The sequence below is a fragment of the Haliotis rubra genome, unplaced genomic scaffold (genome assembly GCF_003918875.1).
Source record: "Haliotis rubra isolate DU_JTF1 unplaced genomic scaffold, ASM391887v1 Scf831, whole genome shotgun sequence".
NCBI classification, from domain to species: domain Eukaryota; kingdom Metazoa; phylum Mollusca; class Gastropoda; order Lepetellida; family Haliotidae; genus Haliotis; species Haliotis rubra.
In genome coordinates, this window is record NW_025767559.1 from 177,174 (window position 1) to 285,765 (window position 108,592).

The 108,592-nt window shown below is 41.1% G+C and overlaps 1 protein-coding gene and 1 long non-coding RNA gene across 5 annotated transcripts; both read left to right on the forward strand.

Annotated features, from left to right (window-relative positions):
* Window positions 1-17,487: 17,487 nt before the first annotated feature.
* On the forward strand, window positions 17,488-74,957 carry LOC124262348. Of its 4 annotated transcripts, XR_006894562.1 has the most exons (7): window positions 56,261-56,272; window positions 60,495-60,496; window positions 62,996-63,061; window positions 69,069-69,110; window positions 70,416-70,466; window positions 71,704-71,775; window positions 72,910-74,957. XR_006894562.1 is itself a non-coding variant. In XM_046696837.1 (6 exons), the coding sequence occupies exons 1-6, from the start codon at window positions 17,902-17,904 to the stop codon at window positions 73,284-73,286; spliced, it is 663 nt and encodes a 220-aa protein (XP_046552793.1). In that variant the 5' UTR covers window positions 17,490-17,901; the 3' UTR covers window positions 73,287-74,957. The 4 variants fall into 4 exon arrangements, 3 of the variants coding, with proteins under 3 accessions (XP_046552795.1, XP_046552794.1, XP_046552793.1); XM_046696837.1 differs by lacking the exons at window positions 56,261-56,272; window positions 60,495-60,496 and adding an exon at window positions 17,490-17,956; XM_046696838.1 differs by lacking the exons at window positions 56,261-56,272; window positions 60,495-60,496; window positions 69,069-69,110 and adding an exon at window positions 17,489-17,956.
* Window positions 32,786-36,793, forward strand: LOC124262350. Its single transcript, XR_006894563.1, has 3 exons — window positions 32,786-32,897; window positions 33,207-33,211; window positions 36,781-36,793. It is a non-coding gene; the product is annotated as an uncharacterized LOC124262350 (long non-coding RNA).
* Window positions 74,958-108,592: the final 33,635 nt, after the last annotated feature.

Below are 108,592 nucleotides of genomic sequence, written 5' to 3' on the forward strand. Positions count from 1 at the left end.
TTACAGATGGGTCCAAGGATGGTGGCGCGGTGGCATGTGCCACTGTCATTGGATCCAGAACAATATCTTCTCGACTACCAAATAGCAGCTCTATTTTCACCGCAGAAGCTAACGCCATATTAACAGCTCTTAAATATATTAATAAGCACCGTAAATATAAACAATACATAATCTTTTCCGATTTTCTTTCGTGTGTTCAGGCTATTAAAAATCTTTCTTATAAACATCCACTTTTGTTAGAAATTATTGAATTGTATAATGAGTTTGCTACTGGCCAATGTGACATCGTCTTTTGTTGGTTACCCAGCCACGTGGGCATTTCTGGGAATTCAATGGCTGATCTTGCTGCCAAGGCAGCACTCAATAAATCTGTGACACCAATTCTTATTCCGTACTCTGATTACAAAGCAAGCATTAGAATCTACGTCTGTGATCTGATGCAAATGAAGTGGGAGACCAAAGTAGGTATAAACAAATTACATGAAATAAAACCGTATATTGGTTACACCTACTTGAGTTGTCAATCCAGGCTTGAAGAGGTCACCATGCGACGATGTCGTATTGGCCACACACGATATACTCATGCATACCTATTGAAAGGTGAGGATCCTCCGTTTTGTATCCCTTGTGATAAGAGAACCACAGTCAAGCATGTCCTGCTTGACTGTGTTGAATTCATCATAAGGGGTAAATATTTCAATATCAAAACAGTAAAGGACCTTTTTAATAAAGTTAATTATCATTTAATCATTGATTTTTTAAAAGAGACTTATTAAATGAATTTTGATATATGTTTTGTAAATAGGTTACGGTTTTATAATTTGTAGTACAGATTTTCAAATTAGATTGTTAGTAGCTGTATCCTCAAAGGGGGTTGAGTAGCGTAAAATTATTGTCCTCCTGAGAGGATACGTAAGTCCCAAAAACTTTCCAAGTCAATTTCGCTCGACCATACTTTTTAATCGTAGTATTTTGTTATTTTAAATTTTCGGCTAAATCTTCCTACCATCGCCAGCGGCTGAAGGGATGGTGTAAATCCAGCTAGGCTCCATGCAGGTAGCAAAAGTACTGTAAGTCCCCATGGATCCTAGAATGGTGATCTACCTTCTGTTGTTGGCGATCTTTTGCCTGTTGTTATATTGTATTGTCCAAATAGTGCTATTAGTTTTAACTTTCCATGCTAGTTTTAATTCTAATTGTGATATTCTAGTTGTTTTACTGTCCTGCGTCGACAGGTTTTTATAATATACATATATTCCATTTCAATGTCAAATATGTTCTCGTCACGATATGGCTGAAATATTGCCGAAGTGACGTTAAATATTAACTCAACTCACTGACTCATCTGAGAAAACATAAGACCAAGGTAAGTATAGTTATTAGCGATAGTCAGTAACTTGCCATTGAAAAACCATTTCTCTTTTGAAGCTACGGGACCGCCTCTTCTGAAAATTTCAATATTTGTTTTCTCGAAATTAACAGAGAGTTTCCAATCGTTTGTGTAACGTTCTACGATATTAAGTTGATTTTGTAAGCCAGTAATAGTATCGGACACCAAGATCACATCATCAGCAAAAAGTAGGACGAGAATTTTTAGCATATCAGGAAACATTTGAACACCAACGTGTTTACCAGAGATTGTGATATCGTAATACAGTTCACTTATAAAGAAAGAAAACAACATTGGACTTAGAATACAGCCCTGTCGTAATCCTATGGGACAATCAAAGAAGTCGGGTACCTTATCACCACAACGTTTATGTTTCAATACATTGACTTCAGTCAACTTCAGGATACATTAATTGTACTTGCTTGACAGTATTAAGGATTATGGCTAATCTTTGAGACATTGCTTTCTTTGCACACTTGCTGGATCCAGCAGTATATTTCTTTGCGCGGATTGTTATGAAGCTTATAATCCAGTTCCAAAGAGAAAAAGACATGTCGTCAGTTATCAGAGTCAAGCCAAACGTTGATAGTATGATAAACGAATGATCAAAACCCCACTGTCTATGGACCTGTGCCGTAGCTAAATATCACAGTGAAATATGAATGACCAAAACTCACAGTGTATGGACCTGTACAGTAGGTAAATATCGCAGTGAAATACGAATAAGCAAAACTCACAGTGTATGGACCTGTGCAGTAGGTAAATATCGCAGTGAAATATGAATGACCAAAACTCACAGTGTATGGTCCTGTGCAGTAGGTAAATATCGCAGTGAAATACGAATAAGCAAAACTCACAGTGTATGGACCCGTGCAGGAGGTAAATATCACAGTGAAATATGAATGATCAAACTCCACTGTGTATGGAGCTGTGCAGTAGGTAAATATCACAGTGAAATATGAATGATCAAAACTCACAGTGTATGGACCCGTGCAGTAGGTAAATATCACAGTGAAATACGAATGACCAAAACTCACACTGTGTATGGACCCGTACAGTAGGTAAATATCACAGTGAAATATGAATGATCAAAACTCACAGTGTATGGACCCGTGCAGTAGGTAAATATCACAGTGAAATACGAATGACCAAAACTCACACTGTGTATGGACCCGTACAGTAGGTAAATATCACAGTGAAATATGAATGATCAAAACTCACAGTGTATGGACCCGTGCAGTAGGTAAATATCACAGTGAAATATGAATGATCAAAACCCCACTGTGTATGGACCTGTGCAGTAGGTAAATATCACAGTGAAATATGTATGATCAAAACCCCACTTTGTATGGACCTGTGCAGTAGGTAAATATCACAGTGAAATATGAATGATCAAAACTCACAGTGTATGGACCTGTGCAGTAGGTAAATATCACAGTGAAATATGAATGATCAAACTCCACTGTGTATGGAGCTGTGCAGTAGCGAAATATCACAGTGAAATATCAATGATCAAAACTCATAGTGTATGGTCCCGTGCAGGAGGTAAATATCACAGTGAAATACGAATAATCAAAACTCACAGTGTATGGACCTGTGCAGTAGGTAAATATCACTGTGAAATATGAATGATCAAAACTCACAGTGTATGGACCCGTGCAGTAGGTAAATATCACTGTTAAATATGAATGACCAAAACCCCACAGTGTATGGACCTGTGCAGTAGGTAAATATCGCAGTGAAATATGAATGACCAAAACTCACAGTGTATGGTCCCGTGCAGTAGGTAAATATCGCAGTGAAATACGAATAAGCAAAACTCACAGTGTATGGACCTGTGCAGTAGGTAAATATCGCAGTGAAATATGAATGACCAAAACTCACACTGTGTATGGACCTGTGCAGTAGGTAAATATCACAGTGAAATATGAATGACCAAAACTCACACTGTGTATGGACCTGTGCAGGAGGTAAATATCACAGTGAAATATGAATGACCAAAACTCACAGTGTGTGGACCTGTGCAGTATGTAAATATCACAGTGAAATACGAATAATCAAAACTCACTGTGTATGGACCTGTGCAGTAAGTAAATATCACAGTGAAATATGAATGATCAAAACTCACAGTGTATGGACCTGTGCAGTAGGTAAATATCACAGTGAAATATGAATGATCAAAACTCACAGTGTATGGACCTGTGCAGTAGGTAAATATCACAGTGAAATACGAATAATCAAATCTCACAGTGTATGGACCTGTGCAGTATGTAAATATCACAGTGAAATATGAATGATCAAAACTCACAGTGTATGGACCTGTGCAGTAAGTAAATATCACAGTGAAATATGAATAATCAAAACTCACAGTGTATGGTCCTGTGCAGTAGGTAAATATCACAGTGAAATACGAATGACCAAAACTCACACTGTGTATGGACCCGTACAGTAGGTAAATATCACAGTGAAATATGAATGATCAAAACCCCACTGTGTATGGACCTGTGCAGAAGGAAAATATCACTGTGAGATATGATGATCAAAACCCCACAGTGTATGGACCCGTGCAGTAGGTAAATATCACAGTGAAATACGAATAAGCAAAACTCACAGTGTATGGACCTGTGCAGTAGGTAAATATCACAGTGAAATATGAATGATCAAAATTCACAGTGTATGGTCCCGTGCAGTAGGTAAATATCACAGTGAAATACGAATAATCAAAACTCACAGTGTATGGATCCGTGCAGTAGGTAAATATCACAGTGAAATATGAATGACCAAAACTCACAGTGTATGGACCTGTGCAGTAGGTAAATATCACAGTGAAATATGAATGATCAAAACTCACAGTGTATGGACCTGTGCAGTAGGTAAATATCACAGTGAAATATGAATGACCAAAACTCACAGTGTGTATGGACCTGTGCAGTAGGTAAATATCGCAGTGAAATATGAATGATCAAAACTCACACTGTGTATGGACCTGTGCAGTAGGTAAATGTCACAGTGAAATATGAATGACCAAAACCCCACTGTGTATGGACCTGTGCAGTAGGTAAATATCACAGTGAAACATGAATGATCAAGCTCCACTGTGTATGGACCTGTGCAGTAGGTAAATATCACAGTGAAATATGAATGATCAAAACTCCACAGTGTATGGACCTGTGCAGTAGGTAAATATCACAGTGAAATATGAATGATCAAAACTCCACTGTGTATGGACCTGTGCAGTAGGTAAATATCACAGTGAAATGAATGGTCAAACAGGTCGGCAGATATCCTCCTCAGTTGACACGCATTTGCCTTATATGTGACATTATTTGATATGTCTATAAACCAAGTCCATCCATGGTACGACCCGATGATGAATGGTAAATGATAAATCTTCGGAGAATCACGTTTCTGTGTGTAAAGGTTGCAAGGGCCTCAGGTGATGATGAGCTTAACCGTGCTCACTGTACCGAGATCACCGGGAATTGCTGCAGTTAATTAGTTTAGTCTGTAAATGAAAGCATATTAAGCCCAGTCATGCGGTACACATTTATTACATTGGCAAATGTTATTCATAATTATTGAGGCATCAACCAATTCATAACAGCTGTAAACGTCCGACTGTGTAACGGAGCCATATTGTACAATGACAGCTGTACAATGAGCCAACAGAATATTTCGAACCAGTGGGACAGACTGATCTAACGTGTAACACATAATACTGTACTCGTGTTCATAATGGCTGTCAACATCTCTTTGATAACTTAGTGTTTGTGTTTAACGGCTTTTCAGTTTTCATTTGTTATTCCTTTCATTTTGTTTATTGACTTTTTTGAGACTCAGTTATGTTACTAACATGATTTTTTTTTAAAGAACTTTGTATGGCTACGATTTAAGTAAAAGACTACCCAAAGATATGCTCCTCAAAACTACTAACTTTTACACGTGAGACTGACTTGTGAATAAGCTAGTTTTATTCAATACAAAATTTGTTGCAGATTTGAATATTGAGGATAAAATATTGCCAATGTGACGTTAAATATTAACGCACTCACTCACTCACGATATGCTTGCAATATTGCCGATGTGAAGTTAAATAATAACTCACTCACTCACTCATGTCTGGTCTTTTCGCGGGCTAGTGCAGTCTGTTAACACCCTCCCTTTCCCGAAAAGCGCCAATGGTCCTGGCACGATGTGAAGCAGCATTGTCATCTTGCAGCGGGAAGTTGTTGCCGTATACTTGTTGTGCATGTGGAATCAAATGGTTTTCCAAAATGTCTGTGTACGTCGCTTGATTGACGATTCCATGAACAACACGAAGTTCTGTTTTCCTTTGTAATGAATCCCACTCCATACTAAAACAGAGCCGCCGACGCCCGCAACGTGACCTTCCACACAGTCTGCTATAAACCTTTCTCCAGCTAATCGTCGGACTCGCGTTCTTCCATCCACCCTGTGTAGAAGAAATCTGGATTCATCAGAGCAGATGACATGACGGCAATGTTGTAACGTTATGTTACGATGACGTTGGGCCCACTCAAGTCGACGTTGCTTATGCAGAACTGTTAGAAGTGGTCGACAGAAACCTCTTGCTTTGTAACCCCTCTCCAGCAGCCTATGCTTGACTGTTTGCCTGCTAAGCCTCAAGTTAACAAAAACACCATCTTTCTCTTAACGTCATGGCAGATAAACGTCGATGTCGACGTACAAGGCGGAAGAGAACCCTGTCGTCCCTTGCGTCAGTTTTTCGGGGTCTACCTGTAGACTTTTTTGGTAATAATGATTGACAATTTCGGTGCAACTTTTTATCCTCTGTACACTTCTAACGCTTACGTGCAACTCACGACTGGTTGTTAACGCCAGTTCTTGACATTCCCACAATCTGGTTACGTAATGCAAGTGACAATGGTGCTGGCATTGTATTATGTATAAAATTCTACAAATCGAAAGTAGGTGTGCACTCAAGCACAACGCAAATGACAATGAAACTGAACAGTAGGCACGTTTTTCCACTAGAATAATGCTGCGTGTTTTTTTTCATGCTTCACTAAAATCCGCCTGTGGAGATGCGTTTGGACACACCTTGTCATCAGACATACACAGAATTTCAGTTGGGTACAATATATTGTATGAATGTGAGAAAATATGGTTATCTATAGGGGGCGACAACCATTATGAGCATGCGTATATATATGTCAGGGTAGAGACTGCGATCTGGGAGAATCGGAGATTCTTCCAGTAGAGATTGCGATCGGAGTCTCTACCAGTAGAGATTGCGATCGGAGTCTCTACTGGTAGAATCTCTGATCCTACTAGTAGAGATTGCAATCGTAGTCTCTACTGGTAGAGACTACGATTATACTGGTAGGTCCTACAAGTTCAAGGTGCAGGGAACGATGCAACATACAAGCTATATACAGCACATGGTCGTCTGAGAAACAGCTTTGGTCCGGAAGAGCTGGTTGACATGCGCAATGTTTTTTTTCCATCATTGGAGCATAAGGATGTCCACAGTCTTGACGGAATCAGTCTCATCCAGGCTTCAAGAATGAACAATGGTTGGACAGCAAGTAGGACAGTACATTTGTATTTTTAGTCCTTAATATATCTGTAGAAGTGGAAACAGTCTAGTGTTATATCTGAATAAAATGCATAGTACTGTTCAGAAGAAGTGTCTTTGTTGTTTACCCACAGATCACTAGGAGTTTCTACCAGTTGAAGACGATTGCAGCGTCTACTAGTAGGATCGGAGTTTCTACCAGTTGAATTGGAAAATGTACTGGTAGAATCTCCGATTCAACCAGTAGAGACTACGATTACAATCTCTACTAGTAGGATCGGAGATTCTACCAGTAGAGACTCCGATCGCAGTCTCTACCCTGACATATCCATACAGGTAAATTACCACAGGGAAATATGCGGAATTATCAAATTCCCACAGTATGTCGACCTGTACAGCAGGTAAATTACACCATTGAAATACGAATGATCAAACACTCACAATGTTTGGAACTGGGAAACAGGTAACTACCACACGGAAATACGAATGATCAAAAACTCGCAATATGTTGGTCTGTAAAAACGTAAATTGCCACCTGATCCAGAACACAGCTATAGAATTGTTTATCTGTGCGACAGATAAAATACCACACTGAAATTCGAATGACCAGCATGGTTTACTGAAGACGAATTCTAACCCGGAATAACGTTCGACAGTTAACACCATCAATTTGTATAACTACATGATTGTGGATTTAGGTATGTTAAATGTTATGTGCACATGTGTGCAAGTAATGAAACAAACTGATTGAAGGTACCTGTTTTGCGGATCTCTAGCCATAGCAAAATAGAACTGAATCTCTCACGGTACGAGGCATCGTAAAATATACATGTACCATGGGAAGCAACTCTTGTAGGCATACTGGTACATTAATTCTACTAGCGCTCCTGTTATGTGTAAATGAGTCTTGTCACATGGGGGAATAATAGGTAAGTTCAGCGGCGGTGAGGTAGTCTAGTGGTTAAAGCGTCCGCACGTCACGCTGAAGACCCGGGTTCGATTCTCCACATGGGTACAATGTGTGAGGCTCATTTCTGGTGTGATATTGCTGGAATATTGCTAAATGCGGTGTAAAACTATACCGACTCACTCACAGGCAAGTTCAAACCCTCAGCAGCTTGATTGTCCACTTTGATACAGACGTGACTTCTTCATTTCATGCATGGTGCTACACACTAGCGATAGGTCCGTGGCCGGCATCTCATGTTTTATTTGAAGAAGAATGAGCTGGGTGCCCAGCAACGTTGATGGCGGATTGGGAAAACGTCGCACACGGTGTTGTCATTTCACCCAAAACATGTTCTATTGGTGGATGGGGCAGTGGCGTAGCCGAGTGGATTAAATGTTCGATCGTTACGCAGAAGGCCCGGGTTCGATTCCCACATGGATACAATGTCTGAAGTGCATGTTTGGTGTCACCCAATACTGGAATATTGCTAAAAGCGGCGTAAAACCCGAATCCCCGGTCTCACTTATTGGTGATAGAAAGGGCATCATGGCTGTCACTAACACAATGACATTACAAAGGAAACGTGATGCTTCAGTGACGTGAATCCTTTCCCCTTTCTACCATCCAGCGTGACGAGAATACTTCTTTACTGACGTTTCTACCCTCAAGCATGAAGAGAACCCTTGTTCACTGACGTTTGTACCCTCAAGCGTGACGAGAATACTTCTTCACTGACGTTTCTACCCTCCAGCGTGACGAGAACACTTGTTCACTGACGTTTCTGCCCTCAAGCGTGACGAGAACACTTGTTCATTGACGTTTCTACCCCCAAGCACGACGAGAACACTTGTTCATTGACGTTTCTACCCTCAAGCATGACGAGAACACATTTTCACTGACGTTTGTGCCCTCAAGCGTGACGAGAACACTTGTTCACTGACGTTTCTACCCTCAAGCGTGACGAGAACACTTGTTCATTGACGTTTCTACCCCCAAGCACGACGAGAACACTTGTTCATTGACGTTTCTACCCTCAAGCATGACGAGAACACTTTTGCACTGACGTTTCTACCCTCAAGCATGACGAGAATACATCTTAACTGACGTTTCTACCCTCAAGCGTGACAAAACATTTGTTCACTGACGTTTCTACCCTCAAGCGTGACGAGAACACTTGTTCACTGACGTTTCTACCCTCAAGCGTGACGAGAACACTTGTTCACTGACGTTTCTACCCTCATGCGTGACGAGAACACTTGTTCACTGACGTTTCTACATACATACATACATACATACATACATACATACATACATACATACATACATACATACATACATACATACATACATACATACATACATACATACATACATACATACATACATACATACATACATACATACATACATACATACATACATACATACATACATCCATCCATCCATCCATCCATCCATCCATCCATCCATCCATTACATACATACATACATACATACATCCATCCATCCATCCATCCATCCATCCATCCATCCATCCATCCATCCATCCATCCATCCATCCATGCATGCATGCATGCATACATGGTTGTACTCATACATACATACACATACATACATACATACATACATACATACATACATACATACATACATACATACATACATAGTTACATTCATACATACATATACATACATCCATCCATCCATCCATCCATCCATCCATCCATCCATCCATCCATCCATCCATCCATCCATCCACCCACCCACCCACCATACCCATCCATCCATCCATCCATCCATACATCCATCCATCCATCCATCCATCCATCATATCCACATCCACTGACCACCCACCCACCCACCACCCATCCATCCATCCATACATCCATCCATCCATCCATCCATACATACATGCATGCATACATACATACATACATACATACATACATACATACACCCACCCACCCATACCACCATCCTACATCCATCCATCCATCCATCCATCCATCCATCCATCCATCCATCCATCCATCCATACATACATACATCCATCCATCCATCCATCCATCCATCCATCCATCCATACATCCATACATCCATACATCCATACATCCATACATACATACATACATCCTAGCCAGACACGGATATATCACCACAGATACACTTACAGAAAGCCACACATACACAAACAGGCAGACAAACAGATACACATATTTCCACCATTCTCCGGCTCTCAAGATAAATCAGAGTAACCTAATACCGTTTCAATGTGTATTGTGATCTTCTTCTTGTATGTTTCCAAAGGGCAATGAAAATACCCTGACATTTCGCCATGAGTAAAGAACATCCTTGCTATCTGATCGATTTTTAATTTAGAAATTGGAAATGAAAAAGGTTTTCCATCTTCAGCAAAATTCAACAAGAGTGTTTACTCGGAGAAAAAATATAGATAAATTTGGTTTATGATGACGAGTACAATTTTGTTAACGTCGAGTTAGTAATCAGAGGCAAATCTTCGTTTGTTATTAAAAACCGTAGGCAACACTATTCCAGCTCTATGACCGACAGCAGCCGTAAATAATCGCGTCTGGGAAACACAATCAATGATTGAAATCACGAGCATCTATACACGCAACTGGGATACGATGACACGCATTACCCAAGTCAGGGAACCTCACCTACCGATCCCGTAAGTCGTCATTTTGGACAAGCGTGGGTTTCTGAAGAGCAACTCAAACCCGGATGTTAACGGGCTGCATCTGTGTCCAAAGAACAGTTTTGATAAGAAATAGACTTTCAGTTTTACAAAACTGCAAAGATTAAGCACTAAACATTATAGTGAGTGAGTGAGTTTAGTTTTACGCCGCACACAGCAATATTCCAGCTATATGGCGGTGGTCTGTAAATAATCGAGTCTGGACCAGACAGTCCAGTGATCAACAGCGTGAGCATCGATCTGCGCAGATGGGAACCGATGACATGTAACAACCAATTCAGCGAGCCTGACCACCCGATCCCGTTAGTCGCCTCTTACGACAAGCATAGTCGCCTTTTGTGGCAAGCATGGGTTGCTGAAGACCTATTCTACCCCGGATCTTCACGGGTCCTAAACATTATAACTAAAGCAGACATAAGTGTAGGGATATGTTTTCACCAGTGACAGCATAAAAAGGACACATATTTCAAATGTAACCTTTCATACACATGGCACAAGTTCCCCTTAGTTTTCTACAACTTGTTTTTTGCGTTCACCCTAAAAAAGCATTTTTAGAATACTTCTTCAAGAAAACCCAAGAGTAGCTTGTTTAATTGTTTAGACAGTGGGCGTTTTACCACAGAGGAAACGCAAGACATATTGAGCAGATTCCTTGAGAGATGCAAACTCAGCAAATTAACTAGTATGACGGCAAAGGCTCCAAAAGGAATATTACACTATCGGAACCAAATCTTGCTGAAATACTTGTAATTGTAGACCAATGTAATCGTTCCCCGAATTTACATTAGGTGGGTTTGCTCTGAAGTACTACCTCCATTTATTTTGTCGCTCATGGAAGTTTAATTGCCGTCGAACTTTCTTTATAATTCATGAACGAATCTTCTATTCTATATATTGATGAACGCAGATACTTCTTCAGAATAATTTCCTCCAACACATTGGCAAATTCTTCCCTGTTTTCGTCTGAGTTTCTGCCAAGAGTGTACATCCTATACACTTATCCATCTCTGTCACTTTGGCCTCATATTGACGCACTCTCTTCTCCAAAATAGTGATTTGGGATTGAATTTTCTTAATAGAAAATGCCTTCTCATGGTTCGGCGATATGAATCCAGTGTTTCCAGGAGTGTTTTGGCCAGACAATCTCAGTCGGTTCATGTTTTAGAATGTCCCAGTCTCTGTGCCAATTGCATTAGCAAACTGGAATTGAAATACCAGACCGTATTACTGTACATAAACAACAGAAAAGAGATCCAAATGGGCAGAGCTTAAAGTGCTTATTCACGCTGATCATAAACATGGGCATTGAAATATTGTATTTACGGATGAGAATAAAAACTATTCCTAAACATATTTCAAAGAATTTAACAGTGGTAAACAATTAATATAAAGATTATTTATCAGACGAACGCATCAAAAACAGAAATTTGGTACTGGTCCTTGTGCATAGTGTAACTTGCTTTTTGTCACTCTCGGTCGTAACTTCACATTCCAAAGACTGTGATGCCATATTATTATGGTGACGTCACATTGTAACTGCTATGCGCTGGTGGACTTTAAAAAAAGAAGAGAATGTACATCGCCTACATATCACAGTATGTTGACAAGAAATATTTGTGTTTAGAAGAACAGTCTCTGTAGTTTAGACGCTTCCATTAAGACATTTCATAAGCGCTATATATAGAACCCTCATCGAAGGCCCGATCACGGTTGCCTCTCATGTCCCTTCAGGATCAATAGATATGTCAATAAACGTTCAAGTTTATTAAATATCATGCTTCGTGTGCCTAGAAACAAAATAATAAGTCTCCGTGTTTTCCTGTAACTTGATAATGCTTTGCACAACCGGTTCCGCAAATGTTTCCCGAGCGTGCAAATATCAATAGGAAATCCCCTCGTATTGATTGGGACTGACTAATTTCATCAGAGGTGACAGACATACTACCAACGGTTCAGAAAACTCTTCCGACTGACAAGTGTTGTCGGATCTGCTACGAGTTAACTGTGTTGGGGTAGCGCTCATTGTGAGCCTGGGTGATCACCAGCTGGAGTCTTTTCCAAGAAAGAAATATCGATCCATCTGTGGTATTTGTTTACAGAAGATGCTCCTGATTCGATTTGTCGTTGGCCATCTGTCACTTGTACATCTGCCGACCGTCAATATATATCACTGGGGAAGGGATATTGAGTAGCACATCTGTGCGTGATATGGCGGGAGGGAAGGGTCTCGTGTAGCTGAGTTATATTCGAGAAGGAGGTTCTATGTACAACGCTGTTGCGTGAGATGATGGGATCTTATGTAGCAAATTGGTACGCGATATGAAGGAATATCGTGCAGCACACTGTTGCTTTAGATTCTGTGATCTCATGAAGACAATTGTCGCTTGAGACTGAGAGATTGTATGGCTCAGTGTATTGTTGCCTTAGATGTAAATCTCTCATGTGGCACAGTAATGCTTGAGTAATCTCATGTTGCACATTGTTGATTTAAAGGGATCTCATGTGGCGTATTATGGAATAAGGTGAAGGAATCGCAAGTGGCACATTGTTGATTGAGATATGGTGATCTCATGTGTCACATTGTTGATGTAGATGGAGAGATCTCATACGTCGCACTGTTGATTTAGATGGAGAGATCTCATGTGTCGCATTGTTGATTGAGATGGAGGGATCTCTTGTGTCACATTGTTGATTTAGATAGAAGAATCTCATGTGGCACATTTTTTATTTAGATGGGAGGATCTCATGTGGCACATTTTTACTTCGATGGAGGGATCTTTTGTGTCACATTGTTGATTTAGATAGAAGAATCTCATGTGGCACATCTTTTATTTAGATGGGAGGATCTCATGTGGCACATTGTTGACTTCGATGGAGGATCTCTTGTGTCACATTGTTGATTTAGATAGAAGAATCTCATGTGGCACATTTTTTATTTAGATGGAGAGATGTCATGTGGCACATTGTTGATTTACACGGAGGGATGTCACGTGGCACTGTATGACATGATCCCCTACACCACTCTATGACATGATCCCCAGCAACACTCTATGAAATGATCCCCTACAACACTGTATGACATGATCCAATACAACACGGTATGACACGATCCCTATAACACTGTATAACATGATCCCTACAACACTGTATGACATGACCCTACAACACCATGACATGACCCTACAACACTGTATCACATGATCCCCTACAACACTGTATGACATGATCCCCTACAACACTGTATGACATGATCCCCTACAACACTGTATGACATGATCCCCTACAACACTATGACATGATCCAATATAACATGATCCCTACAACACTGTATGACATGATCCCTACAACACTATGACGCATGATCCCTACAACACTGTATGACATGATCCCTACAACACTGTATGACATGATCCCCTACAACACTGTATGATCCTACAACATGATGACATGATCCCTACAACACTGTATGACATGATCCCCTACAACACTGTATGACATGATCCCCTACAACACTATGACATGATCCCCTACAACACTGTATGACATGATCCCCTACAACACTATGACATGATCCCTACAACACTGTATGACGCAGTCCCTACAACATGACATGCTGACTGTGTGACATGATCCCCTACAACACTGTATGACATGATCCCTCCCTACAACACGGTATGACACGATCCCTATAACACTGTATAACATGATCCCTACAACACTGTATGACATGACCCTACAACACTATGACATGACCCTACAACACTGTATGACATGATCCCCTACAACACTGTATGACATGATCCCTACAACACTGTATGACATGATCCCTACAACACTGTATGACATGATCCCCTACAACACTGTATGACATGATCATGATCCCTACAACACTGTATGACATGATCCCCTACAATGATCCCCTACAACACTGTGACATGATCCCCTACAACACTGTATGACATGATCCCCTACAACACTGTATGACATGATCCCTACAACACTGTATGACATGATCCCCTACAACACTGTATGACATGATCCCCTACAACACTGTATGACATGACCCTACAACACTATGACATGATCCCTACAACACTGTATGACATGATCCCTACAACACTGTATGACATGATCCCTACAACACTGTATGACATGATCCCTACAACAATGACACTGTATGACATGATCCCTACAAACACTGTATGACATGATCCCTACAACACTGTATGACATGATACAACCCATACAACACTGTGATGACATGATCCCTACAACACTGTGTATGACATGATCCCTACAACACTGTATGACATGATCCCCTACAACACTGTATGACATGATCCCTACAACACTGACATGACATGATCCCCCTGTGCATGATCCCTACAACACAACACTGTATGACATGATGATCCCTACAACACTGTATGACATGATCCCCTACAACACTGTATGACATGATCCCCTACAACACTGTATGACATGATCCCTACAACACTGTATGACATGATCCCTACAACACTGTATGACATGATCCCCTACAACACTGTATGACATGATCCCCTACAACACATGACATGATCCCCTACAACACTGTATGACATGATCCCTACAACACTGTATGACATGATCCCCTACAACACTGTATGACATGATCCCTACAACACTGTATGACATGATCCCTACAACACTGTATGACATGATACAACACCCTACAACACTATGACATGATCCCCTAAACACTATGACATGATCCCCTACAAACACTGTATGACATGATCCCCTACAACACTGTATGACATGATCCCTACAACACTGTATGACATGATCCCTGACATGATCCCTACAACACTGTATGACATGATCCCTACAACACTGTATGACATGATCCCCTACAACACTGTATGACATGATCCCTACAACACTGCATGACATGATCCCTACAACACTGTATGACATGATCCCCTACAACACTGTATGACATGATCCCCTACAACACTGACATGATCCCTACAACACATGATCCCTACAACACTATGACATGATCCCCTACAACACTGTGTGACATGATCCCCTACAACACTGTATGACATGATCCCTACAACACTGTATGACATGATCCCCTACAACACTGTGTGACATGATCCCCTACAACACGGTGTGACATGATCCCCTACAACACTGTATGACATGATCCCCTACAACACTGCATCACATGATCCCCTACAACATTATGACTTGATCCCTAACAAAGCTGAATGACATGATCCCCTACAACACGATGTGACATGATCCCCTACAATACTGCATGACATGATCCCCTACAACACTATGACATGATCCCTACAACACTGTATGACATGATCCCCTACAACACTGTATGACATGATCCCCTACAACACTGTATGACATGATCCCTACAACACTGTATGACATGATCCCTACAACACTGTATGACATGATCCCTACAACACTGTATGACATGATCCCCTACAACACTGTATGACATGATCCCCTACAACACTGTATGACATGATCCCTACAACACTATGACATGATCCCTACAACACTGTATGACATGATCCCTACAACACTGTATGACATGATCCCCTACAACACTGTATGACATGATCCCTACAACACTATGACATGATCCCCTACAACACTGTATGACATGATCCCCTACAACACTGAATGACATGATCCCCTACAACACGATATGACATGATCCCCTACAACACTGTATGACATGATCCTATGACATGATCCCCTACAACACTGTATGACATGATCCCCTACAACACTGTATGACATGATCCCTACAACACTGTATGACATGATCCCTACAACACTATGACATGATCCCCCTACAACACTGTATGACATGATCCCTACAACACATGATGATCCCTACAACACTATGACATGATCCCCCCTTGTATGACAACTACAACACTGAATGACATGATCCCTACAACACTATGTGACATGATCCCTACAACACTATGACATGATCCCTACAACACTGTGATGACATGATCCCCTACAACACTGTATGACATGATCCCCTACAACACTGTATGACATGATCCCCTACAACACTGTATGACATGATCCCTACAACACTGTATGACATGATCCCCTACAACACTGTATGACATGATCCCCTACAACACTGTATGACATGATCCCTACAACACTGTGACATGATCCCTACAACACTGTATGACATGATCCCTACAACACTGTATGACATGATCCCCTACAACACTGTATGACATGATCCCCTACAACACATAGAGCAAACTATTATGCACAGCAGACAGTCGTGTGGTCTGAAGCAAAGGGATATGTGAGATACACTGAGGAGGTCTACTCTCGCACCGCCTGTAATGGACGATTGTATGCGGTACGGCTACATTTCTGGTGAGGAGCACTTCCAAAATGCATTAAACCCAACATCAACGGTCACAGATCCTGGCTCCAGTCTCTCTAAACTCCGATATCTTCCTTGAGTATAAGATTAGAATCAGGATCATAGTGATGGGTCTGGGCATTTTTTTCTTTTATCAATGACGTATTTCCTTCCAGAATATATCCCAATATAATCAATGCATTAGCGGTCGTCTACACCCTGTCATTTCCTCTAACAGTATTTGTCGTCTGCACTTGAAGTAGCAATTTTGCACGGGATGACAACAGTACTCTACAAGTTCATAACACCATCTCACTTCTGCTGACAAATTTACCAACGATTGTGCCAGTTCCCAAACTTACTTAGGTTTCGTCTGCCTTACAACTTTAACTGAAACACGCGTTGATGGGTTAATGAATAGTGCTTCAGGTATTGATGAAGAGGAAGAAGGAGTCTCGCATCCCTAGCTTGGGGAAGCTTTGCAGGGTCTGAGGCCACTAAGCCGGTGTTTGGCAAATAATGATTCACCCCTCCATCTTCTGTACTTCCCAGTTCATTTAGGAAGTACCCCCAACCCACTTTAGAAATCATCGACAAGCGGACTGGTCGAACGGTGCCCGTAAACGTATTAACGGTCATAGGCGATTTTCGATTTTTGTCGATCGCTTAATGTTCACTGTGTATTGCCTGTAACAAGCGATAAGCGCACCAGACGACACTCGTTCTCGTGGCGCGTGCAGCGGCAGACGACAGTTGGAGCGCGCTGTTCTGCTCATATATGGACTATAGATACCTATTGATGGGAGCCTGCTCTCCGGAAAAGATTATCCCAGTCTTTCGGGATGTGATGGCGCCATAACCAACTGAAATGAGGAGTGTTACTATTGTGTTTGTGGAGCTGGTGCTTCTCTCCATGGTGTACGGTAAGCTCATTTGTGTGTTCGATTTGCTACTTCGTAAGAGCTATGTTTGTTTCAACTGCTATCGATTATCTCAACGAAACGGCACAATGATCGGCTGTGCAAGCAGTGGCTTTGACACAGCCAGCGCGGACGCGACAATTGTTCATCTCTCTCACTCTTCCCACGCCTTGTAAGCTTTTCTCACACAATCACCCGCTGGGTCGTGCAATTTTTTGTACAGACGGAAGAATAAGACACAGAAATACGTATATATTTTCACCGTAGCGTGATCTCTCAGCTGAACATCGTCAAGGTTTCAGCATGTCACCTCCGGGGAAAACACGTTTGTTTACACGGTCGGTTATAGTTGAAAATAACCACGAGTATTCTTTCTCTCTGCTGGGAGTTGACTAGAATTGCAGAGAATTCCTACTGTTCGGAGAAAATATTACCACCTGTCATGAAAACATGACCTTATATGGTAAAATGTAAGCCTGGTATCTGAAGCTAGGTCTGGAACAGTGTGGCATCGGTTCTAACCATTACTAATTATTGACAGTATGATAGTTTACAGAATTGCTTTGATCAGCTAAAATATTATATGCCGATGACTCATATCGTGTGTTTCACTAGATGTCTTGAAGAGTCTATATATAGTACATGTGTATATCGTTTAAACAATGAATTATTACAAGATAATGTTTCTGTCGAAGAACAGATCCATTCTCCGGGAATGGACTATCATTCAGTTTAAAATGTATGTTATTCTTTATGAATTAACATCGTCTGGGTCAACAAGATACATAAGCAGTTGAACACCGTTGTGTCGACGTTGAAGGGACCTACCTTAATACTTCGATTTACCCGGTGTTATACACAACCGAGAAATGTATACGTAAATGCAGTGTGCGAAATAGCCACTGGCCTGCTAGCCCGTGGCTAATAACAATCCAGTCGGGCCAGTAAATCTACGCAGTAACTGGCCCGACTGGCTAGTGAATACTCATTGTGTCATTTTTTAAATATATCACTCTCTCCGACTTGTTTAAGTTATTATAACTTCTAAATCATGCAAGATAAATCATGCCTGAAAAATGATGGTATTTCATCTTTTTGTAATCTTCTGCATAGTTCCTACATTCAGATGACGGGCAAGTGAATTATAGTGAGGGCTAGTAAATTTCAAACAGAGCTAGCCCGACAGGCCAGCAAAATTAGGAAACTTCCCCACACTGCGTAAATGTACAAAATACGAATGTACCAAGCTTTCACTTCGAGACATCTGTACGTTCCTAACATCAAAGTTCGACACAACAGAGTTTGACTTACATAATCTGGACGATACGCACTTCTTATTATCTTTCCGTTTTTCGAGTCCAGAGTTCCGAGTCATACCACCAGTGAAGATCCGGGTTAGAATTGATCTTCAGCAACCCATGCTTGTCGTAAGAGGCGACTAACGGGATCGGGTGGTCAGGCCCGCTGACTTGGCTGACACATGTCATCGTATCCCAATTGCGTAGATCGATGCTCATGCTGTTGATCACTGGATTGCCTGGTCCAGACTCCATTATTTACAGACCACCGCCATCTGGCTGGAATATTTCTGAGTGCGGCGTAAAACTAAATTCACTCACTCACAGTCACCGAGTCGTATCAAATGATAAAATATGTTACTTTTTGTTACCCGGACTGGAGTTCAAAGTGTGGACGAATTATGAGATAGTGAGAGTGTGTTCATGTCATTATGGCATGGTATCCCAGCGGTGGTAGATGTTTCGTAACCCTCAAAATGAGACACTTTGTAACCCAAATCGAGCGTAAGATCGTTACCTTTTGATAAACAGAGTGACAAATGTACATCTGTGTGCTGGTATTAAAGATAAAGCACAATTGTTTCCTTAAACTTCTGAGATATATGGAAGAGTGTCAGAGTTACATTCCAAAAACATATATCCTAGATTATACTTACATCTTTGAGGATGAAGCTTTCATGTAGAAGATAGTTTCATGGACGTATATGGAATTATAAAACCTTTTGATACAGAGGCTGGCGGAGAGAGGGTTAAGTTTAACAATAAATTAAGGTTTGGTAATTTCACGCACCACATATCATTAATAATGTAAAAAAAGTGGTTTTGATGGTATGTTTTGTATGTTAATATTAAACGGAATGTGTGATTTCATGAAAGTGAATGCAATGATACGTGGCGATGAAATAAATAAAATAGTAATAAACATTTTATATTAAAATACAAGGCCACAACGGCTCCTGTTTTGCCCCCGTAATACCTACATGCTGAGAATGGACGTGTCCACTGTCATCTACTACCCAATGGACGGTTTCCTTATATGCACATCTGTCTTATATGTGTGAGTGAGTGAGTGAGTTTGGTTTTACGCCGCTTATAGCAATATTCCAGCAATATCACTGCGGGGGACACCAGAAATGGGCTTCACACATGTTGGGAATCGAACCCGGGTCTTAGGCGTGACGAGCGAACGCTTTAACCACTAGACTACCCTACCGCCCTGTCTTATATAAGAATTGTTAACGATGTGAAACAGGTTACGACGCATGCTAAAACAGAAGACAAAATGGAAGTAGTCATATTGGGAGTAGTCATAATGGGAAGATACCTAAGAAACTACCAGGGTTATGAAATTGCTGGGGTACGCGAACTCGTTCAGGGAATGAAATTTAATACTTGAGTGGACAAACACTATATAATCCACGCACGCACGCACACACACATACAGATATGTCATATGTTCCTATTCCCCCCTGCCTACCATGTCGAATTCAACAGTATTTGCAGCTTGAATTTTTCCTTTTGTCATTACCTTCCAACGCCAGTGTCTCACAATCAGACTTGACGCTGTTGAAATACAATACCAAGTAAAAGTTCACGTAGATCGTTGCTTTCAATATTTTAGTAGATGTAATTCGATCCTCTCTTGGATTCCGAACAGAGCTGTAGTGTCAGTGTATCATCTAGGCCGTTTACGTCATATGAGACATTCAGGTGAAACCATTTTGCCATATGTCGCTTAAGTGATCGTTATATATATTTACTGGCGTAGCGTGACTCTGAACAAGGAACACATACATCATTTAATGTTGTCTTAAACTTCACATTATGTTATGACAGTAAGTCGTTGAAGGCCTTGTGAGCAGTCTTCACTGATGTCTTCACTGATGTCTTCACTAATGTCTGACTTATCAATAAATAACGGCAGACGATTTTCAATAGAGAGACGTTTAAGGATATGTCCATTATGTAACTCGGCTATAGAAGATGAAATTCACTTCGCTTTTGTATGCCCACATTATGCTGATTTAAGAAAAAAATATATCCCAAATAATTACCTGTTAAAATATCCTTCATCTGCCTTTGCTTCCATTCTATCCTCCAAAAATGAAAATGTAATACGTAATCTTGCGCTTTATGTAAAACATGCTGTTTTCCTTAGAAGCAATATCTTATCTGAACTGTAATTCCTTTGTGAAATGTCTGTAACATGTGCTGTATATATACTTGTATTACTTGTATATGGACCGGAGGCCTTAAGTACAATAAATATCTTTGACTTTGACTTTGATTTACGAAAACTAAATATACTCAACAAAAAAAGATAAGGACCACCCCAATTTTCAATATTAAAGTATTTAATAGTTTATATCATGATCCATGTTATACCTAAATATTGAATATCGGGATGGTCCGTAACTTTATTGTTGAGTATATATGGTTCAGAATATACGTCGTCAGAAACGGTTTTGTGTTTTTCCGCAATACAATTGTTTCTAATGTGGTATTGAATTATATTATCATTAAAATAAATGAATAAATTACTGAAATGATCGACGTTAACATATTATTTCCAGTCGAGATATTATATGAATTGTCATCAACATGAAAGTGCGGAAGTGTAAAAACTAATAAATAATTAAGGCATGCGTCATTTACCTCCATATCAATTTGGCGCATTATTGTGTTCTAATGCAATGTAACACGCCTAACATATCTCTTCTACACTCAAAACATTATTCTCCATCCAGGAAACCGAGTGAAGTATGTTAATGTGTGTAAAACCTAAGCGAAATTATTTTCATTTTCCTGTTCCACGTTCGAGCAAACAAATCGCATATAACACGCAATTGAAAAGTCATTCTTATTCAAAGAGTTCATTTCGTGCAGGCCTGGAATTGCAATATCGGAAACTATTTTCTGAATATTGTTTGGCTTGTGTATCGGTTCGCGGTTTTATGTTTCGAAGTTTCAAACGAACACATAAACGCCTAATGACACAGAATGCTTCTTTTTGTCGCTTCAGCGGCAAGAATATTCATAAGTCTCACGTTTTCACGCGCGTGGTCACGTGGACATGAAACATCACGCCAGTTTGAGCTTATGTAACATCTGAATGAACGACGGCATTGCAATGTGTGACTTGACGGCAGAATCTTGCATGGGTATGTATGAGGGACGGTTGTCTATCGTGTGTCAGGCAACCAGACAGAGGTGCAGATTTGAAAATGTGCAGTATATGTAGAGTACGATGTTTAGACAAGGAGTCATGTTTGATATATGTGTTTTACATACACAATAGGGTGTTGAAGCGTGGATATATTTTGATATTTGTTTTAGATAAATTGTAAGATGTTTCAAAAGTCCACACATTGATTTCTTGCATTGTAAGGTTTTATGATCACACACACACACACACACTCATACGGTGTTAGACAGGACACACTTTCCTGATGTGTTGACATGCATTTTGAGGGATTGAGACAAGGACACACATTCATATATGCGTTTTCACACATCGTGATGTATTGTGAATGGGACACACATTCATATGTATATGTGTGTTTGCACAGATTGTATGTGGTTTGCGATGGTCTGCATACATTGTATGGGGTTTAGATATGTACAAGCGGTTTTATATGCGTCTTGCATACATTGTATGGGGTTTAGATATGGACAAGCGGTTTTATATGCGTCTTGCATACATTGTATGGGGTTTAGATATGGACAAGCGGTTTTATATGCGTCTTGCATACATTGTATGGGGTATAGATATGGACAAGCGGTTTTATATGCGTCTTGCATACATTGTATGGGGTTTAGATATGGACAAGCGGTATGCGTTTATATGCGTTCTATGGACAAGCGGTTTTATATGCGTCTTGCATATATTGTATGGGGTTTAGATATGGACAAGCGGTTTTATATGCGTCTTGCATCATTGTATGGGGTTTAGATATGGACAAGCGGTTTTATATGCGTCTTGCATACATTGTAAGGATTTGAGAAAATGTGTGGTTTGAGAAAATGACACTCATTCATAATGCGTTCTCCATGCATCGTAAAACGTTACATATACCTGTGACCATAGGCTGTAAGACGTTGTGAGAAGCAAGCACACTGATATATGGGTCTTCAATATAAAAGCATAATGTCAAGACAAACAGGCACATATACCTGTGACCATAGGCTGTAAGACGATACGGGAAGCAAGCACATTGATATATGGGTCTTCAATATATAAGTGCAATGTTCAGGCAAAGAACCACATATGTACCTGTGGCCATAGGCTGTGTACATTGAGAGAAGCAAGCATACCGTTATATGGGTCTTCAATATAAAAGCATAATGTCGAGACAAACAGGCACATTTACCTGTGACCATAGGCTGTAACACGTTGAGAGAAGCAAGCACACTGATATATGGGTGATGTTGAGACAAACAGGCACATCTAGCTGTGGCCATAGGCTGTGAGACGTTGAGAGAAGCAAGCACATTGATATATGGGTGATGTTGAGACAAACAGGCACATCTAGCTGTGGCCATAGGCTGTGAGACGTTGAGAGAAGCAAGCACACTGATACATGGGTGATTTTGAGACATACACGCACAATGATATACTAGTATGTGTATATCGTATATCATATATGTAAGATGCTGTCGATCAAAATATGGGGAAGCAGTCAGAGGAGGAGTTGAAAGTAAATGGTGTGTTCTTTGAGTTAGAGATTTATAAATTAAATGATAAGTCACTTTGGCCACCTTTTTGTCTTATGAGTGGAAAATGTATGCATTTATATTTTCTAAAAGTTATCAAAGGACACAATCATGAAATAAACAGTTACGAAGCACATCTGTATTTAATACCAAAGTGAAAATGCCAGAATTATAAGATTGTGAAACCAAGACACAGTGTATAATGAGATCATATCATAGATCGGAGCAACCAAAGTAACCACCTACGGGGTGTATGTTTTGTGAAATAGCTAGCTAATGAACCAGTTCATGAAATCACAATACTGCTACACGTGTTGTAGGTCGACCTAGATGTCTACAGTGTTTTACTGTGTGTCTGGAAGGAGGAGTTTACAATGAGTTTCACAATATGACACTGCGATCTTCTACATGACGTTTCGTCCATGCAATGCACCGCACGGTCAAAAATACAACAGGACATGTCTTTATCCGTGTCTGGTCGTGTCAGATTTAACAAAGCTCCTCTAATTTGACATCTACGCGGCCAAATTGAATTGTCTAAGCCCCGTACATATTCACCGCCAGGATGAACACAGTATCGATCGATGATAAAACATAACATCGATGTGCAACTAGTCTTCATCTTTGTTAGCGTTGATTTTCTGTCGCTATCATTCTGTTGCCTTTGCCACGCATAAACTTCGTACACACTGTCTTTCTTTCCCATATCGTCACAAGCTGTAATCTTTCTGGCAAGAAATACACAGCATTCCCAATATCCTCGATGTATCTTTGCAATGATTTGCGAGAGTAGGTCCTGGAATATGAGGGGCAATAGGGTAGTCTAGTGGTTAAAGCGTTCGCTCGTCACGCTGAAGGCCCGGGTTCGATTCCCAACATGGGTACAACGTGTGAAGCCCATTTCTGGTGTCCCCGCCGTGATGTTGCTGGAATATTGCTAAAAGCGTCGTAAAACCACACTCACTCACCAAAGGAATATGCTGCTTCCACTACAAGTGAATGTTCATGTGACATTGACAGGAACGTGCTTCTACACATGATTATGAACTTTCAACATGTATTGTATAGTCCTCCATGATTTGTCTGTTTAAATGCATGCCTGTTCCCTTTACATCTGGTTCGCTGACTTGGTTGACACATGTCATCGGTTCCCTATTGCGCAGATCGATGCTGGATTGTCTGGTCCAGACGTGATTATTTACAGACCGCCGCCATATATCTGGCATATTGCTGTGTGCGGCGTAAAACTAAATTCACTCAATCACTTTACATCTGAATTCTTCCTTATTACATGTGTGTGATGTTGCCGATTGTATGTGCAACTTTTCCGCTGACATGGATGTAGCATGTTTGACGAAAGACAGTTTGAGATGGCATCAACAGCGTTAATCAACCTGACATTGGATGCTTACAGTCAACTGATAAAGCGTATATGGCGTTAAACAATCCCAAATAACAGATAAAACAACACCAAATGCCTTGACGGCATACATGTGAAGTTACGCAAACTGATGTATTATAATAATCCAGTATAACATGCTTGACGTTCTTTAAACAAACTGACATAACGTGCTTGACGTTGATCAATCCGCGATAGCATGCTTGGCGTTTAACGATGCGTCATGGCATGATTGGGGCTAAGTAATCCTACATAACGTGTTTGACGTTAAACAATTCCACTTGGCAAGCATGGTGTTAAACAATCCCACTTGGCAAGCATGACGTTAAACAATCCCACTTGTAATACTTGACGTTAACCATTATGCCACATTCTTGACGTTAAACAATCCCACCAAGCATGCATGACGTTAAACAACCCCTCCTGGCAAAGCATGACGTTAAACAATCCCACTTGGCAAGCATGACATTAATCCCACTTGGCAAGCATGGTGTTAAACAATCCCACTTGGCATGCTTGGCGTTAAACAATTCCATTCATAGTATTAACGATTCCACACAACATGCACGACGATATGCTATCCCAAATGACATCTATAGGCCTAAACAGTTCGAAATGACACATATGACGCAAACACCGAGATGCCATGTATTATATCACGCTTGGCGTATAAACCTAATAGAATTCCCATATAGCATGCAGTACGTTAAACAACCATGTCGATGATAATAAAAATGCATGAGTAATAACATGACATGCATGATGTACAATATATCGATGTGACATGCACTAACGTGTAGCAGGGAATGATAAGTGAAGCTGTAGCACGGTATGAATAAAACAACCCGAATACCCACATGCACCACATGGTGATACCTGCAACACGATCATATGGTTGCTTAAAAAGCCCATATGTTTAGGTGATTTGTACTGGATTACCGTTGACACATCTGACACAAAACACCTTTGCTTTATTTCTTATGCATCCACACACCACAGAGTGTTTTTCAGATATCTATGAATCAAACATTGCTAAGATGAATAGTTATGACTTGTTTGATGATACAAATGTTGAGGACATTTCCAAATTTGACGTATCAAAATGATGCCAGATCTCAAAATTGAATACTTGGCTTGCCTTTGAGTGTATATTTGTGACGGAATCCTTTTCAGAAACATCGTGTATCATATATAATTGTTCGTTGCTAATAAAGACATGATTATAATACTGTCTGAATTGTACAATGTACTTTATACCCATGAAGGTCCGGGTTAGGATATTTATCTTCAGTAACCCATGCTTGTCCTGACAGGCGACTAACGGGATCGGGTGGTCAGCCTCGCTGACTTGGTTGACACATGTCATCGGCTCCCAGTTGCGCAGATCGATGCTCATGTTGTTGATCACTGGATATTGTCTGGTCCACACTCGATTATTTACAGCCCGCCTCCATATAGTTGGAATATTGCTGAGTGCGGCGTACAACTAAACTCATTCACTCACTCACTATAATGCACTTTGTTTGACCAAAATGTTATTAATTATAGAATGGCATTTGTCGGATTATCTTTGGATATTGCGTAATTTTACATCAATTCCAGACACAACACATGTCCGTACAACATATATGTTTGATTACCTATGATTTTTAAAACCCAAAACCTACTGCACATTAGAATTCTGAAAATAAACACAAATGTATAAGTTAATACTCTATGTTATCTTGTAGATCAGGTGAGCAAAATTTAAATAAGTAACACTTGCATTCATGGATTTGATAGTCTTCTACACCTTGCAACGTCATTTAACAATCCTTTCCAGTCAGTTAAATTGAGACATACACACCGAAACTCGTTATATAATAAATAACCTCGTTATATGCGACAAGCCGCTTTCAGAAACCCTCGTTAGTCACTTGTTCAGAGTATCGTAAATAAGCCTGTGTTTTATTGTCAGTGTCAACCTATAACGATCTATTTAAGTCCAGATAGCAGGCTTCCATGTTACTGGAAACCTGTGTCAATACTGAGATAAATAAAGTGCGCGTTGCAAATTTGGTTTAAATTCCATTTGGTATTTAATTTAGAATTGATTTATTTTTAAAAGACACGCTTGTTACTGAAATAACATGACTGCCAACGCGACACATTCAAAACATGTATCCTTGGAATTATTAATTAAAACACAAAAATATTTCCATCACCATAAGATATCTACCAAAAGAAGAACCAATCTCATGATATGTTCCGACTATTTCAATAAGTATAACATTGTTGTAAGTTGGTGTTGCTTGTAAGATGATGACCAAAATGCGACACTTATACGTCTTCCCTAAGACTTTCTACCACTGGTTCGGTCTGGTCGAGATTAAATTCACGGGATAAGGAACCTATTTCACACTTCAACACAATCGATTTCGGTGCCTTGAACATGGATGCGATTCCCAAGGTAGAGAACTGTTCAATATCACGAACGTGTATTTGCGCTCGTATCATGACATCTTCCTTTCAATAACGTCGATAGCTGGGTAATAATTAGGGCGTAATTAGGGTAATTTTGCTTGGGAAATGATCAATGCCAGCTTAAACACGCCATGGCATCTTGAATACATAACCTTATGACGTTCCGCAGGGTTTTGAGAATGTCAATGGCAACAAATCCTTCATCAATATTAAAGCTAATTAGATTCTACCAGTCCCCAGCTGGTCATCACGTTACGTTGGTCAGCGTGGAGGTCAATAGTTTAAATATGCATTTGTCCGGTCCAAGAATATCGTGATTATAATAATTTAAGTTTAATCAAGATGGTCATCGTACGTTCTTTACAAGCCCTTACTCAGTCCCAAAACGAAAGTAACATTTTCGATATGGTTTTAATACTCACTGTAATTTATACATACATTCTAAAATCGATAGTAATAAAAATATTCTCTTGTGCAGAACGGGAAGTTATTCAGACTCATTTATGACGCGTGTTTTTCAATATCTTCCAGCCTTTTGGTTACGCCCCATGGCTTTCTTCAGAATAATTCATAATGGTTCACCGTATCATTCTCAACCTGTAATCAAAGTACTGCAATGTATGAAGTGTTCCTCTTTCTGCTTTTTTCATCCTCAACCCTTGAATCTCCAAACGCTGAAGCTGAGCTTGAAAATACATATCACATTGAAATCCTTCGTATCTAAACGTCTACTGCAATCGTTACAACTAATGCTTGAAAAACATATGTTTTAAAAATATTTGGCTACACATTCTGGTTTGCCTTCAACTGCCAACTACAGTAGATGTAACACTACAAATCTAAACACGCCTACTGCACGCTTGGTATGTACATTGGAGTGTCAAGATCCATTATTCAACTTTATGCATGACAATGTTTCCACTATGAATCAAATTACCTGGCTGATTATCTTTACTTAATTAAAACCCCGTTATAAGGCTAAGAGACATATTTACACAGCAATAACATATTACAAAACATGATTGCAGGCACTTAAAACAAGTTCAGGTCAAGCGATATGTTGATCCATATGTTATGGGCTTTGACAAATTATGTATACTTTGGGTAATATGAAACGCTAATGCAGATGCAATCTGCTGCAAGATGGTGCAGGCAGCATATTATATGCATCGACAAACCGAGTGAATGATGCACATAAAGTGAAAGAAAGGGCCATATTGACAATCAATTCCAGGCCTTCTTTGACATAAAGAAAATGAGTTCCAAAAGAAATACTATGTTACAAAAGAATGATATGTCCGTTAACATGATCTTGCAAATTTTGGATATGATGTTTTTGTTCCAGTGAACAATGCACCCCCTTTCTATGGTTTCGTTCTTAGGTCCACTCTGGTTTGGATATTACGGGGATTAGTGGGGCTTAGATTGAATATGTTGCTGTGTTTATGCAACGTTTATCAAGCACTGCTTGTGCATATCATAAATATTGTGTTTGTTTGTTTGTTTGGTTTGTTTGTTTGTTTGTTACGTAGCGCCACACTATATGGTGGCGAGCTGCAAAAATAAAGTGCCGGGCCAGACAATCCAGTGATCAACATCATGAGGAGTTGGGATACGATGACATGCGTCAATCAGGTCAACGAGCCTGACCACCCGATCCTGATAATCGTCTGTTACGACAAGCATGGGTTACTGAAGACCAAGATTTTCAAGGGTCACACACATGTTGTGTCTATATGATGAAATGTATGAAATGAATTTTCACAGTTGTGATGAAAACGTAACGTATTGGAAGTCGTTGGAAGTGTGAATATTTCCAAAATTTATGGTATAAGAATTTTTGTAGGGAGATGGCAAGGCCTGCTTCCTTAGCTGGTAAGTTTCAGTTTTCTAAAGGGATCCTACTGGGTGTCTATCTCCAGTAAGGTGGGATCATTAATGACAAATTAATATGAAATACACGATGCCATTTTAGAATATATATGTCCATATAGTCTCCCGTTACCACTCGTGGCTTACTACGCCATCTATGTTTGTTATGTGCTTTATATTTCAATGTATATATGCTAAGTATCGTTGTCTCTATAATCCAATGTTAATTTGCTAACAGACGGGCATCAACATTTCTGTTAACTCATCCGTTTGGATCAAAGGTCGATAGAGGGGAGTTTCCATGTATATTCTCACGCCGTTATCAAGATAAAAGTTACTACAACCAGGTGAATAGAAGTATATATGCATAGTGACAAGCAGCAAATTAACAACAGGTAATTCAGCAAGTAGCACGTCGTTGGGGCCAACAGGAGAGTAAGATCAACAAGTCGAAATCCACTCCATTGTCCAAGTGATGGAATCAATCAACATTCAATCAGCTTGTTTATCCTGAACGTTGTACATCGAAATGCCTCTCTATGCAATAAACAGGGAGTTGTTATCACGTAAGTGGTATGTGTCGTTGTGTATCCCCATACTGTTTACTGCAGTATAAGTGAGATCTGCTTCACTTTGCGAATGACCAATCTTTTGAAGTTGATTTAAGCTCTACTTTAGTAAACTGCTACCTAACAGATTGATCTCAGATTAAAATATCTCATTCTAAATTTGTGTTTTCTATTTCAAGTACTAAGAAATACTGAATTTTTACGTATTAGATATACATCTATCGGTACCAGTTTGACGTGTCTGGTCATGAGTTAACTAACATAGTGATTATATATTTTTGACCATTACATGTGTCATTCACACGTCATTTATGCCATGATAATGTTCTCTGATCCATTTCATCATACAGCATGTATTTCATTCAATGTTTTGAAGCTCATATGAAAACATGAAAAATGTTACTGTTCCAGTTCCTTTTGAAGAGTGAAAGTATTTTTGTTCCTCAAGTCTTCCAACCAATATAGTTAGATGTTATACACGCGTGCATGCACACACCCACACCCACACAAAACATCCGTAATTTGTGAATTCTGTTCGGACGATAAAGAAATATCTAATTTGATTAGAATCAGTATATGAATTATCTTCCCTTACTCTGAGAGAAGCATGGCATTATTCGTTCATTTTTAATAATTTTATCTGCATAAAAGAAGGTATTATCAAAACTGTGAAACAAACTTGCGTATACTACCATATCACTAACATTGCGATATTGACCATGGAATAAATGTTAAGTTTAGTCTGTTTTCAATGTCATAATATGTGAGGTTCCTCATTCACACATACATACAAACTGACAGCATAACACAAAACAATATGCAACCAACCCAATGTAATACAATACAAGTTTCACCGCCTGTGCATACCACACTGTTGACGAATCTCTCAGGTGTGTTAGAGCGATAATCACACCGCGACATGATTAACAAGCCTACAGCTCAGCAGATTTTAATAACTTACCTTTTTAATAAGATAAGCAAGATTTATGGATGTCAACTTCTTTATTGTGAATAACACGAAGTTTCGGAGCATATGCTTGCTCCTTCATCAGGTGAAAATCAGGTCACAGTAATGCATTCCACTTCTTAATGCCCGTCAAAGATTTAACTTACTTCCAGAGGCTTTTTTAAGAGGCATAAAAACTTGTTAATTAACAAGACAGTAGGCCTTGTTAATTGGTGACTATTAACTGCCGTGACTCACTCATCAATCAACAAGGGATTAGGTCCCGGGGCGTGCAAATAACAATGATTTACCATCACCCACCAGTTATCTCCCCTTGTGGACATTTCCAAAATTGTAAATCTTTGGAAACATCATCTTTCCAAAATTGGAAACGTCTTGTAAACATGGACTTTTTTTCCAGTGAATATCACGGTGGGGAAAACTAGAAAAGGGCTTCACACATTTTACCCATGTGTGGAATCGAACTTGGGTCTTCGGCGTGACGAGCGAACGATTTAACCAAAAAGGAGTACCTTTACTGTTTCGAGAGAGACCTTTAAACCAATAGAAAGGATGGCTACTACATCATTTTCGTCCAGGCACATCAGGATCTTTGGTGGACCTCACAGGGGATTATGCTGAAAAATGATCAGCAACAAGTCCATTCGGGGCAGTCCCTCATAGTCAGACTCAGTACCTTTCAACCATACCTCATACCACTGAAATGTGACCTGCCGTTCTTTTCTCATCTAACGTCTTGATACTAAGTCGGTCATTTTAAGTGTCCCCCGAGAACCACTTCATAACATGTAAGTAAGCCTCCACGGGAACGACGTGAATGTATAGATAACACATACATCCATTCAAAGTGGGTCCTAAACGGATTAACTTCACGAGAGCAAGACGTAATTGGTAAACAATGAAATCAAGTCTCCACATATGTATTGAAGGAAAGGTCAAAGTACCACGAAAGTGGAAAGTCTTTAAATGGCAAATCGCTAATGGAAACAAACCAGCTTATTTCTGAGTCACACATTGCCATTGTGAATATCAGCAGGTTTAGCTAGCTTGTGAATAGTTAACCACGCATTACATCCAACACCGGCAAAGGGTAAGGGTAATTTGTAAATGTTTCTGTAAACTCCAGACAATTGGTCGGAACAAAATTGGGCGACTATTAATGATCTTGTGGCATATGCTACTGACGCTAATAGGTGGTAGGAGCTCTTACCAGTGAAGCGGTTTCCTTATTTTCACAAATACATGAGCTATTCGCCCGGATAATAATAATAATAATAATAATGTGTCCATTTATATAGTGCCAAACTCATCACTAGGTATGCTCATAGCGCTAACAATCAAGGCACAGCACATTATTACCCCAGATAACCCAAGCTGCCTGTTAGGCGCTGGATGGTTATAGTCATAAGACTTTTTTCCATCGGGTATCCATTTTCCTGCTGGGTGAACAGAGACAATTTTGAACAAACTCACTTGCCTAAGGTGAGACCACATGTGTCACTTGTGCTTCGTTGTGGGGCAGGACTGAAGTCCTAGAAAACTCTCAGGAGTCAAGCTGCCAAACACGGTCACCCATCCAAGGACTCTCCGAGCTCGACGCTGCTTAACTTCACCGATTTGTGACCTGAGCTTTGAGCACAGGAACACGCGCCACCACTTTCATGTTGCCGCAGTCCTCTGCGGAAAGTGACGTCCCGCTGGGGTGAATACAGCCTATAATCGTCAGGCACCTCTGATTGTGTTTCAAGATTTGTTGGAGGTGGGGTTGCCTAGTTGTAGAAGCGTTTGCTCGTCACGCCGAAGACCCGGTTTCGATTCACCACTTGGGTATAGTGTGTGAAGCCAATTCCGGGTGTCCCCCGCGATCATGTTGCTTAAAGCGACGCAAAACTAGACACACTCACTTCAAGAGTTGTTAGTACCATGTCAGTAACTTATGAATTTGGACAGGGATTGTGTACCTGTAGCACAGGTGTTGTTTATTGTTGTCAGGGGAACCTTCTATGTTCACTTGATTGGTCAGCGGAAATCATACTTGAACCATGATTGATTAGAGCTGTTACTTCCCAGGCAGTGACAGCTGTGTTTGTGGATGTCAGGTGTCATTCTCTCTCGTTGAAGCAAACTCTCTCTCACTCCTCACCCTCACTCTCTCTCTCACAAAGATCGTTGAAGCAACTCATTCTCTCTCAAAGCGTCGGCGAAGCAAACTCATTCTCTCATTCTCTCTCTCTCTCTCTCTCTCTCTCTCTCTCTCTCTCTCTCTCTCTCAAGAGAGAGAGTGTGGCATGTCCTCAAAAATGCAATAGACCTCGTCAATAGACCTCGTCTCACTGTGCCAACAGACCTCGTCTCACTGTGCCAACAAGAACTCTTCTCACTGTGCCAATAGACCTCGTCTCACTGTGCCAATAGACCTCGTCTCACTGTGCCAAAATTATATCACAGAATAAATTTATCTATCAAAACAAAGTCGTGTCGAATACAGACTTCTTGTTTTTCTTCTGAGACATGATCAGTTTTAACTGTAATGACAATCTCTATTATACACTCTTGAACACGTTCTTCGAAAACCTTTGTTTAACATCTGCACGGAGTTCATAACATATTCATAACTTTTTTCTTTCTTTAAAATCGTTTACTCACAAAATCAATATTTCAGAATAGATATCGCAGGTGATACAACTGATGAGATTGTGAAAGGTTGTTCAGTCATGCAAATATTTAAGCTGAGTTTATCGAAGTCCTTGACATAAAATGTTTCGCCATGTTCGTCTAAATTACCTATGACAGTAATATGTGCTTGATTGACATTTTAGAAGATGCTATTTGATGAACATAAATTGATTTCTGGATTTCATGTTTACCTCCTCGAATGCATGATTCATAAAACAATAGACAATATCCTACCTCCGGTTTCATAAAAACACTGTACCAAAGACGTATAAACCATAATTTATATGTATACACTGTAATTAATTTACATTCTATACATGTATATATAAGTATCTGTACATTTCTAAATTAATCAAATACTTTTGTATAATAAGTATCTGTACATTTCTAAATTAATCAAATACTTTGTATAATAAGTATCTGTACATTTCTAAATTAATGCAATAATTTTGCAGTAAACAATATTTTATATATTCATAATAACATTTATTACCTACGAGGGCGAAAATATCAGGGTTCATATATTTCATACGATGCCCTCGGGCAAAATATCATTTTAATTTGTCATGGTGACGTGACGTCATGAGCAATGCTATGACGTCACGTTTCTTCTGTGGCGTTGCGCTCTACATGCAACGAAGGCGGGTAACCAGCCTATATTTGAAAGTAGATTTGGGTTTACTTGCCTCAATTTGACGACTTCGGTATTAAACAGAATGTTATATTCGTGCCCATATCATATTATGTTTACGACACTCGTGCCCAAATATCGGTATATCCATCGCTCTCGCTCGGGAAATACCAACATTTAGGCACACGTGTCGTAAACATGGTATGACATGGGCACTCCTCTATGTATTTTCACTAGCCCTGTTAGATGTATCCATTATGACGTGAACATGTATCGCGTCGTCATATCATTGTGACGTCATGGGCACAGTTATCTGTTTATTAGTTTTACCTGCTGATGTGGCCGGAACAGGGCCCGAAACGTTGTATCAAAGAATAAAAGAAGATGAAATCCAGAACTGTTCCACAATAGTATGACTACAATGCCCCAGCCTCCTGTGTATCAGAGAAATCTGTTTTGAAAGAAACGATTGTTGTAAGAAATATCTGCTGAACACAGTCGATTGTGATGCCAGCTATGGTATGAGTGGCACATATAAATTTGAGTCCCAAATACATGGAAAGGAAAGTCAAGTATTCGTCAGAAAAAGAAAAACAAAGCGTACATCGGGTATTTTGTTAAAGTTTGTCTAATGTGGAAAACAAGAAATAACATCTCAAAGCTTTGTTGAGGTTTTGAACCGTGTGACCCTGTTCAAACAAGGTAATATAGTTCAAAATATAAAAAATGTTATCATTGGTCCATGTGTTTATCGGACATATTGTCAAAGGATGTGAAGTGTGATCTGACTTATAATTAAATCTATATAAGCTGATATTTTATTCATGACACATATGCTTATCGAACATGCAAGTAAAACGATTCATAACCATGAAAATGGACCCATATGTTTCATAGCAGGCATATGTAATTATTCCTGATAATATGTGACGACATTAGACACAATCAAATTTATAATTATCAATATATGACAAGACCTCTCGTCCTTGGCACACGTTTTTAACACTCGGTGACGACATAAAAGATGATACGATTCATACAAACCACAGAACCAGATATTTTATCTTTGGCCACAACTAGATATTGTATATTTGGCTGGAACCATATACTTTATCGTTGGCTGGAACGAGATATTTTATCTTAGGCTACAACTAGACAATGTATCTTTGGCTTGAACCAGATATTTTATCGTTGTCAGGAACCAAATATTTTATCTTTTGCTACAATCTGATATTGTATATTTGGTTTGAACTAAATATTTTATCGTTGTCTGGAACCAGATATGTTATCTTTAGCTTGAAGAAGATATTTTATCTTTGGCTTGAACCAGATATTTTGTATTTGGCTGGAACTAGATATTGAATCTTTGGCAACAGCCAGATATTTTATATTTGGCTAGAGTCAGATATTTTGTCTTTGGTACAACCAAATATGTTATCTTTAACACATGTATTTATCTTCCATAAAAGGTGACACGAGTCACACTTAAAAGAATAGAGACATATATTTTATCTTTGGATTCAGCCAGATATTTTATCTTTGGCTAGAACCAGATATTCTATCTTTGACATATGTATTTATCTTCCATAAAGGGTGACACGATTCACACTTAAAATTATAGAAGCCTGATATTTTCTCCTCTCCACAATCACATGTAATGATGTTATTTAGATAGGTCATTCTGTTTGCCCATTAACCCACTACGATTAAAATCGATACCTGTTGATAGATGGTTTTGAGCATTGACAATGGCCAGGATATGAATGTGTGTACACATGGGGATATATCGACCAACATATTTATCAATACTCGTGAGATCAGCAACAGGTGTGCCGCTTATGTACAGATGCAAGACAAAGGAAAATCGATTTCTTCAACCTCGCTATTCATAGCTTGAGGGCGTATTTCATATGTTGCGAGATGTTTATGGCATTCGGTTGGTGAAATACGTGCAACATGAAAACGATTTGTGTTGGTTATGGGAAATGTTATGTTTACACGGAACACGCCCCAAAAACCGGATCCCATTCCATTTCGCATAATCCTTCTGTTCTTTTATTAATCTGTAATCAGGGATCAGTTTCACGAAGTGGTAATAGCTGCACGGTCGTATGTCCATGTTAAAGGATAGGATTTATCCGTAGCGCTAGGACCGCTTCATGCAACGGGCCCATGGATTTGAAGCCATATTGTTGTGGTGGTGTGTGGTCCTGTGCGTAGAGCTCAGTTCACAAATCAGTTGAAATCAAGTACCGTTGCGCGCGGAGTGTCCTTGAATGGGTGACCGTGTTTAGCAGCTTGACTCCTGAGAGTTTCTAGGACATCAGTCCTGCCCGATAACGAAGCACATGTGGTACATGTGGTCTCACCTTAGGCAACTGAGTTTGTTCAAACTTGCCTCTGTTCACCCAGCAGAAAATGGGTACCCGGTGGGATAAGCCATGTGACTATAAACCTTCCAGTGCCTCACAGGCAGCTTGGGTTACCCGGAGTAATGATAATCAGAAAGTGTGTTAGCGCTTAGGGCATGTGCCTTGTACATAGAAAAGGCGCATTATCAATTCACAATTATTAAAGTGAGGACTATTAATTCTGAATAAGATCTGAATCAACGGTTGTGTAATGTGAATGTACGCATAATTTATGTGAATTAATATGAACATTCATACGTTATATATTAATGTACAGATATATTGTAAGAATGTTCGAAGAGTAGCCCGACTGTACATAGATGACCATGGTACGTGATTGTACGGACACGTATTATGAGTGTGAGGAGGTTTTATGTCGGAATTATACAATCGAGATTCATATAAATATGGGGGCGGTGGGGTAGCTTAGTGGTTAAGGTGTTCGTTAGCCACCCGGGTTCGATACCCAACATTGGCACAAACTTCGTGTGAATGTGAATGCATTCTTATATGAATATGCATACTTTTCATGTGAATATTGATACATTTCAAGTGGATATGCATGCATTTTGTGTGAATGTGCATACAATCCTTTTGAATATGCGTGCATTTTTTGTGAATGTGAATACCTCTTATGTGCATGTATATGCATGTCATATGAATGTGCACCCGTGAAGATCTGGGTTAGAATATTGATCTTCAGTAACCCATGCTTGTCGTAAGAGGCGACTAACGGGATCGGGTTGTCAGGCTCGCTGACTTGGTTGACACATTTCATCGGTTCCCACTTGCGCAGATCGATACTCCTGCTGTTGATCACTGGATTGTCTGGACTAGACTCGATTATTTACAGACCGCCACCATATAGCTGGAATATTGCTGAGTGCGGCGTAAAACTAAACTCACTCATTTGAATGTGCAATATTCAATTTGACTGTACATAAGTTTCTTGTGAATGTGCGTATAATTCATGTGAATGTGCTTGCATTTCGTGTAAACATGCATACATGTGAATGTGGATTTGTATGTGAATGTGCACATATGCTATGTAAATATACAGACATACTTTGTACTGTCATAATGTTATGCTACAATGCCATGAAAAGCCATTGCCATGTACAGAGTGGCTTATAACCTGAAAAACCAACAGGTTGCTGATTTCAAACCGTGCATCAATGTAACCGGATCTATATCAGTATCATTACATTTCATTCCTGACGGCCAGTAGAGCTGCATTTCCATTCAGACAGACACGAGAATTCCAGTTTATCCTTGGATGCTTTTTCTCGAGCACAGTGATACAAATAAGTTGAAAGTAATGTCTTAGTATTTCAACAGGTAACCAAGAAGTCCTACTATTTTGGTTTACGTTTAAATAAATCTAAATATATATGCCCACACTGATCAGTGGACCAGTATATTTCACCAAATATGTATTTGTCTAAGACCTTTTATTATTTTCGGCCTTTCTTTTAAGCTGACCTGTCTTGATCAAGCTGACAGCATATGTTTTGTTCACATTATGTAAGATAACCACCTTTCATGATCTTGAGTAGTTCTTTTCTTGGCAGTATTATTGTTTAACAAACCCAAAGGTCCAAGTTCGGAATCATATACAGAGTAGAGTAAAATCACCAGGAAATGCTATGGGTAAAATTGGGGGCAAGTACATCACGTTTTACGAATGAGCCACCTGGACGGATTTGGTCACACATATGGACATCATAGATTGAGAGTTACCGTTCCTGGGTCGTGGAGAGTTGCTTATAATATCTGATGTTTATCTGATGTTTATCTGATCCAAATTCAAGCATTTACTTATCTGTTTTAGACCATGCAGTACAAAAACAAAATTTCATTTTGATATATTTTTTCAGAAAAATACAATAGTTACATGAAGATATAATTGAAGAGCTAAAGGAAACAATCAGCAATCCAGTGAGAGAAACTCCTCTTAACAGAGACCTGTCTCACACGTTAGTGAGAGAAACTCCTCTTAACAGAGACCTGTCTCACACGTTAGTGAGAGAAATTCCTCTTAACAGAGACATGTCTCACACATTAGTGAGAGAAACTCCTCAAAACAGAGACATGTCTCACACATTAACTATTGGCAACAACATGAATGCCATACTCGATATTGAACGTGAAACGCATTTGCGAACATAAAGAATCGTAATGACCCATGAAAGACCCCAATGATTGAATTGTTTGCAACATGGAAGAGCATTTTGAAATACCATTGACGAATCATTGATTGTGTCCATATGGATGATAATTATAAACTTAGTATTATTCAGGGGAGGTTTATTTCAAAGGTTTGTACAAAATCAAAGTACAATAGGCTTATTCAATTAGTCTCTTCAACTGGAACTTCTCAGTTGAAACATCAAGCAAAGACATGTCATAATTATTGAAAATTACATCTGTTTGATTTTCTTTGACAATAATTATTTGTAATTGTGTGTGCTTGTTTGAAGTATCTCATGCCAATGATCATCCATTCCTTTACCGAACTATTCAGGATGACGTTGTACAGGATTTACATGAAATGAAGTTTATCAGATTATGCAAACTACAAAGACATTCAAATCAATAATTTGTAAACACGGTAATTACCATTACGAGGACAGGTTGATAAAGGATACGCCCCATATGGCAAAACGGGGTAATCGTGAAATTGTGGTGGAAGATATTGTTCGTCAAAAAAAAAATTAAATTGAATTAAAAAAGTAAATTGAGATAATTGTTTCGTTGATAATGAGAAAATAAACATAGGCCCATGGCTTTTCAAAACTGGATCAATGTAAGGAAAATGCAGTCATCAAAATGTTTGAGATTTAAGATTATGGATCAAATCTTGGTTCACCAGTCCTAGCCAGTGTCCAAACAACAATTCAAAAGTATATACTTGGTCACTCCACGTTCTGCAAGTTTGTCACTTCTGGAAAGGCCTCAAGCCTGTTTATTTCATTCGCTTGTGACAGCGATATAATGTGTTCGATTACCTCCACCTTTAGTGTATACACATCTGTGACAACAAGTGACGTCAGTAACACGATATTTATGAAAAGCTTTTATCTCAGGCTCAGAACCATTTGATCCACTTTAAACAATTAACATGATTGTCTATAATGTCAAACATTTCCACGCTATTTGAAAACCTTAACGCTTCGAAACATCATATTTCCAATGATTATAAATAGTGACGTTTGGAAATCACATGTTTCGAAGTGTGAAAAGAGGGATATATTTGTTAAGTGAAAGGCAAGTCACGTATTTACGAGTAAATGAATTGAGTCGTGTTGGCAAACTGAAAATGATGCACGCCCATAAGTATAAATAGGGTCTTTACACATAACTAAATGTAAGCAATACACATCCTTTGTATTCATAGCTATATTTAAATTTTCGTTGACACTATAATGATTTTATGATTGGTTCAGAATCAAATACGTGTCCATTGTTAGAGAAGTTCTGCTTATGTCTAGACATACGCCGAGGCTGCCATACATTTCAGTTCCAATGTCACCTGTTCGAATATCCATGTCGCTACTTACAACAATTCAGCGGGGTAATTTGGTTAAACACTGCAATGGATATTAACTCAATTATATGAGGGTTATTGTGAGGCAATCGTGAATAGGTGCTGGCCCTACGGGGTATCACGTTTGTACAAGTACTCCCGGATGCAAGTATGGTGCTGCTACAATCTGTGCGAACTTTCGATCTGAATGGGATCTTGTGTGATTTATACAATATTTTATTCAATAAATGAATGGATCTGTAAACGGGCATTACGCCCATATGAATACCTCTCCGATACAAAAGTAATACATAATACAAAGTTTACTTGTCAACACTAGAAAACACACTTAAAAGTTATAGTAATAAGTAATGGTCTAATAGTAAATACACAATACATGATATAGAAGGAAGTTAGCTACAGAAACGTTTTGTCAGATAAAATAGTCAGAGTTCAAAATATTTGGATTAATTTCATGAGAAAATGAACAATTTCCATATTAAACTGATTGTAGATCAAAACCATTTTCATAGAAGAAACATCTAGATCGAACGTCAGAAAAATTTACACACATAAAAAGTGACTGGCGTCATGGTGACAGCCACAATAGAAGTGGAAATATACTAAAGGAAACGGGCAAATTTATGGGCATTTAGGTTATTTCAGCCCAGTCTTATTTTGCAGTGAATACTTTGATTGCGTTTTGTAACATCATCCTATGGATCTATCTCGCAAAACTGATACTTGGTATAGTCACTTGCTGCAGCGTAATCACTTGCTGCAGCTCAATCACTTGCTGCAGCTCAATCACTTGCTGCAGCTCACACATCAATGCCAATCATGTCCTCAGTGGTGGAGGTTTGGCAAGGAGACATTTGACTTACATATACATCATTCATCTGCATCTGTTTTAAGCACTAAGTAGATATATAATTCATACAACACTCTTTTCTTGTAAAATGACCTCATTTGAAAGGTAATACGAAATTACTGATTCCACAGAAGCAGATGTTTGCAATCGAATTCAAGGAACTAGCTCATTTAATTTTCATAGGACCATGATTATATATCCAAAAATAAAATCACGTTATCACGATCTGTTCTTTTTATATGTTTGGAATATTATATATAATATAATGCTTACAGTAAGAGTACTTTTCAACAACCGATCATGAGAAACCTAGTGGATAAGATGTTTGCAGTTATGCGTAATAAGTATTGAGGAGAAGAGTAACCTTGCAGATTCCTTCGCTTTGATGAAGTCCGCTGTTCTGAAAGTTGAAACTGGGGCTTTCTCATTGTTGTTCAGGACCAGTCGCGTCCCACTTGAAACCGCCAGTGTGTGAATTTGCATCAAAATGTAATTCAATATGTAGATAACGAAATAGACAACGTAATGTAATTGGCAGTGAATGTCCAGGGTTGACAGAAAAACAGTATCTTACCCGACATGAGGGCGTGGCTAGCTCCTTCGCCATGATTGAGGTTTGACTCAAATCATGGTACGACCCAGATGTGTAGAGGACGCCACTGAGAATGAAAATTATAGAATTCACTGGAATTTATAATCTTGGGCGTATCCATGCCAACAAATCTGTCCTTCACCATTTTGATAAAACTGATGAAGTTATCTATATCATGGAATCTTCTCTCCTTTGGCACAAATGTTATTGACAAGCTTCTTGGTCAATATGCCGACCTCGCTTCGTAACCTCACGCTTATTACCAAATTATCTGACTACGTATTGTATTTAGTGCTCAGGTATGGTACCTCCCAATCTGTTAAATGGCGGTACGTAAGTCCCAACACTTTCAAATTATTTTTTTTCTAACAAAACTTACCAGATTTTTTAAACGTAGTAGATTTGTTATTTTAAATTTCCACTACATTTTCCTACAGTCACCAGCGGCTGAAGGGATGGTGTAAATCCAACTAGGGTCTATGTATGTATAAAAAGCACTGAAGGTCCCCATGGTCCCTAGTATGATGATCTACCTTCAGTAGTTGGCGACCTATAGCCTGTTTTTATATTGTATTGTCTTCGTAAATAAAATGGTTTTAGGTTTACATGCTAGTTTTAGGCACCATCTGTAAAACTCTAGTTAATTTACAGTCCTTCAACAACATAATATTTACTGGATTTGCAAAACTTTCTCATCACTGTATGGCTGAAATATTGCCGAGTATTAACTTGGCATTGGCTGAGTGACCTGGTTTTCTGCTTGGAACAAATCTCTTCTGACTCTCTGGGTAATACAACAGTGGTGGGGCGCCTACACCTTTACTGAAAAGGTCTTATTGGGCTCGACTAGGCAGTGCTTCCAGGGAGAAGTCCCATTTGATCTCTGGCCTGCGACTATAGGGACCCATGGCCATGAGCTGGAGATGAGCCTGACCAGCCAGGATCACATGAACACTCTTCATATATTTTAATCCGTAAAAATGTATAAGAATAACAATAATAATACTGATTCATTCAATTTGTTTATACACCCAACAACATAATCGCGATATCACGTTTATGTAAAGCCAACAGTTTTTAGAACTAAAATCAACTTGCGTAAAACTCGACAATGTCAAACATATGACACCAGTGAGTCAGAATAAAGAAAATTCGTAACTGATTCTATCTTGCTGATTGAGCGAAACTGCATTCACGCTCAATATGTCTGTAAAATGATGGGCAATTCTGTTTAATTCCAAGCGCCAAGATTGCTTGCCAGTCACACCAGCCGAAGAATTCCAATATCCTTGGCATCCGTCTTAGAACTCCATTCTATTTTATTGTGTTTCTGATCTGGAAATCATCTTTGTTCTTATTACGTTGGAAATTATACAAATCAGTACTTGAAACCTGATCAAATGTCTGAACAAATAAACAGAAGAATTTATTACGTCCTTTTGCTTTGTAGTTCGCAATGGCGTAATCTAATAGCGTAACAGATACTTTATGTTTTCTGACAAAACACTCCACGCATGTATTTTGAGAACACCACAAAAACCATACCTGGAATACATAGTTTTTGTATAATATTATAGAGGATGAGCAGAGAAGATAGTATCCATACCGTCGTCCCCCAAACCATGTTGACTTCCCCTTTTGAGAGAAGACATACTGTTCGCATTTATCCGATCATTAACAAAATCTTCAGCAGAGATAAGTAGGTATTAGCTGTAAGGTTTCAAATGAGGAAATACCACATTTGTTCAGTTGCATTGGTATTTTGGTGAAGTAACAATTAATACGATTCAGTCCGCCTGTTTTAGCCTTGTATTACATAATCAGAGCGAATACACATACAATATGTTTTCTGGTCAAATGCATGTTTTTGACCTCAGTTGTCCATTTTTTCAAGTCAAATTACATTTGCAAAGATATTATGAATATTTTTTCTCATTAGCTTTTATAAGGGGCGGTGGGGTAGCCTAGTGGATAAAGCGTTTGCTCACCACGATGAAGGCCCGGGTTCGATTCCCAACGTGGGCACAATCTGTGAAGCCCATTTTTTGTGTCATCAACTGTGATATTGCTAGACTATTGCTAAAAGCGGCGTAAAACCAAACACTCACTCACTTGTTTTTATTATACAGTCCTTCACAGTCGGTGATGCTCCAAGGTTCCGAATTCTGACAATTTCGTTATCTAGGCGGATGTTGCTGTATCAAAACGATTCCCGGGATTCCCTTAGTGTATATCGATATACAGTAAATGGGATAGTTATTTGACCAATCAGTATGTATTTATGATAATTTGTGTTAACTGTACTCATGACGGTTTACGCCGTGAGGGACGAGCTCAGCCCAGACTGATTAGAGTAATGTAGATGCTGATACGACCGGCCTTGTGCCTGCGATCGGTCATGAAGCATGCACTAACATACGACCGGTCATGAAGCATGCATTGAGATACGACCGGCCTTGTGCCTGCACTACGATACTACCGGCCTTGAACCATGCACTACGATACTACCGGCCTTGTGCCTGCACTAAGATACGACCGGCCTTGTGCCTGCACTAAGATACGACCGACCGTGAAGCATGCACTACGATACTACCGGCCTTGAAGCATGCACTTCGATACGACCGTCCGTGTTCCTTCACTAACATACGACCGGCCTTGTGCTTGCACTAAGATACGACCGGCCTTATGCCTGCACTAAGATACGACCGGCTTTATGCCTGCACTAATATACGACCGGCCTTGAAGCATGCACTACGATACTACCAGCATTGTGCCTGCGACCGGTCATAAAGCATGGACTAAGATACGACCGGTCATGAAGCATGCACTAAGAAACGACCGGCCTTGTGCCTGCACTAAGACACGACCGGCCATGAAGCATGCACTACGATACGACCGGCCTTGAAGCATGCACTACGATATGACCGGCCTTGAAGCATGCACTTCGATACGACCGTCCGTGTTCCTTCACTAACATACGACCTGCCTTGTGCTTGCACTAAGATACGACCGGCCTTATGCCTGCACTAAGATACGACCGGCTTTATGCCTGCACTAATATACGACCGGCCTTGAAGCATGCACTACGATTCTACCAGCATTGTGCCTGCGACCGGTCATGAAGCATGGACTAAGATACGACCGGTCATGAAGCATGCACTAAGATACGACCGGCCCTGTGCCTGCACTAAGACACGACCGGCCATGAAGCATGCACTACGATACGACCGGCCTTGAAGCATGCACTACGATACGACCGGCCTTGAAGCATGCACTACGATACTACCAGCATTGTGCCTGCACTAAGATACGACCTGCCTTGTGCCTGCACTAAGATACGACCGGCCCTGTGCCTGCACTAATATACGACCGACCGTGAAGCATGCACTACGATACGACCGGTCTTGAAGCATGCACTAAGATACGACCGGTCTTAAAGCAGTTACTGGGATACGATCAGTCTTAACTAAAACTGCCAAGATACAAATAGTCTGGAAGTGTGCACTACATCACGACCAGTATTGGAGAACAGGCTACCAGTCTGGAAGCATGCAGGAACCGGTATTAAAGCATGAGCTGTTTGGGAGCATGAACTGCGATACGACCAATCAAGACGTATTCAAATCGTCGTGATGCACGCACTAAGATACGGCCAGTCTGTGCAAGCAAGCACTATAACACGACCAATTTGAAACATGGACAAGGACACAATTGAAGAGGAAAGAAACGCAACACAATCACCCCACCAGTCTTTAATAACGTCCACAGACTGGAATGAAGACGCATTTGAAAAACACATGTTCTGAGACTTACATGGAACGCTGACTAAATACGCCCAAACATTCTCTTGAAAGGAGTGCCCTGCTAACTGGCAGGAGCGCCGATTGATGGGGATCTAACATGCTTTCCCCAATCTGCAATAACGCTTAAAATACATTTGCCAATTGTCCAAATAAAGTCTCTTAAAATACAACCATCCGCTGTTAAAGCCAATTTCACAGGCAATGTTTTCTTGTTTGAAACAATCAACAAGGGTAGTGCAGGATCAGAGATGGAACCAGATGCTTTGGTCTTCTGATTACCTTCATCCAAATAAACATATAATTGATGTATCACATAGCACTTGACAAGACCCACTGGTAACTGCCACGGACTAACAATTCATCTTTCCCAGTTAGGACAAATCTACGGAAACCTGTCTTTGCGATGACGAATGAGTCCGTTTGACCCAAGTTAGGACCTGGAAAATTACCCTTGTAAATTATTCATTCCCCTACATTACTTATGTTTGTCAACATTTATTTAAAGGGATGCACATATCTGACAGCCATTATTTGCTGTGATGATTGCACCTCAGCTGCGTGTTAATGGAAAGCTGCAAGAACGTATACAAACAGACTGTATTTGTTCTGCAGAAGGTTCTGACAATAAACACATTTCCATCTTGAAACATACACAAGCAAGTCAGTTCCGCAAGGGTAACGTATTCCAGTAATTAGATACAGAAAATCGATCCTTCGTAAATACAAAGGTGCTTATTTGTCGCTTAGCAAAAAAGATGGGAAGTTTATAAGATTGATCACGTAATGATGATGTGGCGTTTATTTAGCGGATGGTATCCTGTTTTGAATCTTTGTTCGTGTGGATGACACGTTCCTGCAGATTGAATAAACCCGGTTGAAGTATAAAGGGCACCATTGACAGGCCTGGGACGTCAACTTTCATTGCGCAGCGTTGTGTCCCTTTGACGTGACTCGTGATGACGCGATGAGATTTGTTTTACGCCGCACTCAGCAATATTCCATTTATATGGCGGCGGTCTGTAAATAATCGAGTCTGGACCAGAGAATCCAGTGATCAACAGCATGAGCATCGCTATACGCAGTTGGGATACGATGACAAGTGTCAACCAAGTCTGCGAGGCTGACCACCCGATCCCGTTAGTCGCCTCTTACAAGCATGGGTTCCTGAAGATCAATTCTAACCCGGATCTTCACGGGTCCTTTGACGTAGCAGGAACATGGGATATATGTTTGCAGGTTCCGACTCAATGGTTACTAGTTAGACAGCAACATTCCGGTAGCTTCCACCAAATGGGACACTGGTACACGTCTAACGCCTTTCCACGTTGATTGTAACTCACTCACTCACTTACTACACCGTATTTTCACAAATGCATGAGCTATTCGCCCGGTCTTTCATGTTGCCGCAGTCCTCTGCGGAAAGTGACGTCCCGCTGGGGTGAAAAAAAAACTATAATCGTCAGTCACCTCTGATTGTGTTTCAAGATTTGTTGGAGGTGGGGTTGCCTAGTTGTAGAAGCGTTCGCTCGTCACGCCGAAGACCCGGGTTCGATTCACCACTTGGGTATAGTGTGTGAAGCCAATTCCGGGTGTCCCCCGCGGTCATGTTGCTTAAAGCGGCGTAAAACTAGACACACTCACTTCAAGAGTTGTTAGTACCATGTCAGAACATATGAATTTGGACAGGGATTGTGTACCTGTAGCACAGGTGTTGTTTATTGTGGTCAGGGGAACCTTCTATGTTCACTTGATTGGTCAGCGGAAATCATACTTGAACCATGATTGATTAGAGCTGTTACTTCCCAGGCAGTGACAGCTGTGTTTGTGGATGTCAGGTGTCATTCTCTCTCGTTGAAGCAAACACATTCTCTCTCTCAAAGCGACGTTGAAGCAACACACACACACACACACACACACACCACACAGCTGTCATGGCCCACCCTCCACCCCCAGACACACACTCTCTCTCTACATTCTTTCACTTTCGCTTACTCTGGATGTCAACTGTCATTGTAGAATAGCTCTCTCTCTCCTCCTCTCTCTCTCTCCTCTCTCTCTCTCTCTCTCTCTCTCTCTCTCTCTCTCTCTCTCTCTCTCTCTCTCTCTCTCTCTCTCTCAATCTCTCTCTTTCAGGGGCGGTGTGGTAGCATTGTGGTCAAAGCGTTGGCTCGTCACAGCGAAGACCCACATTCGATTCCCCACATGGGTACCGATGAAGCCCATTTCTGGTGTCCCCCGCCGTGATATTGCTGGAATACTGCTAAAAGCGGCGTAAATCCATACTCACTCACTCTCTCTTTCACTCAGTATCTCACCCTCAATCTCTCTTAATCACTCTCACTCAACACCCCGTTCACTCTCTCCCATTCTCCCTATATCTCACTCTCTCCCAGTTTCTTTCACTCCATCACTCTTTCTCTCTCTCAATCTCACTAAAACTCTCTCAACTCTCTCGCTCTCTCATTCACTCACTCTCATTTAACCCCTCTCACTCTCCCATATACTTCCTCACACAATCTCTCTCTCACTAAATCTGTCTCTCAATCTCACTCTCTCAGTCTCTCTCACTCATTCAATCTGTCTCTCAACCTCACTCTCTCACACAAACTCTCTTTCTCAATCACTCTCAGTCAACCAATCTTTATCTCAATCATTCTGTCTCTCTTTATCTCTCTATCTCACTCCAACAAAGGCATGTGAGTCATTTAAACAGCCACGTCCTTCTCAACAATACTAACCGGATGCCGAAGGCGTGTTTACTATGCTGACGCTGTTTGTCTCCAACCCCAAGCATCCTGGATGCACAATATGGCAAACAAACCTCAGAAGCATTGTCCTACCAAACACAATGATTCCGCCATTGCCTACAGCTTACAGTAACAATAGCACAACACAGAACAGATCCGTCTCTATGTACTGCCGCTGATTCCTTGGCCTAAGGGTGTGTGGGGCTCGCCCGACACGGCACATATCGATCTGACACTACCAGTGGTCGAGTTGTCAGTGTACAGTTACAATAAAACCTACCATCTAAACTCTGCCATCTAAAGCATAGTATGGATTTTGACATGCATCGTCAGAGTTAATGATAGTTAGGGAGAGTCTTGCGACGTGGTCTTTGGTCAAGTTTCAAACGGGATTCGAATTTGTGGCTGTGCGGTGGGCAATTATTGAAGGAAATTAATTTTTCCTTCCTCGGAGTTTCATTTTTCGTGAAATGATGCACTGCGGGGATTGGTTTGTTTTGAAAGGAATTTGCCTGTAATTAGTGCGTGGTCGATGAAGGCAGGGTCTGTAATGTCATCCCGTTGGTGAATCAATGAGTGTCGTTCCTAAGGTTTCTCGGATATTCCTCGGGCTTCTCGGACGTTTCCGAGGTTTCGTCAGTGGCAATTTAATGCCCTTGAGAGCGGCATGCATGAGGTCATAATCCTTTTTTATCGCCGCCTATATAGATTCCAGGAGCGAGAGGTGGGCCAGTGGTTCAAGCGTGAAAATGGTCACACCGAACGTTTTTTCGATTTTTCTAATGCTTGATATGTCATATTCTTCACTACTCGCTACTCATTATTTTTTACAACTAACTTCTTTCTATTCACAACTCGCTGCTCACTACTCGATACCCAGAAGACGCGTCAACCACTAACAAGTCACTATTCTCTCATGGCTGTTCAATACATACACGTCACTATTCAGTACTCACAACTAAATACACAATACTCAAACCATGACACTCATTACTCAGTACCCAACACTCACTACTCCATGCCCAGCACTCACTACTCTATACTCAATGCCCAGCACTCACTACTCTATACTCAATGCCCAGCATACTCTATGCTCCATGCTCACACTCTATATACTCAATGCCCAGCACTCCACTCTATACTCAATGCCCACCACTCACTACTCTATACTCAATGCCCATCACTCACTACTCTATAATCAATGCCCAGCACTCACTACTCTATTCTCAGTACCAAACACTCACTACTCTATACTCCATGCCCCGCACTCACTACTCTATACTCAATGCCCAGCACTCACTGCTCTATACTCAATACGGAACACTTTTTACTCACTATTCAAGACCCAACACTCTCTACTCAGTACCTAACACTCACTACCCACTATTCAATATCCAACGCTCACTACTCTATACTCAATACTCAATACCCAACACTCATTTCTCACGACTCAATGCTCATCATTAAATACCCACAAGTCACTACTCGGTACTCAAACTCGCTACCCCATCACTCAATACCCATCACTCACTACTCAATACCCATCACTCACTACCCATCACTCACTACTCAATACCCATCACTCACTACTCAAAACCCATCACTTACTACTCAATACCCATCACTCACTACTCAATACCCATCACTCACTACTCAATACCCATCACTCACTACTCAATACCCATCACTCACTACTCAATACCCATCACTCACTACTCAATACCCATCACTCACTACTCAATACCCATCACTCACTACTCAATACCCATCACTCACTCAATACTCACTCAATACCCATCACTCACAATACCCATCACTCACTACTCAATACCCATCACTCACTACTCAATACCCATCACTCACTACTCAATACCCATCACTCACTACTCAATACCCATCACTCACTACTCAAAACCAATCACTCACTACTCAATACCCATCACTCACTACTCAATACCCACCACTCACTACTCAATACCCATCTCTCACTACTCAATACCCAATACTCACTACTCAACACCCATCACTCACTACTCAATACCCATCACTCACGATACTCATATAGCGTAACGACATGGTGTCTACATCTGGGGTGAGCTGTGAAGATCCGAGTTCGAATTGTCATCGTATCCTATATACGTAGACCGATGTTTATGCTATTAATCACTGGATTGTCTGGTCCAGACCCGTTTATTTACGGACCACTGCCATAGAGCTAGAATATCATCATCATCATCGTCAGCATCATCATCAAATTATCCATCATCATCATCATCATCATCATGAAATTATTCGTCATCATCATCATCATCATCATCACCATCTGTGGAGGCACCTGGTCGAATGTACAGCGCGCAGACCACCTATCTTGCGAAGTAAAGCAACCTTGATTGAAGTTCGTTGTTGGGTACAGTGCAGCTGAACTCCAGAGCATTTCTAGATCTGGTCTACAGTGAAACACACGTTACATGCGGTGGCTCATTGTGATATTAAGATCGATACACGCCCCTGTTCACATGATGGGTACCCGATAGGGTGATTCGTAATGTGATATGAACTCCGGGGATCCGTAAATAACATCCGTGTGCACATTGATACGCTGAGCATGGTGACATGAACAGAAACATACACACTATTTTTATCTCCGCTGTTACGGATTGTATGCTAATGATTGTCATGCATTACCAAGCGAAATATAATGCATAATTTTACATATCATAAATTATAATATGAACATGTGAATATAGAGGTTAACCGCATGTGGAATCCAGAATATGTCATCTGTAACCTATGCTTTGAGAGAAGCGACTCAACCCTCTGGCCGTTGATTCCGTTCAAGTCCTTTGAACCAACGTTACTCGTATCCTGACAACGATGTGCTCATTGTATCAACCACTAGCTTATTGACGATGTGCTATTGCTTTGATATTGTCTCGGTGGTGTTAAATAGCAGTGAGTTTACTTTTACGCCGCAGTTAGCAATATTCCAGAAATATCACGGCGGGGGACACCAGAAATGGGTTCCCCAAATTGTACCCATGTAGGGAATCGAACACGCGTCCTCGGCGTGACGAGCGAACGCTTTATCCACTAGGCTACCCCCTTACGAGGCGAGTGAAAAACCTACGGTATCTGACCAAAAGGAAGCGACATGATAGGAAGTTCAGGGGTGTCGTAATCTAACGAGAAGTAGCGTGGTATTGTATTTGATCCCCACGTTTTAAACGATTTACAGTAAAACTGTTGATTTCTGTGCAAATTCTGACGTATTATATTCACGAATCGAAACCGGTTTTAGAGAGGGTGCATTCGGACAAGCGTCTCGGCTTTGGGGACAATTTTTTATATAAATATAGAAACTTAATATTTGTCGTTTTATTTATTATCATAATATACTGAGGGAAAAAAATAAGGGATCACATGAAAGCACAAGTGTACCTTTATTTGTTTCCAGGTTTCTTCACAAGCTATGCGATACAAAGCTTGTGAAGAAACCTTGGAAACAAATAAAGGAACACTTGGGCTTTTCATGTGATCCCTTATTTTTTCCCCTCAGTATATGGATTCAGCCTATTCACATTGTGTGTACGTTAAAATCTTTAACAAAACGCATTTTACAAATGAATCCAATCAATTTCAAGCTTGGGCGGATATTTTTGTCTCACTTAACTAATGTTAATCAGTTGAAAGATTCTTTGCTGCTTGTTTATTCTCTTTTCAAATGGTTCTTGAGCAGTGGGGACATTAAAGGACAATGAATGAACCCGAGCATTTGCTGCCTGCCGTTTGTGTCAGCATATTTGCCCCATTCTGAGATGGCGGTAATTTGGAGGTCGACAATCAACATGTTCATTTCATCAAAGTTAATTATCTCTCCTGGTAGGCAATTCCTGTGCTTGGCGTGGGGCTCAAGTAACCCAATGTAACGATCTTTCCTTGCAATCTCCATCCATCTTCCCTATTCAGAAGTTCATGTCAAGTTAACCACGGGGGTCTCTTCAGTTCTGTGGGAAGACGATTGGTACCTTGGCCAAGGTTGAATTTACAATAGACAAGGTGTAGAATGTCCACCCTCAAGAGCCGTCTAACCTCGTCATGACATCTGGGTGCCTGGTGCTTCACGACTACTCCGAATGTCCGGAATCAATGGTCAAGAGTCCGGTACTTTGATCATTTATGGATTTTCTGACCAGTAACAAATTGACCAGCAACGAGAACCTTAATTAAATAGCAGAGCCTCATCCCCTGGGTTCTCCATCCAATACGGGAGGGAACGGTTCGATCCACGGGGTACAGGGGCCGTAGTTTATCACCATGTCTGAGACCTACAGGGTTAAAGGGTAATGTTCTATATGGAACTTTTGCATCGTCTTCATTCTCTGGCGTCTTGTGAAGCCGCGAGTCTCTGGATCATTGATTCTGGTGGATTTTGTGGCTGCTCAATACAGTTCGTTTTTCCGCTAGACATCCAGTAGCCCTGATGTGTAACTCCACGACATTGAGGATGGTGCAGATGTAGTGTTACTCCTTATTACGCCGTACGTGTAATTTCAATTCCATACATGACAGTTTCTCCGTATATTGCAACGGGTCTGCAACACCCTTTTTTTGTTACTTTTGGCGAATACATATAACCACTTGACAAATGAATGCAACCTTATAAAAAGATATATACAATGTCGGCAGAGAAATACCCATCCCTTCTGCATGGAATATACATGCACGCCTCTTATTTATACTTGTCCGTATATGCTATATGCATGCACGTGTATTCTGCATACTTGCACGTATACGATGCGCGTGTCTTCTGTATACTTGTACGTATCTGATATGTGCATGCGCGTGTCTTCTGAATATTCGTACGTATCTGATATGTGCATGCACGCGCCTTCTGAATACTTGTACGTATTTGGCATATATGCAGACAGGCGTCTTATTAATACTTGTACGTATGTGGTAGATGCATGCACGTGCCTCCGGAATACTTGCTTGTATATGATATATGCATGCACGCGTCTTCTGAATACTTCCGCGCATTTATTATATATACCCACCGTCTGCTATGTACTCGAGTGAATATTCTACATACAAACACGCGTCTGCTAAAGACGCACTCGTATCTGATATATACAAGCATGCATCTGCTATATGCTTGTACATGCCTGATATCAGAATGCATGAGTCTGCAATATACATGCACGTGCCTGCTGTAGACTTGTAACTATCTGATATCAGAAAGCACAAGCCGCTATATATTATACATGCAGGAGTATCATGCTATATATTAGCTCACTGGGGACTGACAAGAACATGCACGTGTCTGCTATTAACATGCATTCGACTGAAATATACAACTCTATGACCGATATGTACACCCGAGTGGCTGATATATACAAAAAGGTCTGGAATGTATACACTTGAGCCAAAGACATAGTAGGAGCAAAAACATTTATTCATAATTGTCAAGAAAAAGTTAATTCTCTCATATATAACGCTACTCTCTTGCCTGACGAAGTGTCAAAAGCTTTTATCGAACTACAGTCTGTTCGGGAGCTTGTTTGTGTGAAGGCGTGTTAACACGTTGGTTGGAGCTGCATTTCTCTGCTTTCAAGACGGGTGTCTGGCTTCTTCATAACCCCGCGGAATAATACAGAAATCAATCATAGCGTTAACTAAGGGGCCTACGAGTCTTATTCTGCTGCGGATGATGTGAAGATGCTGCTTTTAAGTAGAAGGATGCTCACTCAGGTGACAAAATAATTGCTAAAGACACATGACGATGTTTCAGTCTGTACATGGTAGAAACGTGAGCAAGGGTGTTGTCTTGCCATCATGTTTCCCTCGTAAAACTAAGTGGCTGGCGCTGGAAAGGCCACGACAAAAGAACGGGCGATGTGGTATGAGCATGACAGCCACGGTAGACGTTAGATGTGATGGGTTTGCTGGGGGAGGGATAGCTCGGGGCAGCGGGATGTATGTTTACGTTGGGTAGGGCTATCAGAAAGTAACAATTGAGCAGGATGGATTGTATACACAACAAAAAAAAGTATCGCAACAAGCCATATGTTTCATGACATCAATGTGTTACCATTAACCAGAGCAAGGGAATTTATCATATTTAACTTAATTGACCCTTTGAGAATAAGTCTATGGTAAATCTAAACGCAAATGAACGAAAAACTGTAGTTTGGCACACAATCCTCAAGAAGTCATATAAGTATCACTAACTAACCTCCGCAGCGGCAGTAACATCCCCACCCTCCTCCTCCCTGATGGCATCAGACGCTGACGTTGACCTTGAGGCGTTGCGTTCCAGTCATGATGGCGGGCTTGTTCCAATACATCTAGATTTTATACCGAACGCTCCCTTGCGCATTCCGTGACCCATGGCGGGCCCAGGTAGACTTGCTAACGTCTCTTGACACAAGAAATCACCAACTGCACGTGCTTGATGTCGCATTGTCATCCATGCAGAATGACCTTGTGTTCAGATGATGCTCATCGAACTGTGGTACAATAACGCTTTCCAGGATACCGTTGTCAACTCCGATTTTGTATGATCGTCACGTGATCAAGTTTACGGTCATTTGAGAAGCACAAAAACACTATCAAAGTATCACCGCCAAAAGGTACATGCTGCGGGATATTCCGTTGTGAATATGCAGTGATTCTGCGTTTGTAAACACGAGCTTGGCCATCAGTCAAGAACAAGAGAAACCGACGTTCGCCCAGCCACTGAACCTTTCAGCAAATTCCAATGACGTCGACCTTGACCCCAAACTATGTGATCCGGGGATAACAACAGATGTCTGATAGTTCGCCTGATTCTACACGCGACCGAATGTAGGTGATTTTGGACCATTTAACTTGACAAACGACGACGTGGAGGCCATCTTTTTATTGTTACACTAACGGATGATTCTTGTGATTCTGAGAAGGATGTATCTTCCCTAGGAATTGTCACTCGTGGTCAACCTGAACGGCGTCGGTCCTTAACGTCATTAGGTAGCTGGTGTTTTCTGGCAATCGCCCTCAACGACATACCAGCCTTCAACATGCCAATAAGAGAAGAGCGTTTTTATTGATATCAACGTCTCTGTTATGAGGAATACAACGTTTCGGAGTGTATCCTTACACCTTCATCAGGTGAATGGAGTAAGGATACACACCGAAACGTTGTGTTCCTCATAATACAGAAGTCGATATCCATGCAAACTCTCCTCCCTTTGTATATCATTTCTAAATGTCATTCAAAGACCTCATACCAATAAGTTTCCGTCTTTGCGCACTTGTCAGTTGAGGAGGCCCCTTATTACCTTATCAACAACGAAATCAATTAGTTTATCGATCTGTAAGAACAGTTTGCTGAAACTTGATATTTTCTAAATGACGGGTACACGTATTGCACTTGGTGCTCGCCTTTAGTCGTAGCACGTGCATATCTACAATCAATCTATGGAGCGCCCGAAGGGTCAGAATAATCCTGCAATCAAACATGATAATGATATATGATTAGACTGAATATAATTGACTCTGTGTGGGTTAACAATCACAGGTGTTACGATACTTGTTTTCATGTGTATATTCAAATGGTTCTCGCATCGACATGAATAAACCTTTAGAGTCAGAGGATGCGGACAATGAGTGATCAAGCCATTGGTTTTATTGTGATCTTCGTGGTGTCGCTAACTGTTTAAACCGCTTGAATTCACGATTGACTCATGTTTTGCTATGGTTACTCGTTGTTATGTAGTTAATTGAAAGACTGCCTCCGTGGTGTAGTGGTTAGAGCGTCTGCCCGTAGGGCAGAAGGTCGCGGGTTCGATCCCCGACCGCGTCATATCAAAAGACGTTAAAATATGGTACTTGTTGGTCCCTGCCTGGCGCGGGGGAAATTGGGTAAAACAAGGACTGGTCGGCTCGGAGTCAGCTCGGAGTCAGTATAATGTGTCTGTGTGTGGTATTCATGCTTCACTGCGGCATGGTATCTCAGTGGGCTAGCACTATAAAACCAGCTTAAGTCTGGGCTAGTACAAGCAGCCACACATACACATACACACGCATGCACGTCGTCATATGAGCGAAATATGGGCAAATGGGGGTATGGGCAAATGGAGATGGGCTGAGGCTGAAGGGAGAAGGAGGGAGATTTAGAGAGTGAGGGCAGAGGGTTGAGGTTGAGGTGGCAGAGATCTGATGTGGGCGAGTTGAGATAGGGGGCTAGTTGAGTGTAGTATGGGGTGGCAGAGATTGGATGTGGGCGAGTTGAGATTGGGGCTAGTTGAGTGTGGTATGGGGTGGCAGAGATTGGATGTGGGCGAGTTGAGATTAGGGTGTGTGCTGTGCGGTCTGGGGTGGAGGAGATTGGATATGTGTCCGAGCTGAGATAGGGGCTAGTAGAGTGTGGTCTGGGGTGGCGGAGGTGGATGTGGGCGATTTGAGATCAGGGCTAGTGGAGTGTGGTCTGGGGTGGAGGAGAATTGGATTGGGCGAGTTGAGATGGGGGCTAGTGGAGCGTGGTCTGGGGTGGCTTGAGAATGGATGTGGGCGAGGAGTTGAGATGGGGGCTAGTGGAGCGTGGTCTGGGGTGGCAGAGCTCTGGATGTGGGCGACTTGAGATGGGGCTAGTGGAGTGTGGTCTGGGGTGGCAGGAGATTGGATGTGGGCGAGAGTTGAGCTAGTGGAGTGTGGTCTGGGGTGGCAGAGATTGGATGTGGGCGAGTTGAGATGTGGGGGCTAGTGGAGCGTGGTCTGGGGTGGCGGAGGTGGATGTGGGCGAGTTGAGATGGGGCTAGTGGAGTGTGGTCTGGGGTGGAGAGTTCGGATGTGGGCGAGTTGGGAGATGGGGCTAGTGGAGCGTGGTCTGGGATGGCAGAGTTTGGATGTGGGCGAGTTGAGATGGGGCTAGTTGAGTGTGGTCTGGGGTGGCGGAGAATGGATTTGGGGCGAGTTGAGATGGGGGGCTAGTTGAGTGTGGTATGGGGTGGAGGAGATTGGATGTGGGCGAGTTGAGATGGGGCTAGTTGAGTGTGGTATGGGGTGGCGGAGATTGGATGTGGGCGATTTGAGATCAGGGTGTGTGCTGTGCGGTCTGGGGTGGAGGAGATTGGATGCAGGCGTGAGGAGAGATAACTGATGGTAGATCTGTCTCGCTCATCAAACCAACCCCGTTTCAGCAGTGTCAAACACCAACTCCCACACAATATCATAATTACACACTCAATAAAAAAACGGATTTAGATAAAACCCCACAATGTGCATCACCAGCAGCGTGGGTCACGACACCGTCTCCACCAACCTCTCCCCGACGTGCGTGTGTAGCGGATGAAGTTGTTATCGATTTCTGGGGATTAGTGTTGATGCAAAGGAACTATTTGATATCTCAGTCACACTTGATACGAAGTTGATAAATATATCTCCCGTCAGGCCACTGTCTCCCTCAGCCGGTGTGGGCAAGCGCGATGTCAAGTCGCGCGGCAGGATCTCATTCACGGGATTTCGTATTCATACGCGTCTGGCTTTATTACAGTCGGTTGCGTTGAAATGTGCTTGTTATATGTGCAACATGTGATTAGAGGTGTCAGCGTGATACAGCCTCGTGTCAGCTATAGGCAACAAGGGCGCAGATATGTGCAATCACGTGGCGAAGCGGATCCCTGGTATTTAGATCTTCGCATAATTCCGTGTGACAGATAAACACCTGATTTGTCAGACATATACAATATTGCGGCATGTGATCAAAGTAGTGACATTTACGAGTTCTTCCTGTCCATGTTATAGACAGCTGATAGATGAATTTGCATGCTCAACCATGTGGTTATGCAACCCAGATGAATTTGTACAACCATGTGATAGAATAAATATACAACCATGTGCTAGATATATAAGATATATACAGATATATACAACCACAAGATAAATATAAATAATATAAACCATGTGGTAGATATATACAACCACAAGGTAAATATGTACAACCATGTGGTAGATATATACAACCACAAGATAAATATGTACAACCATGTGGTAGATATATACAACCACAAGGTAAATATGTACAACCATGTGGTAGATATATACAACCACAAGGTAAATATGTACAATCATGTGGTAGATATATACAACCACAAGGTAAATATGTACAACCATGTGGTAGGTATATGTACAACCACAAGGATAAATACAAACCATGGTAGATATATACAACCACAAGGTACATAGATATGTCCAACCATGTGGTAGATATGTACAACCACAAGGTAAATATGTACAACCATGTGGTAGATATGTACAACCACAAGGTAAATATATACAATCATGTGGTAGATATATACAACCACAAGGTAAATATATACAACCACAAGGTAAATATGTACAATCATGTGGTAGATATATACAACCACAAGGTACATATGTACAGCCATGTGGTAGATATATACAAGCAGAAGGTAAATATGTACAAACCACAAAAATATATACAACCACAAGTACATAAATAACATACAACCGTGGTAAAGGTATATACAACCACAAGGTAAATATGTACAACCTTGTAGATCTATGTACGGTGGATGTGTACAGCCACAAGGGTGCCAACCATCCGGTAATTATGTACAACCACGTTGGCAAATCATGAAGAAATGGCAGATATACAAACCACAACGTAAAATGTACAATCATGTACAACCATGTGGCAGATACAACCATACAACTACGCGGTAAATATATACAACCACGTGACTCAAATTTATTACCATTTGATAAACATGCTCAGCCATGTGGCAGATATATAAAACCACGAAGTAAATATGTACAGCCATGTCACTCAAAGGTACTACTATCTGGTTGACATGTACAGCCGTGATGCAGATATGTACAAACACGTGGTAAACATGTACAACACATGGCAGATATGGACAACAAATAGAAGCTGTGTACAACCATGTGATTGACGGGTTCAACAATGTGATTGACATGTACAAGTCATGTGAGTGACATGTACAACATGTGGTAGATATATACAGCCAAGTTATAAATATGTACAATCATGTGAGTGACATGTACAACGGATGTTGTGGTAGATATATACAACGGTGCTTGAACAACCACAACCGGTAAATATGCATGAACCATTTGATAGTAAATATAAATACAAACCATGTATAAGATAACTATGTACAATCATGGCATTGACAAGTTATAAATAACTATGTACAACACGTGTACAATAAGATATATAACCAAGTTATAAATATACAATCATGGCATTGACGTGTACAACAAGTAGATATGTACAAAACACGGGATGCATATGTACAACAATACGATGTATGGATACAATTATCTAGTTTCCATGTACAAGCAAGTGATCACGATATGTAAAAGTGGTGGATGAAATACACACAGCGAGATTTGGATATACAACCATGTGGATGAAATACACACAGCCACAAGTAGATATATACCCGTTGACAACGTCGGATACAGGTGACCAATATATAACACGCTGCGTCGATGATGATTGAAGTACTGTCAACAGGGTTGGTAGGGTAGCCTTGTGGTTAAAGCGTTTGCTCGTCACCCTGAAGACCCGGGTTCGATTCCCACATGGGTACAAAGTGTGAAGCCCATTTCTGGTTCCTCGTGGTGGTATTGCTGGAATATTGCTAAAAGTGGCGTAAAAGTCAACCCACTCAGTCACGCCTGTCAACAAATGTCTGCGTTGACGACGATGCTGTGAGGTCTACGTGATGAATAGCCGTAGTCAACTCAGTCCAATAGAAAATAAAATCAATAGCAAGATGTACACTGCTGGAGGGATATGTTTGTGTCTGACAGGGTGTGTGTGAGCGAACATTGTTTGTTAAACCTCGGTCAGGTCTTTGAACTGAATCAATGAATACTTCAGAAGTGAGAAGTGGGTCAATTTTGCTTCGCATCTGCAATTTTGCAGCTATTCGTGTTGGAATACATTTACGTACATAATGGTGTTTGGCGTAGCAGCGGTGAGAAATTCCATTCAACTCAAAGAATAATTCAAGTTGCAATTAATATAATAAAATTGTTCAAACATGGTCCAGAAACCGGGGACGGTGGGGTAGTCTTCTCGTTGAAGCGTTCGCTAGTCGGGCCGAAGATCCGGGTTCGATTCCTCACATGGGTACAATGTGTGAAGCCCATTTCTGGTGTCCCCCGCCACTGAAAATGTTACTCAAAGCGGCGTAAATCTACAACTGACTCATTCACACAAGACACGATCCCCATATGATCAAGCGAGCATCTAAACATGATCCAAACATTAATCAAACTTGACTCAAGTACGATCCAAAAATGATTCAAAACATGACTCTTACAGGATCCAAACTTTAATGAAACATTATCAAAACGAGTTCTAACAAGGATCGATGAAAGAATCAAGCATTATTCAGACAAAATGCAAACATATTCCAGAACGTGAGCAGAAATATATTACAAAATAATACATTCATGATTCATTGGAAAATAATGACACTATAATTATTCTGGCGAAAAAGGTGCCTGCCATACTTATTTCACTGTGTAATTTACCTGGAGGCTTATGATGACGTGATCCCGGGATAGAGTTCTTGTGTGTAATTTGTGGATGAGGTACTTCACAAGTAGGACACGCCCCGGAGCCAAATCGAAGGGACAGCTGTGTCACTGAATCGTCGCTGATGGTAATGCGAAATACAAGACTGATCAAGGGAAGTACGTATTATATGTAATCACAAAGGCGTTTGTATTTTGCAGTTAAATACGAGGGGGTATCAAAAAGCTCTAATTAACGCCAGAATTTATTGAGTAATTATTATGAAAACTTGAAGGGAACATCAGTGATCCCTATCTAGTTAATGGACCAAAAGCTATTTACTTCATTTGATTCAATCTGGTGCTAGTTGATCCTAAGCACGAGTAGCCCCAAGTATGGAGAAGATTGAGGCGCGGAGTGTTGTCAAGTTATTGCACTTGAAGGGTTGCACTGCCCGACAGATTCACGAGGAGATGAAACCTGTTGATGGTGAAGATAGTCCATCTTATGATACTGTTGTGAGATGGAAAAGGAATTTTCAAATGTCCCTCACAGATGAGCCAAGATGTGGACGTCGGTTTGACGATACCACTGAGGTCATTAAAGAGGTGGAGGGTTTTCCATGAAATCAGAGTGAGTGAGTTTAGTTTTACGTCGCACTCAGCAATATTCCAGCTACATGGCGGCGGTCTGTAAATAATCGAGTCTGGACCAGACAATCCAGTGATCAACAGCATGAGCATCAGTCTGTGCAATTTGGAACGGATGACATGTGTCAACAAAGTCAGCGAGCCTGACCACCCGATCCGTTAGTCGCCTCTTACGACAAGCATAGTCGCCTTTTGTGGCAAACATGGGTTGCTGAAGATCTTCACGGGTCCCATGAAATAAGAGGTTCTGTTGAGGCGATCTGCATAAGGTAAAACATATTGGGAGAAATGTGAACTGTGGATGGTGACTATATAGAAAGTCTTAAGGACAAGAAATCAAAATAAAGTTTTTAATTCTGAATACGTCTTGGTAGTTAATTAGAATTTTTATATAAACCGTCTGTCTTCTGTCTTGATTAAACGGCCATGATGTTTTCGTGGACACTGGTCTCATGTACATTTTCAGAGTAGAGGTTTGGGCTCATCAAAAGTGGGAATGTTCACGACCTGCATTTTTACGGAACTTCATCGCACGTAAAGTTGCCATACCATGTTACAGATCACGCTGTCCAAATGGGTGTCAGACTCTATCATCTTAACAGAACAGTTAATACAAACTAACCTCGAAAGCCACAGACCACATGTTTCAGAATCCCTCACAGAGTATGACATGTTATGCCAATGTAGATCCCCGACCCATGATCAAGGGGTGGGAGCGTGTGAGCAAACAAATGAACGCAAGCAAACAATAAATGTAAAATTTAAAAAGTTGAAACGAAAACAAACCTCCTACTCATTTCATTAAAGATATTCGAAGTTAACAAGAACACCACACCCTCATTAATCATCTATGATCTACGCCGTGCCTTTCATACGCTTCACCAAAACCCGCGATGAGGAATATTTGATACAATATGTGCATTAGCAAGACATTTTAATTAAATAACAAATCCACATAAAGCTTACACGTGCAGATTTATTTTAATTATTTTGATAAGGATAATCGGATAGCCTTTCTATATATTTAAATAAAATGTTGACAATGATGAAAATCGGCCTTGTGTATCATTGAAAGATATAAACGATATTCCTACATAAATATTCCTGTTAATCGTGAGAACTTCGTGACTTTGTCACGGGCCTACTGAGATATCGCTAATATGCCGACTGTTTGGCAGGTTTACAACGATTCTGGGCTCTATGGCAACTATTCGCTTGACTTTTCTCAATATTACCCCTGTGTTGACATTATTAACAACTACTGTGTCAACGCGTTGAGTTGAATTGATCATTATTGTTAACAGCCGTGACAGAGAGCCCAGTGACGTCAGCCGGAGACACTAACACAACATTAGCAGCCGTTCAGCCAGGTACCGTTAGTGTTACACGTGGTGAAGGGTTTTAGCATGACTTGGTTGAGATTGATGTCTAATGACATTAAACCTGAGGTAGTTATATCCCAGTTCTAATGCGCATTTTCTTCTTTGGATATTGTGGTCGTATTTGGTGAAGGTAACATTGCAATACTGTGCATCAGTGCAGTCGGTATACTTGGAAATTGTACTGTTATAACACTTACTGACATAGTACTGTTATAATAATGACATAACGGGACAATCCTTGTATTGGTAAGGTTAACGCTGACATGACTGTGCAACCGTTATACAAGTTTACGATGACATAATACGGTATAGTCCTATTTAGTGATGATAACAAAAGACTGACATGAAGGTAGAGCTCTGTTTGGTGATGATAACAAAACTGTCATAACGGCAGATTTCTAGTTGGGGGCGGCAACCTAATAGTGAATTGACGGTACAGTTGTGTTTGGTGATGACAACAGAATACTTCCTTGGCGATAGAGCTTTATTTGGTGATGATAACATAATTCTACAATGACCGTACAGTTCCATTTGGTGATGATAACATAATACTGCATTGACGACAGAGTTAAACTTGGTGATGATAACATAATCCTGTATTGACGACAGAGTTAAACTTGGTGATGATAACATAATACTGCATTGACGACAGAATTAAACTTGGTGATGATAACATAATACTGCATTGACGGTACAGTTCTATTTGGTGATGTAACTACAGAGTTATACTTGGTGATGATAACATAATACTGTATTGACGACAGCGTTATACTTGGTGATGATAACATAATACTGCATTGACGACAGAGTTATACTTGGTGATGATAACATAATATTGGCATGACGATAGAATACATACGTTCTGCTTGATGATGATATTTCTTATAACTCCGACGCAACAACAAAGTTAATATTTATGGTTACGAAAACGTGAAAGTACTGACAGACCGTTACATTGTTATACACGACGATGGTAACCCTATAACACTGACATGGCAGGTTACCTCTTATATTTGGTGATGGCACAATACATTGACATTTAAGTACATCCGTTCTTCTTGGTGATTGGAACCTGTAAAGATCCGCTTAGAATTGATCTTCAGCAACCCATGCTTGTCGTAAGAGGCGACTAACGGGATCGGGTGGTCATGCTCGCTGACTTGGTTGACACATGTCATCGTATACCAATTGCGAACATCGATGTTCATGATGTTGGTCACTGGATTGTCTGGTCCAGACTCGATCATGTACAGACCGCCGTCATATAGCTGGAATACTGCGGAGTGCGGCGTTAGATAAGAATTAACGGTGGTTGGAACGTTACAACATAAAAGTACACTTATTGGTGAAGGATATAAAATACAAACACAGCAATATTGTGGTTCTACTTGATAGTCAGTACCATTGTTACATCGACCAATCAGTAAATGCATGATATCCTTAGGTAATATTGTATGACTGATATAACGGTACTTCGGCAACCCCATTCGCTAGATCAAGTTTCAGATCCATTGTAACAGCATCTTCATCTGTATAATTAATTTTAACAAAAAGTGTTCCTGTTTATTTATATTAAGGTATATATTTGTAAGTGGAGTTTCAATTATGCAGTCAATTACTTCCACATTCAAACTGTCATGGTACAACTCCGAGCAATTACTATTCCATTCTTTTGTTAGCATCATGACTATGCTCGCAGCTATGACTAACCTACAGCTTGAATGGCACTTATAGCTATCCTGGGACGCATTACAGCCCAGTTAGTATGTTAGGCGATATAAAAAATCCGTGCGCAATAACTCCACTATTACTTAACCGATCATCATGACACGTCCGCGAGTAATCATTGAGTTATATGTGTTTAAGTTATCAACGTTCTGATTTGTCATTAGTTTAATGTGTCAAGGTGGAGATGTTACAGAATGTTATTATTGGTCTATTACTATAAATCGGTTAGGAGGCTGGAGCTCATGGCACAGTGGTAGGGAAACAACCGTTTGATCTATCAAATGGAAAATCCTCGGGATAAAAACATACGCAGTTCAGTCTGTTGCAAAATCTGTACAAACATTATTCTCAATATATGTTCACAACTCCACAAACATATCCTCAGTTCTACAAACAAATCCATATCTCTCCAGAATTACATTCACAGTTCTCCATATATATATACTAAGCAGCAACAGAAACGTCAGTTTCGAATTTTCCTTCGCAGAAACGGGTAACTGAAAACTCATTTAATGTTTTGATTGTATATTTTTGACAACATCTCCAACTTTAACTGAGCAAAGACATTCCTTCCCAAACTCAGAATGGAACCCAGGAAATGGTCTCAAAAAGGCAACCTCATCTCGGAAGATGGTACAGTGTTCTCCATGTTTTTCATGCAACTCATGCTGCACGTGCTGTTCACAAGGACCAGCCCTATACAATGCACCCCCAAACCTGGTTGAAACATTCACATTACAACCTCAGCAGGATGCTGCGACTCACGACAGCTCAGAGGAACCAGGCGCTAGGAAGACTTGAAGCTGGCCACACTGCACAAGCCGTTGCCTATCACTTCCAGGTCAACGTTTGGACCATCTACAGGCTGCAGCAACGTTTCCGGGCCACCAACATCACAAAAGATCGCCCCCGTACTGGCAGACCAAGGGTCACCACAAGACGACAAGACCGCCATGTTGTGCGACAGCATGTACAGAATCCCTTCATGCAGGCATCCGAAACAGCACGCCAGACAGTGAGAACACATGGAAGACCAATCAGTGCTGATACAGTACGCCGACGTCTTCACAGCAGGAAGCTCCATTGCCATAGACCTTACCGTGGACCTATCCCCAGCCCTCGTCATCGGCGTGAACGTCTACAGTTTGCCCTACAACACCAAAACTGGCGATACAGGCAATGGAGAACAGTTCTGTTCACAGATGAGAGTCGGTACTGCGTATCAACTGCAGATGGCAGAACACGAATATGGCGACGACGTGGCCAGCGTTACTTAGACCGATGTGTTATGGAAAGAGACTCATGGGGAGGTGCAAGCATCATGGTATGGGGTGGAATAGGCCTGAACCAGAGAGTGGGCTCTGTGGTGTTCCAGAACCTTGGTCCAGGGAGAGGAGGCGGTATCACAGCGGTGCGCTACATCGACCAAGCTCTCAGACCCCACGTCATACCACATTTCGCACGTCACCGGAACAACAGTTTCCAGCATGATAACGCCCGGGGCCATACTGCCAGAGCTACACGGGACCTCCTACAGCAGAACGTAGTCAACATTTTGCAGTGGCCAGCCCTTAGTCCTGATTTAAACCCAACTGAACATTTTTGGGATGAAATTCAGAGGAGACTGAAAAATGTCATATCAAGGCCGAACACAGCCGATTTATTGCGCCAGGCCTTTCTCAGAGTGTGGTTCCAGGTGCCAATGGCCATCATCAATCGATTGTGCACTCCATGCATAGACGCTGTGCTGCAGTTATTGCCGCTCGTGGTGGTCACACTAGATACTGAAGTCAAGAGTCTGAATTGACTGCAAACGTTCACGTAATTGTGCTGAGTTATTCATTGATGTGTCAAGATATTGTACACAGGAAATGTTTTAGGATCCGCTTATTATGTCCATTTCTGTAATGATTTGATTACAGTGCCTATCTAATTTTGAATTCGTACTGACGGTTCTTTTTGCTGCTGAGTATATTAACAACTATCCGAACATATTCACAACTATCTAGATATATCCACAACTATCCAGATATATCCACAACTCTCCAGATGTATCCACAACTACCCAGATATATCCACAACTCTCCAGATATATCCACAACTCTCCAGATATATCCACAACTCTCCAGATATATCCACAACTCCAGATATATATCCACAACTCTCCAGATATATCCACAACTCCCCAGATGTATCCACAACTCTCCAGATATATCCACAATATCTCCAGATATATCCACAACTACTCCAGATATATCCACAACTATCCCAGACCCAGATATATCCACAACTCTCCAGATATATCCACAACTCTCCAGATATATCCACAACTCTCCAGATATATCCACAACTACCCAGATATATCCACAACTCTCCAGATATATCCACAACTCTCCAGATATATCCACAACTCTCCAGATATATCCACCCAGATATATCCACAATCCAGATATATCCACAACTCTCCAGATATATCCACAACTACCCAGATATATCCACAACTCTCCAGATATATCCACAACTCTCCAGATATATCCACAACTCTCCAGATATATCCACAACTCTCCAGATGTATCCACAACTCTCCAGATATATCCACAACTACCCAGATATCCACAATCCAGATATATCCACAACTCTCCAGATGTATCCACAACTCTCCAGATATATCCACAACTCTCCAGATATATCCACAACTCTCCAGATATATCCACAACTCTCCAGATATATCCACAACTCTCCAGATATATCCACAACTCTCCAGATATATCCACAACTCTCCAGATATATCCACAACTATCCACAACTCTCCTACCAGATATATCCACAACTCTCCAGATATATCACAACTCTCCAGATATATCCACACTCTCCACTATCCAAACTCTCCAAGATATATCCACAACTACCCAGATATATCCACAACTATCCGAACATATTCAGTGAAATATGGCATTATTCTTTCGAATTCTACAACTATTCATCACTATCCAAACATATATACAACTATCCAAACATATTCACAACTCTCCGAACATATTCAGTGAAATATGGCATTATTCTTTTGGAATCTGTTATTTCCAAGACTAGAATATTGTGAAAGATTTGGAAAGACGGTTATTTCTCCCTTTCCATGAAATAATCTGTGACAAAATTGAAAGTCTACTTCTGTACAGAGTCGTTCATGCATGCAACCCAATTGTTTCTCCTTATTACACAAGATGAGTCCAGTCAAGCTATGTAATTTTAGCAATGTATTTTCTCTATTCTGTTATGGTTTTGGGATATATTCGTCAGGAAACGCGGCTGTGGTATTTTTTCTTTGTTATGTAGTTGAGGTAAGTGAGTGAGTGAGTGAGTGAGCATTATTCCAGCAATATCACGGCGGGGGACACCAGAAATGGGCTTCATACATTGTACCCATGTGGGGAATCGAACCCGGTCTTCGTCGTGACGAGCGAACGCTTCAACCACTAAGCTACCCCACCGCCCCAGGTGATATAGTATTTTTATTCATGAAATTCATTCAAATTCAGCACCTCCCGTCGTGGACTTCCGAAGTATTGTATTTATTTGTTTTACACGGCGTCTAGGACTGACATCGATCTGTCCTCTCCTTGAACAATAGTTATGTCATGGCATGTCACCATAATGTGTGGAGAACGCCGGAGTGATGCTGATTCTAGCTGTGTACCACCTTGGTGGTTCTCACGTGTCGGATCCTGACAGACACAGCGTAATAACCAGTGTGTATTAGTACACTTGCTTCAAGGTTATGCAAGTGATTACATTATCGAGTTGATGTAACCAACTTGCCTGCATTTCTATCATGGTGAAAATAAGTATCGATCAAGTTTACATGAGGATATTTACAGTAGATATAGGGTCTACCTGGTGGCGGAAGTTTGGAGGTCCGATACCCAAATATTATATGACGTCATACGAAGATACTTGTTGTTTTCTTGCCTGCTGGGTTAAACAAGGACCGGTTGGCTCAAAATATACTTGCCTGAGTCGAGTACAAGGACACGCACGTACACACACACGCGTGCAAGCACACACAAAACAAACATGCTCGTTGTTGTGTAAGTTCAATTATATTATATATGACGTACATATCATTTCTGCTCACAAAGAGATCTGGTGACAAAATGATTGTGATGACGGGGGTGCTGCTGACCAAAGGGATTAATCGTATCTACATTTATTAGTGATGAAATAATGCTCAACTTTGTTGGCGAAATTTAAGTCACCGTAAATGTTTCAGCTGCATCCAACGTCACAGCCAACGCTACGAGTTTGGAGACAGGTACATACATAACCCTTCCATTTCCTCATTTTCCTTCATTTTAAGACCATCGCAACATTCATTTATGAAATAAACATGGTGACTAAAATTCTATTTTGACTATCAACTGTAGGACAAATGTAACCTATGCTGTGTTACATGACCGCTAAACATCCTATCCCAGTGTCCTAGCTGTGGTTTTGGAGCGTTTTGGTAACATTTGTAATGTTTTGTTCAAATTCAATTTGCAAACGTAGTACTTTTAGCCTGCAGTTCAAGTCGGTTCATCTGCAGATTACACTCAAGAACATATACGGATTCTTTCAGTACAATAAATTTACTTATACTGGCTTACTGACTGAGTTTGGTTTTAAGCCGCTTTTCGCAATATTCCAGCAACATCATGGCGGGGGACACCAGAAATGGGCTTCACACATTGTACCCATGTGGGGATTCGAACCCGGGTCTTCGGCGTGCCGAGCCAACGCTTTGACCACTAGGCTACCCCACCGCCCCAAATTTACTTATAACACATGATAGCATTAAAGAGGAGAATATACACTCATGCCAATAATGGTTGTCACCCCCTTCATTTTTTTTGGAGAGGGAGGGTGGGGTGGGGTGGGGGTGGGGGTAAGGAGGGTGACAACCAGTATTGGCATGAGTATAAATTGCATCAAGTGAATCCGTCTTAATTAGAAACTCTTTAATCCGGAAACCTCCCCTTCGGTTTGGTAACACCGGAAAGTGTACATGTTTACAAAATGTTTCTATCCGTACCCGGGATTCCTGATTCAAAAGTTTAGACTCACTGTTTTTCTTCATTTAATGAACTCATGACAATAATCTTTTCAACGTAACGAATTTGTTTTACAATACATCAGTTCATGTGTAAACAGTACCTTTAAACAGAATGAAATATTAAGCAAAATCTAGTTTACAACAGTTGCCTGAAGTAAGTGTCTACATTTACACTAGTGAGTCAAAACTTTTGATGGGTAGTATTTATTTATTTGGAGATTTCACTGGACGGGTGCCGTCCGGATTAAGGGGGTTTCACTGTAGTCAGACACCAGCTAAGACCTTCACGTTTATGTAAGATCATTACTGGAATCCTCTATCTTCCATGTCTAGTCTGCTTTAAAACCAGACAAGCTATTCAGACAAGGGGATTTGCCACAGCTCCATATATTGTCACTTCAGACGACGGGAAAAGCACCGTATTCGGAATACAATACACGTGAATTATGCTTTTGTCATTTGATCGGTGGAGGTTAAGTATTATGCATATAGTGTATATTAACAAGTGACCACGTGTATTCACAGCAAAGGCCGACAACTCGTCTACGAATGCAACAGACACGCCAAAAACGGAAGGTACATTTTTGGCTGACATTTTCTTTAATCGTGGTTTTTATGCATTTATGTTTTTTGTACAATACAGTTCGTTTAGTTTATTTCTTAGTTATCGACTATCAATAATGCCGATATCATTTCGTATCATTTAATTGAATTTCTTGTTGAAGTCAGCTCAGACTAAATGTTGGAGTGTATTTCTTGAGAATGACAACAGACTCCGTCTGGATACACGTTAGGACCCCAAACAATTTTTCGGGTTTCAGTTCAGCAGGTAGTGGTTCGCCAGTGGTTTTAGAAATTGCTTGTTGTCTAACGCCACACTCGCCAATGTCCTAGGTATATTTCGAAGGAAGTTCGATATCTGCATCAATCCAAACAAGCCAGTGAGTGATAACATGAACATCAATCCAGGTCGTCAGACCAAGTAATACACTGGCCATCCGATCCATTATGTTGGCTCTTACGGACAACATAGCCGAAATTAACAATTTCACGTTGTCACAACGTTGTAACAACGTTATGTCTTCATTGTTACAACGTTATTCTGTGGACTCCCATTTACGTTGTCACAACGTTGTGGCCTAACATTGTGACACGTCATTTTTACGTCGCCACAAGGTTAAAGTTTTATTATGCTAACGTATTTTACGTTCTATTTAACGTTGCAGCTAAATAGATTCCCAGTAGTGAACAGTACATAAGAAACAAAGCAGAAATTTGCATGCTTTTTTGGTCGCGTGTTTTCTGAAGCTTTAGCTGAATAGTGAAGAAAGAATCTTAAAGTGAAAAGTTTTACAGAAAACTCTATCGTGATAAGTCATAAGAAACGTTGTTATAACGTTGTGAGGAGCCCAAAGCTTAACGTTTCCTCAACGTAAATTTGCAACGTTGTTATTACAATGTGACATAACGTTATAAATGACGTAATACTAACGTTGTGCCAACGTTGTGTCATGACGTTACCAACCTACAACCTTTCCACGACGTTGTGAAAACGTGTGTCAGCTGGGAGGTTGCTGGGGATCTACGGAAACGCAGAAACTCTCCTTTTGTGTATTTCATAAATGCATGGAGCGATGGAGATACTGGCGTCACTTTTACAACAAATTTATGACGGCGAATGTGCTAATAATGTATATAGTGAATGCACATGACGTAAAAACGATACTAGTATATGTTAAATGATAATATGGATGTCTCTGTAAAATTGACGGAGATGCTGATAACCAGTGCAACATCGTTACTCTATCCACAGGTGTGAATAAGACAACAACAAATTATACCGAAAAAGCGCCTGCTGTAACCCCATCAGATGTATGGGTACCCGGTAGGATCATGTTTTTACTGCTCTTCGACCATCTAGTCTAGACCTTAATTGTTACTGGCTACTGGGATTTTCAATCCTTTCAATTTGAGGGATCTCAGACAGCGTTGCCATGTTTCTTTCTCCAGAGGTTAGATTTTAGTTTATCTTATAGACTATGTAATCATCGTGTTGTCGTGGTTTTACCTTTCCAATCGATGAAACGCGTGTAAAGTGTACAATAATTATGCTTCAACTGTAACTAAACATCTATCTTTTAAAAGAAAATACATTCACACGTATTATATGTTCTGTATTAAAAATACACTAAATCCTGTTTCTTATCCTGCTAAAGTGACTCGGAGACAGATGTTCAATATTCAGTTTAAAGCAAATAATCTGTGTCCATTAAAGTTATTTCAATTCCAGCTTTACACTATTGCATTACTGTACGTTTTCAAACATTTACATTTGCTTATCATTTCTAGTACTTATTTCGTCGGGGAAGGTATACGATTGATCTTTCGTGTGTTGAGAGCCTTACATCTTTGTCGTCCTTCTGCACCACAGTTTTAATTCTCACACACTCTGAAACTACTGACACTTACATCACCAAAAACCGCGATTAAAAATATATAAAATATCTTATATCGATGCTATCCCTATCTGGCAACTGCTCTGGTAAATTGTAAATGAGCTAGACTATGTCTCTTGAAATATGGTTCTGGTCATTCCGACTATGTCTCTTTCTGGTAATGGTTCGGGTACATATTGGCCATGCCTGTTTGTAGCCATGGTTCCAGGAATTCTGAAGATGTCTCTTTCTAACAGAGGTTCTGGTACATCTTGACCATGCCGCTTTGTAGCCATGGTTCCAGGAATTCTGAAGATGTCTCTTTCTTGCAGAGGTTCTGATACATCTTGACCATACCTCTTTGTAGCCATGGTTACATGAATTTTGAAGATATCTCTTCTGGCAAGGGTTCTGATGAATGACAGGATTTTTTCATGGTCATAATTCACCCATCAGACATTGTATAGATGCTCCAATGAGGGTTTATTTCTACTGTTTTTTTTAAAATATTTTTGCTCCTAGTGGTAATGGTGCTTCATAATCACTCACAACGGCAATTTCAATTTTAAACATTTATATTGCAGCACCCGAGATAACATGCACTCTCTCGAGCGAGCGGTGTTCCGTTAAAAGCCAGTGCTGTAGCAATAGATGCGTCAAGCTACATTCGGGAGCAGATTACCGTTGTCTCAAGAGTTCCGTCGACAAGCCATGTAAACATGACTACAACTGTGAGGGCAAGCTCCAATGTAGCCCCCATAGGAAAACTTGCTGTGTCGACTTATGGCAGTCATGCGTGATAGCTTCGCAATGTTGTAACACTGAGCACAGATGTCTGTCAATGCAAGGGTTTATTTATAAAAAATGTCTAAAATCTGATGCCATACGTGCTGCATCTGCCTGGGGATTGATGACTCTTCCATCCATACTGGCGATAACGCAGCTGATGTTGCTATTATGAAGTCACTACAACGATTACTAATAATACACTCCCTCCGATTTGACATTATATTTATATGTTTTGAAGAGATTAGACGTCCTTCAAAGAAAGTGCCTTATTGTTACTAATTTGTTTACGTTTTGATTGTACGTTTTTCCACCGGTAGAAATGGCCTTAAAAAGGTCGATAAAGATCCAATGGTTATGGGTTCACGTCTCTATACAAAATCCAAATACACTTAACTACAGAGGTATTTTGTTTTCAACAGCTTGTGACTCTCAAATCCAAATAACCAGATAAAACATTTCTTATTTCGTAGTACAGACTCACGTCATACCCCACGCTGTGTAAATACTCTGGATATATGCATGGTGGCATTGCCACATGATTATATGGAACATTAGACATGTCAGTTCTGTCCTTTACTGAAAAGGTTTAAAATCCAAATATAACATAGTTTGCATTTGACCGTTTTCTAAAAAGGCATTGCGTCTTCGATGCCAAATATGTAAATAGTCTGTTCATTAAGAAAGGTGTTGGAAAATATTTGCTTTTTATTGTCTGCAAAATGAATTTTCTATGCCCATTGTGTGGATAATTGTTAATGAATTCATGGGACATGAATTAATTCAATCCATCTCAGCCAGAGCCGCTCTCTCTTCATGATCGGTATATTTCAGACTAGAGACTCTGTAGCTGTCCCACCATGCTCTGCCTTATGTAATTAAACATTTAAATTTGCCTGTAATGTAGGTCGCTGAGAACGTTACCAACAACGGGATAATTAACGTTCAAAGCTTATTGCTTTCGAAGTGAAGAAAATGTCCTCTACACAACACACATGATGCCTATTTATATCATGATATTCTTGATTTTGCTTTAATTTACTTTGAATGATATCATGAACCAACGGTTTATGTGACAATATGCAACGGCACGTTGTCCGTTGAAACAGCAACGGAGTAACTGTTTGTGGATATCCCAGCTTCCGGGCAGTCATATTGGGTGAATCCCGGCAGCCATATTGGATGCGTTATTTTACAATTCAGGAAGTGTTCAATATGTGCAAATTAGTGACCCCATTTATACACCATTATATAATTATTGGGAAGAAAACACCGTATCATACAACGATGCTTATCACATGACGTAGAGAACAAGGGATTCGAGTGATCTTGAACTCACGTAACTTCATTGTTAGAATATTGTTTGGACTTATCTGATATTGACGCAATGTGTGGTATAAAGGACTGCAAGTCTATGGTTTTATGTATTCATGGCTGTTGGGGGAATATGGAGAACACAAACCTTCGAAGCTTTGACGGTGAACTGAGACAGTTGAGATCTATATGCCATATAGTGACTGATTAACAACAATCTGTGATACTTCGCGGTATATTCCAACACACATCTCATCTTTGAAATGAGTCCAACTGAGGTTGTTGCGTGTTCTACGGAATATTTGAACGATAACCTGCTTATGATTACACAATGAAATGACGTTACGAAACAGATAACTTGTTCAAATCTCTACCTGAGACTATAGCTATACAGGTGAGCTTCAGCGACAAGTCCACTACCCTGTTGCAAAATTGTGATGTTTGCTGGGAGTGCGAGGAGGTACTTTATTTTATCTTTACTTATTAATACCAACAAGAAGTAATGTAGATGCAAATAAAAACTTTTAAGAAATGTTTGAGTTTTGTGTTAATGTTGCTGACTTCTATAACGTGCTTGTAGTTTTGTGTGTCAGCGTGTCAGAACAAACCAGACTGAACTTTGGACGAGTGTAGCACGCCATGTATTCATTCATTACCCTTCTTTACAAGGAAAGGGCTTGCATTTCAAGCCGTGAACAACAGTTCATGGATACAATTCGGGTACAATACTGAAAAATATTTAAGATCAGTCAATGACAAGATACAAACTATGATAAGTTGTGAAATCTAAGTTGTGCTTTTGGGCACAATCGCATAATCGCATACAGTGTTTGCCCTTAACCCTTAAAAGTTGCAGGCCCTAAGGACCTAGAACCATCAAAAGTTGTGGGTCCTGATCAAAACGTGTAGGCCCAATATCCTAGTTACATGATGTGTTATTTGCAGCAAACAAAAATACGACAACTAACAAACTGAGATAAAGAGTTTAATTTTACTCGAGTGATTGCCTAGTCTTCATTTACAACAAATCAACATCCATGTCAAGATCGAAGTCTTCTGAAAAGTCTGTAATCTAAATTGCTTCCTCGAAAATGATAGTCCTTTCACTTACAGACAACAGTTGCTGATCGAGATAAAAAACTAGAAATTACTGAAAGACATTTTCGGAAAAGTAATACTCTTCCTGTCGGCCATAAGGACCTGCATAAAACAAAAGCTGTTCCGTGTGGTTTTCAGCCGGCTTCGGGCCTAAGGACGCTGATCGCATATGAATACACCTGCATTGATCACACCTGCACATCGTCACATTTGCAGTAAACACCTGCATTCGAAAACATGTTCATTTAGACAAACCTTAGCTGGGAGAGCCCCTGCAAATTTAGGGCACACCTTCAATCAGTCACACCTTCGTTGAAATACACCTGTCGTGATGGCTCACGTTCTGCGAACGCTGTTGGTTTCTGAGTGAGTGAGTGAGTGTTTAGTTTATCGTCGCTCTTAGCAATATTCCACGACAGGAGACACCAGAAATGGGCTTCACACTTTGTATCCATGTCGGGAATCGAACCCGGTGCTTTTGGATTTGCACAAGACTGCATCTACACTTGAGAGCCAATTCCCTTGAACGAGAGTTATAATATTTATTACTAACTCACGAACACCTGTATCCAGTGATTGCTTAATTAGATGTACTATTTCTCGCCACCGATGCAATTATTCAGCCAACAGTATTATTCAGTGGACAAAGCGTTCGCTCCAGAAGACCCGGGTTTGAAGCCCATTTATGTTGATACTGCTGTGTTGATACACATGAATATCAAGTGCTCTCGCGTTTGTGAAGTTTAGCATAATACGGACATTGCAACGTGCACTGATCTATGGCATCCATGTTTGGTAATCAAAAGACTATAAAGGAATTATCATATTGTAAAGTGCATAATTACTTTGCATATTTGTATGTTTTGGCCATGTTTCACATATCAGGGAATATAATGAAATTATCAAATTATAAACTATTCAAGGTCAGTATATGCACGCCATGTTTCCTACACCAGGCCAGGGAATATACTGGAATGATGAAATTATGAACTATTTAACGTTAAGATATGCATGCCATGTTTCATATACGAGAAAACATAATGAAATTGTCTAATTATATACTATTAAACGTTTATATATGCATGTCATGTTTCATATACTAGGAAACATAATGAAATGATCAATTTATGAACTATTTAACGTCAAGATATGCATGCCGTGTTTCATATACGAGGAAACATAATGAAATGGTCAAATCATAATTGATTCTACGTCAAGATATACATGGCGTGATTAATAATGGAAACATAATGATATGATCAAATTGTAAATTATTTAACGACAATGCATGCATGCCATGTTTCATAAACCAGGGAACATAATGAAATGATTAAAATATGACCCATTTAACGTCAGAGTATGCATGCATGTTTCCTAGACCAGAGATTGTAAGCATTCTACTAATCATTTCCATGTACGTTGTGCATGATTAACAAGGGAATGTAATGTAATAATCCTATTGTAATATTGTAAACGTACATACGTGATGATATCCACCAAATAGACTACTTAGAGTCTGGAACATGTAACACTTCAAAATGGGTGGATCTGTAGGGACGCTATAACGTGTTATATTGCAGGTCTTCATGTGTTAATGCTTCTATCTACTAGGACATGTGTTGTTAATTTGTTAATTAGCTCCTCTATGATATTGCAGTCGTAATCCCCATTACTGTACAAACATCTCCTCACATTTGTATGTATGCCTCTCTGTCCTCATGCTGTTCATCACTTGCCTCATAACGGTGTTCGAAACTACACCGAAACGTCGCTCTTAGTGTCAATAAAGAAGCTGTTCATCCGTGTATTGTTATCCACCCTTACTGCTCCAACTTCAATGACGTTACACTATAGCGTGAAAACGTGAGCTATGTAATATACTAATAATCTTGATAGAAACAAATGTGTGATCCTATGCATGAAATGTATATATTGTTCTAAGAAATATGCATAATACACACATGGACATTAATACCTTGGGCATAATGTTTCAGCAACTCTAACGTGAAAGTATATAATAATGTTGCATGCATGTGTGTAGTTGTAGGTCGTTGTATAACCCACTTAGTTCCTCTGTCGTTTATTACCATTAACTCCTCTACGTGAGGAACAATTATCGGCACTCACATCCATGTCCCTTGGTGGTCCTTCCACACCAAACTGAATCAATATGTCCGACAATTCATGGTGAATCACGCCTGGGCTGCATATAATAACATTATACAGGTGGAATGGAATGTGTAACTGATCAAGCCACTGAGCATTGCAGGGAAGCACGTCGTGTATTGGGATGTATACTCAGTTGCAAAAGTAATGAAGTAAATGAAAACTTACAGAAAATTACAAATACGTGAAACCTTATTAAAATGAAACTTTGAACATACAGCCATACGTGTTGATCATTAGATCAATAATCTAAGATGGTGAACTGGTATATGTGATCTCTGTTTACTCTACACTAATTGATTCCAACATAACCATTGGAGGAGTGAATAAAATAGTTTCAGAAATGTTTGTGTTGTTCGATAATGGATAATTTGTGGGATTGTTCCCAACGTGAACGTGATTTTTATGGTGTGTCAGCAATTCAGAACACACCAACTGAATTTCTGTTTTTCTCCCGTGTATACTGGACAAAAATAGTTAGGGATATATGTGCATTTTGAAATTATGAATCATGATATATTTATTCATCGACACACTGATAAAATATCAATCATAAAAATACCAATATCCTTAACTTATTTTGTCCAGTATATTTAACCATTCCCTTTTGTACACTGAAGGGTAGACACAGTTTAGATGTTGGGTAATACTTTAGGGTTATCCACAGGGTACAACTTCGAAGGATGCTTAGGATCGATCAATGACAAAATACATGAGGTTCTTGAGACGCATTTAGAAGTTGGTGTTCAAGTAAAACGCAAATATTATGGATGACAACTTCTTTATTGTATGTCACATATTATTATTATAATAAGTTGAGGAAACGTTTCTGGCTATTCCAATCATGGAATACATATTATTATAAGTTGAGGAAACGCGTGACCATTCCTTTTTCTCGCCACAAAAAAATGTTTAAATCCCAACAGTGTGATGATTTAGTAATACATACTGACTAATAATCTACCTGTGCACACACGAAACCACTTGTCAGGACAGACGAGTGTAACGTGAAGTCGTTTTCACGCTTGTTAGGATAAGAGGACGAGGTAGCACAGAAACACGTTTTTCCAACTGGAAAGTGCCAAAAATGCACGGAAAACTTGAAAGTACGAGTATGAAAATATCTGACATGTTCAGATGACCAAAAAAACATTGAGTTTCATTTGCATTTGCACGTTGATGATATCAGTTATTCTCAGTGTATAGATACATGTCGAAAATGAGCGTGAATAGATCTAGACTATTTGATAAATCAAATAAACAAATTAAATGTAAGAAAATGTGTCAGTATAATGACTACACCACCTGTGAATTTAAACATGGGTTATTGACTTGGACATGTCGATAACTGTTCTCACCATGCAAACATTGTATTTACGATGGAATCAACTACCCAGAAATTTCATCACACGTATAAATTGCAAGACCGAATTCAAACGTTTAATCAAATGGTACATTTCAATGTAACAAAATATGTTCTAAACACCATACACTGATAATCGTCTACCCCGGCTACACCAACTCTCCGAAGTCCCTGAGTCTATGTGTCTATGTATGTCTCAAGTGAATTACACAGCCCCCTGAAGAGGCAATGGTTAATGTATCCCTCACAAAAGCAAGAAATGTTTTGATAACTAATTCATCAACATAGATGTTATTCTCTAGTGATGCAAAAACTCAACAATAAAAAGTAAAGGGCATCCAAACACGGCAATCATGATCACTGACTGGCTGAGTTTGGCTTTACGCCGCTTTTAGCAATATTCCAGCAACATCACGGCGGGGGACACCAGAAATGGGCTTCACACATTGTACCTATGTGGGGATTCGAACCCAGGTCTTCGGCGTGACGAGCCAACGCTTTAACCACTAGGCTACCCCACCGCCCCCATTCATGATCAATTGACAGATACAGCCAGCGTTGATAAATACGTTATCTGCGAAAAAGGTTGTTGTGACTTAACGGTTTTCAGATGAATTCATACATGTCAATCTTGGCAGCCATTCCGTAAGAATACTCTTTGGTAATGACACTATGTATGGAAGTATACAGCCAGTATTAAATCACAAAAAGGGAAGAACACGTTGAAGATGTCATCACAGTTTACTTAGTGTCGTCTATGGAACTTTAAAAACGGTCCACGTCCGAAATATACCCATTAAGATATAAAGTCAAAGGTAAACTAACATTATTTTCATTCCAGATTCTCAATCACACACATAAGCTGAAATGCCAAGCATGACAAAATCAAGTGAAAAAAGCTCAGAATTCCTCAAGTATGAAATTGCACTCTTTGCAAATGTTCTTATTTCGCTGTAACAATGATCATTGTAAGGCTGGCTTTCTATGCCGTATTGCCCAATCTACACTCACAATATGTGGGTAAATGCCAAAAGGATGGTGCTCTGAAACGTAATTACGGAACCTCACATATTAAACACACATCCCTCGTGTGTTGATGTAAAAGCGAAATACAAGCGGTGTAATTGGAAGACTGCAGAATTCGTTCAGGAAAATGTATGGAGTTTCACTTCTGGGAATGACTATTGATTTTGATTTTTTTAAATGATTGAGTCTAAAATAATACCCTCGACTTCGATAAAGGCTGTACGTGGAACTTATGTATCGCGTTATAATGTTTTACCGTTTTGGTATTTCAAAAATAAAACTTTATAGAAGTCTTGCTTTACAAAGACATTATCGACACATGATGACACTGATTTACTGCGTTCATCTCCGTAAAAAGATGAGTCAATATATGGTTTAAACATGTTTGTATTCCTAGAGAATCTGGTTTGGTAAACAAGCAGAACTCTGCTTATATCAATGCCTCGCCAGTGCATATACCATTTAAACAAACTACAAAAGAACTGGATAAAAAAAACCGACAAATTAAATCATATATGTGCGTTGTAGGTGCTTATAAACCTTGAGCTTGCAGTAATATTAGTAATGAGTAAATATATGTTTGTAAAATGTGAAGACCCCGACATGTAACAGAATGATCTCGTGGGGAATTAATGAATGACAAAAACAGCCAGTGATCTCTTTTTACCCCTGGAAATGTCAAATATAGATTAAACACATTCAGTCTGTTAAGTGAATGGTAATTCTTAACTCTCCGCTTGCCGTGAAGATCCGGGCTAGAATTGGTCTTCACAACCCATGCTTGTCGTAAGAGGCGACTAACGGGATCGGGTGGTCAGACTTGCTAACATGGCTGACACATTGTATCCCTATTGCGTAGATCGATGCTCACTGAATTGTCTGGCCAAGGCTCGATTAATTACAGACCGCCGCCATATAGCTGGAATATATGCGGCGTTAAACAACTACCAACCCAAACCTCAAGTCCATAAATTTAACAAGACATTTCAAAATGTGGATTGTTCGGGTTGTATTTGGATGACCGGGAATACACCTCATTTAAAAGCTTCTGAAAAGTCAGTAGATCTGCATCTCATATCCTTTAACATCTCAAGTTGCCTGAAGACCAGCATGATCTGTACCCTGTCTAGGCCTATAGTAACATGTCAATAACGAAAGTCAAATTTTGCAGTCTGGGCAGCAACCACAAGACAAGCAATATTTCATCGGTTAATGCACGCCTAAATATCCAGAAATGTTCACAGTCAAATGTCTTAAATAACACCCGTGTTCTCTTCCAGCACCCAGGAAAGTGTTTGAAGCAAGAGGAAATTATCCACTTGAGTAGATGTGTTACAAATGTAGAAGGAAATCTAAACCATCGTTTTGTACCTCTGTATATTGGCAGCCAGCCTTTCAGAAACTGTAGCTTCATGAACAATTTCGAGTCTCGTCCCTGGCTGGAATTGACAAAATGGAGCTAGGACTGTGGGCACTAAGGGAGCTCACTCTATCATATGAACTGCTAAACACAGACCACTAAATACAAACAGAGCCATGTCAGACTACATTTGGGTATTTGAGTTGCTGCTGGTGATAATGTCAATAATGACGTTACAACGCCAACTGTTACATAGCAATATGACAACAGGTGTTGTCCTTCAAAATTGTAGGCGTTCTTCTGTATATTTATTGTTCTGTTTGACTGACAGGACTGTAATTAGGCAACATGTTGTAAATATGACAAGGAATCAATTGCATAGCGGATCATATCTAGCTATATTTCATCCTTTTGACGCCGTTTGTAGACAGTAGAATATGGACCAGGTATATTGTAAAACACGAAGCTGGTCGCACTTTCTCAACGTTGTCATAGGGCAGTGTTACACCTTGTGCAAACCCGTGAAGATCCGGGTTTGAATTGATCTTCAGTAACCCATGCTTTCGTAAGAGGCGACTAACGTGATCGGGTGGTCAGATCCGCTGGCTTGGTTGACACATGTCATCGGATCCCGATTGCGTAGATCGATGCTCATGCTGTTGATCACTGGACTGTCTGGCCCAGACTCGATTATTTATTTACAGACCGCCGCCATATAGCTGTAATATTGCTGAGTGCGGCGTAAAACTAAACTCACTCACTCACTATACCTTGTGCAACGGTGTTACAACTGTTGTACATTATACCTGTAGATTCAGAAAGGGGCAGTGGTGTACACTTCTTTACCTGCGCAATATATAGACAGAGTCTTCGGGACTTCCACAGTGTTCTGACCCACAGAATATTAATGAATGTTATAACTCATTTTGGTGTATGTAACATCTTCTTTACCAGAAGACCAGAACTACGTATGATGGTCATATGTCCAGCCTAGGTCTATAGTTGCAAGCATATTCCTTTGTCGTTTGTTGGTTTTAGGCATAGTTCTCTTACTGACTGATTCCCTTGTTAGCTGTCGTGCCTGTAAGTCTCGCGAGACGCTACTTTCGGTACTAAGCTGGTTCCCGGCTCCCTTTGCGCGCGCCAATTTGCGATATACGAAACGGGGCCCAGCTTACTTCCGGTACCAGATTTCCGGTGACAAGCGTATATTCAAGAACTAGTTCAGGTTCCAACTTGCGCGACCGCCAAATATGACTTTACTAGACCGAACCAAGTGTACAACCATGCTTGGTTGTCACAGCTGTTGACAGTCGTAATAGTTGGCTAATTTGGGGATTGTTAGATCGAAAATTGTTTATTCATGCAAAGAGTATCGGTTCCTTACTGTCAACTGAAAACCATGACACCATTCGAAAAAAGGTATGAAACGTTGTTTGTCACCGGAATTACTAAGGTCTCGCGAAGTACCGTGACCTTCTCACGGGCCCTATTCAGTTTCAGTTTGGGAATCAACACATAACAACAGCTGCAATGGAAAACAACGAATAACATTGCTTTTCACATTGCATACCGCCTTTAGAGCACACATGATTTCACGTCTGTGTTAATAGAGCTGTTAAGAAAGGTGTAGATTGTAATGACACTAATGGTTATAGTGGTGTGATGGAAATCATTCTTATAGTCATGATGCTGTTGGTGGTGATGATGGTGGTGGTTGCTATCTTGGTAGTGGTGAGTGAGTTATTTTTACGCCGCTATTAGCAATGAAATAGGCTTCACACTTTGTACCCATGTAGGAATCAAACTCGGGTCTTCGGCGTGACGAGCGAACGCTTAACCATTAGGCTCCCCTACAAACCCCGATAGTCAGTAATCAGTAATGGTGGTAACAGTCCAGGTGACAATGATGGTGGTGGTGACAGTCCAGGTGACAATGATGATGGTGATGACAGCCCAGGTGACAATGATGGTGGTGCTGACAGTCCAGGTGACAATGATGATGGTGATGACAGTCTAGGTGACAATGATGCTGATGATGACAGTCCAGGTGACAATGGTGGTGGTGGTGACAGTCCAGATGACAATGGTGGTGGTGATAACAGTCCAGGTGACAATGGTGGTGGTGATAACAGTCCAGGTGACAATGGTGGTGGTGATAACAGTCTAGGTGACAATGGTGATGGTGGTTGACAGTCCAGGTGACAATGGTGGTGGTGATAACAGTCTAGGTGACAATGGTGGTGGCGATAACAGTCTAGGTGACAATGGTGGTGATGGTGATGACAGTCCAGGTGACAATGTGGTGTTGGTGATGACAGTCCAGGTGACAATGGTGGTGGTGATGACAGTCCAGGTGACAATGGTGGTGTTAGTGACAGTCCAGATGACAATGGTGATGGTGGTTAACAGCCCATGTGACAATGGTGGTGGTGGTTGACAGTCCAGGTGACAATGGTGGTGGTGATAACAGTCTAGGTGACAATGGTGGTGGTGATAACAGTCCAGCTGACAATGGTGGTGGTGATTGACAGTCCAGGTGACAATGGTGGTGGTGATAACAGTCTAGGTGACAATGGTGGTGGTGGTTGACTGTCCAGGTGACAATGGTGATGGTGATAACAGTCTAGGTGACAACGGTGGTGGTGGTTGACAGTCTAGGTGACAATGGTGGTGGTGGTTGACTGTCCAGGTGACAATGGTGGTGGTGATAACAGTCTAGGTGACAACGGTGGTGGTGGTTGACAGTCTAGGTGACAATGGTGATGGTGGTTGACTGTCCAGGTGACAATGGTGGTGGTGATAACAGTCTAGGTGACAACGGTGGTGGTGGTTGACAGTCTAGGTGACAATGGTTGTGGTGGTTGACAGTCTAGGTGACAATGGTGGTGGTGATAACAGTCCAGGTGACAATGGTGGTGGTGGTTGACAGTCTAGGTGACAATGGTGGTGGTGATAACAGTCCAGGTGACAATGGTGGTGGTGGTTGACAGTCCAGGTGACAATGGTGGTAGTGGTTGACAGTCCAGGTGACAATGGTGGTGGTGATAACAGTCCAGGTGACAATGGTGGTGGTGATAACAGTCCAGGTGACAATGGTGGTGGTGATAACAGTCCAGGTGACAATGGTGGTGGTGATAACAGTCTAGGTGACAATGGTGGTGGTGATAACAGTCCAGGTGACAATGGTGGTGGTGGTTGACAGTCTAGGTGACAATGGTGGTGGTGGTGATAACAGTCGAGGTGACAATGGTGGTGGTGATAACAGTCTAGGTGACAATGGTGGTGGTGATAACAGTCCAGGTGACAATGGTGGTGGTGATAACAGTCCAGGTGACAATGGTGGTAGTGGTTGACAGTCCAGGTGACAATGGTGGTGGTGATAACAGTCCAGGTGACAATGGTGGTGGTGATAACAGTCTAGGTGACAATGGTGGTGGTGATAACAGTCCAGGTGACAATGGTGGTGGTGATGACAGTCCAGATGACAATGGTGGTGGTGATAACAGTCCAGGTGACAATGGTGGTGGTGATGACAGTCCAGGTGACAATGGTGGTGGTGGTGATAACAGTCCAGGTGACAATGGTGGTGGTGATAACAGTCCAGGTGACAATGGTGATGGTGATAACAATCTAGGTGACAATGGTGATGGTGATTGACAGTCTAGGTGACAATGGTGGTGGTGGTTGACAGTCTAGGTGACAATAGTGTTGGTGATAACAGTCTAGGTGACAATGGTGGTGGTGGTTGACAGTCTAGGTGACAATAGTGTTGGTGATAACAGTCTAGGTGACAATGGTGGTGATGGTTGACAGTCCAGGTGACAATGGTGGTGGTGGTTGTGGTGATGTCAAGTGGTGACAATGGTGGTGGTGATAACAGTCAGGTGACAATGGTGGTGGTGGTGATGACAGTCTAGGTGACAATGGTGTGGTGGTTGACAGTCCAGGTGACAATGGGTGGTGGTTGACAGTCCAGGTGACAATGGTGGTGGTGGTGGTGATGACAGTCTAGGTGACAATGGTGGTGGTGATAACAGTCCAGGTGACAATGGTGGTGATGGTTGACAGTCTAGGTGACAATGGTGGTGGTGGTTGACTGTCTAGGTGACAATGGTGGTGGTGATAACAGTCTCAGGTGACAATGGTGGTGGTGGTTGACAGTCTAGGTGACAATGGTGGTGATGGTTGACAGTCCAGGTGACAATGGTGGTGGTGATAACAGTCCAGGTGACAATGGTGGTGGTGGTTGACAGTCTAGGTGACAATGGTGGTGGTGGTTGACAGTCCAGGTGACAATGGTGGTGGTGATAACAGTCCAGGTGACAATGGTGGTGGTGGTTGACAGTCTAGGTGACAATGGTGGTGGTGATAACAGTCCAGGTGACAATGGTGGTGGTGATAACAGTCCAGGTGACAATGGTGGTGGTGATAACAGTCCAGGTGACAATGGTGGTGGTGATGGTTGACAGTCCAGGTGACAATGGTGGTGGTGGTTGACAGTCCAGGTGACAATGGTGGTGGTGATAACAGTCGAGGTGACAATGGTGGTGGTGATAACAGTCTAGGTGACAATGGTTGTGGTGGTTGACAGTCTAGGTGACAATGGTGATGGTGTTTGACTGTCAAGGTGACAATGGTGAAGGTGACGATGGTGTTTGACAGTCAAGGTGACAATGGTGGTGGTGATGACAGTCTCAGGTGACAATGGTGGTGGTGGTTGACAGTCTAGGTGACAATGGTGGTGGTGGTGACAATGGTGGTGGAGGTGACAATGGTGGTGGTGATAACAGTCTAGGTGACAATGGTGGTGGTGGTTGACAGTCCAGGTGACAATGGTGGTGGTGGTGATGACAGTCTAGGTGACAATGGTGGTGGTGGTTGACAGTCAGGTGACAATGGTGATGGTGGTTTGACAGTCAAAGGTGACAATGGTGGTGGTGATAACAGTCTAGGTGACAATGGTGGTGGTGGTGATGACAGTCCAGGTGACAATGGTGGTGGTGGTTGACAGTCCAGGTGACAATGGTGGTGGTGATAACAGTCCAGGTGACAATGGTGGTGGTGGTTGACAGTCCAGGTGACAATGGTGGTAGTGGTTGACAGTCCAGGTGACAATGGTGGTGGTGATAACAGTCCAGGTGACAATGGTGGTGGGGATAACAGTCCAGGTGACAATGGTGGTGGTGATAACAGTCCAGGTGACAATGGTGGTGATGGTTGACAGTCTAGGTGGCAATGGTGGTGGTGGTTGACAGTCTAGGTGACAATGGTGGTGGTGATAACAGTCGAGGTGACAATGGTGGTGGTGACAGTCCAGGTGACAATGGTGGACAATGACAGTCTAGGTGGCAATGGTGGTGGTGGTTGACAGTCTAGGTGACAATGGTGGTGGTGATAACAGTCTAGGTGACAATGGTGGTGGTGATAACAGTCTAGGTGACAATGGTGGTGGTGATAACAGCCTAGGTGACAATGGTGGTGGTGATAACAGTCCAGGTGACAATGGTGGTGGTGGTTGACAGTCCAGGTGACAATGGTGTGGTGGTGGTGATGACAGTCCAGGTGACAATGGTGGTGGTGGTGACAATGACAGTCTAGGTGACAATGGTGGTGGTGGTGGTTGACAGTCCAGGTGACAATGGTGGTGGTGGTGACAGTCTAGGTGACAGTGGTGGTGGTGGTTGACAGTCTAGGTGACAATGGTGGTGGTGGTTGACAGTCTAGGTGACAATGGTGATGGTGGTTGACAGTCTAGGTGACGATGGTGGTGGTGGTTGACAGTCCATGTGACAATGGTGGTGGTGATAACAGTCTAGGTGACAATGGTGGTGGTTGTTTAGCAGCGAATCTGGCATATTGTGTCGATTCTCATTGTCAACACAGTGGAGCATTATTGCATAACACAATGGTTATCTGTGACGTAACCAGACCTATTACCGACTATTCATACCTGTTGGTTAAATAGGTGCTGATGATAATGGAAACTCAATAAGACGTGAGAACATGTGTTAACACTCTCACAGTTTCGACTCAGATTGATTTTGATCTCACACATATGTTTATCTTACCTCACACATAAATGTCGCTTTCTGATTGGCTGAGCGCTCTTCTATTATTTTCAATGTACTCCGCTTACAAGCGAGTAACATTTCAATGTACCCCTCTGTCAATGGCAACTCATTTGGTAATTCTTTATCTCGAATAACATTGAATCATGTATGATGTGCGGAAATTACCGATGTTTTGCGAATGCAAGTCGATGGAAAGTAGATAATTCTAAATGTGTTTTTCTTGTGAGCAAAATCTAGCGATGGCTACAAAATGATTTGTACCCGTGCTTCAAACAATTCAAAATTAACATTAAGGTGTTCGGTAAGATAAATACGTTGTTCACTGGTCCCTCGGGGCCCATGGGTTGATGTACCATCGATGTTCGTTTATGTTCCCCTCGCCCTTCGGGCCCCCTCATGACCAGTGAACAACTTATATTCTAACCACCTATCTCACACGGATTTATCATCAATGGTGTATGAGATACTAATGATAATGCAACTTATGCTGCTGCTAAGGATGATGATGATGATAAGGTGAGTGAGTGTTAGTCGCCTGTTACGACAAGCATGGGTTACTGAAGGCCAATATTCTAACCTGGACCTTCACGGGTCGATGATGATAAGGAGGAGGATTGTTGCGATGATGATGATGATGATGATGATGATGATGATGGTGAAGTGATGATGATTGTAGTAGGGATGCTGAAGCTGCGGCTGCTGATGATGATGGTGATGATCATGATTGTGGTGAAGTGATGATGATTGTAGTAGGGATGCTGAAGCTGCGGCTGCTGATGATGATGGTGATGATCATGATTGTGATGAAGTGATGATGATTGTAGTAGTGAAGCTGCTGCTGCTGCTAATGATGATGATGGTAATGACGATGGTTTGTGTTAATGATGGTGATAATAATGAATGCACTACTATCAATGTTTATCTATAATAACGATGTCAACATCTTCCATTACAGCATACCGGAGGGAACAGTGTCACTGGTCCAACGAGGTATGCTCGAGAAACAAAGACTGCTGCAGCAAGAACTGCTACCTTGCCCACGAAGGGACGGACTACCGCTGCACCAGGAGCTCCCTCAACCAGACCTGCGTCTTCGACTACCACTGCCGCGACGGCCTCCACTGCGGCATCAACTACCGTTGCTGTTCCCCGTATTGGGAGAACTGCGTCTTGACCCGCGATTGCTGCGACACGGAACACGTGTGCACATCCACCCCAGGGTTCATATACAAGAAGTGCCTTTACCCGGGATCCGGCGTCCGATCGTCGGCTGAATGGAACATGTTGGCTCTACTTCCATTGTTGACTATTTCCATGGTAACAGCGTCATGAGGTTGCCTAGCGCATAGATCTACCCGCGCACAGTGATACATTAACACGTTATATCCCTCCGAGAAAGTATTAGTCAGTTTTATAGGACCATGGACAGTAGGATGAAACTGAAGGTATTACCGTTTGGTTCCAATAAAATAATACCATCACACAACCCATTAAACGTGCCTATACCTATGACGCAGTGCCACCGAGTTTCTTGAGGACATGCATGCATTGCTGCGTTGCTAGGAGGCTGACATATTTGTTCCATTGATGGTCGTACGTTAGACTTTGGCGTAATGTGCTTGGATGAAGACTGATATGAAATGACAGATGCAGAGTTCCATGAAGTAACTCGGCAACCAGTGATAACCTTATTCTTGCTTTCACAAGCTTTGGAGCGCCATGGGAGAAGACATCATTGAGCAAATCCTGAAGTTAAATGTTACAATGTCTTTATAACGTGTCTTATTGGTATTGGTCACGCTGAGGATCAACACACATGTGTGATTAACTCTCGGGGAAAGGAATGTATACCCTTGAAAAGTAGATTTAACAAAAAAAGATATTGTGAATATTATCAAAACGATGTTACTCTGGGGAAAGAGAGAAACCCTACACATTTAAGGTCGATATCTACTACATCACCACAGAATAACCATTTCCTTCACAATTTGACAAGTGTGGATGTTTTCGTTTCCCGGCAGTTTATAAACATATATGAATTCAACTTATGTCAAAATCCAATGATTGTAAAAATTATGTTCTTTGGCTCGAACCATGTCTCAATTAAGATTTGGTTGGTTGGTTTGTTGTTTAACGCTGCACTCAGCAATATTCCAGCTATATTGCGGCGGTCTGTGAAATAATCGAGTCTGAACCAGGCAATCCAGTGATCAACAGCAGGAGCATCAATCTACGCAATTGGGATACGATGACATGAGTCAACCAAGCCAGCGAGCCTGACCAGCCGATCCCGTTTGTAGCCTCATACGACAAGCATGGGTCACTGAAGATCAATTTGAACCCGGATCTTCACGGGTCTCTATTATGAGACTGTTCGGGTCGATGCTAGTATTCGTAGTGTATGGACTAGGTTCTTTATCTAAATCTGCCTTGTGTAAAGTAACTATTCTGTGCTCATGGCAACGCTGCTTCACTCCAAGTTTGGCTCACATTTGTGTTCCATTGTCATGGTGCTTTCCTGCACAGAAGTAGTACTGAAAACACCGGTGTATTCTGCACTGAAAGAATTGTCACTTATTGATGTCACGTGTTAAAGTAGGTCTTGCAGCCTTTGAAGATATCTCAATGGCTTCCTCTTAAGACGCTGAAGCATTTCCGGCAGACGTGGGGTGTTGTAGGCTGTTGAGAGTTTGTATTGCATGTGTATATTGCCAAAAGCCAACATATGATCTGTGTGTTTCTGTAGCTATCTCTTATTGTTTGGGTTTGTTGGTAGCTGTTTCCTGTGTTAACATTGATCGAAACTACAATTGATTTGACTTACACCCCTCGGGAGTTGAAGGGGAGATAATCAAAATAGCTTGTTCAGAAGCCATTTTTCGAACCATCAGTAAAATATGTAAGAACGTGCACTGTCACTTACTGTTTTAAACATTTCAGACCTTAACTTTCACGTATAATTTTAATGATATTATAATTAATATTATATTAATAATATATTATATATTAATTATTATATGATATTATTTAAATTTGTTCGCTATATCCGTTTGTACGCTATATCCGTGTTCGCTATAACCATGTTCTACTGTAGTTTTATTTGGTCCCCGCTGTATATTGTTCTAGCTTCTGTATACAACTTCACTACAAGGGTTCAAGAAACATATTATTTGTTATATAATTTCTAATGACTGTTTCCCTGTAAAAGGTATGTACTAAACTCCGTTTATATGTTCCTACAAAGATGTTTCAGAATATACTATTGACCAAAGACAAAAAAACAAATGATTATTTTTTCTGTAATGGCCGTGTATTTCGTATACTGTATATGTAAGAATGTTTGGGTTTTTTTGTACTTACTTTAAAGACGATATACCAAAAATACATCTTTCATAATGACATGATATTACCCACGGTTATTGATATCTTAGTTGAACTATAGTACTTACATTCTACTGACACTAGGAAAGCCCTTTTCAGATAAACAAATATTTCATTTGGGAACAAAATTATGAAGTTTGTAAACATAGTCTATAGTTTCAAGACATTTAGTTCCCTCTTTCGGAAAAAAATATTACATTTTGCATTTCGTAGACACATTTCATTGTACGTCCGTTGAGAGGAGATTTTATTATTTTCCCTCCGAAGGTATTTAATAACCATGTAACCAGGTTTTAATATACATTAAATAGGGCGACTGTTCTATCTTAATAATCCGTTAGTGAAACAATCTCAACTTTTGATTATAAGAAACATTTCATATTTTTCATATTCTTTATATACCTTTCCATTTCCCTGGTGTTTTTGTGACTATTTACCATGCTGGGCGTATGAATACAAAATGCCCGATATCTTCTTTTTTCATGACTAATTTGGAAATTGTAATGCCAAGTCCTCACAAGAGTGAGTGAGTGAGTTTAGCTTTACGCTAATCGAGTCTGAACCAGACAATCCAGTGATCAAAAGCATGAGCATCGATCTACGCATGACATTTGGATACGATGACATGCGTCAGCCACGTCAGCGAGCCTGACCACCCGATCCCGTTAGTCTCCTAGCAAGAAAACTTGCACTTGTTATTTGTGCATTACGAAAACCCAGATATTCTTTCTGGAATTTACCAATCGGGTCCCATTCGGGCCCAGTCGACGTTTTCACATACTACCTCTGGCATCCCAGGTTTATTGTGTGAACTGTTTACCGTCTCACGCCATGTAATTCCGCGTATGCTAAACATAAATTATCTCATGAAAATAGTTCGAATCTTAGCGGTATGTAGGTGTAAATTTGAACGTGAAGACAAAAGCAATGATAAAAGGGCCAGGGAAGTCGCCAGGTTATGTCACATGAAAGTATATGAAAGTGGTTCCAGTACACATTTGTGCTTGTACCAGCTAAGATCACGCTGTGGTAGAGAACATATTTCTTGTCCGAGAAACAATATGTAGTTTCCATGTACGTCACAAGTACTGTCACTGACGACCTTACGACATATATTTACATCAATTCGCTTGTTCTCACCCTCTTTTTGAGAATCTGTTTCCTCTTCAAATATACTGTGAACTTTACATTAGTAGCAATTTGAGATGTGGATTTTTGTCCTCACAAATGCCAGAATTCCATTTTAACGTAACTAGGCAACAGTGTAGCCATTCTGCATTGCTGGTTTTTGTCAGAAGTGTGTAGCACACACAAGGACACGGTCTGTCAGAGTTTCGGTCTTAAAAGACGGAGCTCATAAAGATTACCTATAGAGTGGTATAGAAATTGGTCAAAAGACAGTATTGAAACAGCACTCTTAATATAGCGGTTCAGTTCCATCTTGAATTTCAGAAAATCGGAAAATACCTCATTGTTGTCCACGATTTGCTCTTGATACAAATCTTGAAAGTGCATGAATGAGAAGAAACGTTAAGTACTTACATTATTGCATTTTGTGTGTTTATGATACGCACTTTCCATTGATTAAAACCACGGTGTAAGATATCATGTGTTTAATTGAGGAGGAGTTCCTATGTTAAGCATGACTGAAGTGTCCACATGTTCCTTTTGGGTTATAGGTACGTTTAATAATGAGGTTATTTATACCGCGCAATACTCCACACCACAAAGGGGCATGCTCAAAGCGCGCACAACATTATTACCCCGGATAACCCAAGCTGCCTGTTAGGCAATAGAAGGTTATAGTCATATGACTTATCCCACCGGGTACCCATTATACTGCTGGGCGAACAGAGGCAATTTTGAACAAACATATATGCCTGAGGTGAGACCACATGTATCACATGTGTTTCGTTGTGGGGCAGGACTGACGTCCTAGAAACTCTCAGGAGACTCTCAACGTTCAAAGAATCTACAAACCTCTACAATCGAGAGAAAATATTTAAAAATTCTCGAAATGTTTTACTTGATCATACATGGAGATATGTATTTAACTAATGTGCTTATGTCTTGTGTCTTAAACTAGGGGTGTTTCTTTGGGCGTATTACAAGCTTTTAATATTTGTTACATACACAAAGAGATTAATTACGCACCCCTTGTATTTTTGTTTTCAACACGTACAGAAAACTTCTCGTGGTGACCTCGATGGAAAAAACATGCGTTTTTCTGACCTGTTAAATCCTTTGATCCTTTTTGATAAAAACAAAATAATTATTGAATCCATGTTGATTTTATGATGACTGCTCATTTTGAAGAAAACACTGAATTTCATACAAAGCCATGTCTGTACAAGTATGGCCCCGGGATGTTACTGGTGAATTTATTGGTGACTGTGAAAATTCAAAATGTCATTTTGCGCGTCTCCATGTGACTGTATGACAGCCAGCACTCCCCTCCTCATACCCACTGTCAGCCTCCTGATCCTCTGAAGGGACCGTCTACGCCATTCCTCGTGTAAAGCAGCTTCCAATTGTGCCAGTTTCTGTACAGGAGGATCCCTTTGTTGCACACGACGACCAATCATGTCCCAGATATGCTCCAAAGGGTTAAGATCGGGCCTCATTCAATCGTGAGATATGTCAGGGGATGCGTAACTAAGTCATTTGTTATATTTAGGTCTTTTTTGACGGCAAACTGGTGTGATCTGAATGTTCAAATGAGAAGAGTTAATGCGCCTCCAATCATGCAAGGCGAAGTGTACTTATTTACCTGCGAACACAATCTATAGCTGCTGTCGGAATGTAAATGGGTATCTCATTGTGTCAATAATTTTGTTTAAAAGGCTTTTTTAGCATCAAGGTTTTCTGTTAGTTGAACAGATTGATAAAACGTTAATCTCCATGAAAACATTGCAATTTACATAAATAACCTGTTTTACATCTGGAAGGGAAAAACATACACTATAGTATTTGGCATACGCAGCGACATTTCCATCGTCAATATTTCATCAATGGGTTTGTCTATACTATGTTTCGCCATTACCTGCGAATACTTAAATTGTGTAGAAGAGACCCATGTGTATTTTAAATCAGTCCATGAAATGAATTACTCCGTGCAACGATGTGTGCGAATCCTACCACTGTCTGACATTGAAGCAATGTGTGGAGTAGATGGTTAATGCTGGGTACATATTGCACGAGAAGTATTGCGTTTTTTCGCGATGTAATCTATGCGCTCATTGGCCAGAGCATTTGCTGATTTCCTCCGCTGGAACCAGTTACTTGGATACGGCCGATGGAGAGACGCAGAGTACACAAACTCGGGAATTACTGACAAGCGAAATTCGATTGATAGATCGATTGACGTAGTGACGTTACAGATGACCTTGAGAAACGTTTAAGGGGGTATTATTGATTAAACCTTTTGTGAATTCCTGCGTAGTACTGAATGATAAGGACAGGCTTTCTGTTAGATTAAAGCGATTTCCAGCCTAGAATTGTGACGTACAGTTCAGTTTATGACGTGGAGCGCATTGACATGGTTACTGCTTGTGGATAAGAGGCATAAAAGTGGCTAGCAAAATAGAGTACGGTCTGCTGTTTGTCATAATGACGTATGATGTTTGTCTGTCACTGAACGCGTTTGTGTCATTCCTTATCATAAGAACAAATATCCACAGTGCAACGCTTCACGTCACGTGATCATCGTGACGTTTTGTGACGTCCTCTCCATTGTGACGTATTTCACTTATGTAACGTGGTGCATACAGGAAGCACACATTTGTGGATATTGTACATAACTTTCATATACGCTGCCATAAATGTCAAAATGTCTGTGATGTGTGATCGGTAGTCTGTGTCTAAATATATTTAATCTTAAGGTTAACAACTTTGTGCATACATCTCGCCTTCAGAATCGTTCAAACCTCCATTCTTTATGAACGCTGAGAAATATCCGGAGTATGTTATTATGAGATATATATGTTGTTTATTCGGGGTTTTTTGTTTACTGTGATATGGACAGATATAGTATAACATTTGTAATGTACTCTGATATCTTGATTTCTTAATTGTTACGGAGACACAGGTGTTCCTGTGATCTGAATCTACTGTTTCTGCTAGCTTGCAGAGTTATGTCCCGTAGGTGTGTCAGAAACCTGTGATGGTGGCTTGGAATCCCACACTGCCCCTGATTATTTTTTTCTTTGTTAGCTAGGATCAGCTGCTAGGAAAACTGTCTGCATCACAAAGGTCTTTTTCCCCCACAACAAGCCGTCAAATAATTGGCAAATGTGGAAATCAATACACTCACTGCATTTTAGAAAGTGGTCAAATTTAACATTATTTTAATGCATAAAACATTATACACTATCTTTGTAAATTAACAATTCCAGTACTTTTATGGGTGGATTCGCCTCCGGGATTCGGACTCACGCTCTAAAAGAAGGTTATAATGAACTCAGCGTCAAACCCAACCCATGTACTCATTCTTTTGTTTGATCCAACACAAATAGTTCAGTTCATCCCTCGCCCATGTCTGTGAAATCCCGTAACATTTCGAGAACAATCATTTGTTTTCGTAGTTATGTCGTAAATGACAATCAAACACGTTTGCTGAAATCAAATGAGTTTGGCAATCATTAGTAGATAAATATATAGGTTCTAGGTTTCTGTGTCTTAAAACGAATTTTAAAAAATCTAAATTACAACAAATTCTATACAAATGACACAATCATGATCTTTTTGGTGATGGAAATAAGCTGAGTGTTTTGTATGAAAAACGTGGCAACTATATAATTAATGATTCTGTAATTTGATGTGATGGTCACAGTTATATAGTAATATTTTGCTATAACAGCTGTTAACGATCCATATATTAATCGTAGAATATACCTTGTTATCAACTCTGCGTTGTATTTTCTTAGCTGGGGTTGTATTTCCTTAGCTGGGGTATTTCTAGTGAACTGTTACTTTCAGAATTGCAGTTAATCAAACATTTAGTATTTAAAAATGTTTATCTTGAAAGTGTTCATTTTCTTTGTTTTGAAATGTTCCATTCTCCATTTTCCCACGTGGTGTATCTCCATGGTATCATGATAAATACCCTTGATCAATCGTCACGAAATACTCGTTCCGGAAGTGGTGTCACAGCCCCGATCTCTCTGAACATGAGCTCAACAGAGCAGTTCTTTTGCGCATGCGTGTACTTTAAATGGACGGTTATTTTCAGTCGAATCCGTTGTCTTTATCCTAATGGAATGGGGATACACCACGAATGATTAAGGATGGACATATTGCTATGAAAATGTGTAATCTATGCATGGAGTGCTGCGTTGTTTGTATAAAGTACAACGTTGAAGTTATGAATAAATTGTTGTTTAAGAAAGGTGTCTATATTGCTTTTATACTCAACTGCGGAAGAAACGCACTTGATATTACAAACGTGATTGTATGTAACAAGTCAACAATCTATGAGGTACATGTATAGTGTGATGTACATTCCAGGAAGAGGAGGAGGCACACAGTATCCCATGTGACTATTTCTGATCCAGGGACGGACTAGACCCCAGAAAGCTTTTGCTTAGTGAGTGAGTGAGTGAGTGATTGATAGGTGGGTGTGACTTGGGTGGGTGATTGAGTGAGTGAGTGATGGGTGGGTGTGATTTGGGTGGGTGGGTGTGATTTGGGTGAGTGAGTGACTGGGTGGGTTTTGAGTGAGTGGTTGAGTGAGTGAGTGATTGAATCTGTAAATACGTAAGGTCAGAGCAGGTTCCCAGTTTCCAATGATGAACCCACATTGGTATTCTGGGGCAGTGAAGGATCGGATGTCCCGTGTTGATTATGACTGACTACATATGGATGTTGGGGGGTGGCAGGGCTCCCCGTGCTTGCATCAAATGTGTCCCTGTGGTATTCCGGAGTCAAGAAGGTTTTCATTGTTCTATAATGGCCTCCGTTGATATCCCACGTTGGACATGTCGCTTCATAAATAAGGCCGATCACCGAGGACTGCGGTTTGTACACATGACTTTGTTAGATTTTGCCTTGTTATTTTTTGCTTGAATTCAAGGACAGTGTGATTGTGCAGTATCTCGTGTTTGTGTCAAAAGGCATCGGCATACCTGTCAACTCTCACGCATTTGGCGTGAGTCTCACGCTTTATTGACAAATGTCACGCTCTCACGCCTCCAAATAATAATCTCACGCATATCTGGTAGCCAAAATTAATTTCAAAATTAATACGCATTTTCGTTCGTTTTTTGCGTAAAGTTGAACATTGAAAGAACGCCTGAATGAACGAAGTACTAAAACGATGTTTATGCGAATGATTCGGCTTATTATTATTTATTAGCATGCATCTTTTAGTGTCAAAATAATGCCACCAGAAGGCTCCAAATGCTCCTGAAAATCACTAAACTTCATTTTCGGGGGCGTCGCCCTCGACATGCCCCCGGCTGATTTTTTTCAGTTTCACTCCAAACCATCTTTAGGGGTTGACAGCTCTGCATCGGGTGTGTAATTTGTTACGCTTTGTTGGTTTGCTGACCTGCATAGCACATGATATTACATACGTGATTGTATGTAACAGGTGACCCTGAAACTGATTGCAATATGACTTGTAACAGTAACTCACTAGCTGAGGCGCGGAGGGCGAGGTGTCTAAGGCGCCAGGCTATTAATCCAGCGAGCTTAAGGTGCTGTGATCGAGCCCACAAGTGACCGGGTGTAAAACACCTTGGAGTCAACTTTGTGTGCAGACTCTTTCAGTGCTGTCACAACCCTTAGTGTACAGTACACAACCCTGTGCACTTAAAAGAACCCACGAACCCGTTGGTATATGACTAGATGTAGCCACATGAATACGTCCAAACACCTAGTTGCGGGTACAGCAACGTGCAGTAAACTTGGACAAAGTACTGTGACTATGTGTCCCAGTCCACCCAGCTGTGAATGGGTACCTCGTAAGGATTTGCAAGCCACATTAACTTGGTGCACCTCATAGCTGCACGAGTTGTATGATCCTCAGGGAGTTGAGATTGACAATACGATGTGCCGTTGAGATCCACATCCAATTATGGAGGGAAAACAAAGCGGATATTGGCGCTTTACAAATATCAGTATGCGTGTTTGTCACTGAAACAACCAATCATTCATTCACTTCCTTCCCCAACCATCAACCCTATGACTAAACACTCATTTATCTGTGCACACTAACACAACTTCAAGAAAAAAGATATGCACATCAAACATTAATAACACTATTATTCTATAAACGGGCTATTTTTGTTGCTCCATAAAAGAAGGTGTCCTCCCATTTGTGAGAACCCCCAGTTGTGAGACACATTAATTAATGGTTCAGTGCACACAGGTGGTGCTTCCCCATCCCTACGATGAAAGTGGGAACAGCCCTGTTGCTGAAGAGTACCCGCAGGAGGCATAGTTCATTAATGAGTTAATTAACACAGAAGACATTTTTCGTTGAAGAGCATTTATTGTTTTCAATAAAGAACAAGTTAAATACTGAAAAACTTAAAAATATTATCATTATATTTACACAGAAGAAATAGTTAATTAAATATTTCATTATGATTTTTGATTCACACATTTTGATGATTTGCGTTATTATGATGTTTGTGTGTCATTATAAAACACTTTTTACATGGGTCCATATTTGGAGATTTTGACACTTTTCATATTGATCACGAAGTAACCTACACAAAGTGTTTATTTTTTAAAGCCATTTACCTGAGTAGGATAATTACTTTATCTTTTAAGCTACCTCCACAAGATTCAGTTAAATAACTAATCCCTAATTAGCTGGGGTTAATCCATTCTATCAGATAGGGGAGTAAGGTGTGTTTTCTTTGCTACCTACCTACTCCACTGTCTCACAACTGGGAGTCTCACAACTGGGAGTTCTCACAAATGCGAGTAGACCTAAAAGAATATACATTTCGCACGTTTATTGACATTTAGCGATGTTTCGCTAAATAGGTTTATGGGCAGCATTTACAACTCAGCCTATAACTTTAAACTCTAGCACTTGCCTTCGCTTATAGTATCACTCCAGGGTAGCAGGTCAGGAGGCGGTGTATTATTTCAGCATCATGACATTTAGCAGTATTTTGGTAAATGGGTTCGTAGGCAGTATTTACAATACTTGTGCACAACTTTAAACTCTAACACTTGCTTTCGCTTATGGTAACCACCCGGCATAGCAACGCACATGAAGTGTTTTTCTTCCCCATCCCATAACAGCAGCTGCGTCACTTCCGGAGTGACGTCACATCCGCAGGCATACGTCATATCCTTCCTTTCTATCCTTCATGCTCTCCGGTCAAGTTCACTTACATATTGCCTCTGCTAAATAATTCTCTCTAATCGCGTTGTGTTGTCAACTTACTTCCAAATTATCTATTAAATACCAGTAATTGCGTTCGCTGTCATCCGGCTTCTTTCCTGTCTTCTTTTCATTCATCTAACTGACTAGATTTAGTTGTAGCTCTACACCACGTGCTTGCAGGTGCACTCACCACCATGCCTCCAAAGCGCAGAGCAGCAGCCAACCACTCCGTTGTAAAGGGACGTGCAAAAAGCGGCGAAACGACAGGAAAAGGGGGTACGTGCGACTGGTGCTCTCCCCATGAGCACTGCCCCCCAGGCCTGTCAGGCCCCACAACCGGAGGCATCCCCTGCGGCAACCAACACCACACCTTCGCTGGAGCCAACATTCGCCAACCCGCTGGCTCCGTCAGTCAACTCACAAGGCATGTCGCCCTTTGATTATGTTAATCTATTGCCCAAATTATTGATTCCTCGTGGCAAGCAGGCACCGGTTGAGTTGCTGCAATCTCAAGTAACTCCCTCCACGCCTCAGACGGGGTGTTACAGTCAACCCCTCACAAACAATACTCTTGTGAATGCGGACATGCTGCCACATCAGCAGCTTAGCTTTAGGGCGGAGACCATTAGCTTCCACCTAAGACAGGCGGTAAAAGAAAAAATACACCGGGGGGAGTTTGTTGACATGAAATGTCGCTTACCAGCGGACAACCAAGCAACACAGGAGAGTCAGAATTTCACGATGGAGCTTGACCCTTCAGGCCAGGTAACGTTTAGACCCAGGCAACAGTCCACTCGTCAATTAAACATTGGGTCTTGGACGTCTGCATTTTTGACCTACATCAGTGTAGTCATTGAGCGTCAAACGGATGTAAATTTTATCCAAAAAATGTTGTCATATATGGAGACGATCCGTGGTGCCGCCGATAGGTTTGGCGGTGACTGCTGGTCCCAATATGACATACAGTTTCGGCAGAAAATGGAGAGAGATCCATCACGTTCTTGGGGTGCAATCGACGGACAGCTGTGGCTGCAGCTAATGCTTCCCAGCAATAAACAGCAGACGCACAAACCTTCCGCCAGGTATCCCAGCTACCCTCAACAGCGCGCGCCTACCGAGGTTTGTAGGAACTTCAATCGTGGCGTGTGTGATCGGGGACAGACATGTCTTTATGCACACAAATGCTCGGCATGCAACATAGGCGGCCATTGGGCATCGTCCAGTTTTCGTGCCAAAAAGCACAACACAGTCCCCGTACAAACCCCCAAGCGACCCACTGCCCTGCCAACCAGAAATGCTTCGCATGGCCCCATTTCCAGTTAATGTTATTTACTTGCGACAGTGGCTGGAGAATTATCATGTATTCGACCCATTAGCAGCTCAGTTACTGGAACGGGGTTTAAGTCAAGGCTTTAGTTTAAGATATTCAGGGCCAAGGGTTGCTCGGGATGCGGTCAACCTTAAATCTGCGATTGAGCAGCCACTACTGGTGGAGCAAAAACTACAGAAAGAAATTTAGTTGGGTCGCATAGCGGGCCCATTCTCACACAGACCAGTGGACTCCCTTATAGTTTCCCCAATCGGCTTGGTGCCTGAGAAATCAGAATCATCTGTCCCGGGTGAGGCTGCCTTCCGCCTCATCCATCACTTATCATATCTAGCAGGTTGATCAGTGAATGACTATATACCGCATGAAGCATGCACAGTGCAGTACACCAGTTTTGATCAGGCGATAGCTATGATTCAAAACCTTGGCAGTGGTGCATACATGTCCAAATTTGATATCAAATCAGCCTTTCGTCTCCTGCCGGTGGCACCGTCGGACTTCCAGCTGCTCGGCATGAAGTTTCAGGGAAAAATTTTCATTGATAAATGTCTCCCCTTCCGCCGTTCCATCTCTTGTGCTCTATTCGAGTCATTTAGCACTTTCATCGAATGGGCCATCAAGGCCACAACGTGCAGCCAGGATATAGCTCATTATCTGGATGATTTTTTCCTGGCTGCGGTGGATTTAAACATCTGCTCGCACATGCTCAAGACTTCCCTTCAATTTGCCAATAGCCTGGGCGTGCCAATCGCACACCAAAAAAACAGTACAACCCACGACTTGTCTTACATTTCTTGGTCTGTCTCACCATAGACACGGAGAGGGGGGAAATCAGGTTGCCACATGACAAGTTAGAGCAACTGGTTCATCAACTGGCACAGCTAGTAGCGGCCCCATCCAAGAAGGTCACACTGCATACCCTGCAATCTATAGTAGGTAAGCTGAATTTTGTATGCAGGGCAATTCCCATGGGTCGTCCATTCTTGCGGCGTCATATAGACGCTCAAAAAGGGGCAAGCAAACCACATCACAGAATAGGAAAGTCCATATGTTTACGGAAGTGACCTCACGAACAAAGCTCACTCGTGTTCCGGTAGGCAGAAAGCAACAATGGCTGACGATAACAATGACGTGTATCAGCGGGCATGCGGCAGGACCTCAAACTGTGGCTTCAGTTAATTGCCAAGCATAATGGCACAACTTTATTCTTGGAGCAGGATGGGTTGCTACCCCACTTCTACAGCTTTATACAGATGCAGCAAGAAGCCATGGTTGTGGTGCATACTTCCAAGGCCATTGTGCCAATGCCAGGTGGCCAGACCTATGGCTACAACAAGGATGGGTGAAAGACATGACATTCTTGGAGCTTTTCCCTATAGTCATGGCATTGCAGATCTGGGGCAGCAGTCTGGCGAACAAAAGAGTGCTAATGTTCTGCGACAACCAGGCCGTGGTGAGTATTATCAATAGGCACATTGCAAAAGGGGAAAGGGTAATGAAACTGCTCACGCGTATGGTCCTGATATGCCTACAAAACAACATCCACTTCAAGGCACGTTATATACCCTCGCAGGATAACATAATAACAGACGCTCTTTCGAGATTTCAGTGGTCACGGTTTCGAGCTGCAGCCCCTCAGGCGGATCAACAGGCCTCTGCAAACCCGCGGACATCTGGCTCATTTAACGGCAGAAGTAAGCAGTCCGGTAGTCGGCTCAATGGCGGCAAACACCTGGAGTCAGCAGTTCAGTCACTGCGGGGATTTCGGGCGGTGTACTCCCTGCCTGACCTATGGCCAGTCCCCTTAGTTCATATGCTACATTTTATAGCCTATCTCTCGTTAAATCAGGTAGGTCTCCGAGCACGGCCCACTCCTACATTTCAGCCTTGTCATCCATCCATAAGCTCAACTATAGCCTATCTCTCGTTATCAGGTAGGTCTTCGAGCACGGCCCACTCCTTCATTTCAGCCTTGTCCTCCATCCATAACCTCAACTATAGCCTATCTCTCGTTATCAGGTAGGTCTCCGAGCATGGCCCACTCCTTCATTTCAGCCTTGTCCTCCATCCATAAGCTAAACTCCTTGCAGTGCATGTCTAATCATTTTCTAGTGCAGAAAGCCATTGCAGGGATGTCCAGGATGGGGCATCCGGACAGGAGACAGCCTATTACGATGGATCTGCTAACGCATATTGTGCAACTCCTTCCCACGGTTTGTAGGTCTACATATGAAACCACGCTGTTCTCCGCAGCATATCTACTGACATTTTTCAGGGACTTTTTCAGGGTAGGCGTGGTAGTGGCAGGTTCAGGTAACGACTCATCACAGTGCGCAGTGTTGCTAGCGGATTTATCCTTGGCTAGCGACCAATCCTACCTGGAGGTGGTACTACGGGCAGCCAAAACAGACCAACAGGGCCGGGGCACATGCATTGCCATCCAGGCAGTTCCGGTATCTATGCTATGCCCTGTCAAAGCCCTCGCTCGGTTTTTATCAGTGCGACCACGGTCAGATGGGTATTTATTTGTGCATACAAACTCCGCTCCTTTAACAAGATTTCAGTTTCAGGCAGTGCTGAAAAAGACGCTTCTAACAGCAAAGGAACCCATTAATGTTAATCTGTTTTCTTCACATTCATTTTCATAGGGGCAGCAACCACGGCGGCATTACAAGGCATGCCATCAGAGCAAATACAGGAATTTGGCCGCTGGATATCTAACGCATACCAGTCGTATATCCGCATTCCTCGTCTGAGTGCACAAATATAACTTAAGCATCTATGGGTTGCAGGGCCGGCTCGGGTGATTGGCTCCAGCTACATGGCGAGGCTTCGAGAACATCTAGGGCCGCAATGGAGCAGCCTGGGCCTCGCCGGGGGTTTTATCTGGTCGTCGAAGGGGGGCCTCATGTGGGCCGGCCTCAGAGGCAGGATTGAGAGTCTACTTAGTGAGAGGGGCCCATGCAGGTCATTCAGGTCATTCATTGTGATCCACCTCGGATCGAATGACCTGTGTGAGGTCCCCTCCAAGACGCTGCATGACATGATGTATGAGGATCTCCTCTACATACGCCTGCGCTGCCCAGCTGCCACGATTACCTGGTCGCCGATGCTGCCTCAGCCCGAGTGGCGCGGAGCCAACGACGTCCGCGCCCTCGATCTGAAGCGGAAGAAGATCAATCGGCGGCTGAGGAACGTAGTACAGGGACAGCTGGGCGGCCGGGCGGTATCATTTAACCCGGACCCCTACCACTACCTGGACGGCGTCCACCTCACGAATTTGGGCATGTCGGCACAGCATCGGGCTGTGCTGGCAGCACTCAGAGGCTAAAAGCTTGTACAAAAGGTGTTCATGACCTCATCCCGTCTGCTTTGCCACGGCGGAGGGCCGCAATTAGCTAATATACGCAGTCGGTCCCGTCGGCGCCATCCACACCGCGCTCTTTGTCATCCACACATCTGTCTTGTTTAGTCTGTTTGCTGAGCAATACCTTTACAAGGTCATTCTCATCTATCTCCTACCATAACATCATATCAATTGAAAGGTCTGCATATAAAACACGTATAACGAGCTGAAAGAAAAAAGATATGCATATCAAACAGTAATAACACTATTATTCTATAAACGGGCTATTTTGTTCCTCCATAAAAGAATATACATTTACCACGTTTATAACACTTATAACGAACTGATGGATATAACGAAATGATTGGTGTGTTTTGGTTACGGCCGCATGCTGTAGTCCCTTTGAGATCATTAAAGTCTGTAATAGTAGGTATCAAACACCACTCATTAACACTGAACTAGTTCCTGGACTGTCTGGTACGTCTTCGTCACGATTCACAAAATGTAATAATACACCATCCAGACAACAAGAATTTACTTCAAGAAGACCGCGATATATTAATACGTTTACCGTTATTTCATAACTGGTCTGTACCAGTTTGCCCGGCGTTAATTAATCCTCACATACATCGACAAACACTGGGTAAGGAAACACATTATTTTTATGACTTGTGATAAATGGTCTCTCGCCTCGGCGAAAGTCCCTCGCTGACGTTTATTGAGCGAGAACTCTGAATCATCTGATGGAGGAGGTTATGACGGGATTCATCCAGCTCTCGTCCTTTGTGGTGGCACAAGATCATTGACACTAAACCCAATTCACAACACAGCTCTCCCCTGGGCGCTATACCAATATACAAATATAAGACGCTGTTTTATTGTCGATGTCTTCATGTCCGACCTTAAAGCGACTGGTTGTGGAACGGAAGCGTCAGTGAGTTTTAGAGTAAAATGCTTGTAGAGATGATTGTTTTGTGATTCATTATAAATCTGTCTCTCTGAGTTCCACATCTCTCTCTTCTTCCTCCGCTTTCTCTCCGTCTCTGTACATCTCACTCTCTCAATCTTGTATTTGCCACGTTTTCTTAGCTTTGCTTTTTCTCTTTCCGCATTTGCCCCTTTTCTATTTTCCACTTTCTGTCTGAATGTCCCACTTTTTCTATTTTCCACTTTCTGTCTGAATGTCCCACTTGTTCTATTTTCCACATTCTGTCTGGATGTCCCACTTTTTCTATTATCCACTTTCTGTCTGGATGTCCCACTTTTTCTATATTCCACATTCTGTGTGTATGTCCCACTTTTCTATTTTCCACATTCTGTCTGGATGTCCCACTTTTCTATTTTCCACTTTCTGTCTGGATGTCCCACTTTTTCTATTTTCCACTTTCTGTCTGAATGTCCCACTTTTTCTATTTTCCACATTCTGTGTGTATGTCCCACTTTTTCTATATTCCACATTCTGTGTGTATGTCCCACTTTTCTATTTTCCACATTCTGTCTGGATGTCCCACTTTTCTATTTTTTCTGTCTGAATGTCCCACTTTTTCTATTTTCCACTTTCTGTCTGAATGTCCCACTTTTTCTATTTTCCACTTTCTGTCTGAATGTCCCACTTTTTCTATTTTCCACATTCTGTCTGGATGTCCCACTTTTTCTATTTTCCACATTCTGTCTGGATGTCCCACTTTTTCTATTTTCCTCTTTCTGTCTGAATGTCCCACTTGTTCTATATTCCACATTCTGTGTGTATGTCCCACTTTCTCTATTTTCCATTTTCTCTTTCTGTATTTCTGAATATCATTTTTCTCTCTTTCCCTTTATTCCTCTTTCCTCAAAATCTCTCATTCAGTATTTCTCGCTTTCTCTCTGTTTTTCCCATTTTGTCTACTTCCAACTTTCTGCACTCCCCGCTTTTCCATCTCTGCATTTCACACTTTCTTGCTTTCTGTTTGTTTCCATTCTCTATATTTCCTGCTTTCTTTCATTTTGCCTATTCTCTTTTCTGTCTCTGTGATGCCTTAATCAATATTGCTTCGATATTACCTTTGCCTCTCTCACGGCGTTATTTACTCCCTTCAACATTTTTCGTTTTGACTGATTTCTCTCAGATTTCGCTATTTCCGTCGCACGATCTATGACTCTTCTCTCTCAATATCATTCTCTCTGTCTTACACCACTTTCTCCCCAGCTTCCTTTTGCAGCATTCAACTTGTCATTTATTTCAGAAGAATCGAACTTGTGAATCAGACCCAAGAAGACACATTCGCCTGTAACAAAAAACAGTTACAATTTCTCTCTCACTACACATGTGACATTTATACTTCATGAGCGAGATAAGGGAGCCTCAAAGGCTCAAAGTATGTCGACAAGGTATATCTATACCATCCACACGATGAAAAGGTTAAATGCCAATATGGATAAGAAAATAGTCCGGCTGGGAAACTGAGTATTATTCCAACAATGAAGGTTATACATGCGGAAAGACAATGATCGGGGAATGGGAAATTTTATCACACACTGTGCGATACTACAAGTAGGGGTGGGCGATAATACCGGTTTACCGGTATATTGCAATCCGAACCTCACAATACGATATATTGCGGTACGCGTTTTGCAAACCGATAGTTTTGAGAAAATGTATTGGTCATATAATTGCATAGGCGTGACTTTAAAACCATATGAATAATAAAAATAGATTGGTACCGGCACTCGTTGTAAGGATAAACAAACCAAAATGGCGGGCGCCGCTGCAGACGCTTTTTCTCGAGTTCCTAACTTTAGAGCGAAGGTTTCAATTTGGAAACATTTTCAATTGATCTCTTGTACAATTGTCAGTGGCCAGTAGCATTGTTTCGAAAGGGAAACAATAGTTTCATTACCTTAAACCTTGTGTTACACTTTCATAACACTTGCAATACACATTGCAATACGCAAACACATATCACAATATATCGCAATACGAAAAGTGTGGCAATACCCAACCCTAATTACAAATGAGGGCGGAAATATATCTTTCTCTGAATGCCAAAGGTGATGTGAAGAACTGTGAGTCTGTATCCAAGTGACAGTGTAAAGAGCTTATAGCCGGTGTAACGTTGATGGTGTAATGAGGTGTGTGTCTTTTCTCCAGTGATAGTGGACGTGTATTACAGGGAAAGGGGACCGAGATCGATTCCAGCTGCAACACGTATTAAATGCTTGTCCAGTGAACAATGTGTAATACAAATATTGAATCCCGGACGTTGACACTCTTCCCCTTTCAATATAAAAGCTCAGAGAAAGAGGAAACACAACCAACCACTTAGACAATTACTTTGAACTAAATGTTTGAAATGCCACATAAATTACCCGAAAATGATTTAAAAGATCGACTGCGAAATACACAGGGTTTGAAAAAGATCGAATTTGAGGGTGAATGAGTGAGTGAGTTTGGTTTTACGCCGCTTTTAGCAATATTCCAGCAATATCACGGTGGGTAGATCGAATTTGAAGGGATACTGTCAGGCCTTCGTTCCTTTTATATATGCAGTGTGTGAGTGAGTGAGTGAGAGAGATCGAATTTGAAGGGATACTGTCAGGCCTTCGTTCCTTTTATATATGCAGTGTGTGAGTGAGTGAGTGAGTGAGAGAGATCGAATTTGAAGGGACACTGTCAGGCCTTCGTTTCTTTCATATATGCAGTGTGTGAGTGAGTGAGTGGGTGGGAGACATCGAATCTGAAGGGACATTGTCAGGCCTTCGTTTCTCTCATATATGCATTGTGTGAGTGAGTGAGTGGGTGGGTGAGATCGAATCTGAAGGGACACTGCCAGGCCTTCGTTTCTTTCATAAATGCAGTGTGTGAGTGAGTGAGTGGGTGGGAGAGATCGAATCTGAAGGGACACTGCCAGGCCTTCGCTTCTAACATATATGCAGTGAGTGAGTGAAGGAGTGAGTGAGTGAGTGAGCGAGTGCGACAGTGGCTTGTTGCCTGGTTTGTTGGTTGGTTCCATGCTGTATATAAGAGTTGTGCGAGAAGATGGGTTAGTGAATGTGTTCCTGGATGGAATTCAGGTATTTTGTTGCATGAGAGAATGGTTGTATAGTTTGGTACAGACTTGCCAAATGAGTGGCAGAGAATCCCTAATTAGTGCTAGAGGGACTTGAACGTCAAAGATTAGTCCCCATAAAATACCAAAATATATAATTTTTCCTGAGGTTGTTTTTAGAAATTATGTCGTCCCTTAAAAGTGTTGGCTTTCTGTGACATCGTGTTGAGCGCACCCCTCCTAACAGCTTTATAGGCCCACGGGAGAACAGTGCGAAAACAAAATAACATTTATATTATTCATTATCTTTAGTAAAACGCATGCTAATTATGCATTTTCCAATAACTATATAGCTGGGTAAATTAGGTCGTATTGACAGCGATTCACAACATACAAAGGTTAACATGGGGCCTCGTGTTTGTAGGCCCGGGGCAACTGGCCAACATGTGTATGTGTTAAGAGGGACCTGCTCAAACATAACAGTTTGGTATCCGCAGGTGGTGGTGTACGGTCCTGTGCACAGAGCTCAGGTCACAAATCAGTTAAAGTTAAGTTAAGTCAAGTAACGTTGAGTGCGGAGAGTCCTTGGATGAGTGAGTGACTGTGTTTGGCAGCTTGACTCCTGAGAGTTTCTAGCACTTCAGTCCTGCCCCA

What these genes read in the sequence shown, in the direction of transcription:
- LOC124262348 (XM_046696837.1), top strand. Translation starts at nt 17,902, where the DNA reads ATGAGGAGTGTTACTATTGTGTTTGTGGAGCTGGTGCTTCTCTCCATG. An exon ending in GCTTCTCTCCATGGTGTACG is followed by an intron (nt 17,957 to 62,995) that starts GTAAGCTCATTT and finishes TATTGTTAACAG; the next exon opens with CCGTGACAGAGAGCCCAGTG. An exon ending in ATTAGCAGCCGTTCAGCCAG is followed by an intron (nt 63,062 to 69,068) that starts GTACCGTTAGTG and finishes TAAATGTTTCAG; the next exon opens with CTGCATCCAACGTCACAGCC.